This window comes from Sus scrofa, chromosome 7 (genome assembly GCF_000003025.6).
Source record: "Sus scrofa isolate TJ Tabasco breed Duroc chromosome 7, Sscrofa11.1, whole genome shotgun sequence".
Taxonomy (NCBI): domain Eukaryota; kingdom Metazoa; phylum Chordata; class Mammalia; order Artiodactyla; family Suidae; genus Sus; species Sus scrofa.
This window is the reverse complement of record NC_010449.5, coordinates 32617108-32758700: the sequence shown is the minus strand read 5'-3', so window position 1 is coordinate 32758700 and position 141593 is coordinate 32617108. Positions and strand designations below refer to the sequence as shown.

Here is a 141593-nt window from a genome sequence, read left to right as displayed (position 1 = left end):
GCTTCACAAGGACTCCTCCAACAGCACCGTGGGGTAAATATTGTTTTTATTTTTTATTTTTATTTTTTAATTAAAAATATGGCTGCGCCCATGGCATATAGAAGTTCCTGGACCAGGGTGTGAATCTGAACCTAAGCTGCAACTATGCCACAGTTGCAGCAACACTGGATTCTTTAATTCACTGCTTTGGGCTGGGGCTCGAACCCTTGCCCCTGCAGAGACCTGAGCTGCTGCAGTCAGATTCTTAACCCACGGTGCCACACTGGGAACTCTGGGGCAAATACGCTTATTCTCCTTATCTTGCAGGTCAGAAGGCTGGCTCAGGGATATTAAATCACTTGCAAATATCATACATATCCTAGGATGCAGTGGAACCAAGTTGTCCCCCTAGGCTGAGGGACTCCTAGCCCTTGCTCTTTGACCTTGCTCATTAAAATACCAAAAGAGCCTGCATGCATTTTGGCTTTACCATGGAAGTGATCCCAGGGAAGGACCCTCAGGATAGCATTATATCCAAGTTCCAAGGTGCACCCTGGCCACAGAACAGAGTGGTGGCAGGACAGGGCTGGGAAGACGAAGTGGTTAATGTCTGAGAAGGGAAGTGCAGGAGCTGTGGTGAGTGGCGTTAGAACCGCCTCGGTGCCTGCCCTGCAAATGCAAACAGCCCTGGCCTGGGCTTCCCGGGGCTGGCCCCGGGTGGGGGCTGGCGGGAAGCCTGCTGGAAGGGAAGCCCCGTCTGAGGGAGCAGCCACGGGACCCTGGAGCAGTGGCTTCCCCCTCTCTGACCTTTAGCTTTGCGCTGATGAATTGGCAGCAACTGTGTGACATCAGGGAGACATTTTCTTCTTTGTGAGCTCAGAGCTTCCATTTAAAAATTCCTTGGTCACAAGACGGAGGCTGCAGAAGCCCAGGCACACTTGTGGCGGCAGCAGGTGACGTGCACTTGCTCCAAATCTTCCAGAAGTCTGCGTAAATCCCAGGGATTCCGGGCGGCCTTGGGGATGGCCATGTAAGGTGCGATCGCTGGCCTCACTTATCCCCGCTGCGCTGCCAGCTCTAAGGAGCCCCGCGGGGAGGAGATCACAGGGGCTGAGCAGACCAGGCAGGCGCCAGGGAGCCACCAGCCTCCTCTGGCACTTTCTTCTGCCTGACCAAGCTCTTCTAGTCCTTACCCCTGCTGAAAACCAGCGTTGGGTTAAAATTCAGGGAGCTCAAGAGTCATCCAAACATGTTTCTTCTTGACTTTTGTGTGTGAGATGGGTGTGTGTTGGGGGGAGCCAGTAAGCGAATGCCTAAACTTGAGAGTGCTAGAGGGAACTATGATTTTATTTTTATTTCTAAAAAATTACTATTATTTTTCAGGGCCAAACCTGTGGCATATGGACGTTCCCAGGCTAGGGGTTGAATCATCACTGCAGCCTACACCACAGCCATAGCAAGGTCAGATGCGAGCAGCTTCTGCGACCTATGCCTCAGCTTGCGGCAACCCCTGATCCTTAACCCACTGAGAGAAGCCAGGGATCGAACCCTCATCCTCATGGATGGATACTAGACAGGTTTGTAATCTTCCAAGCCACAATGGGAACTCTGGAACTATGATTTTAATACAGCGGAGGTGGGAGTTGAAGGGTGCTTAGACATCTCAACACTGCAAGCCAAGCCCCAGTTTTACAGATAAGTAAACAGCAGGCTCAGAGAGGGAAAGTGACTTGCCTAAGGCTTCACAGAACCTTAGTTGCAGAGGCAGGACTAGAATAGATCTTCCTTTCTGGGTCTCAGTTACCTCACAGATAAAATGACACAGTGAGGGATTTCTCTTGTGGCACAGTACATTAAGGATCCAATGTTGTCACTTGCTGTGGTCCGGGTTTGATTCCTAGCCTGGGAACTTCCACATTCTTTGGGGGGGAGGCCCCAAAAAAGTGTCACGGTGGAATTTAATTTAGTGATGTCCAATATTCCCCTCCAGATTTTTTTTTTTTTTTTTTTTTTTTAAGGACCATAGCTGCGGCATATGGAGGTTCCCAGGCTAGGGGTTGAATTGGAGCTACAGCTGCCTGCCTACACCACAGCCACAGCAACATCAGATCCAAGCTTCATCTGTGACCTGCACCACAGCTTGAGTAAACACTAGATCCTTAATCCACTGAGAAAGGCCAGGGATTGAACCCGAATCCTCATGGATTACTAGTTGTGCTTGTAACCTGCTGGACCATGGCAGGAACTCCATCCCTCCAGATCTTAGAATACAAAACCGTAGTTGGCTGACCCTCCCTGGGTCCCTGGGGGACCCTAGTGGAGCTGGTGGAGCAGGGCCCTGACCAAGGAAGGATGCGTGGCTAGGAAGGTTGGGGGCGTGGTAAATGAAGAGATAGATAGATACTCCTGGACTTTGGGAAAGATGATTTCATCACCTCCCACATGAGTCCCTTCCCTGGCCCCTGCCTTTGGAGAGACTAGCATTCATCCCAGAGCCACCATCTTCCCTTTTTCCCTTCCTTCCCAACCCACAGACACACATATTTCTTGATTTCTGCTTAAAAGCTGGACCACTGTCACTCCAGCTTATGTATCTGTAGCATTCCACTATTTTGGCGGGGGAGGGGGAGTGGGGGGGGGTGTCTGAGCGGAAGAGGGAGGGAGAGCAATGCCCGAAGCCTGAAGAAATTCCTGAGGCCAAGGATTGAAGCCCTAGTGACAATGTCAGGTCCCTAACCTGTTGAGCCACTAGGGAGCTCTTCTACTACCTTTCATGGAGGAATCACTCACTGCGTGCAGGGGACTGCATACTTTACATGATCACACTTAACCCTCCTTCCTCCATCCTCTGCCTTAGGTCATCATCCTCATTAAGTAGATGATGAAACCTAGGCTCAGAGATTTACATATTTGCATATTCCAATAGCTAATAAGTGATGACTCCCTAAAGTTACTCAAATCTGACTGGTGACCAAGCTTCCTTTCCCACATGACCTCTCCTGTGTTGCCCTCCTGCATTACATCTTCAGCAGCCCCAAAGCTCTGGCTGTGGCCCATAAATTCACCAGAATATGAGGGGTGCTAAGACCAAGGTCAGGAGTTTCCTGGTGGCTCAGCAGATTAAGGATTTAGTGTTGTCATCACTGTGTTCCATCCCAGGCACTTACTCATGATGTGGGCTTGCCACAAAATAAATAAATAAATAAATAAAGTCTAAGTTCACTGGCTTCATTCCTGTAAGGAACCAATACCTTTGTCCTATTTCAAGACCACAGACTGTTGTACCCTTGAATCTGCCCCCTTATCTCACAATAAATCCTCGGGATTGCAGCTCATCATAGGGAGAAGAACCAGGATCCTTTGCGTCTTTCATGATTACTGGACAACAAAGTCCAAGTGATCAGTTACCATTTTGTTCCTCTGAGCTTCCTTGGGGCGAGAGAGAATGCAAACCCACCATGTTGTCCTCATTGATCAACTACATTACACGGATGAATTTGCAGACATTTCCTAGAGTGGCAGTTTGGGCACCAAACGACCTTCTGGCCTCGCTGAGTTTTGTTCCTTGTGGCATCTCCAATTGGTCATCGGTCACACAAGTCGGGGGGTGGAGGCAGCAGCTGCAAAGGCAATAATACCCTGTTAGGGTCCAGGGATCCTCCAGGAGTGGTGATTCTTCTCCAAGAGATGTTGATGAGGGTCTGAGGTTGAGAGGCTAAGTGGGCGGGATTGGGTGTGAAGCCACATAGGCAAACTCAGGGACAAGCCGTTCTTTGCACATTCTTTGTTCATTCCTTCCAAATACACTTAACTGGGTGGATTAGATCTGGGATTGTTTTGGACCCAGAATTCCAAAGCTAATCATCAAGAAGGTAACATTCTGGAGTTCCCACTGTGGCTCAGCGGGTTAAGAATCCAACTAGTATCCATGAGGATGTTGGTTCCATCCCTGGCCCTGCTCAGTGGGTTAAGGATCTGGCGTTACTGTAAGCTGTGGTGTAGGTCACATATGCAGCTTGGATCTGGCATTGTGGCTGTGGTGTAGGCCAGCCACTGCAGCTCTGATTTGACCCCTAGCCTGGGAACTTCCATATGCTGCGGGTGCGGCCCTATAAAAAAAAAAAAAAAAAGTTAACATTCTAACTGGAGACCAACACATACACAAGCATGATTATACAATGTGAGAGATGCCATCACAGAGCTGTGGTCCCTTAATGGATGGAGGAAGTCGTTCTGCTGTACTGGGGGTGAGGGGCTGGTCTGGAAAGGCCACACTGAGAAAGTGTCCTCTGAGCCCAGTCTTGAGATACAAGGAGAGAACATTCCAGACCTGGAGAAGAGCTGGAACAAAGGTACAAAGGCCAGAGCGAGCACAGCTAGATCAGGGAGCTTGGAGCACCTTCCACAGAGCTCTGGCTTGTCTTTTTACGAAATGAACCTCCTTTGCAGGTGTCAGCCTATGTCATCACAATCATCATAGCTAATGTGTATAGAATTGACTAGAGTTCTCTTCTGGCGCAGTGGGTTAAGGATCCGATGTTGTCACTTCATCGGCCTGGGCATGGCCAAAAAAAAAAAATGGATTTGGGGAAGGGTGTAATGTGGGGGGGCGGTGAGGGGGGGTGTTACAGATTGAGTGTTAATTAGGTTTAGATTTTGGAGAGCTTTAAATGCCATCTAGAAGGTCTGAATATCATTTTATGGTGATATAAAGAAAAAGGCAGGTGAGAGGGTACTCCCCCACCAGGGCACTGTGCTAGCACACACCTCTTCCCACCGTGCAGCGCAGTGAAAGGTTTTGAGCAGATATATTCAGTTTAAGAAGATTAACTTTGTGTTGGATGCAGGATTTTTTTTTTTTTTTTTTGTCTTTTTAGGGCCGCACTGGCGACATATGGAGGTTCCCAGGCTAGGGGTCAAATCAGAGCTGCAGCCTCCGGCCTACACCATAGCTGCAGCAATGCCAGATCCCAGCCGCATCTGCAACCTACATCACAGCTCATGGCAACCCTGGATCCTTAACCCACTGAGCAAGGCCAGGGATCGAACCCACGACTTCATGGATACTAGTTGGGTTCATTAACCGCTAGTATCGATGGGAACTTCTTTATTTTATTTATTTATTTATTTATTTTTGTGGATGCAGGATGAATTGGAAGGGAAAGGGTTTAGCAGTGGAGGGTCCATTGCAAGGGATGATAAAATCTAGGCATGAAGGATGGGGAGTTAGTGCCTGAATTATGGTGATGATGATAATGGAATGGGGACATTTATAAAGATGCTAACACATGAGAACTATATATACATATATATGCATATGTAGGTATATATATGTATATACACACATATATATTTATTTTTTAAATATTTATTTATTTATTTACTGCTATACTGGCGGCAAGTCTAAGTTCTGGGGCCAGGGATTGAACCCGCGCGGCACAGCAGCAACCTGAGCCACAGCAGCGACTATGCCAGATCCTTAACCTGCTGAGCCACCAGGGAACTCCTAGAAACATATTTTTTATGTATAAATTCTGGTTTGTCACTTTTCCAGATTTGATTTTCAAATCAGTGTTAGGTTTTTTGTTTTCCTTTTTTTAAGCTGTGGAGTTCACTGGTATTGCTATAATACATTCTCTTGCAAGTCTTGTCTTTGAGTCCACTTGTTGCCGGTACCTGAATGAGACCCAGATCTATAAAAGCTTGAATCTGAGGGTAAACTTGGCCCCCTACTGACTTGGAGAAGAATCTAAACTTGGCAAAATGCCTCCATCGCTCTTTAAGCAGCAGCCTGAAAAAGTAGCTCTCTACCTACCCCCCACCTAATGAACTATATCTAATAGCCTCTCTTTAGAGAGTCCTTTGAGAAAGAGATGGCGTTTGTTTTTGACCTCATTATCCATTTCAGCCTGTCCTTGATGAAAATAATCGCCCCTTAGGCAGGTACATTCCTCGCATGCCGCTCTCTGCTGGCGGCCGAGGCGTTGTTAACCCCAGTGACCATGGGAAAATGCTGCTGTCGGCTTCCGAGAGTCTAAAGGGAGTTGGCACAAGATAACAAGGGGTGAAGAGGTCAGAGTGGAAGCCCCTTTCATCTTTTCAGGCTGTTTCCAACTCAGACAAAGGATCCTGTCCAGGGGTGCAAGGCCCACGCGGCTTTATTTTACGGTCTGGCCCTGAATGGGGGTTGGGAGGGCTGTGTCGTATCTGGATATTGTTTGGGAGGCGAAGGCCTGGCTCCCGGGAAGTCCTCGACTCCTGGGGGAATGCTAAGTGGAAGGAAGGGCAGGCAGCCCCTGCTTCGGCGGAAGAGACCACCCACCTCCTCAAAGGAGAGTGTGAAGGGCTTGAATGGAAGGAGAAGTCCTGCAGGATTTATCATTCAGACAGTGAGATTAAGGGTGGGAGGCCGTTTAGCCGCTTCCAATCCGGGTGGCTCTAGAATCTGCAGCAGAAGAGGCAAAGAGGGGAGGGTTGGATGGAGAGGTGAGGACAGTTTGGAAACCCCTGCCCCCCCCCCCGGGGGGGAAATCCAGATCAACCCCCTGCTTGCCATTAACCTGCTTTGTGACTTTGAACCAGTCATTTCTCCCTTTTTGCAAAATGAAGCAATTGGAAGCTTACCAGAAATGGCTTCAAGAGGCTACTTTGGAGGAAGGGGAGTTTACGCTGCCCCATCTCCTCCCCAGTACGCATTCTCAGCTTGCTTCATTGACTGTGTTTTTTTAGAAAAGCAACTTAGCCACATTATCAATAACTGAAAGTCAACAACTCTGTATTATCAAAATCCCTGGCCCATTCCCCAAAACCTTCATGCAATAATGATTGTCTTCCAAAAAAAACAAACAACCCCATCAAAAAATGGGCAGAAGATCTAAACAGACAATTCTCCAAAGAAGACATACTGATGGCCAAAAAACACATGAAAAGATGTTCAACATCACTTCATTATTAGAGAAATGCAAATAAAAACAATTATGAGGTACCACCTTACACCAGCCAGAACGGCCATCATCACAATGTTGACAATAAGTGCTGGAGAGGGTGTGGAGAAAAAGGAACCCTATTACACTGTTAGAGGGAATGTAAATTGGTGCAACCACTGTGGAAAAAAGTATGGCGTTTTCCTCAGAAAACTAAAAATAGAACTACCATTTGATCTAGCAATCCCACTCCTGGGCATCTATCCAGAGGAAACCACGACTCGCAAAGACACATGTACTCCGATGTTCACTGCAGCACTATTTGCAACAGCCAAGACATGGAAACAACCTAAATGTCCACTGACAGAGGAGTGGATAAACAAGATGTGGTACATATACACAATAGAATATTACCCAGCCATTAAAAGGAACGAAATAACGGCATTTGTAGCACATGGATGGACCTAGAAATTACCATGCTAAGTGAAGACAGTCAGACAGTGAGACACCAACATGTGGAATCTGACAAAGGGCACAATGAACTTTTTGCAGAACAGATACTGACTCACAGACTTTGAAAAACATGGTTTCCAAAGGAGACAGGTTGGGGGATAGGGGGATGCACTGGGGGGTTGGGATGGAAATGCTATAAAATTGGATTGTGATGATCATTGTACAACTATCAATGTAATAAATTCACTGAGTAATAATAATAAAGAAAACTATGATTGACATTAGGATGGATTTCCCTATGATGGTTTTCTCCCCGCCCCCGCCAGCTGAACCTGCTGCATATAGAAGCCCCCAGGGCCAGGGATTGAATCCTCAACACAGCAGCAACCCAAGTTGCTGCAGTGACAACACCAGATCCTTAACCTGCTCCCCTGGAAGTAGAAACAGCTCCCCTCTGCTTTTCCAATGTTGCTTACACCTTTTTTCAGCTCTCTTCAAATTTCCTAATTCTTTTTTTTAGGGGGGCCGTGCATCCTGGGCATATGGAGGCTCCCAGGCTAGGGGTTGAATCACAGCTGTAGCTGCTGGCCTGTGCCACAGCCACAGCAACTCAGGACCTGAGCCATGTCTGAGACCTATGCCACAGCTGATGGCAATGCCGGATCCTTAACCCACTGAGCGAGGCCAGGGATCAAACCTGCCTCCTCATGGATACTAGTCAGGTTTGTTACTGCTGAGCCACAACAGGCACTCCAAATTTCCCAATTTGGAGTGTCATGTTTTCTGCTGGGGCTGACTGTCAGAGAATATATATCATTAGTGTTTTCCAGATTCCAACACATAATCTATGTGGACTCTAGCTACATGGTATAGTGTAGAGTGTATATGTACCTACAGTAATTCAATTAATCATTCCCTATGTAACTGCTTCCCGTTTTTTCAGTATTAAATACCTACCTCAGTGAGGAGTTCCCTGGTGTCCCAGTGGATTAACGATTTGGCATTGTCACTGCAGTGGCTCAGGTCTCTGCTCTGGTGCAGGTTCAATCCCTGGCCCTGGAAATTCTGCACGTCAGGGGCAGAATCAAAAAAGAAAAAAGGAAAAAATCTCAGTGACCTACTCACCCGACAAGAAACCAAGATTTCTTTTCTTTTTTTTTTGGCTGCCTGCATGGCATGTGGATGTTCCCAGGCCAGAGACTGAACCTGAGCCACAGCAGTGGCAACACCAGATCCTTTAACTACTAGGCCACCAGGGAACTCCTGAGAAACCAAGGTTTCTTTCTTTCTTTCTTTTTTTTTTTGTGGCTGCCCCACTGCATATGGAGTTCTCTAGTCCAGGATCAGATCCAGGCCGCAGTTGCCACCTATGCCACAGCTGCAACAACTTTCTATCCTTAACTGTGGATTGAACCTTTGTCCCAATGCTCCAGAAAGGCCAACTATCCCATTGTTGTGCCACAATAGGAACTCCTCAAGGGTTCTTTTAATTGCAGACACTTCCTTTCCTTTTTGGGTTCAAATTCATGGCAGCAAGTGTGTTTTCAGTTGTAGACCTTGGCTGCCCTCAGGGAACTTACGAAAGTGAGAAACATGATGCTAGAGAGATCAACCTAGGCAAAGTGCAAGGCAACATGGCTGGAAATTCAAAGACAGAGGAGGGGTGGATGCAGGTTGGTTAGTTGGAAAAGGCCTGCTGATGGGCAGGGCCATTTCAGGACACGGCTGTCTGATCATCAGTCTGGTTGACTTATCATAGTCTAGCAGTGGGCCTCATCTGATTTTGTTTGATAAGTATATAAAATCAGAATGCCAGTTTAGCTTACAAAGAGAAAAATGTCTTTCAGGTGGATCTGAATCTTGGCGTCAAGATGTCCAAGCACATTATGTCCTACAGACAGAGAGCCAGGTGTTTGGGGAGCATAGAGTTTTTCCAAAGAATGGTCAGACGACTTGAAAGCTTAAGGGCAGCAGGCTGGATAGCCGAACTCACCCATCTCCACAGTAGGGATGACCTTGACCATGGAGACTTAATATCCCAAGTCTGTTGGCCAAGACCCCCTTCCCTCTAATCTAATAGTGCTCAGATATGCATGGTCAGTTTGAGCCTTAGTAACCCCACCTTTCCCCGCCTTTGACCTTCCCTTTAAGGGATGCTTTACCACCCTAATCTGCACAAGAATCACCTGAGGATCTTGTTAAGTACAGATTTGGATTTAGTAGCCTGGGGTGGGGCCGGAATGTTTGCAGTTTTAACGGGATGCCAAAATGCTTTCAGTCTAGTATAATCTAGTCTTTTGGAGCCCCTTAAAAGAATGTTTTTCTTATCTCTGCTCTAATCCCATTTGTTGGTAATTTATAGTTTAACATAGGATGGGTCATCTTTTGTTTTCGTCCCTAGTTGAGGAGGGGCCACTTGGTGGTAGCTCCTAAAGCAGCAGGAGGGACCTTCACTGGGGGGAAGCAAGGGAACCAAATTTTGGCGGCGTGAACTTTATGGTTTCTGACTTCTCCCCAGAGCCCCGGAGCTGCAGACCGACTGCTCTCCCTTCACTTTCACCTCAAGCTGGAAAACCTAGCTTCCCCTTTTGACAGAGAAGGGAAAACAAAACCTATAATTTTTTTTTTTCTTTTTAGGGCCACACCATAGGCATGTGGAAGTTCCCAGGCTAGGGGTCATATCGGAGCTACAACTGCTGGCAAACGCCACAGTCACAGCAATGCTGGATCCCTGACCCACTGAGTGAGGCCAGGGATCAAACCCTCAACCTCATGGATACTGGTTGAGTTTATTTCCGCTTTGCCAGAACAGGAACTCTAATTTTTTTTTTAAGGAAATGCTTTATAGGCCCTTCCTTCCTTCCTTCCTTTTTTCCCACAAGGAGGCATATGGAAATTCCCAGGCCAGGAGTCAAAATGGAGCCTCAGCTGCTGGCCTACACCTCAGCCACAGCAACATGGGATCTAAGCTGCATTTGTGACCACAGCTCATGGCAATGTCAGATCCTCAACCTACTAAGCAAGGCCAAGGATTGAACCCGCATCCTCATGGATACTAGTCAGGTTCCTAACCCGCTGAGCCACAATGAGAACTCCAAAACTTATGTAAGTTTTTGTGAAATGATTTAGCTTGCACCTTCAAAGCCAGTCCCCTCATAATTTTTAATGAAGAGTTGAAAAGAATAGGATCAGGAAATTAATCACAAGTATATTACTAACAGTGCTTTACATTTAAAAAATACCTGACAATTTTCCAAATCACTTGAATATCCACAATCTGTTTGATAATTTCAACATCCTTGGAAGGTAGAGCAGGCATTATTGTCCCTTTTTTCCTCCATTTTCTAGATAAAACAGCATCAGAGAAGTCAAATGATATATGCAGTTTCAATTAGCTACTAGGTGGTAAAGCTTGGGTTCAAAGATTTTATTTTATTTATTTTATTTTTTAATTGAAATATAATTGACTTATAGTATTATATTAGTTTTGAAACAGAAGAGAAGGGGGCAGGGCACAACTTTTAAAAGAATGACAGAGAGTTCTTGTGGCACAGCGGAAACGAATCCAACTAGGAACCATGAGGTTAAGGGTTCGATCCCTGGCCTTGCTCAGTGGGTGAAGGATTCAGCCTTGCCACGAGCTGTGGTTTAGGTTGCAAACGTGGCACGGATCTGGCGCCTGTATGGCTGTGGTGTAGGCCGGCAGCTGTAGCTCTGATTGGACCCCTAGCCCGGGAACCTCCATATGCCACAAGTGCGGCCCTAAAAAGCAAAAAATAAAAATAAGAGAATGACAGAGCCCTTGAGGATATGACAAAAACTGGTTAGAACCAACTAGGTCCAAGACAGTGGATGATTCAACTTCCCCTGGACCTTGAGCCTCTTCATACGCTCATTGTAACACATTAGCAGCTAATGGACATGCCCACAGGTGCCAGGACAGTTCTGAGGCCAACTATAAAAGGCCAAAAAGTAGGCAGTGGCCCAATTCCTGGAAATTCCTACCCCTTTTCTGAAATAGTTGGAATAATCCTCCCACTGCTAGCCTATGGAAATACCCAGCCCATAAAAACTAACCACCCCAGGAGTTCCCTGGTGGCTCAGCTGGTTAACCATCTGGTATTGTCACTGCTGTGGCGTGGATTTGATCCCATCTACATGCTGCCAGTATGGCCAAAAAAAAAAAATAAAAAAGACAATGAAGACAATGGGGTTGAGTCTGGGATTGGCATGTGCGCACTGAGGTACATGGCCAATGGGACCCGCTGTCCTGTGCTAGAGTTCCTAGCACAGGAGCTCTACCCGATATTCTGTGATAATATACAGGGGAAAAGAATCTAGAAATTGAATGGATGTGTGTATATGTATAACTGAATCACTTTGCCGTATGGCAGAAATGATCAGTCTTGTAAATCAACTATATCTAAATAAAACATCAAAAGATGAAGAAAAAAAAAAGGTAGTGGGGTCGAGTCCCAGTCTGGGTTTTGGCTGGGTTCCAGCCCTATCTGAGTCACTTTTAGGTGTACAACAAAGTGACTCAATATATTTTTCCGTTACAAAATGACCACCGTGATGAGTGACCATCTATCCCCAAAGTGATTCACTTATTGTCTGCATTTCCCTTGCTGGACTTTACATCCCTTGACTTATTTATTTTATAACTGGAAGTTTGTGGCTCTAAGTCTCTCACCTGTTTCCCTCATCCCTCCACCCACCTCACCCCCGCAGCCACCAGTTTGTTCTCTGTATCTGAGTCTGGGTTCAAAGCTTTTAAATATTCCGCAGGCATTCACGTGTACTATCAGCCCCCTGACATGCACACCGCATTTGCCCACAAAATGATTCAAAAGTACCAAGGACCCAGAGCCAGGAGGAGCCTTGGGACTCAGATCCATATTTTCCCTCTTAGCCTGGGCTGCATGTCTTCTTGACTTTTACCTAAAATTCCAGCAGTTGCTGCTTCTCCCTCCATGTTTCCTATGATTTGACCCTGCCCATTTTTTTTGGACACACCCCGGGCTAGGGATCAAACTTGTGCCACAGCAGTGACCCGAGCCGCTGTAGTGACAACACAGGATCTTTAATCCACAGAACCACCAGGGAACTCATGATCCTGCTCATTCCTACTGCCACTGTCCCCACCCAGGCTTTCCTCATCACTCCCTTGAATTTTTACCACAGCATCACTCTAGGTTATTAAAACTAGTATAAACATGGATGGAGCCCTACTATGTGCCAGGCCTTGTGCCAAGTTCTGAGGGTAGGGATGACGGCGTCCTGGCTCCTGCCCTCCAGGACCTTCCTGGAGATACCAAGACCTGGAACTGTCACTGTAACAGGACAGTGGGGAGGTGAGAGACCTGCCTGGGGGCTGGGTGACGGCAGGTTGTTCCTTGCCTTTGGTCTCTGGCCTTCTTGTTCTCTCCCTGACGGGCACTCAGTGTTCTGTGTATGCCCTTGTCAAGATCCTTACCTAATTTCACAGTCCCAAGACTTCAGCTTGGTATTTATCGTTATTATTATTATCTTCTATTGAGGTAGAGTTTGTTTGTTTATTTATTTATTTTTGTCTTTTTAGGGCCACCCCTGTGGCATATGGAGGTTCCCAGGCTAGGGGTCCAAATGGAGCTATTGCTGGCCTACGCCAGAGCCACAGCAATGCCAGAACTGAGCTGCATCTGTGACCTACACCATAGCTCACAGCAATGCCGATCCTTAACCCACTTAGCGAGGCCAGGGATCGAACCTGCCACCTCATGCTTCCTAGCCGGATTTGTTTCTGCTGAGCCATGACAGGAACTTTATTTATTTATTTCCTTTTTTTTTTTTTTTTTTTTGCTGCTCTTTGGCATTAGAAATTAAGTCATAACAACTCTTCCTATGGCCGAACCTGTGGCACATGGAGGTTCCCAGGTTAGGTGTCCAATCAGAGCTGCAGCTGCCAGCCTATTTTACAGCCACAGCAACACTGGACTGAGCCACATCTGCAACCTATGCCACAGCTTGCAACAATGCTGGATCCTTAACCCATGGAGCAAGGCTGGGGATCGAATCCGCAACCTCATGGTTCCTAGCTGGATTTGTTTCTGCTGTGCCACGATGGGAACTCCTCAGCTTGGCATTTATTACACTCCATTATCGGGCCCCTGCACTCTACCGTTCCTCATCGCCACTCTTTGTGCCTCTCACAACTTCCTCCTGATTGGCCCAGGCACTTACAGTTGCAAATTTCTATGATCTAGTCAAAAAATCATCATAATAATAGTCCTATTTATTGCTTGACTGTGGTGTCACTCTACTAACACTTTTTCATGTTATTTCATGAAATCCTTCTAACTCAGGGTGGTATGTAAGCCTTGTCCTCATTTTGAGAGAAACAAGGTTCAGAGAGGCTAAGTAACTGGCTCAAGTCACACAGCCAGAGCATGGCTGAGGAGAACTCAGCCCCTCAGGTCCAACCCCAAGTCATCCCACTCTTGCCCTCTACCCAGCTTAGATGAGTGGAAAATGGGGTATATAGGGGTTAGTAAATTTGTCTCCTCACTCTCTGCTCCCAGACCTGAAATACTCTTCCTCCTTCAGGGATCTCAGCGGCACACTCCCCTCAGGACCCCCGGGGGCTCTCTCTCACCTTGATTTCCCTTCAGCGGCTTGCTCCCTTTACACCGCGTGATCATGGATTACTTAAGCTCCCATTGCCTTGGAATTGTTCTCTCGTGGTTTCGTGGGGGTGCATCAGAGCCTGGCTACAAACTACTCTCAGACTTGAGAGACAGCCAACAGCCATAATAATAACTACCAACGCTGCTGAGAGTGGAGACGTCATTCAGAACACCAGCCGGAGCATCAAGAAGGCCTCGCCATATAATTAGTACGGTGGTAACTCTGGGCTACAGCTTCTCCTCTGAAAGTGCAGGGGCTCCATCTAGATGGTCTTGGTCTTCCTCAAGAAATATTTGTGGTTCTGCGTTTGTTTGTTTGCTTTTAAAAAGGAGTTCCTGTTGTGGCTCAGAGGTAATGAACCTAGCTAGTATCCAAGAGGTTGTGGGTTTGATCCCTGGCCTTGCTCAGTGGGTTCAGGACCCAGCCTTGCTGTGAGCTGCAGTGTAGGCTGCCGACGCAGTGTAAGGTCTGGTGGATCTGGCGTTGCTGTGGCTGTGGTGTAGGCCAGCAGCTGCAGCTCCCACTCAACCCCATAAGCTGCAATTGCAGCCCTAAAGAAAAAAAAGAAAGAAAAAAAAGAAAGAAAAAAAAGAAAGAAAAAAAAGAAAGAAAAAAAAGAAAGAAAAAAAAAGAAAGAAAAAAAAAGAAAGAAAAAAAAGAAATATGTGTTTTCTTTTCTTTTTTTGGCCACCCCATGGCATATGGAGTTCCTGGGCCAGGGATCAGATCTGAGCGGCAGTTGCAACCTATCCCGAAGCTGGGCCAATGCTGGATCCTTAACCCAATGGGCTGGGCCGGGATCGAACCTGTGTCCCAGTGCTACAGAAATGCCACCAATTCTGTTGTGTCACTGGGGAACTCCAAGAAATTTTTGCCATACTCCCCTCATGCACCAGGAGTCCTCAGGAATAAAATAGACAAAACTCCTTGCTTTCATTCTATTAGAAGGAGACAAATAAACAAAGTAAATACTTGAAGTATATATTATGTCAGAGAGTGATAAGTGTTGGGGAGAAATATAAAGCAGGGAAGGGGGAAAGGAAATGCCAAAGAGTGACATTATCTGACTTACACTTTAAAAGACTCCCCAGTTGTTGGAGGAGAATAGACAGTAATAGGATAAGCCAGTGAGTGGGAGACCAATTAGGAGGTAATTGCCGAGATCCAGATGAGGGCGGGTGCTGTGGCTTGGACAAGGAATTGTGGTTAAAAGTGGTCAGATTTGGGATATTTTTTGAAGGTAAAGCCCAGAGCAATTTACTGAAGGATTATATGTGGAGCCAATTTAAGGACGTCTCCAAGGTTGCTGACTTGGAAGAAACACCTGAAAGATGGAGTCCTCATTGGCTAAGCGGAGAAAGACGATGAGAAGGGAGTGGTTTTGTTTTTCCTAGAGATTTTCTTTTTTCTTTTTCTTTTTTCTGTCTTTTTAGGGTCACTCCTGTGGCATATGGAAGTTCCCAGGCTAGGGGTTGAATCAGAGCTGCAGCTGCCGGCCTACACCACAGCCACAGCAACACCAGATCCAAACCGCATCTGCTACCTACACCACAGTTCACGGCAACTCCAGATCCTTAACCCACTGAGCAAGGCCAGGGATCAAACCTGCGTCCTCATGGATACTCGTCAGATTCATTTCCACTGATCCATGACGGGACCTCCAATAATGCATCCTTGAATTGGTTTCCCTTTCGTCTCTCTTTCTCTTACCCTGTCCCTCATTTCTGCTCTCTAGAATTTTGTTCCCTTATAAACTCCCTACCTGCAAACCTTTTATGAAGGTTCTGCTTCTAGGAGAACCTGGGCTAAGACAGTGGCATTTAACACAATGAGACTGAATGAAATCACCAACGGATTAATGAAGACTGGGAACAGATTCAAGGACAAAGCCCTAGGACCCTCCAACATTTGGAGGTGAAGGAGGTAAGGAGGGCCTAGCAAAGGAGATGCTGAGAAAGAATCGAGCAACCCTAGCGTCATGGAAGCCAACGGAAGAAGCTGAGCAGTCCAGTAAGCTGAGGACAAAATCATGACCATTAGGAGGGAACTAGTGACTTTAACAGAGAACAGTTTGGGTGGAGCCAATGGAGTGATTGAAACGGGTTTGTGAGAGAAGCTGGAAGAGAAGGAGGGTCAAGAGAGACTTTTTTTTTGGATAGGAGAAATTATAGCATATTTATATATATTTACATGCTGATGGCAAATGATTCAGCAAAGAGGGAAAACAGATGATGCAGGAGAAAGGAGGGAGCAGGACGGGAGGGAGGAGGGGATGGGATCAGTGGCCTGGGCAGGTGTTTGCCTTAGATAGGCACAAACGTCGGCTTATCCCCAAACTGCAGGCAGGAAAGCAGGGTCTGTGGCAAATGCTCACATCCCACGATTGTGTGAATTGCAAGGTCACGAAGACTTTGAGTCTGGGAGTTCCCTGGTGGTGCAGCAGGTTAAGGATCTGGCATTGTCACTGCTGCAGCTCAGGTCACTGTTATGGCAAGTGTTCCATCCCTGGCCTGGGAACTTCCACATGCTATGGGGCACGGCCAGCATGCGGAAAAAGGGGGTAGGGGAGAAAAAGACTTTGAGTCTTTGCTTTCCACCAACCACCTCCATTTTCAGAGAAGATGTGACTTGTCACAGACATGTCACTGATTAGAAGCCAAGGCTCCTCTGCCCCTCCCCCACCCTACACCTCACCAGCACCTTCGGGCAGAATCCTGACCATACCCTGTCCCTTCCCTGCTGTGCTCTGGGTAGTGGACATTAGCGAACTCCAGGAAGGACATTAGATAGGGGACCAGAGAAATGGGCAAGTTTCAGAATAGGACAAACAAGCCATGGGTGGAGTTAATCTGAAGGTCTATTGATGAGTTCAAGGGATTTCCCTAGATGTATTTTGTTTTCTTCTTTTTAGGGATGCACCTGCAGCGTATGGAAATTCCCAGGCTAGAGGTCGAGTCAGAGCTGCAGCTGCTGGCCTACACCACAGCCACAGCAGCACTGCACCCAAGACAAATCTGCAACCTATGCCATAGCTAGAGACAATGCTGGATCCTTAACCCACTGAGGGAGGTCAGGGATCGAACCTTCATCCTCATGGATACAAGTTGGGTCCTTAATCTACTGAGCCACAGTGGGAACTCCCAAATCTTTTTTTTTTTTTTTTTTTCAATTGTGCCCACAGCATACAGAAGTTCCCAGACCAAGGATCAAACACTTGCCACAACAGTGACCTGAGCCACAACAGTGACAACACTGGATCCTGAACCCACTAGGCCACCAGGGAACTCCAAATTTGTACAGTCTTATAAGAATAAACTCTTTACGTATTTAGCTATGACTTCAGGCCCACTGGCCAGGCTCCTGTAACCCAGTTATCTCAGTCCTGGACTGAGAAGGGGTGTGCAGTATGGGGCAACCGTGTCTGTAATCACTGCAAAGATAGCTCCCTGAGTGTGGATTCAAAAATATAAATTATGAACTGCTCTTAGGCACAAATTATTCCCATGTGAGCTTGCTGAGCGTGATCCACTTATCTCTAGGGCCAATCGCTAGTTAAATCCTGCCCAAGTAGCTGAAAGCCTGTTTGTTTTATGACAAAGAGGGGGAAGGGGCCCTGCTGCAATTCGGGGCCAGGATAGAACCTCAGGCCAATGCTCTATTATGTCTGTTCGGGGAACCCTTCAAGTTGGCTCCGTTTGCGACGCCTCTCTTCACCCTCCCTCCCCAACAGTATCCGAAGAGACACACTGGCCCCAGTTCCAACTTCCATCCCTCGGGTGTGGAGGGCAGGCCAAGGGGACCAGGAGCTGGATGTCACCCAGAGATAACCCAGGGCTGCTTCTCCGAAGAAATGATCGGGAGCTCTTCACTTCTGTTGCCCTTTGCAGCTGTTTCAAAGCACCTGCAGTATCTGTGATTTCATGGAATCCTCCCTGCGACCGACCGGGAGGGAGGGGCAGCAGGTTTTATTATTACCGTGGTGCAGCCCAAGAGACTGCGGCTCCACGAGGAAGCAGGACTCTGTCCGGGTCACACGGTTAATAAGCAGTTGAACTGGGACTCAAGGCCGGTCTCCTGACCATGACTCGGACACCCGGGTAACAGGAAGTCTCAGCAAACCCTCCTGGAGGGGTGGCCTTCCGTCCCAGGACCAGACACTTGCTGTGAGCCCAGCTCTGCCCTCAGTGGCTGTGTGACCTTGGGCAAGTTGTTTGAGGGTCTCTGTGCCTCTTTGCTCCTGTGTAACATGAGCAGAATAATAACGCCAGAGTCCCCATACAGTGTTGTTTTTGTTTTGTTTTAAACTTAGCCTCCTGGATCATCCCAGAAATTGGCCAATGTTACTCTTCGTTATTTATTTTATCTTATTTATTTTAAGGTCCACAGGTGCAGCATATGGAAGTTCTCACGCTAGGGGTCGAATGGGAGCTGTCTCTGCAAGCCTATGGCACAGCCACAGCCACAGCAACGCCAGATCCTTAACCCACTGAGCAAGGTCAAGGATCAAACCCGCATCTTTGGAGTTCCCTTCGTGGCTCAGTGGTTAATGAACCCGATTAGGATCCATGAGGATTGGGGTTCAATCCCTGGCCTCGCTCAACAGGTTAAGAATCTGGTGTTGCTGTGAGCTGTGGTGTAGGTTGCAGATGAGGCTCGGATCTGACATTGCTGTGGCTGTGGTGTAGGCTAGCAGCTGTAAGCTCTGATTAGACCCCTAGTCTCAGAACCTCCACATGCCATGAGTGTGGCCCTAAAAAGCAAAAAAAAACACCTCATTCTCATGGATACTAGTCAGGTTCGTTTCTGCTGAGCCACAACAGGAACTTCCTACTTCGTTTTATTTTTTTCCTTGGCCATGCCTATGGCATGTGCAAATATTCGGGCCAGAGACTGAATTCCCACCAGAGAAACCTGAGCCACAGCAGTGACAATGCCGTCTCCTTAACCCACTGAGACACCAGGGAACTCCCCCATAGAGCGTCCTGAAAGGAGGAAATGAGATGTTACAGCGAGAGCAAAACACACCGTCTGGCTGAGCGCAAGACATGGGGAAGTGTTACAGCCCCCACCCCCCAAAGTCTTTTCCTCTGAGGCACGACCTAAAGGCTGCATTTAAGAATCCTGCACAGGGGTCCCTGCTTACCTTCCTCCTCCCCTGCCCTTCCCTCCCTCCATCTCTTAGTCTCTCTATGATAATGCTTCCTCCCATTTGTCCAGCTCTTTTTAACTTTTCAAAGTGCTTTCTCTCCCAGCACCTCTTGAGATGCTCCTGACAACCCCGTAGATAACAGAACCTGAAATCTTCACTCCCTTCTTACAGATAAGGGGGGACCAAGGTAAGGGAGGCCAACCAGCTGCTCTGAGCCAACGCTTCTGTGAGCCCCGGAGCTGGGACTCTCCCTGATGTAGTTATCACTCCGGTTCCGGGAAATCTTTTGTTGTGTGGGTTTCCTTTTCTGCCTCTGAAAGCGGCAGGAGGAGACCTAATTGAATCTCTGCGAGCTCAGGCTTACCTTTCAGAAGGAAGAGCGTGGAGAGCAAAGTGGTGGAGAGAACCACCCCCAGGCCACCCTGCCTCCCTGCACTTCAAGACCTGGGCTTGGGAGCTGGGAAGGCAGCTCCGGCTAAGGAGCAAATTCCAGCTGACTCACCAGGCGGGTAAGAGTTGAAAAGGTCAAAGGGTGCTGCTCTCGCCTGAGACTCCAGCATCAGCTCTGCCACTTGATATCTGAGGACACCTTGAACGAGCCAAGGTGCGCCCCAGTTTCCTCATCTGTAACAGGAAGACGGGATTTAGATAATGTTTCAGCGGCTCTCGTGAGAACCTGAAAGGGATTTGCTTGAGTACAGCGGCGGTATTTCTTTTCTTTGGCCGCGCCTGTGGCATGCGCAAGTTCCCGGGCCAGGGGTCAAGCTGGCACCACAGCAGCGATCTGAACCATGGCAGTGACAAGGCTGGATCCCCAATGCAATCTGCTGAGCCACCAGGGAACACCTACGATTTTTTTAAAAAACTTTTTTAGGATGAAAGTTTTCAAGCAAATTCAACATCAACAACAACACTATTGTGAATGAAACGCCAAGGATCTATTGCCTCGCTTCAATCACCAGCATTCTGTCTTTCTCTGTCCCCTGGCATCTCTACCTCCATAGCCACCCACTTATGGTTATTTTGTAGAGTTCTTTCTTTCTTTTTTTTTCCAGGTGGAATTAACAAACATGGAAATGCAGCAATCTTACATGGGCAACACTGATAAATGGATCTGCCCCTGTAAGCTATATCTCTATCATGGCATAGAATATTTCCGCTTTCCTGAAAGTTCTCTAGTGTCCATCCTGGGCAAACATCACACATGAGTGTGGCACATGGGGTTGGCAAATGCTCTCTTTTCGGGTCCAGCTAGGTCAGAGTCAGATCTGCTGTCTTAAACTGTTATCCTGCTTCCTGTTTCCGTCCACTCCTGTCAGCCGTGTGTCCCTGGAGGTCATGGGCTTCTGGTGCATGTGATCAGGGCCCACTTCTTAAGTGAGGAAGACTGGCTACACATTCTTAGAAGCTCTCTTTTGTTTTTCTGACATATTTATTCTTCCTTGGGTTTTTTCTTTGTTCGCTTCCATTTTTCACTCCTGAAAGCACTCATAAGTGCCTTCTCACACCTGCTGCTTCTCTCTTTTAGAACATCCTCACTTTTCTGTGTTCAGCCCATCTTCTCTGCTCACTGTCCTTCGTCTTTTCAGTTTGTTTGTACTCTGGACACTTGATACTGAGCCATAACTTCAGGGTCTAGCCCAAGGCATTTGGTCAACAGTGAGAGAGGGAATGAATATGCAAAGGGCCATGTGCTCCAGAAACACCTGAGTCTTGTACCTGTAACACGGTCCACTAAGCAAGCCCAACCTGCCAGACCTGCCACTTCTGGATCACATCTTCCTCTCTGCACTGAGCACAAGGCTATTTGCTATTTATCTGCCCCTTTGGAAGCCCCGGCATTTGAAAGGAAGGAGTCTGATTTCCTGGCAAAATGTGACCCAAAGGATCATCCTCCTCCCTCCCCCCATCATTTAAAAACAAAACAAAACAAAAATCCCAGAGTAAGCTGGGCTATCAGAGATACTTCCTGTTTTCCTCTCTTGAAAGCATCCTGGATAGATGAAACTGAGGGATCAAAGGGACTGTCTGCCTCTGGGGCCTGGGGACTGGCAGAATGGCTTTTAACCCTCTGCTGTCTCCTACTGTGAGTGGCACAGGCAGTTTGTGTCTTCTATTTCCTGGGAAGATATAACATCTTGAGGGCAAGGGTCTCGTTAGTCATTCATTTGTCAAACATTACTATACCCTACCAAATGCCAAGCTTTGCTTGAGCATCTGGGGGTCCAGGGCCGAATACGACACAGTCCCTGGCCTCTTTCATATAACAGCGATAAGACCACCAGTGCTACCATGATTAAGCACTTTCTCCACGTCAGGCACTCACCACGTGGTTTTCATACATTTCCTCACAACAAGGTTGTGGGGTGTTATTATGCTCATTTTACAGATAAGGAAAGCGAGGCTTATGGAGGTTAAATCGCCTGTCTTGGGTACATGACTAGCAGATGTCACACTGGGGTTAGAGTCCAGCGGTCTGACGCTTGAACTCACCCTCTTCGTGGCTGCGCTACGTCTGCCCCTTGGAGAACTTACCGCCCTGTCTGCAACATGGTAGTTACTCATTGCTAGTAATTTCTGCAAATGCAGTTTATTTCTGGGCTCAGTCAGGTGGCTTCTGATACCAGGTTTCTTTGAATCCCACTTCTTGTTAATGTACTATTTTGGGGATGAGTCAGCTTGCAGCCCCCAAGGTCTGGAAATAAGCTTGAGAAACCAAGAGGCCACGTTGGCCCTGGTTGTGGAACAAAGAGCATGTCAGGCTTTTGCTTGCCTCTGCTCCCCCATGTCTGGAACAGATCAGTCCCCTCAGTGTTGTTTTTTAGTGGCGGGAGCATTTCCTCCATATCCTTAAAAGAAACCTGAGGTGATGCTGACAGGTAGCAACCAAGCGAACATATACAGAGCAATTATTCTGGGCTTTTGCTTATACCATCTTTTGCATCCTCGCAACAATTGTTTTGTTTTGTTTCTATTTCTGGGGCGGCTCAGAGTGGTTAGTTAATATATCCAAAATCACACAGCAAGAAAGAGCCAGGATTTGATCCTAGGTTTGACTAACTCCAAAACCTACACTTTAATCATTCTGTCTCCCTGATGCTGAAACTTGGCAGAGGGAGGAAGGAACTCCCTTCCTGTGAGATTCCTGACAAACCATAAGTGGCAGGTGAAGATACCAAGTAACCCTGAGATCAGTTGGTTAGGGATGCCTGGCACAAAAGGATCTTAAGATGCTTCCAACTCTGCAATTCTATCTCTTTAAGACCCAGAACTCCCATGCCAAGCCTACACCATGATCCTCAGAGATTTCAGGGGTGGGGAAGCTGGATTGAACGTGCTGACATACAACAAGCAAAAAAAAGAGCTCAGCATTTTTGCCTCGCCTCAGTGGCTCCGGCCCTTTTCCCCCCCCTTGCTCTCATTTATTTATTACTATGCTATTCCCTGGCCCTGCTGCTGTGTCAATACTGATAAAAGCAAATCGCCCCACAAAACAGGTGCAGCTGGAGCTGCCCCTTGGACAGCTGCCAGGGAATGTGATCGCTCAGCTGGGGTGACCTGCCCCTACCCAACCCCCTTCTCGGGTTCCAGCCCAGGGCATGTGTCCTTGGGCAGTTAATGTCGGTCTGCGGTCTGAGCGTTCAGAGCCTGGCATCTCAGCTGGCATCGTGGACTGAAGCTGGCGGGTGTTTTGCGGGTGGGGTGGGTGTGTGCAGGGCAGAGGGAACCTCCTAGAGTTATCTACCGATTTGTTTCCTCTTTCGGTTTCTTCCAACAAATTCATATGGTAATACTATGTCACCCAGTCCCTCCTGCTACTATTTGAAAATGTCTCCTAAGAATATCACTGCCTGATTTTTCCAGGTAAGAAATATTTTTTCCAGACCTACCCATTTCCAAATTCACACATACACTTGCAATTTCATGGCCCCAAAGACATTTTCTGAGTAACCTCCCAGGGTTTAGCTGAGAGTTCACCTAAATAAACATTTTGCAAGCCAACCCTGTTATCCAGAATACATTTTGGTGCTACCAAGCCATGTGACTTTGACTCCTTTGAAAAAGATTATATTTCATTCCCCCTCCCCCATTCCTGTGTTTTGTCCGTAAGCATCCTTTTCCCCACTTCCCTAGGGCACCCGCCTTTCCGGAAATGCCCGAGCCCAGCGGGCAGCCTCCACATCCCAGGGAGGTAGAACTGGGGCAAAAAGGCTGTGGCAGCACAGCCGGGCCTGGGGCTGGCGTTGGGGCCAGAGCCGGAGCCTTAGCCGCCAGGCGGCCCGGCTGCCGCAGAGACGCGCATTTCGGGGAGGGGAGGAGGGTGCTATGCAAATGAGGCTGCGGCGTGCGCCCCGCCCCCTTACCCAGGGGCCCTCGGGTTGCCAAAACAGACCATTCCCCAGAACAGTCGCCTAGAAACGGGCGCTGTCATAGCAGCCTCTCTAGCGGCGAGCCAGCGGCGCTGCCAGGAGGAGCTGGGTCAGGGTGTTCAGACCTCCTCAGCATCCCCTCTCCGCTGAGTCTCTACCTCAGGGAAGGGAGTGGTGCCTTGGGCCTCTCCTTGGAGCAGGGGAGGGCACTAATTGGATTGGAACACTGCAGAAACACATCAGCTGCTTCTCCCTGGGGGAAAGGAGTGGGGGTTGGGGGGAGGCTGCAGACAGTCTTTGTGATGTCGGCTCTCAGCCTCACCCTCCCGGCCGCCACGCCCTGACCTGGTCCTCACCAGCCTCTGCCCACCCTAGGACACAATAGCAAGCTCTTCGTGGCGTGGAGGGTTAGACATCCATCAAATAATGGCCAAAATGAAATCCAGCCGTGATAGGAGTTTCTGTGTGGAGCAGAGGTTAAGGACCTGGCATGATCACTGCAGCGACTGGGACGTGGCTTTGGCGTGGGTTTGATCCCTGGCCTGGGAACTTCTGCATGCTGGGGAGTCGGCAAAAAAAGACAAGACAAGAAATCCAGCCATGATAAGGAGGGGTACACGATGCAATTGGAATTCAACATTTGGGATCTGACCTGCTTTGGACGGGTCTGGGAGAATGCAGGTTTATTGCTGCTCCCAAGCCTGTACCTTAGCGACTTTGTTCCTCAATGTGCCCCTTCTCAGCAGCCTTCCCTCATCTGGCCCAGCCTATGCTGACCTGGCTGTCCTGAACCCTGGGAGCAGTGACTTCTTCCTGCCATTTCCTTTCCATTTGGCACCAAGAGAGCTCCTTGTCATTTAAGTCTGCTTCTTGCCTCTTATCAATTAAACTACAGAATAAGCTTCTAAGATGCAGAACCCATGTAATTCTGTGATGCCACACCTTGACCATGCAGAACAAGACATATTTTAACAGATCCCTTTGAATTTAAGTGCCAGCGAGCTTTATCATCCTGGGAGGCCTCTAAGGTTGCCTTTGCAGTAACCATTTAAGATTGCCTTTAGAGAATACTAACACCTCACAAAACTCTGGGATTACAGAGGGGAGGCGATCCAGTGACAGTGAGCCAAGAGGTGGGCTGTAAAGTGGTGACTCCTTAGGACACAGCCTTCCACACGGTCCAGACGCTGTAAGCCATGATCAGAGGTGCTGTGTGAGCACATGTCTCTGTGGAGATGGGAGGACAGTTCTGTGTCTCTCTTCTGGGCAAGGGAGTCTTCTCCCTTCAAAATCCACAAGAGGCCTTATGGACTCAAGAATCAAATCTTCAGGAGTTCCCATCATGGCTCAGCAGTTAATGAACCTGACCAGGATCCACGAGGATGCAGGTTCGATCCCTGGCCTTGCTCAGTGGGTTAAGGATCTGGTATTGCCGTGAGCTGTGGTATACGTAGGTCGCAGATGTGGCTCAGATCTTGCATTGCTGTGGTTGTGGTGTAGACCAGCTGCTACAGCTCCGATTTGACCTCTAGTCTGGGAACCTCCATATGCTGAGGGTGTGGCCCTAAAAAGACAAAAAAAAAAAAAAAAAAAAAAAAATCCCACTTCTCAAAGTAAAGGCCAGAAAGGTGCTTTCTTAGACTCCCTTGCAGCTAAGATATAGGCATGTGACCTATGTTCCACCAATCAGATGCAACAACCTGAGACTTTGATTTGGACAAGAGAAACTGAGGAAGAAGGCATCCTAGAGAAGAGGGCCGGGGAGGTACCTGGCCGTTAGAGCAACACAGGAGATGTTTGGAGATCCAGGTTTCACTATTGTTGAAGGGAGTGAGGTGAGGCAAGTTGTAGAATTTGTACTGATTGATAGCTGCCATGGTGACTTTGCTGGAAAAGTACCTTTGGTCTGGGTGTCAGCTTTCAATACAACACTTTTGTAACAATCATCCCTTCTGGGTTCTGTGAGCCTCTTTTTTTTTTTTTTTTTTTGTCTTTAGGGCTGCAACTGCAGCATATGGAGGTTCCCAGGCTAAGGGTCAAATCAGAGCTGTAGCTGCCAGCCTATGAGCCACAGCAACGCAGGATCCGAGCTGTGTCTATGACCTATACCAGAACTCATGGAAACACTGGATCCTTAACCCACTGAGCAAGGCCAGGGATTGAACCTGCATCCTCAAGTATTCTAGTAGGGTTCATCTGAGCCACAATGTAAACTCCCTCTTCTTGTTTTCTTTATGGCCTCCCCTGCAGCATATGGAAGTTCCCAGGCCAGGTATTGAATTGGCGATGCCAGATCCTTTAACCTACTGAGCCACAGCGAGAACTCCTTAATATTTTAAAATAAGTTCCTTTTCTGTTAAAGTGGATTCCGTTGTTTGCAACTAAGAACTCTGATACAGATGAATGGACAGATAGATGAGTAGGTGGGTGGAATGGTGGGCAGATACCAAGATATTGGAGATGGGACTAAAGGCTATTTTGTTTTTCTGGTTCTCTTATTTTCTTCCTCTTTTTTTTTTTTTTTTTTTTTTTTTTTTTTAACAATGAAAGAATGCTGCTTGTATCATCATAAAAGAGCTGTCAGAGACCCAGACCTAGAAGATCTCAAAGTCCAGCAGCAGATCAGCACAGGGAAGATAGAAGCCAACTCTGAACAGCAGGGCTTCCAAGCCAGTATGAGCTACGGAGAGGCCATGACTCTGAACTCAGATCCCGCTGTCTCAGCTAGCCTGCCCTGCCCACCAGCAGAAAGCCTGCCTTCTCTTTCCTTCCCCTGAACCCCACACCCAAGGCTGTGCCCACCACTCCAGGCATGTACTTGGCTCATCCTGCCTTGTGATATTGTTCCTATTGTTACCCAACAATCCTACTTCATCTTGAGCAGGGATGACACGCACCTTCATGACTCATCCCATAGTGCTCTGCCCTCTCTCAGCTCTGGACTTCCAGCGGCGCTGTCTGTCCCTTGGCTGTCGAGCACCAAACCTTGCTCTGCAGCTATTTTTCACATGGGCTGGTCCCATCACCCAGCGTAGACTCAGCTCCATGGAGGCTGAGATTGCAATTTATGCGATTTTGCAATCACCATTCCTAGCAGCTTTGCAGGATGTTGGATTTTTATGATATGACTATAGAAGATGAGAATCATGTGGTCTTCTTTTCACTTTGATGACATCTCCGTGGTAAAATAATAAGCGTTTTGGGGGGAGGGGGGACTGCACCTGCAGTGTGCAGAAGAATCAAACCCATACTGCAGCAGCAATCCGAGACACAGCACTGACAATGCCAGATCCTTAACCCTCTGCGCCACCAGGGAACTCCAGAATTATAAGATTTTTCGGGCAGACTCCTTTTTCCTTCCTTCCTCCCTCCATCCTTTCTTCCTTCCTTCATTTACCCATTGATTCAGCACTTAATAAATATGCATTATGTGTCAGGCACTGTGCCAAATACTAGAAATAAAAAGCCACGAAATCCTCTTAAGGTGTTCATAGTTTAACAGGAAGAAACAGATAGATAGGCAAACAAATGGGAAAAAAGTGGTAAAAGAGCTCTGATAGGCAAGTGGGGAAGAGCGTGGCTGGTTTAGGGGGTAGAACAGTCACTTCCACAGGAATCATATCAAGTGCTTATTCTAGGACAGCTCTGTCCTCAGTACTTAACGTGTTCATTCCTTTAGTTCTCGCAATAGCAGCAAGGCAAGTGCTATCATTCCCCCTAATTTACGCTGACAAAACTAAAGCCCAGATGGGGTTAATGTCTCACGGGATTTCACCCTGTGAGCTGCAGGGCTGGGATGGGCACCCGGGCCTCTCTGCTCTAATGTCAGCGAGGGCAACTCTCACGTGGTACTGCCCAGAGCGGATCCTGGAAAGGTGAGCAAGTGATCAGCAGTGTGCAGGGGAGGCCTCCACAGGCCGGGGCATGGAGTGGCTCGTGCCACTTCTGCTCCTCTGTTCAGCTGGGACATGGGTGCAGAGGAGCGCAGTGTGGTGCGGGGGCAGTCACTCAGTGACGGATGAGAACCCACCTCCCCAACCTTGGATTTCAGTGGTTCCCTCTGTTTCCTACTGGGTCACAGACCTAACAGAACTGTGAGGTTGGTGGAATGGGTTTCTTTCGTCAGCAGGGTTGGGGTAGACCCTTGGCTTTGGAGTCAGGGGTCCTGAGATCTTGTCCCAGTCCTGCTGCTGACTGGCTGCGTGACCTTGGGCAAGTCACTTGATGTCTCTGAATCTCACTTTTCTTGACTGTTGATTGAGGAGAATAACTTCAGTGTGGACATAAGATTAAATAAGATAATGCATGTAGATCAGCTTAGAACAATGCCTGGCACGAAACAAGCTGGCCTGAAATAGCATCCATGTAAGCCTCAATCCCTTTTCTACTAGTTCAAAACCTAAACGCTCTGAGAGGAAAACACATCTGGCAGTGAAACTTGTCCTGAACAAGTGCAAAACCATTTAAGTCTTTCTTTAGCGGCTCCTAGTGTGATGATCTGTGATCCATATACTTTACTGCAAAAATGTCAAGGTTTTTGCATATAGGATGCTGCCGTATCCTGCTAGAGGCATAACAAAATGTACAGGTGATGTGTTGTTTCCTAAAATTAAAAAAAAACAACAAAAAAACGAGTTTCCGCTATAGCACAGCGGAAATGAATCCTACCAGTATCCATGAGGATGTATCTTTGATCCTTGACCTCACTCAGGATCCAGTGTTGCTGTGAGGATCCAGTGTTGCTGTGAGCTGTGGTGTGGGTCACAGATGCAGCTTGGTTCCTGAGTTGCTGATTCTACCCTGAGACTGGGAACCTTCATATGCCTCAGGTGTGGCCCTAAAAAGCAAAAACAAACAAGCAAAAAACCTTGGAGTTCTCCTGTGGCACAGCAGGTTAAGGATCCAGCATTGTCACCACAGCAACTTTGGTTGCCACTGTGGCTTGACATCTATCTCTGCCTTGGGAACTTCCACACACCATGGATTGGAAAGGAAAAAAACAAAAACCAACCAAACAAAAAAACCTTTTGAATTACAAAGCACATCCGGAGTTTCTGTTATGGCTCAGTGGGTTAAGAACCCAACATAAGAGTTCACGTTATGGCTCAGCAGTAATGAATCCCACTAGTATCCATGAGGACACGGGTTGGATCCCTGGCCTCACTCTGTGGGTTAAGGATCCTGTGTTGCTGTGTCTGTGGTAATAGGCCGGCAGTTGCAGCTCTGATTCTGTCTTTAGCCTAGGAACTTCCATATTATACCCTAAAAAGAAAAAAAAAAAAAATCTGACCCCAAAGGCATCAGATAACAAGGTTTGGACCTGCATGATGTCCCCTCTAGTCCACTCACTTCTGACCTACTTCTGAACCCCACCTGCTAAAAGGGCCCTCAGATATGGGCATCTAGAATCAAGCTTTCTTTCCAGCAGAAGTACAGATCCATCCACAAACCCTTTAGGCCTCCTGCAGACTTCCCTCCTTTGCTCCCAGCGATTCCTCCACTTTACTTCCCACCAATCCCATCGGATTTAGGTGCTCTGTTCTCCGGTTCCCTGGTAGAAAAAAGATAGTCTTTGGAATTGTGTCCTTCTCTGACCTGCTCTGGCTGAGTGGTCTCTGCTAGTTGCTACCTGTCCACAGGCTGCAGAGTTATTGCTAGAGGTCTCAATTTGTGCTCCAAACACAGTCTGCTGAATGTGTAAGTAATGCCTACAGTTTAACTGCTTTGTTCCTTTCATGTGCACTGAGGCTTTGGTCGCTTTTCCACTATGTATTTCCCCAGACTCAAGTCCCAAATACCAATTCCCCTTGTTTGTAGGATTGCAACCTTTTCTGAAGGGAAAAAGGAGAGCTTGGATTGGAGCAGGTTGGAAACCACCGAGTTGGGCTGTCAAGGCAGCAGTTGTCATTCCCTCTCCTGCAGAATGGGAGTCATGAGACCTGAGGTCAGGTTCCAGCCCCTCCCCGGCTGGCTGGATGATCTTGGGGGCAGCCCCGTGTGACTTGGAGAGCTTCGGTTTCCTGATCCTGGAGCAGAGATCATGGAAATTATTTGGCAGGGTTGTCAGGAAGATTCAATGAGAGGAGTTCCCGTCGTGGCACAATGGAAACGAATCTGACTAGGAACCATGAGGTTGTGGGTTTGATCCCTGGCCTCACCCAGTGGGTTAAGGATCTGGCGTTGCTATGGCTCCGGCGGAGGCAGGCAGCAAGAGCTCCGATTAGACCCCTAGGCTGGGAACCTCCATATGCCACAGGTGCAACTCTAAAAAGACCAAAAAAAAAAAAAAAAAAGAAGAAGAAGAAGAAGATTCAATGAGATAATGAAAGCGCTTTGAAAGCTGACGTGTTGCACAAAGGTAGGGATTGTTGTCATCTTCTCACCAAGTATTGTCAGCTTCTTAAGGGCAGGGACAGTATCTTCTGTCTCATCTTCCCTCAGAGACCCTGCCACCTCCTGCCCTCAACACAGGACTGTGGAGATGACCTGGTAAAAGGGCTGCAAAGTGACCAGTGCAGCGGCTTAGTACTTAGCGGTCGCTTAACACATGGTAGCTACTCCGTGCGCATGTGCCATTGAATGGACAGGTGGGACAGTGCAGAGGTTCAGAGCGTGGGTCCTCTCTCTGCCATGTGCTCCAGTTGGGAACAATAAGCACAAACCTCCCCTGGTGTCCTCGGCTATCACGCGTGGCCAATGAAAATAGTAGTTAGTTCATGAAGAGGCTGTGAGAACTGAAGGAGTTTCTCTATTTGTTTTTTTCTTTTTGGCTGTGCCCCCAGCATGTGGAAGTTCCCAGGCCAGGGATCAAACCTGAGCCATAGCAGTGCCTGAGCCGCTGCAGAGACAATGCCAGGTCCTTAACCCACTGAGCTGCCAGGAAACTCCTGAAGGTATTTAATCTATGCAGAGCCATGCACAAATGAAGCATGCCTATCAGCTGCTGTTAGTGTTTTACTATTATATCCTGAGGTGCTGTGAGAAGATCATGAGACAGGGAAGTAAGAAATATAGCTCTTGGATTTTGTTCGGAGGCAGATAGGCCTTCAAAGATGGTTAGGTGCTCAGGGCAGTTTCTCAGGGTCAACACAAATAACGGAGCTGTGAGTATTCTTGGGCGTCATTTCCCCCAGCTGTGGGCTAGATCCCTAGACCAGACATTGTTGGGTAAAAAGTGTGTATATTTAACATTTGGGTAAATATCACAGCTTTCCAACCTGCAGATGTTTCTGGTTGCATTCTGTCCCATCAGAGCAAGAGAGCCTGTTTCTTCTTACCACTCATATATATTTTTTTCTTTTTTGGCCATCCTGTGGCATATAGAGTTCTCAGGCCAGGGTCCGATCCAAGCTGTAGGAGCAACCTACATCACACCTGCAGCAATGCCAGATCTTTTAACCCACTATGCTGGGCCAGGGACCAAACCTGCATCCTGGCACTGCAGAGACGCCTCTGATCCTGGTGCGCCACAGTGGGAGCTCCACGCTGACATTTTTTTTTTTTTTTTTTAAGGCTGAGTGTATGGCATACAGAAGTTCCCAGGCTAGAGGTCCAACCAGAGCTACAGCCACTGGCCTACACCACAGCTCACAGCAATGCCAGATCCTTAACTCATTGAGTGAGGCCAGGGATTGAACCAGCATCCTCATGGATACTAGTCTGGTTCGTCACCACTGAGACACCACAGGAATTCTCAGCACCCACATTTTTAAGTGTAAATTTTATTACTTTTTGACTAGGTGGTATTTGCAGATGGCACAAACTTCACAGAGGTACCAAAGGGGTGTAACTGGGCAAAGCCTCCCTACCCCTGTCCCAACCACCTGAGTCCCCGCCCCAGAAACATAAACTTTGATCTCAACCTATCTGGTAAATGGTATCTTACTAAATAAATTTCACTGTGACTTTTATGGTGAAAACAAACCAGAATATATTTTGGAGTAGAACTTTGCATTTGAATGAACTTTAAGATAAAGCAGGAAACTTCAAAGACATTTTATGTTCAAGGATGGGGCGGGGCGGGGAGTTGCTTCTGGCTCTGCCTCCTTTCTATTCTTGGGGGGAGAAAATTTGGTATACCTCTGATTTAGTCTATAAAGTTTTTTTTTGTTTTTTTTTTGTTTTGTTTTTTGTTTTTTTTTTATTTTTTTGTCTTTTTTTTTTTTGCTATTTCTTGGGCCGCTCCCGTGGCATATGGAGGTTCCCGGGCTAGGGGTCCAATCGGAGCTGTAGCCACCGGCCTACGCCAGAGCCACAGCAACGCGAGATCCGAGCCGCATCTGCAACCTACACCACAGCTCACGGCAACGCCGGATCATTAACCCACTGAGCAAGCGCAGGGACCGAACCCGCAACCTCATGGTTCCTAGCCGGATTCGTTAACCACTGCGCCACGACGGGAACTCCTAGTCTATAAAGTTTAAGCTTGACGATGTCCCCCCAGTTGTTCTGGGGTTTTCCTCATTGCCCCAGTCAGCTGTTTAAAACCCATCCCTCATGCCTCTTTCTGCCCTTGACTTTGCCACCACATTGCTGCCTGACCTTATGCCAATTGCCTCTGCTCTGGGCTTCAGTTTTCCTCCTTGTAAAAAGAAAGGGTTTGGACTAGGCCCATTCCAGGTGTAACATTCCTGAGCCAAACAACTAATTCACATTAAGGTGCAGATGACCGATAACAGCTTAATATATTACCTCTCCTGTGGGTGGGAGCATTTTAAGAGATGTAATTTCTCATCTCCAAAGAATGAATGTACCTGGTGCAACCTCGGGCCTGGTCATAGGTGAGTGGGGATGCTGTGGCGGTAGGGGCTCCTTTCCTGGCACTCCTTCAGTGGTCACTGGTGGGGAGAGGGGGGGCCTCTGCTCCAGCCAGGGGTGGTGTCAGCCCTGAGGGGACGTGCCTGTTGGTTTCCCTCCAGAACTCACATCACACTTGTTTCTCTCTGGCACGACCAAGAGCAGGGTTTTGTCATACAGAAAAATGCTTCATCAGGGAAACCCACGTGTGTGGCCTGGAAAAGTACCCCATCGCCTGGGGCAATGGGTGCATTGGGGGCGTTTAGCAGCCTGACTTCCAGGTCCACAGGTCAGTTCCCATCTGGGGGGAGCGAGGAGCCCTCCACCGGGGAGGTGGGGGGCTCATCTGCTTTCTGCCTGAGCAGGTGGTCCTACCACACCTGGATCCTAGACATCTGCTCTTCGCCCAGGGAGAAAAGCTGTGCCAAATGCTGTCTGGTTTCATTTTCTGTAGGAGGTCTGGTTTGGCTTCTGAATTCTCAGGGAGGGTGTGAGAGAGGAGGTGGCCCACAGCCACCATAAGCCCATGAGCCGTGAGAGAAGCATTTCTCTGGCTGGTGATGTCTAGGCCAGCTGGCCTCACAATGCACAGTTCTGTGGCCAGTCGTGTCTTCCTTTCCAGCCCCTCTCGGGGGGCCACGTTGCCCCACCCACAGTCTGGGGCTCCCTTCAGTGGAGGCGGCCGCCAGCGTCAGTCTGTGCTCCGGCCAAAGCTGCAGTAGGCGGGACTGCAAACCAGGGGCCAGTGGTGCCCATGCTGTGTGAGGTGCTGAGTGGCTCAGACCAGGCCAGGCAGGGATGGACTGCCTCGCTCTCTGTCCAAGGCTCCACCATCACAACCCCTCCCCTTCTCTGGAGCAGGGCAACTTCTCCAGATCTGTTGATGCTTAACCCATGAGTCTCATTGTGGACACAGAGCTCTAGACGCTCCCTACCCAACATGTGTCTGTGGAGTTCCTGCCCTGATGCAGTGGGTTAAGAATCCCACTGCGGGGAGTTCTGGTGGGGCTCAGGGGGTTAAGAATCCGACTAGTATCCACGAGGATGCGGGTTTGATTCCTGGCCTTGCTCAGTGGGTTAAGGATCCTGTGTGGCCAACACCTGGAACGTAGAATTCTTTTTTTTCCTTTCTTTCTTTTTAAAGCCACACCTGAGGCATATGGGAGTTCCCAGGCTAGGAGTCAAATCAGAGCTGCAGCTGCTGGCCTACCCCACAGCCACAGCAATGACGGATCCAAGCCATGTCTGTTTCTGTGGCTCTGGCGTAGACTGGTGGCTACAGCTCTGATTCGACCCCTAGCCTGGGAACCTCCATATGCCTCGGGAGCGAACCTAGAAAAGGCAAAAAGATAAATAAATAAATAAATTAATTAATTAATTCAGCAAAACTTATGAGACCTGGATGTCATCAATGCTGACAAGCCAGCTCGCTTCCAATTTTAATGTGAATTGTGTCATTTGTCCCTTTGATGTCCCTTTCTTTCTTATTTTTGGCTGCACCAAAATATGGAAGTTCCTGGGCCAGGGATCGAACCTCACTGCAGTCGTGACCTGTGCCATAGCTACGGCAGTGGCAGATCCATAACCCATTGAGCCACATGTGAACTTCCTGTTTCATTTTTTTTATTACAGAGTAAGAGCTAGCCTACTACGGTGGAAAGTATGAGCTTTGGGGTCAGAGTCCCTGGCCTAGAAGCTCAGGGTGGATAAGTTACTGAGCTTCTCTGAGACTCCATTTCCTCACCTGTAAAGTGAATCAATATCTGTGATCTCAGAGAGGGGGGACAATCAAGTGACAACTAAAGGAAATGAACTTAGCGCTTGGTCCATCGAGGCACTCAGTGGAGAGAAGCTAATTTTAGCTCCATCACCCTGCCTGTCACGATATTTTATATATTTATTTATTTATTTTTCTTTTCTTTTTTACAGCCACACCTGCAGCATATGGAGGTTCCCAGGCTAGGGTTGAATTGGAGCTGCAGCCGCTGGCCTATGCCACAGCCATAGCAGCGTGGGATCTGAGCTGCATCTGTGACCAACACCATAGCTCACAGCAACGCCAGATCTTTAATCCATTGAACAAGGTCCGGGATCGAACCCATATCCTCATGGATACTAGTCAGATTCCTTTCGGCTGCGCCACAACGGGAACTCCTCCTGGTTTGTTTTGTTTTTGACCACGCCCGTGGCATGTGGAAGTTTCTGGGCCAAGGATCAAACTAGTGCCACAGCAATGACAACTTCGGATCTTTAACCAGCGAGGCCACCAGGGAACTCCAGAAGTTTTTGTTCAGTGGGTACAATTTCCACTGAGAAGGTGAGAGATTCTGGAGACAGATGGTGGTTGTACTTAATGCCACAGAACTATGTATGCCTGGAAATGGTTAAAAGGGTACATTTTAAGTGTGGATGTTTCACCACAATAAAAAAAAAAAAAAAAAAAAGGCAGAGCAGCAGGCTGTTCAGTGAAGGCCTGGCCTGGGGCAGGGGGTGGGGGGTGGGGGAGCTGGGTGGACAGCTGAGTCAGGATGGGCTGGAAAGCAGGCTGGCCTGCTCAGAACCAGAGGAGAAGGAAGAGGAGGTCAGCATGCCCTAAGGAGCCTTGAAGTCCAGGCTGAAAATTGGGATTTGAGATCCTCACTGAGTCACTCCTTGGAGTCCAGCCTTGTCTCCTGGTTAAAATGAACCATGGCCTGGGCGCGCAATGATGCAGGGACTCTCAGCAGGCAGGATCAGTTAATGCAGAAGTGTTTGCTAGTCGGTGGCTAGTGGTGGGTGTGTGGTCAGAGTGGGGACCAATGTCACAGCACACTGGATGGGGAAGTCTTTTTATTTTCCCCTGTCTTTTTAGGGCTGAACCGGAGGCATATGGAGAATTCCCAGGCTAGGGGTTGAATCGGAGCTGTAGCGGCCGGGCCTACGCCACAGCCACAACATCACAGGATCCAAGCCTCGTCTGCGGCCTACACCACAGCTCACGGCAATACTGGAACCTTAACCCACTGAATGAGGCCAGGGATCGAACCTGCATCCTCACAGATGCCAGTCAGGTTCGTTGACCGCTGAGCCACGATGGGAACTCCCTGGATGGGGAAGTCTTAAGGAGAAAGATCCCATATTGTCTAGGATTCTCACAACTCAGGGCTTGTATTGCAATTCCTTCATTCAGGGTAAGGGTGCCCTTAACTGTTCTGTGCCTCAGTTTCTGAATCTGTAAACTAGGCTGGTGGAACCTTGTGTAAAAGGGATAAAAGAGAGTAGGTCCAGGCTAAGCACTTGCCACTTTTGTCCTTTCCTGTCAAGGAAGAAGCCCCACCTGTTGGGATGCTGTTTCCAAGGAGGTGAGACAGGACAAAGCCCAGAGTGGGTCAAGTTTCTTTAAATAAGAATGAAGGGGAGGGATTGGAGTTCACCTTGTAGCACAGCGGAAATGAATCTGACTCATGTCCATGAGGATGAGGGTTTCGATCCCTGGCCCTGCTCAGTGGGTTGGGAATCTGGTGCTGCCGTGAGCTGTGGTGTAGGTCACAGACGTGGCTTGGATCCCGCATTGCTGTGGCTGTGGTGTAGGCTGGTGGCTATAGTTCCTTTTCAACCCCTAGCCTGGGAACTTCCATAGGCTGGGGGTTTGGCCCTAAAAAGCAAAAAAAAAAAAAGAATAGGGGAGGGAGGAAGAAGAGGGCCTCAGAACCATTCCTGGTTGGAGGCCGTGGGAACAGAGACAGATCTGTGGGGCCAAGGAGTGAGACTTGGGGAGATAAGAAATTCCTCCGTTTTGTTGACATACTTGCCCCGTGGTGCTTCCTTGGGAAATTTTTCAGAAAGACTTACTGTGTTAATTTTCATAATTGTCTTGGAATCCTGAGATTCTTTTTTTTTTTTTTTTGTCTTTTGTCTTTTTTAGGGCCACATCCAAGGCACATGGAGGTTCCCAGGCTAGGGGTCCAATTAGAGCTACAGCTGCCAGCCTACACCACAGCCGCAACAACGCCGGATCCAAGCCGGGGTTTTGACCTACACCACAGCTCATGACAACGCCAGATTCTTAACCCTCTGAGCGAGGACAGGGATCGAACCTTCGACCTCATGTTTCCTTGTCAGATATGTTTCCGCTGTGCCAAGACAGGAACTCCAATCCTGAGCTTCTTTTGAATGCTGTCCTAGGACTTGAGGAGACTCAGTGTATCTGGATTATATTTGCAAAATGTCTGACATATTGTAGGGGCTCAACAAATGTTCCCACTTATTCTGGAAGAAGACAGACCTGGGAGCTGGGGAGGTGAGGGCTGGGTATCCTCAAAGAGCAGGCAGGAGTTCCCTGGTGGGCTAGCACATTAAGAATCCGGCGTTGTCAACTCTGCTGTGGGTTTGATCCCAGGCCCAGGAACTTCCGCATGCTGCTGGCACTGCAAACAACAGCAACAACAATAAAAACCAGGCAGCACTGAGATTGCAGGCCCCTGGGCTGGGTTAAACAAGTGTTTGGCCCCCAACCCCTCCTTCTCATGAGAGCTGCACTGACCAATATGGCAGCCATCAACCCCAGGCAGATACTTACATTTAAATTAAAAAAAAAATTTGAAAACTCCGTTCCTAAGTCACACTTAGCCCCACAGGAGGTATTCAATGGCCACACGCAGCTAGTGGCCTCAGTGGACAGCACAGGTTAGAGACCACCTCCATCCACCCGGACTCTCCTATTGGACGGCATGCTCTAGAAAGAAGAGGAAAAAGGCCAGAGAGGTCAGTTGTTTACACGCTGACGGTTCCTAAAATGATCTGAGGCAGCAGCGCACAGCCCGAGGCCATGAGTCCAGTGCCTCTGGCTGGATATGGGAGGGTTGGTGTGTGGGCTGAACTGGGTCACGAGTGGATTCACAGAGAGAAGAGGCCTCGGTGGGTTGAGCTCCGGGGCCCAGATAGGAAGTGGGAGAGAGGGCGGAGGTGGGGCTCGGGCGTCAAAGGACAAGGCCGTGAGCAGTCAGCTCTTGAGCAATGAGACAGCTACGGGAAAGATCTCTGTTCCTCTTAGCAATATACGGTTATCTGACTTGTTTAATCAAGGAGTCCCCTGTGCCCTTCTGTTCTCAGATACAAACTCCAAATTCCAGCTAATCAGATGCAATGAAAAGATATGGCTCACTGGGTGCAAGTTGTGACTTGCAGCGCTGTGGATAGGAGACCGGGCCTGGGTCTGCGCTCACCGCCTGGCTGCTGTGTTTTGAGCAGTGGTCCCAGAGGCGGCTGGGCTGAGAACCAGCCTTCTCAGTGGGTGATATGAGTGGAAGACTTTTGCCAGAGGGAGCCAGGTCCTGAGTGCTTTCCGGCAGTACTTTCAAAGCAAAGATACCCTTTAGGGATGGATTCTTTTGGAGGGCAAATCAGAGTTTTAAAAAAATGCTCTCTCAATTTGACATTTGTGTTAAATTTGTTTCTTGGGATTAAGACAAGCCAAACATATATTAAGGATGATTTTCATTTCAGCTTTGTTGGAAAGTTCAAAGACATCCCGGGGTGGGATGGGGTGCCAAGACAAGCAGCTTCGTGTTGCTTAATTTGAGATAATATATTCCCATACATTTTATTTTTGCTTTTATTTTGAGGTATAACAGACTTAGAACAAAGTGCACTAATCTTTAATGTATAGCTTGGTGAATTTCTACATATGTAAGGGCTGTGTGACTTCTCCCCAGATCAGGATCCTTTCCAGTGCTCTAGAAGTTTCCCTCATGCTCCCTCATGGTCAGTTCCCCTCCCCACAGGTGATTGGTATTCTGATCTCTAAGGCTGTCAGTGAGTTTAGCCTATTCTTGAACTTCATCTAAATGGGATTATACGTTACATGTGCTCTGGGTCTGGCTCTTTTCACTCTTTTTTTTTTTTTTTTTTTAACTTTTTACGACTTCACCTGTGGCATATGGAAGTTCCCAGGATAGGGTCGAAGCAGAGCTGCAGCTGCTGGCCTACACCACAGCCACAGCCACAGCAACACCAGATCTGAGCTTCATCTGTGATCTGAGCCACAGCTTGTGGCAACACTGGATCCTTAACCCACTGAGAAAGGCCAGGGATTAAACCCAAATCCTCACGGACACTGTCAGGTCCTTAACCCGCAGAGCCACAGCGAGAACTCCTCCTTTCACTCTTACATAGCAGCATGTTAGGGGCTGGAAATGATGTCTGAAGTACATGAACATTTTTAGGAAAATTTTATAAATACAGATCCACAATTCTTTGATTGAAAAAATCCACCGGGGCCAGATAGGGTTCAGAATTCAGGATTTTTCATACTTTAGAAAGGTGGCAAGATGAGGTCACTTACACCGTACATGTTATAAAATAGCCCTGGCAGGGGCTGGGGCAGTGCTTAGTAAACATATAAACATTTCTGAGCAAAGTCTATGAATATTCACAACACAAAGTGGTGTAAATAAAAGCTGTAAATAGCCCCACCTCAGTTGAGGTTGGTTTTGCAGCCAAATAAGTTCACATTAGGTCAGGCTTCGCAGTCAAATGCCTTATGATAAAGATGTTTTATCATACAGTTTTCAGAGGTTTGGGGTTTTTGAAACAGAAAAAGGGAGAGTGGACCTGTTAGTTCCTGACAAGGGATCAGCGAGAGGCAAGCCTACTGGGTAGAATTCAGTTTGGGGCTGATAGAAGTTTACAGAAATCAGCCTCACTCAGAGTTCCCGTCGTGGCACAGTGGTTTACGAATCTGACTAAGAAACCATGAGGTTGCAGGTTTGATCCCTGGCCTTGCTCAGTGGGTTAAGGATCCATCGTTGCTGCGAGCTGTGGTGTAGGTTGCAGATGTGGCTTGGACCTGGCATTGCTGTGACTATGGTATAGGCTGGCAGCTGCAGCTCCAGCTCCCATTCAACCCCAAGCCTGGGAACTTCCATACGCTGAGGGTGCGGCCCCAAAAAGAGGGAAAAATTTTAAAAGAAATTAAAAATAAAAAAGATTTTCAAAACAGATCTATACCAATAAGGTTAAGATCCCAGTCGGAAGGTGCTCTGGAGGATCAAAGCCGTGCTGAGTTCCAGCCCCTCAGCTGTGGACCTGGGTGTCTAAGGGATTTAGTTTTTCTCTTTCTCTTTTTTTTAGCCAGGCCTGTGGCATGTGGAAGTTCCCAGGCCAGGGACTGAACCACTGCAGTGACAATGCCAGATCCTTAACCCACTGAGCCACCAGGGAACTCTGGACTCTCTGATAATAAACTCTCAGTGGCTCTTAGGGGAGAGGGCAAGAGGGAGGCCAGCACAAAGAGAGAAGTTAAGGCATGAGGAGGAGGGAGTGGGAAGAGAAGGGAGGGTTGGGATCAGGGTGAGTGGGAAGGGAGCCAAGACCCTACCCTCAGCTCCGCCTCCATACATACACACGGGTGCTGGGTGGGGCTGAGCCCAGGATTTTCTCCCTGGGTCTGGAATTAATGTCTTGGGTTTAGGAGCCTGCATGGAACATTTACGTTGTGCCCAACTGAGGATGCAAAACACCCACACCCACACACAGACACCCCCCGCCTCCCCACACACGAGCAGCCTCATGGTGCAGGCCTCAAACTCTAAATCTTTTGGGCTTTTCCTCACCCTCCCATCCGAAGCCCTGGGTCTCACATCAGATGTCATTTAAGCCCAGTGTAAAGGAAGGACACTTTCTTTGTTGACAACGGCCTGTGGCCAGCAAGGTGACAGGTTGCCCAAAGGCTCGGAGTGGTATCCCAGAGATTTAATTCCTCGCTACCGCTTAGTCCTGTGATGTCGGGCCGGTGCCCTGCCCTCATCTCAGTTTCCTCCTTTGTCAAATGACTTACATCTCTCTACTCCCTACTTCCCAGGGTGCTGTGAGGATTGGAAGAAATATTGTGGAGGGAGACGGCCAGGGCAGGATCGTGCAGGACTGGGCTACGCTTACCATGTGCGTGTTGCATCCCAGTCACACAGGCAGCCATCCCTCGGCACCTTCCGTAGCAGAAGCACGTTAGAGGTTGTATGGTTCTATCTGGTAGGCACCCAGGGGTGCTATGAGGCTATAGGATCTCATAAGTGACCCAGGAAAGGGTTCTTTGCACCCCAAAGGTCATTTTACTCTCTGATTGCAACAGTTTTTTGGAAAATAATAGTTGTTAACAGATGGATTTTTTTTGTTTGTTTCTGTTTTTCTTTTTAGATCCACACCTGTAGCATATGGAAGTTCCCAGGCTAGGGGTTGAATTGGAGTTGCAGCCACTGGTCTACATCACAGCCACAGCAGTGCTGGATCCCACTGTGGCTCAGTGGGTTAGGAGCCCGGCATAAGGTCTGTGAGGACACGGGTCAGATCCCTGGCCTCACTTAGTGGATTAAGCATCCTGTGTTGCTGTGGCTGTGGTGTAGGCTGGCAGCTGCAGCTCTGATTCAACCCCTAGCCTGGGAACTTCAGTATGTACCAGGTGTGGCCATAAAAAGGAAAAAGAACAAAAAAGACTTGCAGATCCCACCCTCATCCTCTTTTGTGGGAGTGGGGTGAACCCCTTCCCTGCCATATAAGGGCTGGGTGAGGAGTTGGGGCAAGAGTCACAGCGACCCCCAATCCTGAAAGACGTTCTTTCACATGCGCCACCGTCCTCCTTCTTGGAATGTTTCTGTACAACGAAGGGGGAAGTACAAGGATGGTCATGGCAGAGTTGTTTCTAACAGCAGTAAGTTGACAGCAACCATAACAACCACCTAGAGAGGGACGCTGGAATAGACGATGTCATCCATTCGCAGTTGGCTTCTACTCGATCATGATGAAGAATGTCAGGTGGCATTTCCTAGGCGATGCTCCACAGACCCAAGTTCCAAGAGGATTGCTCAAGGGATTTCTTTCTTTCTTTCTTTCTTTCTTGGTCTTTTTGTCTTTTTAGGGCCACACCCGCAGCATATGGAGGTTCCCAGGCTTGGGGTTGAATCGGACGGAGCTGTAGCTGCCGGCCTATGCCACAGCTACAGCAATGCCAGATCTGAGCCGCATCTGCGACCCGCACCACAGCTCATGACAACGCCAGATCCTTAACCCATTGAGCAAGGCCAGGGATCGAACCCGCAGCCTCATGGTTCCTAGTTGGATTCTTTAACCGCTGAGCCACAATGGGAACTCTTCAAGGGATTTCTTTTTTTTTTTTTTTTGTCTTTTGTCTTTTTGTTGTTGTTGTTGTTGTTGCTATTTCTTGGGCCGCTCCTGCGGCATATGGAGGTTCCCAGGCTAGGGGTTGAATCGGAGCTGTAGCCACCGGCCTACGCCAGAGCCACAGCAACGCGGGATCCGAGCCGCGTCTGCAACCTATACCACTGCTCACGGCAACGCCGGATCGTTTAACCCACTGAGCAAGGGCAGGGACCGAACCCGCAACCTCATGGTTCCTAGTCGGATTCGTTAACCACTGCGCCACAACGGGAACTCCCTTCAAGGGATTTCTTATTGGAATATGTTTAGGAAACGCCAATCTCCCCTCGATGATTCAGAACACACATTCGTAAATTAAAGACTCTGAGAAGTCCTCCAGGAAAGAAGCCCATTTAAGTTCTCTGAGCTAGTGTGTCCTAAACAGTTGGGGAAAGACTGCCCTATTAAGAGCAAAATGGCCCGGGTGCTTTGTGGGACCAGTTTGGGCATTACCGGTTATGGCAGTCTCATGCGGGAAGAGCTGAGTGAAAAATGCAGGTTCTGAGAGTCTCTGCAGCACGATTCAAACTCACAAACCAACCTATGTTCACATTTGTTGGAAAAAGTCTCAGGACTTATCCCAAAATTTTAATGGTGGTTGGGATGGTGAGATTATAGGCGATTTTTCTTTTCTTTTGTCTTTTTAGGGCCGCACCTGTGGCATACAGAGGTTCCCAGGCTAGGGGTAGAATCAGAGCTGCAGCTGCCAGCCTATGCCACAGCCACAGCAGCGCAGGATCTGAGCTGCATATGTGACCTACACCACAGCTCATGGCAATGCCGGATCCTTAACCCGCTGAGCGAGGCCAGGGATGGAACTCAAGTCCTCATGGATCCTAGTTGTCCTCTTTACCAGGTTTGTTACAGGTGAGCCACAAGGAACAGGCGATTTTTATTTTCATCTTCCTTTGTTTTTGTCTTTTAGCTTATTTGGGTTTCCTAAACTGCCTTTCATTGCTGTGTATAATTTTTTGTTGTTGTTGTTGTTGTTGTTGTTGTTGCTATTTCTTGGGCCGCTCCTGCGTCATATGGAGGTTCCCAGGCTAGGGGTTGAATAGGAGCTGTAGCCACCAACCTACGCCAGAGCCACAGCAACGCGGGATCCGAGCCGCGTCTGCAACCTACACCACAGCTCACGGCAACGCCGGATCGTTAACCCACTGAGCAAGGGCAGGGACCGAACCCGCAACCTCATGGTTCCTAGTCGGATTCGTTAACCACTGCGCCACGACGGGAACTCCTTTTTTTTTTTTTTTTTTTGGTCATCCCGGTGGCATGCAGAAGTTCCTGGGCCAGGGATGGAACCTGTGCCACAGCAGTGACACACTGTACCACCACGGAACTCCACATTGCTGCATAGACCTTTTTTCATTAGTTAAAAAAAAAAAGAAAAATTCCTGAGAAGACGCAGGGACAGCTGAAGGCGCGTGCCCAGCGCTGCCGCACCTGGAGGGGCTGGGTCGCCCGCACGAGGAGAGGCAGGGTCCTTGTTTAGGCAGAGCCACCCAGGGTTCGCCTTCCGGCGGCGGGAACCCTTGCGGGCGCATTCCTCCTCCGGCACCACCGGCACCGCACCGCGCGGCCAGCTGCAGCCCGGCTCCTCCCTCCCGGGGCCTCCCTCTCCTTTGGTAGCCGCCGCCGGCGGCGGCCCAGGCCTGCCGCACATCTGGACTTCATTAGGGGCCGCCGGCACCAAAGCCGGCACATCTGGCCGCCGCGCGGCGGAGTGCGCGGCAGGGCAGCAGAGGGGAAGGGGCACGTCAGGACAGGGCCGCCCGGCGCGCTCCGAGGCATCTGGACGTGGGAAGGCGGTGGGCGGCTGGCCACAGACAGTGAGCTGCCGGCAGGGCTGGCCCGCCAACCACCCCACACCAGAGCCCTGCAGAGTAGCGCTGTCGCTGGTAGGAAAGGGGGGGATCCTTTGTGGTCTCCCAGCAGAGGTTGGACCCCAGGCCTGGTGCCCTTGCTCTTGGGAAGCCCGGGGCTGCGTCCTGGGATCCTGCCAGGATGGGGCGCAGACGGAAGCTTCAGGCCCCCTAGCTAAGCGAAAGGGACAGGAACAGGATTGTCTGGGCTGGCGGGCTGACCCTTGGGGCTGCAGGTCAGGGGGCAGGGTCTTCTACCTCCAGAGGAGAATATTGCTTTTCTTTTCTTTTTTTTCCCTTTTTTTGGTGGCCCCATGGCATATGGAGTTCCCTGGCCAGAGATCAGTGCAATGAGACAAAATGGAAACAGCATCCTCACTGCCTCTTCCTTATACAGGGACACACTCAGGTTCCAGGCTCTATCCCTGTGGTGTCATTATTTGTCCCCTTTTGGGGCCTGCTCATCCAAGGCCTCACAGATTCTTTGCCTGACTACAGATGCTCCTGATAGCCTTTCCAAAGCAAGAGGAGATAAAGAAAACAGCCAGTCAATAAAATGTAAAGCCTATCAGCTCAGCTGTCGCCCCTCCCATTTGTCCTAGAGCTTCAGACCTTGCCTGGCTCCCACCTGGACAGTCCCCTAATCACAGGGATCCCCAGAGGTCTCTGCTTCTGCTCTCCAGCTGCCCTCCTCCCACCCACCAGCCCCTGCCGAGCGCAGAGAGTGGCTTACCCGTGGCTGGCACATGCCCGCACTAGTACCCTCGGAGGAATTCTCAGAAAGCTCTGGTGGGTGCCAGTTGTTGGGGGGTAGAAGCCAAGGAGTACAGCAGAAAATTCAAGGACTTCAAACTCTTCAGACAGGCTCCCAGATCCCACTGCTTAACCCTTCTGTGCCTCTCTCTTAAAGGACTGCTTTAAGCTCTGTGATAGAACTATAATACTACCATGTATTTCTCCAATAGAACTAGAATGTAATTACACAGGTGATGGGTGGGGGTATTTTACACTTTTCATTTTGGAAACATTTTATTTATTTATTTATTTACTTTTTTTGTCTTTTTTCCAGGGCTACACCCGCGGCATATGGAGGTTTCCCAGGCTAGGGGTCTAATCAGAGCTGTAGCCGCCGGCCTATGCCACAGCAACAGCAACGCCAGATCTGAGCCGCATCTGCGACTACATCACAGCTCATCCGGATTGTGCTGGATCCTTAACCCGCTGAGCGAGGCCAGGGATGGAACCCACAACCTCATGGATCCTAGTCGGATTTGTTAACCACTGAGCCACAATGGGAACTCCTGGAATCATTTTAGATTACAGAAAAGTTGCAAAGATTGTACAGAGACTTCTAGTAAACTCTTGACCCAGCTTCCCCTAAGGTTCACATCTTGCATAAACAAGGTATCTGTGCCAAAACTAAAAAATTAACAATGGCACAATACTATCAACTTTATTTAGATTTTACCAGTTTTCCCCAAACACATCATTTAAAACATATGCTAGCTATATTAAAGGAAAAAAAAAAACAGGTAAAATTAATTTCAATAATATATTTTGTTTAACCCAGTATATCCAAAATACTGTCATGTCAGTATCAATCAATCAATATAAAAAACTTTCCGAATGATATATTTGACATTTTAAAATATGAAATCTTTTTTTTTTTTTTTTTTTTTGTCTTTTTGCTATTTCTTGGGCCGCTCCCGCGGCATATGGAGGTTCCCAGGCTAGGGGTCCAATCAGAGCTGTAGCTGCTGGCCTACGCCAGAGCCACAGCAATGCCAGATCCGAGCCGCGTCTGCAACCTACACCACAGCTCATGGCCACGCCGGATCATCAACCCACTGAGCAAGGGCAGGGATCGAACCTGCAACCTCATGGTTCCTAGTCGGATTCGTTAACCACTGCGCCATGACGGGAACACCTAAAATATGAAATCTTTGAAATCAGTGTGGATTTTACACTCGTTAGCACATCTCAATTTTATTTATTTATTTATTTAGTCTTTTCAGGGCGGCACCCACAGCATATGGAGGTTCCCAGGCTAGGGGTCTAATTGGGGCTGCAGCCGCCAGTCTACTCCAGAGCCACAGCAACGTAGGATCTGAGCTGTGTCTGCAACCTACACCTCAGCTCACAGCAACACCAGATCTTTAACCCACTGAGCAAGGCCAGGGATTGAACCCGAAACCTCATGGTTCCCAGTCAGATTCGTTTCCGCTGCACCACAAAAGGAACTCCTTTTATCTTTTAACAGGAGCATTTAGTCCATTTATATTTAATGCAGTTGTGAATACACTGAGGATTGATTCTTCTCTGTGCTATTTGTTCCATCTGTCCTATATTTTTTCTCCCCTCTTTTTCCTTCTTTTGAATTTATTATTATTATTTTTTTGGTATTGAATACTTCCCTCTATTGTCTGTCTTTGTTTGGCCCTCTTCTCAATATTTTGAGGGTTATGTGATATATGCATATTCGGACCACTAGTTGGATAGCTTGAGATGATCCTATAAAAACCAGAGCTTTGGAGTTAGATAGACCAGGGTTGGAACCCTGGCTTTAGCACTTTTTGGCTGTGTGCTCCTTGCCAACTGTTTGTAAAATACGAGTTAAGGGACCCAACACAGCTCGTTGTGACTCTTCCGTGAGCTGAGGGATGCCAAAAGTGCCCTGCCCAGGGCTTGGCGCAGAGAAAGGGCTCAGTGTTCCCTCTCCTCTCTGGCCTTTGCCTCTCTGCATCCCGGAAGAACTGGCCCTGGATGGAGGCTGTGTAAGAGCCTGGCTCTGCAGCTGGGCTTGACTGTAGAAAACCTTCCCAGAAGGAATCCCTCTGGAATAAGATGTTCCCAGGGTGCAGCCAGCCTGCAGCATCATCAGTGGACAGCACACCTTGGTCTGGGAAGTGGGAGGTTGTTGGGAAATTCTGCTGGAGTGGGGGAGGGGTTGCATTGGTCAGTGTCCCCGGGGAGCCCAGGGCAGTCCTCCAACTGTGTGTGTCTCTCATCCTGCTGGCCGGGGCAGGGGGGCTGACCTGTAAGCAGCAGCCTTCCCTCTTGGGAAGCAGGTGTGTCCTCTCAGAGAGCAGAGCAGTGACTCACCAGACTGCCACGGCTTGTTATAAATATCCCCCAAGACACCTAACTCCCTCGGCCCTGAGTCTATATTAGCACAAGTGGCGCTCCATAATTCTGTAATTAATTAGGTTTCCTAGGCAGCTCAAGACGGGGAGAGGGTGTCCCAACCTGTGCACACAAATATTACGAACTACGTGGCAGGTCCTCTCGCCCCCACTGTGAACTGAAAAATATGTTCCCTTTCTCTCTCTTCTCTATTTACTTATTTACAAATCGGCCTTGGGTGAATTTCAAGTGAGGGCCAAACACCCCCTGCTCGAATAATTCCAAAATGTCCTAGATAGACCTAGTCACTGAAAACAATCTCCTGGTTTACTTCCCCTGTTTGGAGAAACTGAGGCCCAAGAGGGAGAAAAGGAGCAACTGAGTGGGAACTCAGGGTTCCTGCCTCTCTTGGGCTTCGACTCTCAGAATCTTGGTTTCCTCACCTGTGAACAGCGGTAACAGGACCTGCCCTGAAGACCACCAGAAGTACTGAATGGAAGAGGGGAGAGGGGTGCAGCGGAGCCCAGCACATGGAGGGGCTGACCTATGGGGTCCCTCCCTCTGGTCCTTCCTCTTTGCTTTTTCTTCCCAGACCAATATCTCTGTCTGCTTCCTTCCATTATGCGTGGCAGCTGATGAGCGCAAGTCTTGCCAACAGGATTAGAAATTGGATTTGGGGGAGTTCCCGTCGTGGCACAGTGGTTAACGAATCCAACTAGGAACCATGAGGTTGCAGGTTCAATTCCTGGACTCGCTCAGTGGGTTAACGATCCGACGTTGCCGTGAGCTGTGGTGTAGGTTGCAGGGACGCGGCTCGGATCTGGCATTGCTGTGGCTCTGGCGTAGGCAGGTGGCTACAGCTCCGATTGGACCTCTAGCCTGGGAACCTCCATATGCCGCCGGAGCGGCCCAAGAAATGGCAAAAAGACAAAAAAAAAAAAAAAAAAAAAAAAAAAAAAAAAAAGAAAAAAGAAATTGGATTTGGGGAATTCCCGCTGTGGCTCATTGGGTTAAGAACCCGACTAGTATCCATAAGGATGTCATGATGATGTGGGTTCGATTCCTGGCCCCGCTCAGTGGGTTAAGGATCCGGCGTTTCTATGGCTGTGGCGTAGGCTGGGTAGCTCTGATTTGACCCCTAGCCTGGGAACTTCCATATGCCACAGGTGTGGCCCTAAAAATAAAAAAAAATAAAATAAAGTCTCTTACTGATCATCCATTTCCCCACAGAAGCAGTACTGTGTTTAATAAAGGGTGCTGCCCAGCCCCTGCTGGGTATTGTGTAGTGTCAGCACCCGCATCATGTGATCTTTCTGAAATCTGGAAAGCTCTGAAAACCCACAGGCGACTGACCCTGAGGCTTTGGGTGAGGGGCCGTGAGCCTGAGCCTGCAGTAATGACAGCCTGGGGGCTCACCCTGTGCTGGCACTTTATGTGTTTATTGCTCACCCTGGTCACCCCCCTACCCCATCAGGTGGGCATCAGCCCCTCTATCACACTTGAGGGTACAGAGGCCCAGGGTCTGTACAGAGGCCAGGAGAGTGGCTGACCGAGTGCTGCCGAGTACCCAGACAGCTCCCACTGTCTCCTTTGTAGCCAGTTCCCCTGTTCCTGCAGGAGCTACCCCTCCCCCACTCCAGTTCCCAGTTCTGTCTTTCTGATGCTCCTGAGACTTCTGTGTACAATAATGCCTACTTTTGTTCATTTGACACTAGTCATTGAGGGTGTCTCAGACTCTGATGTGCACACAAAATCTTAAGATGTTGATTCTGAGTTAACAGGTCTGCATTCCTAACTGGCTCCTAGATGAATGTTGGATCCCACTTTGAGGAGTAAGGGGCTAAGGGACAGGTGGGGACACAGGGTTGAATAAGACCCCATCCCTGCTGTCATCACTGTCATGCGTAAGAGCTCCCTATGTCCCTAATCTGGAGATGGCGGTTATGATTATCTTTGATGGAGGAGGAAATCAGCACAGAGGTATACGGACGGTAAGTTGCCTAAGGTCACACAGCTCAGAAGTGGCAGAGCCGGGATTTGAGCCTGGCAAGCCTGGCTCGAGAGTTCATATTGTGAATCACTACACAACACACATGTTGGCGAGTTCCTGTTGGGGTTCAGTGAGTTAAGAATCTGACATAGTGTCTTTGATGATTCATGTTTTTTTTTTTTTTTTGTCTTTTTCTAGGGCTGCACCCTAGGCACATGGAGGTTCCCAGGTTAGGGGTCTAATCGGAGCTGTAGTCGCTGGCCTATGCCAGAGCCACAGCAACGCCAGATCCGAGCTGCGTCTGTGACATATACCACAGCCCATGGCAACGCCAGCTCCTTAACCCACTGAGCGAGGCCAGGGATCGAACCTGCAACCTCATGGTTCCTAGTCGGATTCGTTAACCACTGAGCTACGATGGGAACTCCTTGATGATTCGTTTTGATTCCTGGCCTCACTCAATGGGTTAAAAATCTGATGATGCCACAAGATGTGGTGTAGTTTGCTGATGTGGCTTGAATCCCATGTTGCTGTGGTGTAGGCTGGCAGCTGCAGCTCTGATTCAACCCTTAGCCTGGGAACTTTCATATGCTGCAGGTGTGGCCATAAATAAAAAAGAAAGAAAGAAAAACCCCACACAAGTTGGAGGGCTGGGGCCTGTTAGTGCAGTGTGATGAGATAATCACTGCAGGCAGGGCTGGCAATACCAGAGAGGAGGGTTGGGCTGGGCATGCAGTCAGTTTTTAGGGTAACCAGAATCTTTCCCTTTACACACCCAACCGATTTTCTCTAGATCTTTCTAAAAGGGATTGCACATCTTCCTGCTGTGCATAATTTGACCTTTTCTTGATAACTCAAGGCCGCTGTTATGATGACTGGTGTTTCTCACAGCTTTCAGTTTCTCATAGCTCTTTCTATGCACACTTCCAATAAACTGCGGGCTGAGAAACCAAGTGACCGACCTCGTTAGAATTATGTGTAAAGTAAAGGTATCTAAGTGCAGAGTGAGGCTAAAGCAGTTTTTAAAAAGACAAGCATGCTTCATCATCTCTTGTGCATAAAATTTAGGAGATTCAGTTTGGTTGCTCTTTTACATATTTTAGCTTATTTCCTAGTTCGAGCCTACATTTTTGAGAGTTGAAGGGGCTGATTAAGCATCCTCTATTATCTGATGTTCAAGTTGGAGTGGGATCAGACTTCCAGGGGAATTTTCAAAGCTGCCTTGAGACGCATTTTGTACTCTGGGGTGGGATGTGGGCCTCTGCATTTTTTTTTTTTTTTTTGGTCTTTTTGCCTTTTCTAGGGCCGCTCCTTTGGCATGTGGAGGTTCCCAGGCTAGGGGTCTAATCGGAGCCGTAGTCGCCGGCCTACGCCAGAGCCACAGCAACACAGGATCTGAACCACGTCTGCAACCTACACCACACCTCACATCTGCAACCTACACCACAGCTCATGGCAATGCCAGGTCCTTAACCCACTGAGCAAGGCCAGGGAACCCGTAACCTCATGGTTCCTAGTTGGATTCGTTAACCACTGCGCCACAACGGGAACTCTGGGCCTCTGAATTTTGAAAAACTGCATTTGAGGAGTTCCCTGGTGGCTCAGTGGGTTAAGGACATGGCATTGTAGCTCCGGTTGCTGCCTTGCTGCAGGTTTGATCCTGGTCTGGTAACTTCCACACGGCATGAGCATAGCCAAAACAAAATAAAACTGCATTTGGAACCATCAACACTTACTGAGCACCTACTGTATCCTCACAGGCACTGGTCACCATGGACCAGAAATCCTGCAATCCTAGTCCTCAGATCTTAAAACGAGCTGAGTAAATAAGTTGAAACACACGAAATCAACCAAGGCTAATTCACTGTCAAACAGAGAGGCCCAGTAAGAGTATAGTCACTGGACATCTGTTTGGAGGGGAGAAGAGACCCCTTGTTGTGGTGAGAACTGCTGTGGGGTCAGCAAACCTGGCTCTGAGTTTCTGTTACCTGACCTGGCTCTGAGTTTCTCAGATCCTCTGGAAACATCACTTTCCAGAAAATGGGAATAAGCTAGTCTCCTTCCCATGGCTGTTGTGATGAGAGAAGGCCTGGGGGAACATCGCATAAACTGTAAAGTCCTGTCCCCATGTGTGTGGTAAGACTGCTGCAGGCTGCAGGGGACGCAGACCAGCTCTGATTCCTGCCAGTGCCAAGGCTTTACTGGGAGGCTGTGCAGGGAATGTTGGGAACCTGGAGGGGACTCCCCAGACAAAGAGCAGCACTCCGGGACAGCTGGGTCCCCGTGTGGGAGTCCTTGGATGCTTGGACCAAACTGATTATGGGAGTTCCCACTGTGGCTCAGCGGGTTAACAATCCAGCTAGTATACATGAAGATACAAATTTGATCCCTGGCCTCGCTCAGTGGATTAAAGGATCTGGCATTGCCGTGAGCTGCGCTGTAGGTTGCACACGTGGCTTGGATCTGGCATTGCTGTGGCTGTGGTGTAGACCGGCAGCCGCAGCTCTGATTCGACCCCTAGCCTGGGAATCTCTCTAGGCCACAGGTGTGGCCCAAAAAGCGGGGGGGGGTGGCAAAACTGATTATGGACTCTCTCTACCTAGTGTCTTCTGCTGCCTCCTGGTTTCCACCTCCTGGCTCCTGGCCATGACCTGCTCCCCATAGAGCCCTCCCCTTCTGCCCACTTAATGGTCCTCTGGTTTTCAAGCATCCCCAGGGAGAGAGAGCTGGCTCGGTGAGCCACTGTCCAACACAGAAGTTCCCCATGGGCAGGGTTTTCATGCTGGGCTGCCCCTTCCGTGTACCCAGCCCGTAAATGGTTGCCTTTGTGTCAGGCCGAACCTTGGCCCGGGCAGTTGTGGCTGGGGTGTGGGTGCCTAGGCCCCAGCAGCGCCAGGTTGTGCTGTGGGGGCCGTGGGTGCGGCTTGCCCTCTGAGAGGGTAGCGCAGACGGTCTATTGCGGAATGTGAGCTATTTTTATAGAGGGAGGATGGCACTAAGGCTGTTAATCCAGCCAGCAAACAGCACCCTCCTGTCATGTCTCACAGGCCACTTGGGGAGGGCCGGCCACGGGCCATGCTGTGCATCCATGAATGTGGTGGTACCCTCAGTCGCGGTAATTGCAGGATTTGGTGGATGACACTCGTCTCTGTGGCCTCCTGCCCCCAGACACTGGCATTTCTGTGTGTGCTCCCTCATCCTGTGACTGCTGCATAAGAATGTTCTTTGCAGCCTTGGCTGTCATCGAGAAAAATGAGCACCAGCTTACTGTCCAGCAGTGGGGGGATCTAGTTCCCTATTTGTGTATATTTATATGATGGTGTGCAGGTACACGCTGAGTGATGAAGAATATTTAGTGACATGGTATAAAATTAAAAGAAAGTGCCAAGTTGGCATTATTTATGTGAGTATATGCAAATGTGAATGTGGACTTTTGTCTATACCCATATAATTCACATAGAAAAAAGACTACATTTTTATATAGAAATGTTAGCTTTGTGGAGTTTCGTTGTGGTTCAGCAGCAACGAATCCAACTCATATCCATGAGGATGTGGGTTGGATCCCTGGTCTCAATCAGTTGGTTAGGATCTGGCGTTGTCACGGCTGTGGCGTAGGCCGGCAGCTACAGCTCCGATGTTTTTTTTTTTTTTTTTTTTATCTTTTTGCCATTTCTTGGGCCACTCCCGTGGCATATGAAGGTTCCCGGGCTAGGGGTCGAATCGGAGCTGTAGCCACTGGCCTACGCCAGAGCCACAGCAACGTAGGATCCAAGCCGCGTCTGCAACCTACACCACAGCTCACGGCAACGCCAGATCGTTAACCCACTGAGCAAGGGCAGGGACCGAACCCACAACCTCATGGTTCCTAGTCGGATTCGTTAGCCACTGTGCCACGACGGGAACTCCCCAGCTCCGATTTTGACCCTAGCCTGGGAACTTCCACATGCCTCAGATGTGCCCCTGAAAAAAAAAAAAAAGACACACAAAAAAAGTTTTGTTATCTCTGGGTAATATTCTCAGAGCAAATTTCGTCTTCTTATATATGCTGTTCTCTTTTTCTACATTTTCTACAACACATGTATTACTTTTATACTCAGGAAGGAAAGGAAAACATTAATATCTTTGAAAATAAAAAAAGCCTTGTCCTCAGGAAAGAAAGTCAAAACTCATTTTGCATTCCATAATCTTTAAGGATTCACAGCTCCCATGAGAGTGTAGTATTTTCAGGGAAAATGAAGTTTTCTGTTAAAGGTATGACTTTCTAATGGTGGAATTTCAGGCATCAGTGATCTAACAGACGTGTTTGGGAGGTGGCAAGCCTCCTAGTTGTCTTGAAATCAACCCCCGCCACCTCCTTCCCTGGTCTTCCTCACAGGGAGGTGGGGAGAGCCGCCAGAGGTGGGAGAGAGAAGTGTCCAGAATGGACAGAGCCTGGACTTCCCAGACAGAGCACCAACATACTTAAAAGGAATTAGAATCAACTGGACATTTATGGCGTCTGTTAGAACAGTGACTGAGTTCTCATTTCCCTTCTTGGGAAAATCACTGCCCCTTTCCCTCCAAAAGAAAGAGAAGGAGGCTTAACACTATCAAAGTGCCATCAGCTGTGACCTCTGTGGCGGGGGGAGATGGGGGCATTCACTTTTTACCTTTTGTCCTTTACACAGTTAAAAAAAAGAGAGTGCATTTATGGGTGCTTTTTATTTTGTGCTTCTGTGGGTTTTTTGGTAGCCCTCAATTTTTTTTCTTTATTGTGAACACAAGATACTTTTGTAATCAGAGGAAAAAATGTCATAATGAAAGGACCAAACACATGTGGTTGGCCACTGGGTGGCCATCGTGCTACCCCCACCTACAGTGCGACCACCCTCACTCTAAGGCCAGCATCCTGGGGGTTGCTGTTTCCCCCCTCTCCGGGGGGAGGGAGGATAAGACGTAGAGAGCAAATGGCCTCTGTCCTCTCTACCTACTCTGGCCCCTCTGGGCAAGGCTCTGACCCCTGGGCAGCAGACCAGTTTGGCTATATTGACGTCATGGCCTTAGCTATGTCCCTGAGCTTGACCCCATCTGTGCCTCCCTGCCCTATGCCAGCTGCCAGTCCTCCCTTCTTCACTGGACTCCAGCCCAGCCCCTTCTGACCAGTCCTTTCTCCAGGCCTGGGAAGGCCCCAGTGTTTCACTTGCTGGCACACGGTCCTTGGCTGGGTAATCGATGCTAAAACTGCCATCTCAAGAAAGGCACCTCCAGCCTCCACTCGGACCGTCCGGAATTTCCTTGGCCTCAGAAATCAAGACTCCCCCTCTGGGTCAGCAGGTGAGCATAGCGCAAGATCCAGAGAGAAGGCTGAGCAAGAGAGGGAGCCTGGCCCTAATTTATGAGGCCCCCTGCCAAAGCACCACATACTTTGGGGGGGCCTGGGACACCTGTTCACTCGAGCAATTGTAATCCCAGCTGCAGGACCTTGAACATGTCCCTCTGGGCTGTGCTTCCCTCATCTGTAAATGGCAGATGATAATGATCTCTTTTATCCAGGGATTCCGCCAGCAGCAGATATGTTACTGTATGTGAAAAGGCTTTATGAGCCAAAGTGCTTGCATGGTACCTTCTGTGAAAATTCCTTCTGGAGCTTTGAAAAGTTTAGCAAAATCAACTACTTTGCAAGTGTTTTTTTTTTTTTTTTTTTTTTTTGTCTTTTTGCTATTTCTTTGGGCCGCTCCCGCGGCATATGGAGGTTCCCAGGCTAGGGGTCTAATCGGAGCTGTAGCCACTGGCCTACGCCAGAGCCACAGCAACGTAGTATCCGAGCCGCGTCTGCAACCTACACCACAGCTCACGGCAACGCCGGATCGTTAACCCATTGAGCAAGGGCAGGGACCGAACCCGCAACCTCATGGTTCCTAGTCGGATTCGTTAACCACTGCGCCACGACGGGAACTCCGCAAGTGTTTTTTAACCCACTGCGTGTGCCCAGTACTCGGCTAAATTCCCATAGCAATTCAAGAAATAAAAGAGGGAGTTTCCATTTTGGCTCAGAGGGTTCAGAACCAGACATAGTATCCATGAGGATGCAGGTTCAGTTCCTGGCTTTGCTCAGTAGGTTAAGGATCCTGAGTTGCCACAAACTGCTGCATAGTTTGTGGCCTCAGCTCAGACCCCACATTGCAGTGGCTGTGGCCTAGGCCTGCAGCTGCAGCTCCGATTCAACCCCTAGCCTGGGAATCTGCATATGCTGCAGGTGAGGCTGTAAAAAAAGAAAGAAATAGAAGAAATAAAAGAAATATGGCTCCTCACTGAGGACCTTGTGCTCAACTGGGGGAAATGGGGCACTCACATTAAAAGTTTGTTTTCTTGAAGTTTCCGTTGTGGCTCGGTGGAAACTAATCTGACTAGTATACATGAGGAGGCAGGTTCGAGCCCTGGTGTCACTTAGTGGGTTAAGGATCTGATGTTGCTGTGAGCGGTGGTGTAGGTTGTAGATGGGGCTTGGATCTGGCGTTGCTGTGGCTGCGGCTTAGGCCAGCGGCTGTGGCTCTGATCTGACCTCTAGCCTGGGAACCTCCATATGCTGCGGGTGCAGCCCTAAAAAGACAAAACAAAACAAAAAAATGATTAAAAGTTTGTTTTCACTGTCAGGGATTGGGAGCTTGAATCAGAAGATGTTCAGCCAGGAATTCCCGTCATGGCACAGTGGTTAACAAACCCAAGTAGGAACCATGAGGTTGCAGGTTCGATCCCTGGCCTCGCCCAGTGTGTTGGGTAGCCGGCGTTGCCATGAGCTGTGGTGTAGGTTGCAGACGCAGCTCGGATCTGGCGTTGCTATGGCTCTGGCATAGGCCGGCGGCTACAGCTCCGATTAGACCCCTAGCCTGGGAACCTCCACATGCCAAAGGAGCAGCCCTAGGAAAAGAAAAAAAAAAAAAAAAGATGATCAGCCAGTGGGGGTTGGAGGTGGGGACAAGACCCCTAGTTTGGAGGAAGACAATCCTGAGTGTATGGTGGGACTCTTCCCCTCACTGGGTTCCATGAGTCAGTTTCTCCCACTGGGCCTCAATTTCCTAGGCCATAAACAAGAAATAGTGACACCTAACACAGTAAGTCTTGGTGAGAGGGAAAGTAAATAATATATATTAAGTGCCTAGCTTGGTCAGCAATATCAATCTCTCCAAAGTGAGGAAATCAACAAGCCTTCCTTCAAAAAAACTTTTTTTGGCTGCTCCGGTGCCATGTGGAAGTTCCTAGACCAGTGATTGAACCCATGCTATAGCAGTGACAACACCAGATCCTTAATCCCCTGAGCCATCAAGGAACTTCTAAACTTATTTTTAATTACGGTAAAAAAAAAAGAAAACAAATAAAATTTACCATTTTAACCATTTTAAATCATAGAGTTCAGAAGTGTTAAGTATATCCACATTGTTGTGCAATCCCTAGAATTTTTTAATCTTGTAAAACTGAAACTTTATACCCATTAAACAACAATTCTCCATTTCCTCCTCCTCCTTGTCCCTGCTAACCACCATTCTACTTTCTGTTTCTGTGAACTTGACCACTTGACCACTTGAAATATTTCCCGTAAGCGGAATCATGCAATTTTTGTCCTTTGGTGGCGGGTTTATTTTACTTCACATAATGTCCTCAAGGGTCATCTGTGTTGTAGCATGTGACAAGAGTTCCTTCCTTTTTAAAGTTGAGTAATATTCCATGGCATGTATACACCAAATTTTGTTTATCTGGTCATCCTCAACAGACATTGGATCTTGTCCACTTCTTGGTGGAATTGTGGACAACACTGCAGTGAACAAGGGTGTGCAAATATCCTACATTTGAGATCCTACATTCAGTTCCTTTGGATGTGCAAATATCCACAAGTGGGGAAGCTGGATCATATAGTAGTTCTATTTTTTTAGTTTTTTGAGGAAGCTCCAAACTGTTTTCTGTAGCAGTTGCATCATTTCACAATCCCACCAATGGTGCATAATACTTCCAATTTCTCCACATCCTTGTCAACACCTGTTATCTTCTATTTTTAAAAAAAGTAGCCATCCTAATGGGTGGGAAGGATACAGGATCTCTTTTTGCAAAATTCTTATCATTTCTTCTCACCGCTCCAGCAATGCCGCCAATGCGTCTGATGGCAAGCTCAACCCAGCATTTGGTCAAAGGAGTGAGTTTTCTCTGTGATCCTTGGAGAATCCAGCCAAGCCGGACGGGATGAGGGCCGTTCACCGTGGCCTATAACTCAGCTGCAAAGGCTGGCCAAGTCTGCTACTATGTTTGCTTTGGCTCCAAAGATGCCACCAAGACAACAGGGGACCTCCAAGGGGCCAGATTCCCTCATGTGGCCCTTGTCATACTTCTCAGTGACCTCTCACCGCTGTTATCTTGCTCCTGACATGTCTCCTAAGGTTACCTTTGGTGAAGAAATTCTTGTTGAGAAGTTCAAAGCCAGGGCTGTTTGGCTCTGTTGCATGAGCTTTGGGGGTGGAGCCTCGAAGCACGACTGAGAGCCAAGTAAAGAGGTGGCCTGCTTGGGGATGTAGCACAGCTGGAAGAGGTCCCTGTACTTAAGGACTGCATCAAAAGCTCAGGTGCTGGGAGTTCCCGTCCTGGCTCAGTGGGCTAAGAACCTGACTAGTATCCATGAGGATGCAGGGTCAGAGTTCCCATCGTGGTGCAGCGGAAATGAATCCGACTAGGAACCATGAGGTTGCGGGTTTGATCCCTGGCCTTGCTCAGTGGGTTAAGGATCTGGTGTTGCCGTTAGCTGTGGTGTGTAGGTCACACATGAGGCTCAGATCCCGTGTTGCTGTGGCTCTGGTGTAGGCCGGCAGCTACAATTTTGATTAGAACCCTAGCCTGGGAACCTCCATATGCTGAGGGAGCAGCCCTAGAAAAGGCAAAAAGACAAAAAAAAAAAGAAAAGAAAACATGAGGATACAGGTTTGATCCCTGGCCTTGTTCAGTGGGTTAAGGATCTGGTGTTGCCGTGAGCTGTGGTGTAGGTCACAGACTCAGCTGGGTTCTGGCATTGTTGTGGCTGTGGTGTAGGCTGGCAGCTGCAGCTCCAATTCAATTCAGCCTCTAGCCTGGGAACCTCCATATGCCATGGGTATGGCTCTAAAAGGACAAAAGACAAAAAAAAAAAAAAAAAAAAGGAAGAAAGAAAGAAAAGAAAAAGAAAAGAAAGAAAGAAAAAGAAAAAACATACAAACCAACCGAACTAAAAAAATGAGGATGGTAAATGGGAACGACAATGCCTGCCTCTCCAGGCGCCCCACAGCGCTATCATTCAACAAGTCTTCCTAGGACTCCCATCGTGGCTCAGCGGTTAACGAATCTGCGAGTATCCTTGAGGTTGCAGGTTCAATCCCTGGCCTCGATCGGTGGATTAAGGATCCAGTGTTGCCGTGAGCTGTGGTGTAGGTCACAAACACAGCTCGGATCCCGCGTGGCTGTGGCTGTGGTGTAGGCCAGGGGCTACAGCTCCGATTCGACCCCTAGCCTGGGATCCTCCATATGCCACGGGTGCGCACTGAATGAAAAAAAGACAACCTCCCCCCAAAAAAACAAGTGTTCCTGACAAGCCTCGGTCCATTCCATTTTCCCGTGTGAGTGGGAGGAGCGGGAAGGAGTGTCCCAAGGCTTTGAAATCGCTGGGTGTTTACTTCAGCCCAGAGAAGAGACTCAGTAGAACTCGTGATTGGAAAGATCCGCAGGAGATTTTGCCTTCTGGAATGAAGATGCCATCAGACTGTGGCACTAGAAGAATGCAGGCTGGACGTCTAGGGGCCAGGAGAGAGGGCAGTTGTCCTGCCCAGAGGGCCTCTCGAGAGATCCACTGCTGACTTCTCAGCACCTTTTTTCTCTTGGAAGCGTGTCCCTGGCATTTGTCCTGACTTCCTCCCTGCTAGGCGCTAGTGGGAGCAGGGGTGGTGGCTTCGGGCTGCAGAGCTGCCTCCCTGCACCCCGGGCCTGGCCGGCCAGCAGTGTACACCGCCTGTGTGGTCAGATTCCTGTGTTTTCGGGATCACTGCCTCCCAACCCCAGGCATGAGCCAGGCCCTGTCACCAGAGACTTTGTGTGAGCCTGTCACAGTGAAGGGGCTGAGATAGTCTCTTGTCCACACAGGCAGAGCAGGAGAGAGCAAGAGCTGGGGTGGAGGAGTTCCCACTGTGGCTCGGTGTGTTAAGAACTGGATGAGAATGGGGGTTTGATCCCTGGCCTCACTCAGTGGATGCAGGATCTAGCATTGTGGTGGGGAAGGTCATAGATGTGGCTCAGATCTTGTGTTGCTGTGGCTGTGATGTAGGCCGACAGCTGCAGCTCTGATTTGACTCCTCACCTGGGGACTTCTATGTGCCTCGGGTGTGGCCGTAAAAATAAAAAAAAAAATTACAAATTAAAATAAAATTTGTGAGTTCCCGTCGTGGCTCAGTGGAAACAAATTTGACTAGTCTCTATGAGGATGCCTTGCTCAGTGGGTTAAGGATCTGGCGTTGCCATGAGCTGTGGTGTAGGTCGCAGACGTGACCTGGATTTGGTGTGGCTGTGGCTGTGGTGGAGGCCAGCGGCTACAGCTCCGATTAGACCCGTAGCCTGGGAACCTCCGTATGCTGCGGGTGAGGCCCTGAAAGCCAAAAAAAAATTTTTTAAAAGAACCAGGGTGGAGGCCTGGGCTAAGCCCAACGGGACACAGGACTGGCCCCTGGGAGGGTCACTGGCCTGAGCAGCTGGGCCTCAGAGCGCCAGCCTGGGCCTACGCCTCTCCCCCACTTGCAGGGGGAGCCCCCGGGAAGCAGCGTCTCCTCCTCCAGGCCTGTCACCATTTCCACACTCAGCAGGGTCTGCGGGGGAGGAGGCTTATTCCAGACATGTATTTAAGTGAGGAGAGAAAACAAGGCGAGTCGCCCAGGATTTGCCAAGTCAGGAGGCAAGAACACAACCCAAGAGGCCAAAAATAAGACACCGGCGAGGGTCACCCCGCTCCCCCGACGGGAGACGGTGGGACGGCCCGTGCGGAACACGCCACAATCGCATTTTTGTCTGAGGATGCCCCTTGATCCCCAGGCATCGGTCTCCCGGTCAGAAGGTAGCAGAGCCTTGATTGTGGGCAGTGAGTAATGGTGACTCAGGGAAATGCGAAAGGACACGGGGAACACCCCCGAAGTCATCTGGGGACATGCCCTGGGTCCCCCTGCCGGTCAGGGAGCTGGAGTTCTGGTCTCCATTGTAAAGGAGGAATTTCTGAAGTTTTCTCTGGAACTTTGGCAGAATTCTATGGGCTCTTTCAGAGGAAGCATTACATTTTGGGTGTTTTTTTGTTTTTTTTTTTTAAAGGGGGGAATTACTAAGATTTCTTTCACCTTTCTAACTGTTTATAAATTAGCTCCTTTTTTCTTTTAGCTCCAGATTATATTCGTCTCTTTATTCTGACAGGGCATCTGTACCCTTGTATGATGAACAATATTCCAGAAAGCAAATAATGGCAGTAATAATAGCTAACTTTATTCCGTCCCTATGGCATGCCAGGGACTGGTCTCTCCATGTATTTTTGTGTTTCATCAAACCTGAGGCTCCATCAGTCTTCAGATGTGCCACGTATGATGTGTCACTAAAGAATGCTGCCAAAAAATAATAAATAAATAAAAGAATATTGCCATGACATTCCATTGATTTCAAGGCTCACCCAGATTTCAGAAATGTTAAAAAAGGAAGCTTAGGATCAATGAAATGCCGTAAATGATTCTCAGTAGTCATCCTTGCCTTACAGTTGGGTAAACCGAGGAACTGAGAGGTTGGGTCAACCTGCCTGATATCACATAGCCGATATGTGGTGGAAATGGAATTGGAACCCAGAGTCAGGCTCCAAAGCCTGTGCTTGTAACCACTGTGCTGAATTGTGTCTGAGGAAGTGGTTTTTGTCTGTCCACAGGCAGGAAGAGGGAAGGACAGAAAATAAGAGGGAAAGTTGGATCCCATCCTTGACTCCCTCTTCCTCATCATCTTTGGGGCCAGGGGTGTCCCTTCTAAAAGCTGCTCCCAGATCTTTCTCCTCCTCTCACTTCTAGCAGCTGGCACCCTGGTTCTGTCCTTCCTGCCTCTCTCATCCCTGCTTGGACTATTACAGTAGCCTATCAGTGGTCACCCTCATCCAATCACCTTCACCCCCCACCACACACACTGAGTCAGACCATTTATTTTTGGGGGGTGCGTGGTGGGGGGCCTTGCATATGGCATGTGGAAGTTCCTGGGCCAGGGATCAAAACTGCACCACAGCGGCAACCTGAGCCTCTACTATGACAATGCCAAGTCCTTAACCTGCTTTGCCACAAAGAAACTCCTGAGAATCTTCTTTTTTTTTTTTTTTTTTTTTTGTCTTTTTAGCTATTTCTTGGGCCGCTTCCACGGCATATGGAGGTTCCCAGGCTAGAGGTCCAATCGGAGCTGTAGCCACCGGCCTACGCCAGAGCCACAGCAACGCGGGATCCGAGCCGCGTCTGCAACCTACACCACAGCTCACGACAGCGCCGGATCCTTAACCCACTGAGCAAGGGCATGGACCGAACCCGCAACCTCATGGTTTCTAGTCGGATTCGTTAACCACTGCGCCACGACGGGAACTCCAGAATCATCTTCTTAAAATGTGAATCTGGAAGTTCCCGTTGTGGCTCAGTAGTTAACGAACCCGACTAGCATCCGTGAGGATGCGGTTTTGATCCCTGGTCTCACTCAGTGCATTAAGGATCCAGTGCTGTAGGTTGCAGATGCGGCTCGGATCCCACGTTGCTGTGGCTCTGGTGTGGGCCTGCTGCTGTGGCTCTGATTCGACCCCTAGCCTGGGAAGCTCCATATACCACAGGTGTGGCCCTAAAAAAAAAAAAGTGAATCTGGTCTTGTCACTGTCCCAAAACCTCTGAAGGAGCCAGATCCTAGCAAGCGTTTCCTCATTCTCTCAGCTGTTTCAGCACCTACTCTGTGTTGGGCTCACAGGATGGAAAGGTGGGCAAACCCCAATGTGGTCCACAGCCATGGTCTCTCAGAGAAGTGAGACCCCTCCAAGGGCAGGCATGACCCAGCGTGAAAATGCTTCAGTGAGACAGGGGAGTTCTGGGATGGGGGGAGGAGCACCTTCTCTGGGGACTTGGACCCCCTTTGTGAAGGTCGAATGGAGTTCACCAGGCAAAGAACAATGAGGATTCTCAGGCAGTGAGAACAGCATGTGCAAAGGCCCAGAGCTCAGAGGGAGGTTGGAGCAGAGTATCAGTGGGGTGTGTCCCAGATGAGTCTAGAAGGACAGGCTTGAGGGTGGCTGGGCAAGGCTGTCTCTTACTGGCCCCGCCTCTCTTTTTCAGCCTCCACTCCCTTCTCTTCCTCTCCCACAACATCCCTCTGCAGCAGGTACTTGTTTCCTAAATAGGCATTTTCTTCTTCACATAGCCACGACAGCAGCAACCCTCTGCTCAGCACGCTCCTCCTGCCAGGCCCTGCCCGGTGAAAGCGCCTTTGACTCCTGACTTAGCTCTCTGTCCCTGAGCCAGGCAGAAGAAGCCTGGGAAGCTTGTCTTGGGTTCAATGGGGGGATTTAGGAGAATTTTGACAGAATTCAGCTGAGTCAATGACAAAGTTCTCACAAAGGTCTATACGATCCTGTTCCGTCTGGGCTACCAGCCCCTAGCCTTGGACCCTCTCTTCCACTGCTGTTTGCTTTGTCAGCTCTACTTCAGCTGCGCTGCTGTCCTTGCTGGTCCTTAACTATGGCTTCTACTCAGCATCCCTGCCCCAGGTCCTTTGCACTTGCCCTTCCTTGCTTCTTTTTCTTTCTTGCTTTTCTTTTTGGCTGCGCCTGTGGTATATGGAAGTTCTCATGAGGAATCAAATACAAGCTGCATCTGTAATGCTATGCCACAGGTACGGCAAAGCCAGATCCTTAACCCATTGCATTGGGCTGGGGTTCGAACCAGCAATGCCACAGAGTCAAGCCAGATCATTAACCCACTGCTCCTCAGCAGAAACAGATCATTAACTCACTGCTCCCCAGCAGGAACTCTTGCACTTGCCGTTTCTTTTTTTTGTTTTGTTTTTTAGGGCCACACCCATGGCATATGGAGGTTCCCAGGCTAGGGGTTGAATCCCAGCTGTAGCCCCCGGCCTACACCACAGTCACAGCAATGTGGGATCCGAGCCGCATCTGCAACCTACATCACAGCTCATGGGCAATGGCGGATCCCTAACCCACTGAGCGAGGCCAGGGATCGAACCTGAAACATCATGGTTTCTAGTCAGATTGTTTCTGCTGTACCACGATGGGAACTCCAGCACTTTTCTGCTGTTTCTAGTACATCTTTTCCCTCACCTCTCAGAGAGGTGCACCCAAATACTCTATTTAAAATTGCAACCCCGGGAGTTCCTTTCGTGGTGCAGCAGAAATGAATCCGACTCAGAACCATGAGGTTGCGGGTTCGATCCCTGGCCTCGCTCAGTGGGTTAAAGATCCGGAGCTGTGGTGTAGGTCGCAGATATGGCTCGGATCCAGAGTTGCTGTGGCTGTGGGTTAGGCTGGCAGCTGTAGCTCCAATTAGACCCCTAGTCTTGAAACCTGCATATGCCATGAGTGCAGCCCTCAAAAGCAAATAAATAAGTAAATAAATAAATTAAAATAAAATTGCAGCTCCTATCTCACCTCTGCCCCGCTTTTTCTCCATAGCACTCACCACCTTCAAGAGCCTGTATGATTCACGTATTTATTTATTTACTGTCTGTCTTTCCCTAGGAGAAGTGAGTTTCAGGAGGGCAGAGATTTGGGTCTGACTGGTTCCCTCTGTATCCTCAGCACCTAGCAGCAGTGCCTGGTGTACAGTAGGTGCTCAAGACATATTCGTTGGTTGAATGAATGAATTCTGAGTTCTGATTGCATGCCAGGCGGGCTCTGCCCTCGATGCCACAGAGGCTGGAAAGCTGAAGGAACAGAGTCTCTGTTGCTCCAAGGGTGCCAGCCGAGCTGGTTCTTCTGGGCAGTGGGACAGGTCCCTGACAGCAAGGTGAGTCCTGGGTGAATCACCCCTAATGAGATGGTGAGGGCCACGCCAAGCCGCTTCCCACACGAGCGGCCGACAGGTCACTGCCTGTCACCAGGAAACTCCTCAATAAGGATTGAACAGGACCCTGGGCTGGGGCGGGAGGAAGTGCCCGCCTCCCTGGGGACCCCACCCATTCCTGAGGACTGAGTCGGCTCACCTGGGCTCCCTCACCCGCAGGCCTTGGTGAGACACTGGTTTCTCAACCTTGGCTTTGAGAAGATTTCCTTCCTAAAAGGAGTTTCGCTCACTGCATCCCACGCCCCTCCTGGGCAGGGCCTGTTTATCAGCTAGCCCTCTCTAGGTCACCGAGTCTGCAGAAGGAAGGCAGCTGGGCCTGGCAAACCCCAAGCCTCCCCTGGGCAGCCCTAGAAAGAGTCAGTTGACCAGTTGGCCAGGGTTTATTAAGTGAGAGCATGGGATCAATGGGGCTTTTAAAACCTGACTTGATGGTGTGATGTGGTCTCCACGACGACATTCCACCTGCCCATTGGAGCCTGGGGCCTGCCAGAGCGCCTGCCTGAGCCCAGGTCAGGGCGCTGACTCCTGAGAGCCTCCATCTCTTCATCCGCAGAGTGGGGCAAAGCCTCCTGCCCCGTGGGTGGCTGTGGGGCTGGATGAGATCATAGGTATACAGAACAAGGAATGCAGGTGGGTAGCCAGGCCTCCGCCCTGAAGCCCCAAAGATGTGGCTGATGAGACCAAGTGAGGGGTCGAGAGCGACCCTGATAGGGAACCATGGCCAATCTCTTGGGTTAGACCCTGTTGGAAAATGAAAAAAAAAAAAAAAAAAGAATGTATATATGTATGGGTGGCTGGGTCACTGTTGTACAGCAGAAATTGAAGGAATATTATAAACCAACTATAATCAAAAATTAAAAAAAAAAAAAAGGATGACCCTGGCTCCCAGCAGGAGGGCAGCCCTGTCCAAGCCAGGTCTGACTGGAGGTGCCACATCCTTGGCCAGGAGCATGGCGTAGGGCGTGGGGTGTGGGGTGTGGGGCTGCCCGGGAGGATGTCAAGCTTGGACAGTTCCGAGCCCTTCTCCCCTCCCCTCTGACAGCTGCCTGGGCCTCCTCCTTTCATTTTAAACCTGGTGAGTTGGGCCCAGCATCTGCCATTCCCCTCCCACCCTGGGTGGGACCTGCCCCGTGTTTTTGGAAAGCACTTCGTCCACATGTCTCAAGAGTCTTCAAATTTTTCATGCCCTTTGACCCAGTAAGTCCTTTTCTAGGAAGTTCCCCTGGAGAAGTCCCTGGAACGCTGGGAGCAGTTAATGCATCAAGAGCTGTGCTTAGACTATTGTGCTGCCGGTAACTTCATGCTTTCTAAGAGTTTAAATGTCAAAGGACAACATTTATGTTACAGAGTCAAGTGGATGTGATATCGTGCAGGAGACACATATACAAGGAAGGAAGTAGACAGTGATTATCTCTGAGTGACTGGAACTTGAATGGCTATTTTCATTTTCTTCTTTACACTTTTCTGCTTGGTATTGAGGTGGTTCTAAGTGGACATGCTTTGCCTTTATGATAATTTGATTAAAAATCAGTATTGAGGGAGTTCCCGTTGCAGCTGGGTGGGTTATGAATCCAGCTAGTATCCATGAGAACATGGGGTCTATCCCTGGCCTCGCTTAGTGGATTTAGGATCTGGTATTGCCGTGAGCTGTGGTGTAGGTCACAGACATGGCTCTGATCCGGCGTTACTGTGGCTGTGTGGCATAGGTTGGTGGCTGCGGCTCCCATTTGACCCCTAGCCTGGGAACTTCTGTATGCTGCAGGTGCAGCCCTAAATAAATAATAAAAGCAGTATTAAGAAAAGAAAGAGAAAAGACATGTGAGTTCCCAGAAGCTGAGGAAGCGTAACAGAGGCCAAGCCGGAACAGAGAACCAACTGACCCACCCCTTCCAGGGAAAGGCAGTGGCCACGTGGAGCGAGGCAGGTCTGGTGCCTTGCCAGCCGGACAGCCGGCCCTGGGCTCACTTCCTCCAGCACTGCTGCCCAGGGACAGAGCTGAGACTAGTGGTGGGAGAGAGCAGAGCCTGGTCCAGAGGCCCCTCTCTCTCCCCTTCCTGTTGCCCAGGCCACAGGGCCCCTGGAGTTTGCCCTTCCATCTCCTCTGCTTCCATGATATCCGTCAGAAGCCTGCTGCTTTTGTGCTGTGCTTATAACCTGGGGTGTCTTCCCTGACTATGAATATCCTGTATCCAGTTCTCAAAATGCAGGTCCTTATACCAGCTGGCAGCATTAGCATCACCCAGGAATTCATTAGAAATGCAAATTCACAGACCCCACCCCAGACCCACTGAATCTGAAACTCTGCATGTGGAGCCCAGCAATCTGCTTTAACAAGCCCTCCAGGGCTACAGCTTAAGAGCCACTGCCTCATAGTAGAGCCCACTGCCTCATAGTAGAGCCCACTGTAGCCCTTGGGTTTTGTTTGTTTGTTGGCTGTGTGCATAGCGTGTAGAAGTTCAGGGGCCAGGAATCAAACCCATGCCACAGCAGCGACCAGAGCCACAGTAGTGACAATGCTGAATCCTTAACCTGCTGAGCCACCCGGGAATTCCAGTGGTCCTTGTTTTACATCAATTATTTCATTTTATACATTGCCATGATTATTACTTAACAAAACAAAAACAAAAACAAAAAAAAAACAAGCTCAGAGAGGTCAAGGGACTTGCAAAGTTCACACAGCCAGTCAGAGGTAGAGCTGGACTCTGAGCCCATACTTTTATTTTAGCCTTTGTGCTTTCCTGTTTCCAGCTGCCTAGACTTCAGGCTCTCCTACAGGGTCCCGCTTGGCCCTGGGCATACAGAATGCCACAGACATGGGTTGGACCAGAGTTTGCACACTGTGGCATCAGACCCTTGGCTGCTCAGCCGGAAGACCAGACTGATCCCTCATGAGATCCAGGCAGCCCAGGTCCCCTGTGGGATGAGGGAGGCAGCTCTGTGTGCCTGCTGAGGCCCCTCCAGTGATGACAGCCAGTGGCAATCTGGATGGACAAACCTCAGTGGAGGGGCACAGTGCCACCTGCTGGCCAGAAGGACATCATCAGTGATGCTGGCTGATTAACACAGGGACTCACACGAACACTCAGGGACACGGTGACAAGCATGCACGTGTCTCCTCCCACTGCACGTGGGCGGACCAGTTCACACGTGGATGTCTGGGCCTGTGGGCATGTGGGGCTCTCAGCCATGCGGCCTGGCAGAAAGCAGTAAATTCACTCATTTATTCATCTCTTCCCTCACCAAATGTTCATTGAGATATGCCAAGCCCACAGCAGCTCTCCCTGGCTGGGTGATGATAAAGAGGCAATTGGAGTTCCCTGGTGGCCTAGTGGTTAAGGATCTGGCATGGTCACTGCTGTGGCCCAGGTTTTTTTTCTTTTTAGAGCCACACCTGCAATATATGGAAGTTCCCAGGCTAGGGGTTGAATTGAAGCTGCAGCTGCCAGCCTAGCACAGTAACACTGGATCCAAACTGCATCCGTGACCTACATTGCAGCTGGTGACAATGCCAGATACCTTAACCCACTGAGTGAGGACAGGGATTGAACCTGCATCTTCATGGATACTAATCAGATTCTTAACCCCCTGAGCCACAATGGAAACTCCCTGTGGCATTTGATACCTAGCCTGGGAACTTCTGCATGTCATGGGCATGATCAAAAACAAAAAAAAAAAGAGAGCGAGAGAAACTAGGCAATCACTAAGCGATGTGGATAAGGGTCCCAGGTGGGATGTGCCCGGTGAGGTCAAAGAGGCAGCCTCTTATCCCAGCCTATAGGCTGGGTTGGAGGCAAGGACAACAGCTCCAGGAAATACATGCCCAGCTAGGTCTTAGCACAGGAGCAGGAGATGCTGGGTAAAGGACGCAGGAGCTCATCAGAGCAAAGCCCAGAGGAGGAGCTGGGACCCCTAGCAAGGGTTTTACACCCAAGCCTCAGAGTCTGGACTCTCCACAGGCAGTGGGGGGCCATGGAAACTTCAGCCAGGGAAGGCCATGGCCTGGTTCTGGGGCCATTCCTGACTGACACATTTGTTCTATAGCTGAGGCCCTGAGGGTCTCTTAGCCCCTTTTGGGGTTGGGCCTTGCATGTGATTTGTCCCTGTGGACTGTCTCCTCTGGCTGCAGCAGTTACCCTTGGATGTGTCTGGGAAGGGGAGAGACACCCCCACCCCACTCTGCCCACACCCCCAGTCCCCCAAGAGCAGCCTACGTTGTGTCTAGAAAAGAATGAAGCAAACTGCAGCCATTATTAAGGCAGGAATCCCTGTGTCCCCTGTAGATGCCCTTTTACCTTTTTTTTTTTTTAGGGCCACAGCTGCAGCACATGGAGGTTCCTGGGTTAGGGGTCAAATCAGAGCTGCAGCTGCCGGCCTTCCCCACAGCCACAGTGACACCAGATCCTTAACCCACTGAGCAACACCTCAACTGTGGCAATGCTGGATCCTTAACCCACTGAGGGAGGCCAGGGATCGAGCCCGCATCCTCATGGATACTAGTGGGATTCTTAACCTGCTGCCACAACGGGAACTCCTAGCCCTTTTTTCAACTCACTGGCCCCCCCGAGTCAGCTCAGAGGATGTGACCTATTCCAAAACCTAGCTCCCTGTGCCTACCAGATCCCCCGGTTCCCCTACCAGAGGGTCAGGACTTCTCTGTGGAGACGGGCCCTGGATGGGTGAGTTTTGGGGGGCGGTGAGCACAGGAGGGAACCTGGAGCACCAACACAGCTGTGTCTGGTTAGGGCAGTGGGGGCTGACCTGGAGGGAACCCCAAGACTGAGGGGGAAGGGAGACGCACCAGGACTCCCCAAAGAGGTGGTGGCAGGTGGGGCTGAGGAGAAAACCTTGGCAGCTTCCCAAGGCAGCTTGGCTGTGACTTTGTCAATGGCCGGGTCCCCACTAGCCCTGCCCCCACCCCTCCCCGCGCGCCCTGTCCCCCGCCTGCGGTTTTCCTCAGTAGAACAGCACGGTAGCTTCCGAGAAGCCCCACCAAGACTTTCCTGTCAGGGCAACTCCAAGTTCCTCTTACTGAGGAAGGGGAAGTGGTGGAGTCTCTCCTACGGCCTTTCAGTTTCTTTCTAAGAAGCCAGAGCGTCCAGCCCAGGCCCTGGGCAGCCGCAGGTGTTGAAGGGAGAGACGTTCCAGGTCAGGGGCTTTCCCGCCTCACTTCCAGTCGAAGCTCATTTGTTGGGGCCCCGGGGTGGACATTCCAGAAGAGGAAATGAGACGCACGTTTTGCAGGGCCTTTCCCACGCCCCCTCCTTTCTTCCTCCTCCAGGGTAACGCCCCCCGCTCCCCCCCCCTCGCAGGAACAAGCGCCAAAGGCAGCCTCCCCTCCTCCCCTCCCTCAGGGACATCTCAGGTGGAAACTGATTTCCTCAGGGTTCAACGACAACCTCTTCTGAGTCCTGCTTCTTTGGGGCTCTGCTGGGTGACTGAAAACTAACCCAAACGAAGAACTGACAGGTGACACCAGCTTCACGCCCAAGCTGGGCCCGGGGATAGGCTCGCTTTGGAGACCCGAAGTTTTTTTTTCTTTCTTTCTTTTTTTGCTGCTTCACGGCATATGGAGTTCCTGGGGGGCCAGGGATCAGATCTGAGACGCAGTTGTGACCTACGGCAAAGCTGAATCCTTAACCCACTATGCCACGGATGGAACCTTCATCCTCGTGCTGCAAACGCCACCAATACCATTTCGTCAAAGTAGGAACTCTTTTTTTTTTTTTTTTTTTTTGCTTTTTGGGGCCGCACATGTGGCATATGGAAGTTCCCAGGATAGGGGTTGAATTGGAGCTGCAGCTGCCGGCCTACACCACAGCCACAGCAATGCGGGATCTGACGTCTTCGATCTACACCACAGCTCACAGCAAGGCCGGATCTTTAACCTACTGAGCGAGGCCAGGGATCGAAGCTGTGTCCTCATGGATACTAGTCGGGTTCATTAATCACTGAGCCACAATGGGAACTCCCAAAGTAGGAACTCTTGGAGACCTGAAGCCTCTTGAGGAGAGACTGTGGGAGCCCCAAGAACTGAGAGACACCTTTTTTTTTTTCTTTTTAGGACCGCACCTGCAGCATATGGAAGTTTCCAGGCTAGGGGTCAATCAGAGTTACAGTGCTGGCCTACACCAGAGCCACAGCAACTGGGGATCCGAGACTCATCTGCGACCTACACCACAGCTCACAGCAATGCCAGATCCTTAACCCACTGAGAGAAACTAGGGATTGAACCCACATCCTCATGGATATTAGTCAGGTTCGGGACTGTTGAGCCACAATCAGAGCTCCGAGAGGCCACCTTTTTAAGATCTGGCTTGATGGTAAAGCAAAAGTTCAGATGTGATTATAACAATAGCCACCACTGAAGTTAAGCACTTATTGTGTGCCAGCCCCATGCCCAGCTTTTTACATTAATTTCCTCCTATAATCCCCACGGCAATCCCATGACGAAGATACAATCATTATCCCTGAAGTCTAGCACCTGCCCAGCTCTCGCATCCCAAGGGCCCGTCCTTCCCAGTAGACCTCTTCTTGGTAAGACGGGGAAGAAAGATCAGGCCCTTAAAGGAGCTGGCTGGGAAGGTATAATTTCCAATCTCCCCAAGCCTCTCCAAGCAACCTCTGAGCCCTGAAGAGTGAGTGATCTAGTTAAAGCATCTTCACGGCACAGCAGGGCTGGGGCTCTCCCCAAGGCCTTTCAAACTCCTGTAGCCTCTTTTATTTTCCTTCCACAGGCACTGTTTTAGGCATTGCTTTGCCAACACACGCGTTATGGGGACAGTAGGGGGATTCCCCTGAACCATGATGCTGTTCCGTTCAAAAACATTTGCCTAGAGGTCCCCAACTGTGTGACTCACACTGTTGAGGTGGCAAGAAAACTCAGCTGCGGGGCGGAGGGGCTGGACCCAAACAGAAGGGGACACTGAGAGGGTAGGCAAGGTTCAGTGAATTAAAATACAGGACACCGGTGAAATTAAAATTTCAGATCAACAACAACATTTGGGCTGCCCTTGTACTGAAGAAAATTTAAAAAAAGTGTTGTTTGTCTCATATTCAAATTTAACTGGGCATCCTGTTTTGTATTTGCAACCCTGGACACTCAGCACCTGGGGCAGAGCCCCAGCCCTCCCCACGGTTTCAGGGAGCTGCTGTCAAGAGGAAGAGCCAACAGGGAATTCCCTTGTGGTGCAGCGAGTTAAGGATCTGGCGTTGTCATTGTAGTGGCACAGGTTCGATCCCTGGCCCGGGAACTTCCACATGCTGCAGATGCGGGGGTGGGGGAAATGGGGGGTTAGTGGAGAGAGCCAGCAAAGCTGGGAGAAAACCACACACCTGGGATGAAAAACAAACCTGAGTTTGGTAAGAGAAGGATGGAAACATTCTGCTTCAAGGATTTCTCCTGAGCAATCTCAAAATCTCATTCTTATCCCAGGGCAGAGGTCCAAGTTCAAGTTCCAAAAAGACTCATGGTGTTCCTGAAGAAGACCTTCCTTTCTCTGGGCCCCAGTGTTTTCATCTGTCATGGAGAGGAGGTCTGGATTCTACGAAGCAAGAGAAGGTGGGAGGTGGCCAGGAGGAAGTTTGAAGAGGAGGAGGCAGCTCCACTTGGAAACGTGCCACACCTTCTGCCCTGTGGCACTGAGGGGGACTGGCACCTTGGGACTGGACCCTGGGTGCTTGGAGGCTTCTCTGGGTCAGGACAGCCAGCTTTTCAAACACACCTGAGCCACAGCCATGGTGGTCGCTGGCTCTAAATGAGAAACATAGATTGGACTGATGAAAGGGTTAAATGTCTACAAAATGTTAACTAGCCAACTGCAACTCAGCTCCTAGAGTTTACATCAGTTATATGTGATGGGGCAGGTGGGTCCATTTGAATACATTTGCGGGATGTGGCTTTTTTTTAAAAATGTATTTCTCTTACGTTATTCAGATCAAGAGTCAAATAAGGTCTGTGCATTATTGGGGTTTGTTTTGGCTGCACCTATGGGCACAGAGAAGTTCCTGGGCCAGGATTGAATCTGAGCTGCAGCTGCGACCTACGCCATAGCTGTGGCATTTCCAGATCCTTAAACCCACTGTGCGGGGCTGGGGATTGAACCTGAGCTACTGTAGCTACCACACTGGGTCCTTAACCTGCTCTACCACAGCAGGAACTCTGAGGGATGTGGCCTTTGAGAGTAAGATGCCCAGGGTTTTCAAGTCCCACAAAGAGCAGTCCAGAGATGTGGAGCCAGTGAATACCTCCAGACTAGCCCCCTGCTCCAGGGGCTGTGTAGAGGTGACCCTTAGCAGCCAGAACCTTGGGAGAGAGAGATGGGGGAAGGGCTTGTCTGGGAATCAGGGAAGGCCCCTTTGGGAGGGTCCCAAATGGTCCCTGGAGGGGGACTGGTGAGACCCAGCAGGGCCTCTGGGCCAGGCTGAGGCTCCAGGTAGGGCTGTGGTCTTGGCAGGGAGCTGGCAGCCATATCTCGAGCCGAGTCCCAACACTTCTCAGACTGGGTAGGGGCTGGGATTTCTTCTCTACCCTCACCTGCTAGAAAGGCCAGGGCTGCATAGGTGCAGAGGTGGTACCAGGGGCTCCAGGTACCCTAGGCCCCTCTAATCACCAAAAACTCCATACCTCAAAGCCGCCACCAGAAGCTAATATTCTTTGCTGTGGACAGGGCCATTTTCTCAATCTTGCATAAAAGTATACCTTTAGGAAGCTTGGTGTATTATTTTGCTCAGGCTGCCACAGCCAAGTACCATCCCAGGGAGGCGTAAAGAACAGAAAGTTGGAGTTCCCGTTGTGGCTCAGTGGTTAAAGAATCCAACTAGGAACCATGAGGTTGCGGGTTCCATCCCTGGCCTCGCTCAGTGGATTAAGGATCCGGCGTTGCTGAGAGCTGTGGTGTCGGTCCCAGACACAGCTCTGATCCTGCATTAATGTGGCTGTGGTAGGCCAACAGCTGTAGCTCTGATTCAACCCCTAGCCTGGGTACTTCCATATGTCACAGGTGCAGCCCTAAAAAAAAGCACACACACACACACAAAAAAAAGAATCCAACTGTAGAGGTTTGGGTTGCTTCAGAGGTTCAATTTGACCCCTGGCCCAGCAAAGTGGGCTAAAGGATCAGGTATTGCCAAAGCTACATTGTAGGTCTCAGGTGTGGCAAGATTCTGTCCCTGGCCCAGGAGAACTTCCATATGCTGTGGGTGTGGCCATTTAAAAAAAAAAATCTCCAGATACAGTCATATTCTGAGGTCCTGGGGGGTTAAAACTTCAACATATAAATTTGAGGGATGACACAATTCAGCCAATAACACTTGGAGAGTTTTAACCTAAAATTGGAAGTGAAAACAATGTTCTGGCTTTGGAAATGAAGTTTGAAGACTGGTCCCAAGACCACTCCTCAGAGATGACCCCCATCCTCCAAGACATTCTGGAGCCTCTCCTATCTACCAGTTTTTCAGTATGCAGAAGTTCCTGGGCCTAGGATCAAACCTGGGCCACAGCAGCCACCTGAGCCACAGCAATGACAATACTGGATCCTTAACCTGCTAAGCCACCAGTGAACTCCTCTTGCCTACTAGTTTTTTCCAATTAAATTTTATTTTTTTAGGGGCTCACCTGCAGCATATGGAAGTTCCCAGGCTAGGGGTCAAATTGGAGCTGCAGCTGCCAGTCTACACCACAGCCACAGCAATGCCAGATCTGAGCCATATCTGAGATCTACATCATAGCTCACAGCAACGAAGGATCCTTAACCCACTGAGTAAGGCCAGGGATCAAACCTGCATCCTCATGGATATTAGTCAGGTCCTGAACCCGCTGAGCCACCAGGGAACCCCTCCTGCTTACTAGTTTTGATCAGGGGTAGTTTGAAGCCTTTGGACATGGTCCTCATGATCAGTGGGCTGGGAGGAAGGTCAGTGTTGTGACCAAAATGCTAGGATTTCGAACAGGGTGAGCACCTCTCCCTACCCAACCAAAAACGTCTGGTAATCTTTGTCCTTGAAAAACTGTCTTTAAAAACAAAGTTTCAAATTTTCTACCTGGAGCTGCTATTTATAGGATCATTCAGGAGTCTCTAAGAGAGACAAACTTTTAGCCTTTGTGTTTTCACAAAAGTAGGACATGTTTATCGTTGAAAACACAAATGAAAAAGAAAAAATTAATGATAATCAGTAATCAGACCTCCTAGAGATAATCATCCTTAACATCTGAGTTTCTATATCTTTCTGGATCTATCATGTATCTTAATCTCCATCTTCATCTACATATGTAGGGTTAAGTTTACTTTAAAGATAAGATTAAGCTGTACCATTTCATAACTTCTTATCAATTATTGTATCATGATCACTCCCTGGGCACTGAATTGTTTTCTACGATGCCTTTTTCGATGGCAGCAGCTATGAGCCATAAGCGACTCAACAAATTACCTATTGTTGAATAATTTTTATGATATTAAATCAAGCTTCAACAACATCTCAGTAGTTAAATCTTTGCCATGATTATTTACTTAAGGACAAATTCCTAGAAGTGAAATTTATGATTTAAAGAGAAAGCCATATTTAAAATTTTAAACGTTATTTTTGAATGTATTGTATATTCACTAGGTTCAAAATGTAGAAAGCATCTGCTTACCTCTGTTCTTTTTTTTTGCTCACCTCTTTTCTGAAGTCACCCAGCTCCCCTCCTCAGAGGCAATCACAGTTACCAATGTCTTATGTTCTTCCCAGAGATAGTTTACATATATATATAATATACATATATAATATGTAGTACCTGTGTATGCACATATATGCAGTCATAAAATATATGCATATGTACATATCTATCTGTATGTATATACATAATTTTTTCCCACAAATGGTGGTATCTTCTATATACTGTTTTGCTCTATGCATTTTTTATTTAACAAATCACCTTGAGGGGCTGTTCATGTCAGTACATAAAGAGCATTCACATTTTTTTAACACCTGCATGGCATTTCACTATATGTGTATATTGTAATATATCTAAACAGTTCCCTATTTTCTTTATTTTAATTTTTTCGGCAGCGCCTGCTACATGTGGAAGTTTCTGGTCCAGGGATTGAACCTGCATCAGAGCAGCGACCCAAGCCCCTGCAGTGATGACACTGGGTCCATAACTTTCTGCACCACAGGAGAACTCTTAAATAGTTCCCCATTGATGGACATACAGTTTCTTGTTTTTGTTTTTTCATTTTGCTTTTAAGGCTGCACCTGCAGCATATGGCAGTTCCCAGGCTAGAAGTCAAATCTGAGCTACAGCTGTGGCCTACACCACAGCCACAGCAACTCAGGATCTGAGCCAAAGCTGTGACCTATATCACAGCTCATGGCAGCACCAGATCCTTAACTTACTGAGTGAGGCCAGGGATCAAACCTGCATCCTCATGGATCCTAGTCAGGTTCGTTAACTTCTGAGCCACAAAGGGAACACCTATAGGTTGTTTTTAATTACACGCAGCTGTATAACAAATTACCCCAAAATATAGTGACATAAAGCCGCAATAAAAATTTATTTTCTGGAGTTCCCATTGTAGCTCAGCAGGAATGCATCCAACAAGAATCTGACAAGTTTGATCCCTGGCCTCACTCACCAGGTGAAGACTCCAGCATTGCCATGAGCTGTGGTATAGGTCAAAGATGTAGCTCAGATCAAGAGTTGCTGTGGCTGTGGCATAGGCTGGCAGCTGTAGCTACAATTCAACTCCAGCCACAATGGGAACTCCAAGACTTAGTGTCTTACAACACCAGTCTATCATATCTCGCAGGTCTGTGAGTTGGCTGGGTGGGTCCTCTCATGCACACAGCTGCAATCTGCTGATGGCTTGGCTCGGTTGGGTGGTCTAGAATGGCTGGGGTGCCTGTACCCTGCTCTTCCTATAATCTTTCGCACTGGGCTTTTTTTTTAAGGGCTGCACCCGCAGCATACGGAATCTCCCAGGCTAGGGGTCAAATCAGAGCTGCAGCTGCCAGCCTATGCCACAGACACAGCAATGCCAAATGCAAGCCGTGTCTGTGACCTATGCTACAGCTCACGGCAGCGCAAGATCCTTAACCCACTCAGTGAGGCCAGGCATTGAACCCGTATCCTCATGGATACTAGTCAGTTTCTTTACCCCCCTGAGCCACAATGGGAGCTCCCAGGCTTCTTCACAAAGCAGACACTTTCCAAAAGAAAGAAAGCAGGAGACCAGCCTCACTTCCGCCAGAACATCATTTCCGCCACATCCTATCTGTCAAAGCAGGTCACCAGGTTGACATAGATTCAAGGGGAGGTGAAATAGACTCCACCTTGTTGTAGAGGAAGCAGCAAAGTCACATTGCAAAGAGGCCTGGACACAAGGGTGGGGGTAATTCTCTTGGGGGCCATGGTTGTAACAATATTCCACAGGGATGGTGTACAAAGTTCACACACCGGGTCTGCGTGCCCGACACATGCACCCAGAGATCCGTGAACTTTGGCCTCACTCTTGGCAACAACCTGGTGCCTCCCAACTTATTCCTCACCCCCTCCTCCATCATTCCAGCTCAGAGGCTCTGCCCTTTGGCTGTGTTTCTGGTTTGGGGCCCCGTTTGTGCCCTTTGGCCTTGCTGATGCATGTGAGGACTTTGAGTTACCTGCCAGCCTTCCCCTTCCTGGAACTCAGCCCCCAACCCCCACCCACACTCTGGCAGGGCCCGGTCTGCCCTCCCCTTGCGGGAAGTTCATACAATACCAGTGGATTCTTCTTGACAGATTTCCCAGGAAAAATGTTTAATCTATCTGAAAATACAAAATAAGTCTTTCTCCTTTTATTCACCCCAACCTAATAAGCTCCAGTAAATCAAGCCTTTGAGAAATTCCATAATTTATGCTCCAAATTTTAGTCTTTTTTTTTTTTTTTTGGTTCTCACACATGTCCTTTAGAACCCATGAGCTGCTAAGAATATAAACCCATGATGTTGTTATTTGAAAAGATCTCTAAAGGAAAAGATAATGCCAATAAGATGGAGTCTCATAGGGAGTTCCCTTAGCAGCTTAGTGGTTAACCAATCGGATTAGTGTCCATGAGGATGCAGGTTCGATCCCTGGCCTTGTTCAGTGGGTTAAGGATCTGGTGTGTTGCCGTGAGCTGTGGTGTAGGTCGCAGGCAAGGCTTGGATCCCATGTTGCTGTGTCTGTGGTATAAGCCAGCAGTTGTAGCTCTGGTTGGACCCATAGCCTGGGAACTTCCATATGCTGTGGGTGCAGCCCTAAAAAGCAAAAAAAAAAAACCCAAAAAGATAGAATCTCATAGAATGGTTTATTGAGTGGGCCAAAAAATTAACAGGAATCACATTTTCCTAATCAAATTATATTTTTTGATGTAGTAGCCAATTTTGCTGCCTAAGGACTCTCAGAGGGCTATAAGGCAGAACATAAAATTATTTAGTAATAAAAGTAAAAAAAATTTTTTTTTTTTGGTCTTTTGGTCTTTTTAGGGCCGCACCCATGGCATATGGAGGTTCCCAGGCTAGGGGTCTAATTGGAACTGTAGCCGCCGGCCTATGCCACAGCCACAGCAACGCGGGATCCGAGCCACGTCTGCGACCTACATCACAGCTCATGGCAACATCAGATCTTTAACCCACTGAGCAAGGCCAGGGATCGAACCCGCAACCTCATGGTTCCTACTCGGATTCGTTTCCACTGAGCAATGATGGGAACTCCAGGTTTAGATTTTTTTAATAAACCACATTTTCTTTGTAAAGAGAAGCCTTCTGGGAGCTCCTGTAGTGGCTCAGTGGGTTAAGAACCTGACATAGTGTCCATGAGGATGCCAGTTTGATCCCTTCCCTCACTCAGTGGGTTAAGAATCCAGTGATACTGTGAGCTGCAGCTTAGGCCACAGATGTGGCTTGGATCCAGAGTTGCTGTGGCTGTGGCATAGGCCAACAGCTGCAGCTCTGATGTGACCCCTACCCATGGAGCTTCCACCTGTTGCAGCTGCAGCCCTAAAAAGAAAAAAAAAGAGTGAGGGAAAGAAGCCTTTTGGCAAAGATATTAAATTGCTATTAAAATGATTCTAGTGTTTTAAGAGGTATTATTAAGTAAGGAAAAGTGTAGGACAACTGCATAGTTAAGAACCTTTAGTGTAAGGAGGGGAGAATCTATAGAACATAAGACATTATAAGTCATAAAATAATGTGTATGTTTTTGTGTGTGTGTGTATATATGTGTACAAATCTCCCTTCTTTGAAAGTATCTATAAGAGACCAGTAATATTGACTCTTAGGAGAAAAAAATAGATTTCTGACAGCAAGGTAGGAAGGAGATTTTTCTTTTTTTTTCTTTTTTCTTTTTTTTGTTTTTTTGTCCATATAGGTATTATCTTTATCCTTTGATTCATTTTCTCTTTATCCTTTGTTCATTTTGAATTTTGTACCAAAAATAAATCAAACCTGTGGGAGCAGGTATCGCCGGGGGAGGGGAGCCCGAGGGAGCTCTCCAGGGTGCGGGAGATGTTCTGGGCCTTGGTCTGAGTGGAGGTTATGTGGGTGAACACTAGTGAAAAGTCATCCATCCATTTAATATCTGTCTGCTCTATTGTAAGTTTATTCTTCCAAGAAAATGATGGAAGGAGTCAAGTCTTTCAATGAAAAAAAAATTAAATATATTAAAAATATTTTTTTTAAAGAAAAATAAAGTTAGATCAGGGCAGGCTGCCAAAAAATGAAGTCAGACCTTGCCTTGCTCCACAAAAGTAGATGTGTTTCTGACAAGTTGATTTAAGCCAGTTTCTATAAAGTGAAGCATAATTTCCAGTTGGCTTCCACGACAATGTCTAAGATGTGTTCGTAGATTTATTCCAGTGCTGATCTGCTTTGTGTATGTGTGTTTTTCCTTTTCTTATTAGGGCCACGCCTATGGCTTATGGAAGTTATCAGGCTAGGGGTCAAATCGAAGTTGCAGCTGCTGGCCTCCACCACAGCCACAGCCACACCAGATTCTAGCCATGTCTGCGATCTACACTACAGCTCATGGCAACACCGGATCCTTAACCCACTGAGCAAGGCCGGGGATTGAACCCATATCCTCATGGATACTAGACAGGGTCTTAGCCTGCTGAGCCACAACGGGACTCTTATACCCATTATTTCACTTGACCCCAAAGCAACCCTATGAATGGACAGGGCACGTGTTGGTCATCCCGTTTTACGAATGAGGAAGGAAGTCGAGGCATAGAGAGCAAAGTCACAAGAAGGTAACAGAGTTAGAACTCCAACCCGTATTTAAAAATTCTAAGTCCCATGTGATTACTGCATTTCCCAGAAAGGTCACAGAGCACCCAGGATCAGTTCTGCCTTCCCCACTCACCAACAGTGTGATTCAGGGTGAGTTGCTGAATCTCTCTGTGTCTCCTTACTCCCATCTGTACAGTGGAGCTGGAATGTAGATTAAATATGCCAATACACGGAGAGCACATAGTAAGTGCTCATTAAAACTCAGCTCCTTTTTTTTTTTTTTTTTTTTTCTTCCAGAGACAGAGACATGACTAGAATGCAAAAGATGGGAAGTAAAAGAATCATGGAGAGAATAGGGTAAGGAGAAAAAAAAAAAAAAAAAAAAAAACAGAGGCAGAAATGGCTCCAGCGTGTCCATGTCCGTGTGTGGCTCAGGCAATAACAGGAAGGGTGTGACCAGGTAGAGGCCAGGGCCAGGTCAGTAGAAAAGTGCCCTCACCCCAACCCTGACCTTCAATTTGCAGAAGCTCACTGTTTGCATAGGCCTAAAGCCAGCTGGCAACTGGCCCAGAGCATGAGGCCAGGCAGGGGAGAGGAGAGATGGAAAACGCACCTGGGCCACCTTGAGGGTTGCAAGCTCCAGACATCAGCAGGTGAGCAAGGTGGCTTCACTCAGAAAGCCAGATCTATGTCCAGTGGCGGGCTGGTAAAAGTAGCAACCAGACCTTGGTTGGGGGTTGAGGGGTAGGAAGGGGGCTGACTTGTCAATTTTCATGATGTGGACACTCCCACTATGGCCAATTTCAAAAGGAAGCAGGGCCACGGGGGAGAGGCAGGCAGTCAGAGGGAAAGGCAAAGCTGTGAGGAGTCACAGTTAGGAGACCCTTGTCCTGGCCCCGGAGAGAGTCCACAGAAGTGCCAACGGGACTTGCACCATCACCGGACCCCTCTGACCTCAGGTCTCCTCAGTGGAGGAGAAATAACCCCTCCCATGGCGGTGGCCTGACAGCACTCGTGTGACTCCAGGCCAGAGGTTCTTTTAAGAGCACTTACTATGAGCTAAGTCCTGGGATACAGAGATCAATAAACAGGCTCTGAGAGGAACCAGGGGCCAGATCACAAAGGCCTGGTAGACTGTTTGAAGGAGAGGCATCAGGTGGACTTCTAACTGGAGCTCCTGTCGTTGATGAAGGGAATGCAAAGTGGTATGGCCACCCTGGAAGACAGCTGGGCAGCTTCAAAGAGAGTTAATCCCAAGCTTACCATATGACCTAGTGATCCAATGCTAAGTGCTTAGTCTAGAGAAATGGACATGATCGCTCACACAAAAACCCGAGCATGTTTATAATTTATCATGACCCCCTACCAAAAATAACCCAGAGGTCCTTCAGCTGGGAAAGAGTAAACAAACTACTGTACACCCCCAGCAATGGAAAGGAGCTAAATACTGGGCCCTGAACAACGCGACAAGTCTCAAATACATGAGGCTAAGAGAAGCCAGACTCAAAAGTCATCCTGGAAATTCCTACTGTGGCTCAGCAGGTTAAGAACCTGATGTAGTGTCCATGAGGATACAGGTTCAATCCCTGGCCTCGCTCAGTGGGTTAAGGATCCAGTGTTGCCACAAGCTGCGGCCCAGGTTGCAGATGTGGCTCAGATCTGCATTGATGTGGATGTGGTGTAGGCCGGCAGCTGTAGCTCTGATTCAACCCCTAGCCTGGAAATTTCCATATGCTGAGGGTTCGGCCCTAAAAAGACAAATAGATAAATAAGTCATCCTGTATGATTCCATGTTTTTGACATTCTGGAAAAGACTAAACTATAGGTCAGAGCACAGAGCAGTGGTTGCCTGGGGCTGGGGTGGGGAAGTGGGGGAGGGGAAGGGTGACTCCAAAGGGGCAGCACGGGCAACTTCTGGGGGATAGGGCTGTTCTATGCCTTGATTTTGGTGGTGGTTGCATGACTGTACCTTTTGCCAAAACTCATAGAACTATTTTACAAAGGGGGAATTTCACTGTATCTAAACTATACCTCAATAAATCCTAACTCATTTAGTGCCATAGTTATAAATCTCCACCAAGGCTTTGATTCAGAGCTTGACACACAATGAGGGTTTAAAAATAGTAGCTCCAGGAGTTCCTGTTATGGCCCGGCAGAAATGAATCTGACTAGCATCCATGAGGATGGAGGTTCAATCCCTGGATCTGGCGTTGCTGTGAGCTGTGGTGTAGATCACAGTTGTGGCTTAGATCCTGAGTTGCTGTGGCTGTGGTGTACACCAGCAGCTATAGCTCCTATTTGACCCCTAGCCTGGGAAACTCCATATGCCGTGGAAGCAGCTATAAAAAGACAATAGATAAATAAGTAAATAAATAAATAAAAATAGCTCCAGGGAGTTTCCTTCAGTCATGGTTCAGCAGTAATGAACCCAACTAGCACCCTAGTACCCGTGAGGACGCGAGTTTGATCCCTGGCCTTGCTCAGTGGGTTAAGGATCTGGAGTTGCCGTGAGATGTGGTGTAGGTTGCAGCTACGGCTCCAATTGGAACCCCAGCCTGGGAACTTCCATATGCCTCAGGTGCAGCCCTAAAAAAGACCAAAAAAAAAAAAAAAAAAATTAGTAGCTCCAGAGTTCCCTTGTGATACAGCAGGGTAAAGATCTGGTGTCCTCTCTGCAGCAGCTCAGGTTGATGCTGTGAAGTGGGTTCAATCCTTGGCCTGGGAACTTTCACATACCATGAATTCAGACAAAAAAGAAAAAAGAAAAAAAAAAAAAAAGGCCACCCACCTCTAGATGACAGTTCCCATGTTTCCCTCCAGCCCAGACCTGGTGCCTGAGCTCAGACACCCAACGACTGGCTGAGGCCGTGAGTAGGCGCCTGGCTATAAGTTCTCCATGACAGAATGCCTGGTGTGTTGCTGCTTCTACCTGCCCCTTCCATGGCCTCCCCATCTCAGCGAGTGGCAGCTCCATCCCCATGTTCTCAGGTCAGAGGTCTTCAGGTCACCTCTGGCTCCCTCTTTGTTCCCACCATAGTCAATGGGAATCTCCTCTACTCCACTCAAAATAAATCCAGCACCTGATCCCTTCTCACGACCTTCATTGCTCCAACCCTGATGTAAGCCACCTTCCCCTCACGTGGATGGTTGGGACGGCCCCTAAACTGCCTCCAGCCTCACCCTTTTCAGGTTATTTCAGCCAACAGCAGGAAGGAGTCTGCTAAAACACATCGGATTCCTCCCAGACTCCCCATCTCACTCAGCCCCACCTCTACCCTTAGTTTAGTGATGATCTCACATCTTCTCTGATCTCCTTCCTGCTCACTCTGCTCCAGCCGCACTGACCTCCTCACTGTTCTCTGCACCCACCAGGCAGGCTCCCCACCTCAAGACCTTTGTACTTGCCCTTCCCTCCACCTGGAACGCCCTTCCACAGGTATCTGTGTGTTTCCCTCCCTTTCTTCTTTCCTTGACGTTGTTTTTTCAAACACTGACGTCTCAGCGAGGCCTTCCTTGACTTTCCTTTAAAATACAACACGCACATCCCTTCGCCCCCTTTCTTTTTTCCTTCCGCTACAGTGACCAATCATCCTTGTCTGCCTGGAACTGAGGGGTTTCCTAAGACTTAAGACTTTCAGTTTTAGGAGTTCCCTGGTGGCCTAGTGGTTCGGGGCTTCTGGCGTTGTCACTACTGTGGCAGGAGTTAGATCCCTGGCCCAGGAACTTCTGCACGCCACAGGTGCAACCAAAAAAAAAAGACTTTCAGTTTTAAAACTAGGAAAGCCTGGAATGGCTTGCCACACTAGTTAGGCACTTATCACATCTGATACACTCTACATTTTATGTACTTTTTTTAATTAATTTTTTTTGCTGTGCCCACAGCATGTGGAAGTTCCCAGGCCAGGGATCAAACCTGTGTCATAGCAGTGACCAAGCTGCTGCAGTGACAATGCCAGGCCCTTAACCCACTGCACCACAAGAGAACTCCTTTATGTACTTATTTTTATTTATTTATTTTTTTTGTCTTTTCTCTTTTTTAGGACCGCACCTGTGGCGTATGGAGGTTCCCAGGCTAGGGGTCGAATCAGAGCTATAGCCACCGGCTTATGCCACAGCCACAGCAACACCAGATCCTTAACCCACTGAGTGAGGCCAAGGATCGAAGCTTCGTCCTCATGGATGCTAGTCAGGTTCATTAACCACTGAGCCACAACAGGAACTCCTGTGTACTTATTTTCTGAATAAGAAAATCTCCAGAAAGGCGGAAATTGTGTCTGTCTTTTTCACAGCTTTATTCCAGTATAGGAACTGCATTTGCCTCATAGGAGATGCTTAACAAATATTTGTTGAATGAAAGAATGGACTTACGGTCAGGCCAGCCTGGTCCCCAGAAAGATTGTGCCAATTAGGTTTTCTTGGGCTTTAAAAAATTACTTTAGGAGTTCCCGTCGTGGCTCAGTGGAAACCAACCTGAGTAGTATCCATGAGGACGCAGGTTCAATCCCTGGCCTTGCTCAGCGGGTTAAGGATCTAGCATTGCCATGAACTGTGGTGTAGGTCGCAGTCGCAGTTTGGATATGGCGTTGCTGTGGCTGTGGTGTAGGCCGGCAGCTACAGCTCTGATTAGACTCCTAGCCTGGGAATTTCCATATGCCACAGGTGCAGGCCTAAAAAGAAAAGAAAAGAAAAAAAATTTACAGAAGGGATGTGATCTCAGGTTGGGGGATAAACTGCTGTGCCTGGAAGGGGGCAAAGATCTCTGACTTGCCTGTTTCAGAGGCAGAGCCTAGCAGCGGCTGGGCCTGATGGAACCTCCTTCAGGTGTCAGGGCCCAGGCTGGGGCCCCTGGATGTGGCCTGCTGGTCACTGCCACCCCCTGCTGGTCTCCTATGAAAAAGCAGCCTCATACACCAGCCAGAGGGCCAGACAAGCTCCTGCTCAGCCAATGCCCTGCTACCTGATGGACAGGGCTCTGGCATCCACCAACTGTGTGACCGTCAGCCAATGACTAAACATCTCTGAGACTCAGTGTCCTTATCTGGAAAATGAGGACAAAGTCCTGAGGGCAAAAACAAGATAATCTATGTAGAAACACCTAGACCAGGGCCTGCTCCAGTAGATGTTTGATATTTATTCTTTTAATGTTTTTATTATAGTTGATATCGTTATTATTATTATTACCCTCATGCTTGGCACTCGGTAGTAGTTTGCTTGCTTTCTTCTTCATCCAGGTAACCCAGGCTGCAAATCAGACTCACGTGGGCACCCCTAAAACATACTCATGCCCCCGAATCCCAGGCTAGTCAAAGCACAAGTTTTTGGTGATCAATAGAGGCACTGGTATTTTTTGAATTTTCAGTTTATTTATTTTTTCCATCGGTATTTTTTAAAGCTCCCCAGGTGACACTTATGTGAAGCCCAAGCTGAGAACCATACATGTGACCAACAGTCCTGGGTTACCTGGGACTTTCCCAGTTTTAGCGCTGAAAGTCCCACATCCCAGGAATCCCCTTAGCCCTGGGCAAACTGGGATGCTCTGTCACCCCCTCCCCAAAGGAACAGACCCACGTTTTCTCAATTCCAAACCAAGACACAGTTCGAGCACAAATAGAAACCTGTTATTTGAAAACTCAGCTTGGGGTGGTGGGTCAGCCAAAGCGACAGCCCATGGCAGGAGAGGGGCTCCAAGGGGAGCATGGCCAGCGGTGCCTCAGTCGGAGAGGTCCCCGTCACTGGGCTCCCCAGGGCTCCAGCCACTGGCCGCTCGCTCCATGGCCTTCACCCAGCGGCCCTTCAGCTCCTCAGTTTCGGCCTTGAAGATGTAGAACTGGCCTGACTGTTGCAGCTGGAAGACCCGGGGGTCCCCCTGGGGCCCAGCAGTCACCTGGTAGCCCAACAGGGGGATGGAGGCATGAGCCCGCATGTCCTGGGAGAGAGAAGAGAGCTGAGGGCTGCTGTCCCCCCACCCCATACTGCTGCCTCAGAGAGCCATGCAGAGCGATCCCTCTGTGGCACAACGGTGCCGTCTTGGGGGCACTGGGTCGCAGGTTCAATCCCTGACCCGGCACAGCGAAGCGAGTTAAGCTGCAGCTGCAGCTTAGGTCACAACTGTGGCTCGGGTCTGATCCCTGGCCTGGGAACTCCATATACCACAGGGCAGCCAAAAAAAGGAAAAAAAAGAAAGAAAGCAAGCCAGGTGGAAGTAACAGCCCCACTCCTACCTCTTGCCCCCTAAACACCCACGAAGCGCTTGGGCTGGTGGGAGGGCATTGAGGAAGAGATCTGGTCACCCCCTGAGGGGAACACTGTCATTACCTGGAGTCTGGGCCCAGCTCTGAAAGCCACTGATCCTGCCATTCTAGGGAACCTGGTCCTTGCTGAGGCTCAGTTCCTCATTTGACTTATGGGGTCCGCCCTTCCCTCCCCCACCCCAACACACACACACACACACACACACACACACACACACACACACAGAAGGCCAAGGTCTGGGGGGGCAGGGTGGCGTTACCTGAGGGGCAGCGTAGACATAGAGCACCAGGGGGTCGTCCCGGGGGATCACACACCAGCCCCGGGGCCCACTCTTGCCCCACTTGTCCCCAAGGAGCTGGAGGAAGCTGCACATTAGGCTCTGCTCGGAACCCATCACAGATCCTTTCTAAAATCAGAGAGAGGGACCGTCAGGGAACAGACCGCCCGCTTGGTGACAGACGTCAGTCATTAGAAAACATTATTTCTAATCCTCCAAGGAGGCGTTATTTGTTCCCAAGGCTCTGAGAGGTTTCCCCGCCACAGACTTGTAGTCTCACAGCTGGCTAGTGGCAGAGCCGAGGACAAAGCCCAGGCAGCCTGAACTCAGGGCAGGTGCTGGAGGGCTTATCAGCAGTCAGTCTCCCCAGGGATCAAAATTAGAGCCTGAAAAGGGGCAGACCACCCCCTCTCTCCAGGAGCAAGCTGTGTGGCCTGGCGATCAGGGCGGATGTGGGCAGGGCTGGGCCTAAAAGAATAGGTGAGGATTGGAGCCTGGGCAGATGTCATTGGAAAGGAATCCCAGGAAGCTGGGAGCTGAGTACAGCTGGAATAGGCTGGGGTCTTCTCCCACCTCCTAGAGGCCGAATGAAGGATGTCAGCCAGGTTTAATGAGGGAGGGGCAGAGGGGTGGTGGGAACCGGTGTACCAATGTCTGGACTGGGTAACCCTGTATCTAACAGCACAAAGCTGAGACAGGTCCCCGTCTCGGCTGGGTAGAGCTGGGTAACACTATATCTACAGCACCAGCCAGTGCCCTAGAGGTGCTGACCAGCAGCGGGAGTAGCCTGGGGACACCTATGGGGGTGGGGAGTGACTCAGGCCCAAGGGCAGCAGAGAGCATGTGTGGCAAAGATCAGAGAGCTGGCTCCTAACTCTCTGTGTGACTTGGGAAGGGTCACTTCCCTGGGTCTGGGTCTCTGTGGGATGGAACCAGTTGGTCCATGAAATTCCTTCTCATTAGAAAGGAGTCCACAGGCTCTCTCTTCCCTGTAGTGGCACCCTGACCTGGAGACTCAGTGTCCCCATCTGAGAAAGAGAATCAGTCACACCAGCTCTCCAGCTCCTGGGTCTGCTGAGGCAGGGCCGGGGACATGAGCAGGAGTGGTCCTTAGAGGCCCAGTGGTTACTGGATGGGGACACAGGGGAGAGACCAAAAGCCTGGACAACATCCTGGAGCCAGAAGTTGCTTCTGTGTCGATGTAAGTTCTGTTCTGTTTTAGGGGGGTGATGGGGTAAAGGGGGTGTCTGTGGGCAGAGAGAGATGGAGAGTGACCACGGCAGGCTTGTTCCCCAGCACCGAGGACAGCGCCAGCCCCTGGGGCCCTGCACACCTTCACCCTCACCTCCAGGATGCCTCGCCTCTTGTCCTCCTTGTCCTCAGGGATCACGTTGCCAGTGAGGAATGTGTAGCAGTCGAAGCAGACGCGGTTGGGCCTGTTGTCATCATACTTGAGCTCAGCCCGGTAGTCAGAGCACCTGCCGCATACCACCTGGGGGAGGATGGGCAGGAGGGGCTTGGGGGCCGAGCGGAGGCACGGAGATCCCTGTGTGTGCCTTGGCCCAGGAGGTGGGAATGTGAGAGCAACCAGGAACCGGAGGGAGCAAAAGGAAGCTTCAGGAGAGGGAGGGAGGCAGGGATGGGTGTCCTTGGTGGCAGCTGCGGTGCAGGAGGAGCACACGGGCTCTGGGCCCCCTGGCTAAGGGCTGAGACCTGCCCTCACCACCCCCCTGACCTACAGGAGCTCGACCTTCTCCCTTCAGGTTCTCCCTCTGTGAGGACAGCTACTCTCCCAGGGGCCTGCCCTGCCCACACCCCTTGCATCTAATTCATTCTCCCCAGGCTCTCCTCCCTCTGCGTCTCCCTTGACCCCTCACCCACCAGGTGACCAGTACTGGCACGTCTACCTTCACCTGCAACGAGGGGGCAGTGACGTGGGGGGCCACTGGCAGTGGCTGCCCTCCCCAAACGGCCTATCTTTACAGTTCTCCAGTTTAGCATTAAGACTTATGGAGATTTCGCAGCCCACACGATCCTAGAGTTAAGCATGTTCTGATACAGAAATGATAGGCTGGTGGTTTCTGCCAGGAAGACCTGCCATAGTATGGACTGTGGAGTGGCGCCTGTCCCCCATCCCACCTCAGAGAAGCCCAGTGGTGGATCATGCTGGGGAGACCAGGTGAAAGAGGCCTGAGAAGATGAGGGGAGAAATGCAGGTCCTGCAGGATGACTTCCGAGAATACGGGGGGTGTCAGGGCGAGTCCCGGATGTGGGATTGGAAATGGGGGACAGGAGACAGAGAGGAGGAGGAAGGGTTAGTCATCTATGTGCCCAGCACAGCACGTGGCCAGGGAGGGACCAGCAGGAGAGGGCTGGGCTTGCCCCACCCTTGCCAGGATCCCAGTCTGGCAGGCGGGGAGGCTGAAACTGGGCACCCAACCACCGAAAGGATGACTCACTCAGTACAAAGGTTCGCACAGGCACGAGAAACCCCAGGATCGGGCCAAGGGTGCCACACACAGCCCCACACAGGGCTTCAGCTCCCTTGGCAGTGTTTTATTTTTTATTGCAATTTAAATTTAAAAATATTATTAGTGTGTATTTTCAAAATAAAAAGCCATTGAAAAATGACTTTATTTTGAAAAATTTCAAGCCTGAAGACAAGTTGAAAGAATAATACAGTAATACCCCCCCACCAAATTCATCAAATGTGAATATTTTTTGCCACATTTGATTTCTCTACTCTCTCTGTATGTATATATATATATTTTTCCTGAACCATTTGAATATAAATTATAGTCATCATGTCACCCTCTCACCCTCTCCTAAGACCAAGGGCATTCTCCTATCAGCAATGTCACCATCACACTCTGGGTAGTTAACAGTGAGACAACATTACGATCTATGTACACCACATGATCAACTTTTCCCCCAAAGGTCCCATCAACGACTTCTGTATCTGGTTCTGTTTTTTCCACCAAGGACTTGATCAAGGATCATACATTTCATTTCATTTAGTTTTCAGAATATTTTGTTACCTTCTTGTACCTGGAAGGCAGGTCCATGGGTTTTGTTATATTGGGTGTTGTTATATTGGTCTTTGTGCTTCTTTGTATTTAACTATTTTAAATAATTGTTTTGGTTTTGTTGTTATTTTTATGGCCACACTTGAAGCATGTGGAAGTTCCCAGGCTAGGAGTCAAATTGGAGCTGCAGCTCTACGCCACAGCCACAGCCATGCCAGATCCGAGCCGAACCTGTGAGCTACACCACAGCTCATGGCATTGCCGGATCCTTAACCCGCTGAGCAAGGTCAGGGATTGAACCTGCGTCCTCATGGATACTAAGTCGGGTTTTTAATCTGCTGAGCCACAACAGGAACTCCAACTATTTTAAAATAATTTTGAAGGTACAAGTGGCAAGTGGGAACCAACTCGAGTCCTATTTTACTGATGTGACTTCCCAACAATGGTAGGGAATCACCAGATCCTTTCTATTTGGCTCTGGGATGGAATTCACTCACATCTGAACATGGGTGTGTCCTAGTCCTAGAAATTTCCTTCATGTTCTGATTGCAGTTTAACACATTTTGGGGACACCTCCCTGACTGGCCCCAACCGGCCCAGCTGGTCTCCCATCCTCTGAGGTCATTAAAGACTAAGGCCGTAAAGGGCTTTCCTGTTTGCAGAGTAAATGCAGAAGCTTGTAACGTCAACAGAGAACAGCTCGAGTACAGCAGGTGCTTAAAAAGCGAAGCAAGATCTGCCTCTGATAACTGGGCCTGAGCTGATAAGAGGGAGTGGACACGGTTCCTTCCTCAATCAGCTGTGGCTTTTCCTCTGCGTGAGCTTTGCTGGAGTGACGGAGGAGGGGAAAGCAAAGGAGGGCAGGGAGAGGGGAAGGGTGAACCTGCTTTGGTGGAGTCCTCAGCACCACCCTGAGGTTAGGGATGCATAATCCCCATTGTACAGGGGAGGAAACTGAGGCCTGGACCTGGCGGATAGAGTCAGCAGCAGAACTGACCAGGTGCTGGAGCGCTGAGGAGGGGATGTTAGCTGAGGTCGGTCGAGGAGACCGGATGGCGGAGTTCCCCTTGTGGCTCAGCAGAAACGGATCTGATTAGCATCCATGAGGATGCAAGTTCGATCCCTGGCTTTGCTCAGTGGGTTAAGGGTCCAGCGTTCCCCTGACTGTGGCGTAGGCTGGCGGCAGCTGTAGCTCCAATCTGACCTCTAGCCTGGGAACCTTCATATGCCCCGGGTATGGCCCTAAAAAAGACCAAAAATAAAAAAAGAAGAAGAAGAAGAAGACAGGATGGCGAGGGGTGAGTGCATAGCAGGTGCAGGCTAGGGAGGTGGTGGGTGCAAGGCCTGAGAGGGTCTGATGGGTTTGGGTGCCCCACACCCTGGAACTGGAGACCATTTCTGGTCCTGGGCCCGGGAGTCTTGGTAAGGAGGCAGGTGACTTTTCAGGGTCAGCTTTGAGGGGTGTCTCAAGGGAGTGGTTTAACTGGTCTGCACCTCAGGTCCCATCTGCAGATGGGGATGAGAACTGACCTGCTTCACAGGTGGGCACCGTGGGGTCAAGCGAGGTCACTCACATGCCTGGCACGGAGGTAGTGCCCAGAGCGTTTGGCTGCTCTGGTTGAAGTGGGAGGAGCTGGCAGGGAGGGGAGACTGAGCTGGAAGGCCGAGGCCGGGTGGAGTACTCACGTAGCCGCAGGCCCGGCAGTGGTGGCGCCGCCGCGTCAGGGCGTTGAAGGGCTCCTGGCAGCGCATGCACATGGTCACCATCTTGTCTCGGATCCACTGCGGCGCCCGGAGGCCCAGTTCCTTGGACTGCAGCTGTGGGACAAGAGGGTGGGCACCTCAGGACCCCCTCTATCTGCTCCTGGAGGCCCTGGGCTCTCTGCCCAGCTGCCTGGGGCAGGGATTCTGTGTGCTGTGACCTCTACATGAAGCTGACTGAACTGCTAAGGACCACGAAGTTGGTTGCTATGAGCCCTATTTCATACTGAGGCCCAGAGAGGTCAAGGGACTCAGCAAAGACACCCAGCAGGCCAGAGTTCAGAGCTCAGACCTGAAATCAAGTCTTAGACATTCTCCATAACTACCACCCCACCTGCCCTCCACCTTCCCTTTGTCTCATGTTTATTCAGGCCATTTCCAGACCCAAACCTGTGTGTGCATGCGCGCGCGCGCGTGCACGCGCGCGCACGCGCGCACACACACACACACACACACACACACACACACACACCCCACTCCCTGAAGCCAGACTTATACACATAGATGTGAAATCCTCCCTATGGATAGTTGCATATAGAGGCTCCCAAAGAAATTTCTGGCTAATAGGGGAGTCTTTGGCATTGGGTTTCTGAGCAGGGTGAAACTGGGGTGAGTGGGCGTCCCCTGGTCCTTTCAAATCACTCATGGTGGGGGCACATCCTGGCCTCCAAGCTGGCTTGGGCAGAGCAAAGAGGCGGGATCTGTCCTGGGGGAGGCTGGCAGCTCCGGGAGGGAAGGGGTGCCTTCATTTACCTCCTGCTCCTGGGCGTCTCCCTCAGGGCCCTGGGCTGCAGCCTTGAAGGTTTCATTCCGCTTCTCGATTTGGTCAATGGCTGCTTGGCAGGCCTGGGGGGGGGTCAAGGAGGGAGGCAGGGAGGGTGCGCTCATTTGTGCATCCGTCCACACATTCCGCAAACGTTGCTAAAAGCCTACTGGGTACCGGGCACTAGGTTCCAGGGCACATTGGCTTTTTTAAAGGGGGAGAAACTATTAGCCCCAGGTAACAGATGTGAAAACTGAGGTTCAGAGACATTAAGTGACCTGCCCCAGGCCACCAGCTGGGCAGTGAGAGGCACTAAGATGTGAACTCAGATCTGTATCCAAAGTACCAGAGAGCAACTCTGAGGAAGAGCAGGGAGTAGCAGCAGCACACACACACACACACACACACACACACACACACACACACTGCACCCCTCTCTCCCTCAGCTTGGGTAGGGAGTCAGAATCCTAGGGGCCCTGGAGCGTTCTGATACCTGCATCCAGGAGATCATTTCCTCCTGGGACCTGCTCGGAAAGTGAACACACATGTTGAGAAGAGCAGCCCCTCCCTGTGTTCCCGTCTCGCCCAGCCCTCAGCCGCCTGCCTACCGGGCCTGCAGCTCCAGGGTGCGCTGCTTCCCGGACACCAGGAAGGAGTGGGGGAACTCGGCGTCAGTCAGCTCTCGAACCTGCTCAGAAAGGGAGGGAGAGACCTCTCAGCCTCACCACCCCCTCTCCACAGGCACCGTGGGTGAAGGGAGGTGGACTGCATGCCAGGGACAATTCGAATTCAAGAGACAGGGCAGTGAGCTTGTTCAACACCTTCTGGGAGTTCCCAGTGTAGCTTGGTGGTAATGAACCTGACTGGTACCCATGAGGATGCAGATTCAATCCCTGGCCTCACTCAATGGGCTAAGGATCCCGTGCTGCCCTGAGCTGTGACATCGGTCACAGATTCGGCCTGGATCCTGCGTGGCTGCGGTTGGGGTGTAGGCCGGCAGCTGTAGCTCTGATTTTTTGATCCCTAACCTAGAAACTTCTATATGCGGAGGGTGCAGCCCTAAAAAGCAAAACTAAATCAGTAAATAAATAAGGAGCAGAATGAAGATTCAAACTCAGGCTTTTAGTCCCCAAGGGTAAGGGAGGAGCACATCTATTTCGGCCCCACTGCTAGAGCCCTGCAAGCACAGACCTCCCCCAGGCAGTGGAGAGAGAGTCACAAGAGTGGCTAAGACACAGACCCAGAGCCCCAGGGCCCAGCATGGGGGAACTCTGTTGTCACTGAATCCACCTGACCCTTGGGGCCCTCTGCTGGGGCCCTGCCATGAGATAACCAGGCCTTGTTACACCTTCAGGCAGCCCATCCCACCCAGAGAGCATGACTCCAGGCCTAGTCTACCCCTCTCATAGCCCCTCCCTCTAGAAGGGGCCGAAGTGATTTGCACGTGTTACTCTTGACAATGGGGAGGCTCTGAGGGCTTATAAACAGAGAAGCTTCTGTGGAGAGAGGTGTTCCGGGAAAGCAGCTCCAGCCGCTGGGCGAGAAGGTCAAAGGGCTGGGTCTGGGGAAAATGGGACAAACCAGCAGCCCAGAGGCCAGGTAGGAAGTGATACTCAGAATGGTCGAGGCTTGCCCAGGGCCTGCCTGCACCTGGGGAGAGAGACAATATCAGGAAATCTGGCCAGATGCCACAACTGACTGAATAAGGGAGGGGGAGAGGGACTAAAGGGGGAAATCTAAGGTTTGGAGACCACAGCTAGGAAGAAATATGATGCTTTTAATAGAAAATGGGTTTCTGGGAGAGCCCCTGACCTGAGGGGCCACCACGGCAGAGGGGCAAGATGGAGGTTTCTAGAGGACAATTCCCAGAGCCTAGGCTCAACCACCAGACTCTGGATCAGTTCAGGCCCCTGCCAGCCTGTACTGTGTCTTTGTGCTAGTTTTAAAAAGATACTCCTTCCTCAAAACACTTTACTGACATCTGTTGGCAAACTGGCATAATAGTCGGATTTTGTTGAACCAGACGCTTGACTGCCATCTGCTGGACAAGGAGAATGGTAAATATACAATCTACGCGGCCAGCTGTGGGGGAGCTGTGCTCATCTCAAACGAGGCGTGCTCTTGCAGTGCACAACTTGCACAGCTGTCCATGGAGATGCCAAGTATATGTACGTGCTTGCACCCCTTCCTTCTTCTTAGGTTGGCCCTGTGCAGGACAGCACAACTGGACCAAGTCGGACCCTGGGGGAGAACTAGCTGCTGAGAACTAGACCTCCTTGATACTTAGGAAGGCAGAGGCCAGGGGGTCACAGGCCAGTGGGAACTTTCTGGTGGTCAAAGACCAGACCTGCCTCCAAAACCTCAGACTCAGAAACGCAGGTGGGTAAACAGCTTTGCACCTGCTGGGCTCATGCCATCCAGCAGAGGGTGCTGTGCAGCCACCAGAGCACCAGACACGCCCTGCAGGGACCCTGTTCACTGAGACCAGCAGATGCCAGGAACCAGGCACGCACACCGGGTCTGTGAGCCCCCATCATACAGCCTGAGTATCTGACACTCTCAGGCCGTTCTCTCTTTTTCTCTTTCTGTTTTGGTCTATTTCTTGGCTTTTTTATCTGTCGATCTCTGCCTCTTTTTTCTCTGCCAGTCCCCAGACAGTGCTGCCAATCTCCATTTCTCTGTAATTCTCCATAACCTGACTTTCTCAGTCTTACTCATCAAGGCTGCCAGATATACAAGCTTGCACGCACCCTGGCCTCTGAGATATTCTGGCCACTTTAGGAAGGAGAGCTGGATGCTACAGGTGGGAGGGGGGGCTCATCTGCATTCCCAAAAGACCTCAGTGAGCTGAGGTGTGGGGAAAGGGCTGTGACCCCCACCCCCCAGTAGGTCCCCATGTCCCTCCATTAGCCCTCATCCCCCTCAGGTTTGCATCCCACCCCCAGGCCCTTGATTCAGCCCCAAATGCCAGGCAGACTCAGTCAGGAGCAAGGACAAGTACCTCCTGCTGGGGGCTCTCAGGGGCTCAGGGGGTATACGAGGAGGGTGTGTTCTGGCTCCAGTCCTGCCTGCAGCCTCCTCTTGGGGCAGATGCTGGGAGATGGGGTGGCGTTGGGGCAATAGGATAGGGAATGTGGAGACGGAAAAGTACCAAGATGGGCCAGATCTGACCTCTGCTTCTTCAAGCCCCAGCCACCTGCACTTAGGGGTGACCAGAGAGGGGTGGTCAAGAAGGTTCCCACACCATTTCCTCCACTAGAGTTGCAATTCTGCCCTATGCTTTATCCCTCTGGGTTGAAGCCTCAGTAGGAAATCGTATACAGTACGGTGCTTGAGGATAGAGGCTCTGGAATCTCTTACACCTGAGTTTGAGCATGTAAACCAGGATTTGCTGTGTGACCCCAGCAGGTTACTTAACATTCTGGACCTTGGCTTTTTTAGAAATACATTTTTAGAAGGTTTTAATTTTTTAGATCAGTTTTAGGTTCACAACAAAATTGAGAGGAAGGTACAGAGATTTCTGCGCAGCCCCTGTGCTCACAGATGCACAGTCTTCCCCATTAATGACATTTCCCCGAGTTCCCGTGGTGGCTCAGCAATTAACGAACCTGACTAGGATCCATGAGGTTGCAGGTTCACTCCCTGGCCTCGCTCAGTGGGTTAAGGATCTGGCCTTACTGTGAGCTGTGGTGTAAGTGGCAGACGAAGCTCAGATCTGGTGTTGCTGTGGCTGTAGTGTAGGCTAGCAGCTGTAGCTCCAATTGGACCTCTGGTATGGGAACCTTCATATGCCGCGAGTGCAGCCCTAAAAAGCAAAAATAAATAAATAAATAAATAAAATTCCCCAACAGAATGCTACATTTGTTAGAATCAACAAATCTACCTTGACACATCACTGTTACCCAAAGTTCACAGTCTACATTAGGGTTCACTCTTGGTGCAGTACATCCTGTGGGTTTGGATAAATGGACTCTAGCATTACAGAACCACACAAAGCAGTTTCACTGCCCTTAAAATCCCACCTGTTCCTCCCTCCCTCATCCCTCCCTTCCCTCAACACCTGGGAACCACTTATTGTCTCCATAGTTTTGCCTTTGCCAGAATATCATGTCATTGGAAACATATAGTGTATATACATGGTATGTATGTATGTAGCCTTTTTAGATTGGCTTCTTTCACTTAGTAATATGCATTTAAGTTTCCTCCATGTCTTTTTATGACCTAATAACTCTCTCTTTTTTTTCTTGGGTTGCCCCCCGACCCCCCGCCTTGACATACATAAGTTCTGGGGCCAGGGATCAAACCCTCAACACAGCCGTGATCCAAGACAACACTGGATCCTTAAATTGCTGTACCATAAGGGCACTCCCAATAGCTTATTTCTTTTGATCACTGAGTAATATCTCGTTGTTTGGACGTATCACTTTATGGCCCTATTTTTAAAAATGGGATTAACTGCAGATATATTCACACACTGGCAAAACGTACACAGTTTTTCACTGTAGTCTCATCTGCAGACACTGACAACTGAGAACAATCTAAATATTCGTCAGGAGAGGACTGGCTGGACAAATTGGTACATCCACACACTGATACTATGCAGCCATGCAAAAGGACAGGGATGCCTCTAAGGCACAGAGTGCAACCATCTCCAGAATTTACCGTTAGTTAAAAAAGGCAAGTGCAGGATATCCTACTGTGGTGCAATGAGATCCACAGAGTCTCTGCAGCACCGGGATGCAGGTTCGATCCCCTGCCTAGCACAGCGGGTTAAAGGATCCAGTGTTCCTGCAGCTAGGGTGTGGGTTGCAACTGAAGCTTGGATTTGATCCCTGGCCTGGGAACTCCATATGCCAAGGGGCAGCCGAAAAGGAAAAAAAAAGGGCAAGTGCAGAATAGTATGTAGAAAATAGTCTCATTGTTTATGTGAAACAAAAGTAAGGAAACCATAATGAATATATTATTAGTTTGTAAATGCAAAGACTACCTCTGGCAGTCCTCATAAGAAACAAAGGCTGGCCATCATCAAAAAGTCTACAAACAAGAGTTCCTGGAGTTCCTGTCGTGGCTCAGTGGTTAACGAATCCGACTAGGAACTATGAGGTTGTGGGTTCGATCCCTGACCTTACTCAGTGGGTTAAGGATCCAGCGTTGCCATGAGCTGTGGTGTAGGTCGCGGCCATGGCTTGGATCCTGTGTTGCTGTGGCTCTGGTATAGGCCGGCGGCTACAGCTCCGATTAGACCCCTAGCCTGGGAACCTCCATATGCCGTAGGACATAGGAGCAGCCCCAGAAAAGGCAAAAAGACAAAAAAAAAAAAAAAAAAAAAAAAAAAAAAGAGTTCCTGGTGAGGTGCAGTGGGTTAAGAATCCAACTGCAGCAGCTTGGGTTGATCCCCCTGCAGCTCAGATTCAATCCCTGGCCCAGGAATTTCCATATGCCACAGGTGTAGCCAGAAAAAGAAAGTCTACAACCAACAAACGCTGGAGAGGGTGTGGAGAAAAGGGAACCCTCCTATACTGTTGGTGGGAATGTAAACTGGTACAACCAATATGAAGAACAGGATGGAGGTTCCTTAAAAAACTAAATATAGAGGTTTCCGCTGTGGCACAGTGGAAAAGAATTTGACTAGGAACCATGAGGTTTCAGGTTTGAGTCCTGGCCTCACTCAGTGGGTTAAGGATCTGGCATTGCCATGAGCTGTGATGTAGGTCACAGCCATGGCTTGGATCCTGCGTTGCTGTGGCTCTGGCATAGGCTGGTGGCTGTAGCTCTGATTGGACTCCTAGCTTGGGAACCTCCATGTGCTGCAGGTGTAGCCCTAAAAAGCAAAAAACAAAAAGAAAAACAAAACAAAAAACTAAATGTAGAACTGTCATATGACCCAGCAACCCCACTCCAGGACATCTATCCAGAGAAAATCACAATTCAAAAAGATACACGCACCCCAATGTTCACTGCAGTACCATTCACAATAGCCAAGACACGAAAGCAACCTAAATGTCCACTGACAGAGGAATGGATAAAGAAGATGTGGTACATACATGCAATGGAATATTACTAAGCCATAAAAAGAATGAAATAATGCCATTTGTAGCAACATGGATGGACCTAGAGATTATCATACTAAGTGAAGTCAGACAGAGGAAGACAAATACCAAATGATATCACCTATATGTGGAATCTAATAAAAATGATACAAAAGAACTTATTTATAAAACAGAAACAAACTCATACTCTTCAAAATCAAACTCATTGTTACCAAAAGAGATATCATGAAGGAGTAAAGGATAAACTGGGAGAATGGAATTTAATATACACAGTACTGTGTGCAGAACAGATAACTAACAAAGATGTGCTGTACAGCACAGGGAAATCTACTCAATGTTCTGTAATAATCTGTATGGGAAAAAAATAATAGATATGTGTATATGTATAACTGATTCACTTTGCTACAAACCTGAAGCTAATACAACACTGTAAATCAACTATACCCCAATCAAATTAAAAAAAAGAAAAGAAGCAGCAAAGGCTGCCTCAAGGAAAGGGATCCAGGGGATGGAGTCAGGAGGAGACATTTGATTTCATATATATGTATATATATATATATATATATTTTTTTTTTTTGGCCACGCCCTTGGCATGTGGAAGTTCCAGGCTAGGTTTCGAACCCATGCCACAGAAGTGACCCATGCCACTGAAGTGATAATACCAGATCCTTAACCCACTGCACCACCACGGAACTCCTGATTGCATATATATATTTGGTATAGTTTGATTTTAGAATGTGTATTATCTATATTTTTAGGTAATAAAATTATTATTTTTAAGTGATTTTTAAAAACCAAAAACATGGAGGGGAGAACACCCCCCCCATCACAGGGCTGCTACGAGGACCCAATGGGATGATGCAAGGCCCAACCCACAGTGACTGCCCAGTCAGTGGGCACTGTTATGGACTGCCACCCCCACTCATTTGTGGCTGTTTCTGGATGGGGACACACCCAAGTCGGCAGCTGAGCTGACAGTGTAGACCTTTCCTATTCAAAGCATGGGGAGCTGCAGTAGCGGCGTCACCTAGGAGCTGGTTAGAAATGCAGCATCTGGAGTTCCCGTCATGGCTCAGTACTTAATGAACCCGACTAGCATCCATGGGGACTCAGGTTCGATCCCTGGCCTTGCTCAGTGGGTTAAGGATCCAGCATTGCCGTGAACTGTGCTATAGGTCTCAGGCGCAGCTCAGATTTGACATTGCTGTGGCTGTGGTGTAGGCCAGCGGCTACAGCTCCGACTGGACCCCTAGCTTGGGAACCTCCATATGCTGCAGGTGCAGCCCTAAAAAGACAAAAAAAAGAAAGAAAAAAGAAATGCAGAATCTCAGGCCCCGCTTCAGACCTACTGCATCAGCACCCACATTTTAATAAGACTCCCAGGGGACTCATGCACATATTACAATTTTCAAAGCCCTGGTATAGATGGTAGGGAAAACAGAGTGAGACTGAGAGCGAGGCAGGGCTGTGGACATGAAGGCTGGAAGCGCATGTGAGAGAGGTCTAATCCCCAAACTCTCCCACTTCTGCATTGGCCCCTGCCCTGAAACACCGGGGTTTCCAGACTGAGACTGGGGTTGGCCCCTCCTGCCACCCCCTAAACTTGGTCCCACCTCGGATGAAGCCTGACGGTGGTTGGGGTCCCTCTCACCTTCATTCCAGCCACGTCGATGCGAGTCCTGACCTGGAAGTGGGCGCCCACCTGGATGACCCGGGGCACACAGTAGAGCAGCATGTTGTTGAACTGCAGGAGACACCAGCATGAGTGAGTGCACAGCGGCTGCGGGGGCAGGTGGCTTCCCTGGGAGCTGGCTGAGCCCCATCCCCCCAATCTCCCTCCCCTCTTGCCACGCCCTGGGCCAGTTCAAAGGACATCACAGGTTGGTAAGGAAGGGTTTGTCCAGCCCCAGTCCAACTAAGATGGTCACGGAAGGGCTGCCCCGGCCCTGGGCATTAAGGGACCACAGCTGACCTTTGAAACCTGTGAAGCCTGTGGCCTTTCTCATGGTGGCCAAAGGCGGTGGGGGCTCAAACCTCCCCTCCTCAACCTCCAAGTGGGACCAGTTTCAGATCTCCAGAAGCCCTGGCTTCTTTAGCACAAACCCAGGCAGTTCTTTTAGCAGCCAACCTAACTCCTTCCTGCTGTGCACTCTACAGAGCACATTGTAATAGTACAGGCTTTGCTGCCAAACAGACGAAGTTCAAGTTCTGACTCTTGCTTCCGAGGGCACATCTGGGAACCCCTCAGTTGGGAATCCCTGAGGCCTGGAGGCAGCATGTGACTTGTTCCAAGTCACCTGGGTGCCAAAGCAGTAAAGGATAGAGAAACAGGCAGGTTCCTGTTGTGCCAGGTAGATGCCAGGCAGGCAGGACCTGGGGCAGAGGGGTCTGTGGACTTCCCTCCCCAGTGTTGGCGGGCCCCCAGCATTTCCCTACCAGGAAGAGGTAGCGCTCCATGGGGCCGTTGCGGCGGAAGGAGATTTTGAGGACAGGGCCTTCGCGGAGGAGGGTATTGGAGGGGTCCACTATGTCGTCCTCCAGGCCCAGGCGCTGGTACACTTCCCACAGTTCCTGTAGCCGCTCCTGGGTACAGGAGGTATACCCTCAGCCAAGGCCGGGCAAGGCCCGCCTGCTTCGGGAAGGTTTGCCTTGTGTGGACAGGGACAGGGTATGAGGAGGCGGGCAGTCCTGGGCCAGGATGGGAGGATGGGCGGATGTAGAAATCTGGGTGGGATGGGGTAGAGATGTAGGGAGGAGGTGAGGGGCCCCAGTGGATGCCCACTGCTCCCCATCCGAGGGCTGGGGTGCTCACCATCTCAGTGATGGCTGCGTTGGAGTGCTGAGCAGCTGAGAAGATCATGTTGAGGGCTTCTGGAATGGGGGCAGGGTCAGAGTTACCCCCTGAAAACCTGAGGCAGGAGGTCCTTGGGGCTTAACCAAGTAGTCTTAGGGCCCGCCATGAGCAATTCCAGGAGCGGCCCTACCCCTGTAGCCTGGCATATGGGGTGTCTGAATGATGGGGGCCATTTTCCACCCAGGGTGGAGAGAGGAGAAGCCACTGAAAGACAGGGCTTGGGCAGTTGGCTTCTGTGATTGTCACTGTTCCCCAGATCTAGAGGGTGCAGGCATGGCTTCAAATGCTAGCTCTGCTCCTTTCTAGCTTGTGTGAACTTGAGCGAGTCACTTAACCTCTCTGGGCCTTAGTGTCTATAAAAAATGATAATGCTCTAGGTAATGTCTCTGAAGCACCAAGAGTCAACGCTGATGGTTGTGTGGGGCTCAAATCTCCCCCATAAATATGCCATAAATTTGGGGAGTGGTACACCATAAACTCGGGGAGTGGTTGGAGCCTCCCAGCCCCTGGATTCCCTGGGGTGTCCTCACTCTGGGCATCAGCCAGGTCTGGGGCCTGGGCTGGCAGCTTCTGGACGTACTCCTTGAGCAGCAGCTCATAGCGTGGGATTCTCTGCACAGGTTCCAGCATGTGATGCTGCAGGGTCAGGCTGCCCGAGGCCTCGCTGCTCTTGGGGAGGGAGTGGGGAGGAAGATTGAGGGGTGAAAGGGGGGAGGGCTGGGGCTGGCTGCCCCTGAGGGTTGGGGAGTGGGCAGGGCAGGTGTAAGCAGCTGAACTGGGGGAGCTGCACACCCCCACCCCCCGCCAGGAGGGCGGAGGCTGGCAGTGCAGGTTCTGCTCCATCCCCACCCCCACCTCACCTGAATGCGGGTGATGACCTCCTGGAAGGGTGGTGACTTGTCAGTCCAGGTGGCCAGCAGCTCAATGGCTCGCTCGAAGTTCTTGACATACTCACTGTACATCTTCAGGAAGGGGGCCAGCTTCTGGATCACGTCGCCGATGCGGGGGGTGGTTGTCCTGAGGAAGGGGCACTTGGTACGGCCCTCAGCCCGGGGATCTCTTCCCTTGACTCCAGGCAGCATCAGGTGAGGCTAGGCTCCCCCAAACCCCCAAAGAGCCTTGCACAGCACTTCCAGGTGTGGAAATGGGGGCACGTCATCTTTACACAGTGTGGTTCACCCCCCTTAGACTGGGACCCCCTGAGGGCAGGTGCTACTCTCCCCCACTTCGGGGAACTGGGTTCCCCTGAAGGCCCAGCACAGTGTCAGGCCCACGACAGGTGATGTTCGATAGCCAGCTGATGCTTCTTCATGTAACAGTAACAAGGGCCACAGGCCAAACGCTACCCTAGACCCGCCGTGTGTCTCATCTCATTTAATTCTCACACCGCCATGTGGGGGCAGAGAGGCCAGTCAGTGGCCCATCTCAGAGAGATAAAAAAAGGTCTGTTATCTGGAGCTGCCCTCCCTGAGTCTGATGCCCAACTGCACCACTTACTATTGCTGTGTGATCTTGGACCAATTATCTAGCCTCTCTGTACCTTCATTTTCCCAACTGTAAAAGTGGGCATGATGGTACAGAGGGGCCCATGGGGCTGCCTTTTCTTTTTCTTTTTTTAGGGCCACACCCAAGGCATATGGAAGTTCCCAGGCTAGGGGGCTGAACTGGAGCTGCAGCTGGCCGATCTACACCACAGCCACAGCAATGGCAGATCTGAGTTGCATCTGCAGCTTACACCACAGCTCATGGCAATGCTAGATCCTTAACCCACTGAGCGAGCCCAGGGATTGGACCCGCATCCTCACGGATACTAGTCAGGTTCTTAACCTGCTGAGCCACAAGGGGAACTCCCAAGGGTTGCCTTTTCAAAATAAAATTTATTGCAAAAAATTTTAAGCAATCATACAGCAAAAAGAATATAATAATGAACCCCTATATATCCATCACGGGATTTAACAATTACTAACATTCTTCTTTGCCAAAGAATTTTTTTTTTGTCTTTTGGCCATTTCTAGGGCCACTCCCTCGGCTTATGGAGGTTCCCAGGCTAGGGATCTAATCAGAGCCGTAGCCACCAGCCTACGCCAGAGCCACAGCAACACGGGATCCAAGCAGCGTCTGCGACCTACACCACAGCTCACGACAACGCTGGATCCTTAACCCACTGAGCAAGGCCAGGGATTGAACCTGCAACCTCATGGTTCCTAGTCGGATTCGTTAACCACTGGGCCACAACAGGAACTCCTGTTTTCGTCTTTTTTTAGAGCTGTACCCATGGCATTATGGACGTTCCTAGGCTAGGGGTTGAATTGGAGCTGTAGCCTCTGGCCTATGCCACAGCCATAGCAATGTGGGATCTGAGCAGTATCTGCGACCTATACCACAGCTCACGGGCAATGCCAGATTCTTAACCCAATGAGCAAGGCCAGGGATAGAACCTGCGTCCTCATGGATGCTAGTCAGATTCGTTTCCGCTGAACCACAGCGGAAACTCCTGCCAAAGAATTTTAAAGGACATCCCATTTCTTTGACAAGATACTAATTTCACCACTAGATACATTAGTGATCATCACTGAAAATAGAGAGGGTTTCTCGAATAGCCATGATACCATCATCACACAGTGGACTGATCTGAAGTTAACAGGAGTAAACCCCAAGGCAGGACATGGTGGAAGCCCTCAGTGCTGCTTATCTCTACTGCCTCCTAAGTCACTCAGCCTAGTGAGGACCTGATCTGCCTGCTTCTCCAGGACACACACATACACACAAGGCCTCGTCCAAGCCCCTTGTTGTGCAGCCAGACCAAGCCCAGAGGAGGAGAGTCTAGCCCCACAGTGAGGGCAGGGCCCTAATAGGCCAAGCCTAGTGCCCTGGGGGCTGCACCCCAATCAGGCCAGGCAGCCTCTGGGGCTCCTGCTGGACTTACCAGTCATCCAGCCTCCGCTGCAGCTCTGGGAGGAAGAACTGCGCATGGAACTGGTAGATGGAGGAGATGTTGGAGAAGATGAGCCTGACCACATCCTCAGGGAAGGCCTTGCTGCTGCGGGCCTCCTTCAGCAGCTCCTGGAAGAACACCTACAGCCGCCGCTGGGTCACTGGGCTTGCGGCAGGGAGGGAGCTCCCCCACCCCTAATACCAGCCCAGGGGGAGACAAGCACAGTCCCGGGGGCTTTGGGACCCCTCTCCAGCTTGCTGAATGCCTCCACCTCCTTAATCTCCCATCACCCTCAAAACAACTCTAGGAAGAGACAGGCAGGGAAGATTGTATTCTGGCCACTTTACAGATGGACAAACCAAGGCCTGGAGACATAGGGACTTGTCCAAAGGCTGGCTACTGAGGAACATCAGAAATGGGCCCATTTTGTATCTGTCAAGGTCTTGGACTTCACCAGACTCAAGAACCCACTGCTGATGCTCAGTGACTTAACCCCCTCACCTTAAGCTTCCTTAATAACGTGTGAAGGGCTACTGAGTTCCCGTCGTGGCTCAGCAGAAATGAATCTGACTAGGATACAGGAGGACTCAGATTCACTCCTGGCCTCGCTCAGTGAGTTAAGGATCCACGTTGCCATGAGCTGTGGTGTAGGTCGCAGACACAGCTCAGATCTGGCGTTGCTGTGGCTGTGGTGTAGGCCCACAGCTACAGTTATGATTCAACTCCCAGCCTGGAAACCTCCATATGGCACAGGTACAGCCCTGAAAAGCAAAAAAAAAAAAAAAAAAAAAAGTGTGAAGGACTAACAATGGTGAGGATGTTGGCTGCTGGGATGATAGAGGAGGATGCTGTGTGGGGCCCGGGAAGAATGCCTGCCATGTACCCTCCTACGTGACTCCAGCCCAGGCGCCGGGAGTGGAATCAGGAGTGATGCTAATAAGCCAAGTCCCAAACTCTAGCCAATGAGGTTAAAGGACTAAAGCTTCCTAGAGACAAATTCTGAGCTCCTAACTCTCTCCCTGCAGCTGGGTCAGAAGGGGGAGCGGGGGCGGGGTGAGGACACCCAGGTGCTGGGGCTCAGGAGAGGTGTCCTGGCCACTGGCCTGGTCTAGCAGGTGGAGGCGGGCCACATAGGCCTGCTCAGTCTCCAGCAGCTCCTGGACAATTCTCTTCTCCTCAGGCTCCTGCAGGGGAGTTGCGGGGAGAAAGAAGGAGAGGGTCACTTCGGTCTCCTTTGATGGGAGCAGTCTCCAAAGATGCCCCGTGAAACGTATGTCCTGGGCTTCACGCCCTCCTGCCATGCACCTGGGCTGGTGCTGGAATGGGTTTGACTGAGACAATGGGGCAGAGTGAGGCTGTGCCAGTTCTGGCCTAAGACTTAAGAGGGCTGGATGCAGTTCCTGTTGTGGCTCAGCGGTAACAAACCCAAACTAGTATCCATGAAGATGTGGGTTCGATCCCTGGCCTCGCTCAGTGGGTTAAGGATCCAGCGTTGCCATGAGCCGTGGTGTAGGTCACAGACTTGGTTCCGTTCTGGCATGGCTGTGTCTGTGGTGAGGGCCGGCAGCTGAGGCTCCAATTCAGTCCCTAGCCTGGGAACTTCCATATGCTTCAAGTGTGGCACTAAAAACCAAAAAAGAAAAAAAAAAAGGACTGGAAGCTTCCACTGATGCTCTTGGGAGCCATGAATTACCACATCTGGAGGTCTGGCTTCCCTGAAGGAGAGGCCACACGGGGAGGAAAGGCCCTGGGACTATGTAGAGAGAGCGAGCCAGGGCCCAGCCATGCCTGCATCCCACCTGCCCAGTCACCAGCCCTGATAGAGGAACTATCTTGGGCTTTTCCACCCCAGCCAACATCTGACTGTAGCCACCTGAGAGACCCCAGTTATAGACTGAATCGTGGTCCCAAATTAATACGTTGAAGCCCTAACCTCCAATGCGACTATATTTGGAGATAGGGCCTTTAAAGTTAGGGTTAACTTTAGATAGGGTCTAATCCATGACGGCTGGTGTCCTTATAAGAAGAGGAAAGGATCCCAGGCGAGCAGGTGTACAGAGAAAAGGTTATGTGAAGACACGGTGAGCAGGTGGCCTTCTACAAGCCAGGAAGGGAGCCTTGCCAGAAACCACCCCCGCCACTCAATCTTGGACTTCCAGTCTCTAGAGCTGTGAGAAAATGCACTTCTGTTGTTTAAGTCACCTAGTCTGTGGTGCTTTGTTATGGCAGCCAGAGCCAACTAAGACAAACTTCAAGCGAGACCCACAGAAAAACCACCCAATAGCATTCCAGTCGACCCCCAAACTGTCAGAAATAATAAACTTTTGGCCACTACATTGTGAGGTCGTTTTTTTCTTTTCTTTTCAGGGTCGCACTAGTGGCATATGGATGTTCCCAGGCTAGGGGTTGAATTGGAGCTGTAGCTGCTGGCCTCCGTCACAGCCACAGCAGCACCGGATCCTTAACCCACTGAGTGAGGACAGGGATCAAACCTGCGTCCTCATGGATAGTTGTGGGTTCTTAACCCACTGAGCTACAATGGGAACTCCCATTGCAGGGTAGTTTATTATGTAGCAATTGATAACCAGTACACACAGTAGGTACTGTTATGATCACCATCCCCATTTTATAAATGAGGAGACAAGCACAAAGGGGTTAAAGCAAACGTGCCCAAAGTCACACAGAAAGCAGAGGAGCTGGGACAGGAACCCTGGTATTCTGGCTCCAGAACGCATAACCTTAAAGTTCACAGACAGGAAAACTAAAACCCAGAGAAGGGAGGCAACCTGCCCAGGGTCTGTCTAAGGGCAGGAGTTGGCTGCAACCTCTGTTTCAGGTTGGAGCTGTTGCCTTCTTCAGTGGGTAAAGTTGGGCCACCACTGGTCACATCAGGTTGCAGGCTGTGTGGCCTTGGACAAGTTTCCTAAACTGTCAGAGTTACTATTTCCTTTTCTTTCTTTCCTCCCTCCCTTCCTTCTTTTTTTTTTTTTTTTTTTTTTTTTTTTTTGTCTTTTTAGGGCCACAGCTGCAGCAAATGGGAGTTCCTGGGTTAGGGGCTGAATCAGAGCTAAAGCTGCCGGACTACGTCACAGCCACTGCAACACCAGATCCAAGCATGTCTGCAACCTACACCACAGCTTTCGGCAACGCCAGACCCTTAACCCACTGAGCGAGGTCAGGGACTGAATCTGCACAGTAATGGTTACTAGTCAGGTTCTTAACCTGCTGAGCCACAACGGGCGGGAACTCCAGAGTTTCAATGTCTTTGCCTAAAAGGCTCCTCCTACAGTGAGGGGTATGGGAAATGCCAGCAGTGGGGAGCATAGTAGACGCTTAATCAAAAGGTGGGGGGTGAACCTAGTTTTCAGGTGATCTCTGGTCACATAAGAGCACCACCCGGGGGAGTGCTGGCTCTGGCAGGGAGAGGATGTGTGGTCAATGGAGGCACCTCCCAACTCCCCGCTTCTACCCCAGCCCTCTGGCACCTGAGTCCCTGGGCTGGGGCAGGTCCCAGGCTGGCAAGATTTTCTCCAGGCCCCACTGGACAGCTTGTTCTTCAGGGAGTTCAGGTACCTCCTGCTGACTGTCCTGGGCTCAGACTCCAGGGCCTCCCCCACGGTGGGCCTCTCCCACGATTCTGCAGGAGAGGGAGGCCTGCACCCAGGGCGGTGATGCTGGGCCTCCTGCCTGTGTACTCTGGGTGCTGCTCCTGAGGTCCTGAGGAGAAGAGAGCAGACCTGAGAGTTTCCGGTCTGTACAGCAGGGAGGAGACTAGCACCTCCCCAGGAGGGGGGATTTGGGGGCAAATCATGCAAATCCCTGCCCGGTTTGCAGGCAGAGTCTACTGAGACTGCTGCTTCCTTCCCCAATACCTTTTTTGGGGGGAACTCAAGTCTTCAAAATGAGTCAGCGGAGGCTGTGTTTGTTCTCTGGGGAACTGCACACTTCCCTGTTCAAAATGCAGCCAGGAACCCTTTCTTCAGCACATAGGAGGGGTTTTTTGTTTTTTGTGTTTTTGTTTTTGTTTTTGCTTTTTTAGGGCCGCACTCGCAGCATATGTAAATTTCCAGGCAAGGGGTCCAATCAGAGCTATGGCTGCTGTCCTACACCACAGCCACAGCAATGCCAAATCCTTAACCCACTGAGGGAGGCCAAGGATTGAACTTGCGTACTCATGGATACTAGTCAGGTTTGTTACCGCTAAGCCACACCAGGAACTTCTGCACATAGCAGATTTTAAGTCCCCCTCCCAGATCCCTGCATCTGTGGACCTCACTTCTGTTCTTAGTCTCTGTAGCAGGAAAGCCCCTAGAACCTTAGTAACCGATGCATCACGGGAAGGTGGGAGCTATGGAACACTGTAAAGGGAGGGCAGAGCTGATAAAGCTGGAGCTTTTCAGTGGGAGCTATGCCCTCCATATATCTAGTGGTGGGAAAAGCCAGCCCGGGATGAGCTTCCTATTCCCCCAGGGGTGGGCTTTCACAGTGTAGTTTTGTTACACCACCTACTGGTCTGCAGCCCAGTTAAAAAAAATTTTTTTCTAGGCCATACCTGTAGCATATGGAGGTTCTCAGGCCAGGGGTTGAATCAGAACTGCATCTGTGACCTACATCACAGCTTGCGGCAATGCAGGACCTTTAACTCACTGAGCGGGGCCAGGAATTGAACCCACATCCTCATGGATACAAGTCGGGTTCATTATCGCTGAGCCACAAAGGGAACTCCTGCAGGCCAGTTAAATTCTTTAGATAACAGAGGCCACTGTCACTGAATTTATCCAACATCTTGGGCTGTACCTCTTTCCCTTTGGTGTGGAAAAGTTTGAAATGACAGCACAAAGACTGGGCACCTTTCTGAAAGCTGGCTAGGAAGTGGAGGACCAGAAAAGTACAAAACCTTCAAAGCTGTGTGAGGAAGTTTTTCATTACCCCATTTTGCAGTTAGGTACAGAGAGGATAAGTAACTTGCAGCAAGGGGGTGGCAGAGGTGAGGTTCAGATCCTGCAGACTGGCTCTTGAGCCTGTACCCTAAACTGCCCCTCCCCATGTGAGCCAAGGAGAAACAGGTGCAGAGAGTCAATGTGACCTGCCCCACAACAACACACAGGTTGATGGCAGAGAGAGGATTGGGACCCAGTCTGCCATGGATCCCCATTGACCTTTCCACCCTCTCTGATGCCCCAATGCCAGTTTTCTCAGTCCACGGATCTTTGCTCATGGAATTAGCTGATTCTCAAGCTTTCTGTTCTACATTTGGTTTCAGCTTCTGCATTTTTCTCCAAGTGCCCCAGGCCAGCTTCTGTTTCCTCTTCACCCCTCAGTTTCAGATCAGCTAAGGTGCTCACAAGACCTATGGTGATCAGCTAAGACCTCACAAGAAAGCCTAGGCCAAGGCAGCTGGCATGAGGGCATCTCACACGGTGAGGGGTGACTCTCACCCTCCTGACAAGGCCTCCTCTGGCCCCATTCTGCTCTGAGGGCTGCTTCCTCCTGCTGGTGGTGTTGTCTAGGCAGAGCACATGGGCTTAGGGTCTCCCCACTGGGCATGGCTAGCATGTTGGGGGTATGGTACCATCTCCCTCACCTGGGGCGGGGGTGATCCGGGAAGGTGGCACCTAGAGCTGTCCTTGGTGCTGAACAGAAACCTGCCTGGCAAGGGCCCCTAAGAAAGGCAGGTCAGGAGTTCCCGTCGTGGCGCAGTGGTTAACAAATCTGACTAGGAACCATGAGTTGCAGGTTCAATCCCTGGCCTTGCTCAGTGAGTTAAAGATCCAGCATTGCCGTGAGCTGTGGTGTAGGTTGCAGACGCGGCTTGGATCCCGCGTTGCTGTGGCTCTGTTGTAGGCCGGCGGCTGTAGCTCCGATTAGACCCCTAGCCTGGGAACCTCCATATGCCGTGGGAGTGGCTCTAGAAAAGCAGAAAGACAAAAAAAGAAAAAAAAGAAAAAAAAAAAAAAAAAAAGAAAGGCAGGTCACCTACTCGGGAAGCTGAACTTCCCTTCTAGGTCCACATCTATGCCACCTCCACCATGAAGCCCACAGGAGGCTTTGTCTGCTCTGAGTGTCCTCAGAGCATCTAGGCCCCTCCCAGGCTATCTATTGTCCATGACCTGGCATCACGGTCATTCATGAGCTTGGCATCAGAGATAGAAATCCTTTGGGCAAAGACCATTCTTTGGGTTCCTGCATCCAATGCGGTTCCCATTTGATGCCGTGCAGTGCCACCCCTACCCTCTCAGGACTGAGGTGCTCTCCCCCTGGCTGCTGGTGGAACGATGGCTGAAGGGTGACTGACTGGGTCCCTTGCTGGGAAGAGCCCTCCCTGGAAGAGAGCACCCTCATCTAAAGTCAAGTCTACGACCAACGACAAGTCATGTGGGGGTACAAGGACCTAGCCCTTTGCCTCAACTGGAACAGCCCGAGGTGCACCCCAGCTCCAGAAGTCTCTGGGACAGGCTGTGGCCTCTGTGGCAGTTCAACTTCTCCCTGTGCCCCATGCTGCCTCCCTCGTCCCCTCAGGTGTTATCCCCAAACCCTCTCCAGCAAATCTCCACCCAGAGTCTCCATTTCCAGAGAATACTACCTATGACAGCCACAGTCCCTAACACAGTCCTGGGCTCGAGAAAAGCCTGCAGAGTGGATTCATGTCACACACAGACACACAATGACCTCCACACACCTGGTTCAGCCTTTCCCCTTCAAATGGAAGCCGCTGCACTGCTCCCTGCCAATGAACTTAAAGCACTTAAGGCCTCTCCACCTCTCTGCACCTCCTCTTTCACATCTGTAAGATGGGGCTGGAGGTGGAACCTACCCCCAGTAGGCTGTTAGATGATTAAATGAAATAAGTAGCAAACACATTGAGAACAGTGCTCCAGAGGTAGACTGATCAGACATTCTGGTTTGCCCAAGACAGTCTCAGTCTTTCTCCTACTGTCCCTTCCTTCCCACCAAAAAAATTTGACAGCATCCATTTTCAGTTTCAATTGTGTCCCAGTTTGAATGATAAATGGCATGGTTATCCTACGCATAAGGAGTAAGGGCTTCATAAGTATTAGCTATTATTTCTGCTGGAGGGACAATGGGTGGAGTTCTGCACCCCAAACATGGCCTTTGGTCCACCCACGCTCACTCGTAATTACACAAAACATCTGGGCCCTGCTCAATACATCAAAACCCACACACTCACTTGCCCAGTTCCCGGTGGCCCAACAGCACTCTCCCATGTCCTGAGGAACCCATGACTGAGGGACATGGGCACTGCCCAGACAGGAGGAGGTGACCAGGACAGGGCCCAGAGAGAGAACTGCTCCCTGTGAGGCCCAGGGTGGCCCCGGCCCTGCTCCTGAGCCTGACGACTGGGGGGCCTGCACTGCCCAAGGGGTGGGCAGAGGAGCCGGAGGGAGACTGCCAGTTGGGTGTGGTGACCCTTCCCACCTCCACTACCCCGTACCTGCTGTTCTCAAACACAGTCACCAGACTGGACACAGATGCCAGCTTCTCCTTACTTGCCCCCTCCATCCTGCAGGGCTCCAGGGAGGCCCTCAGTGGTGCCTGAAGCAGGGAGGGAAGTCTCCAACCAGCACACTCAGCCACCCCACCTGCAGTCACAGATGGGCTAAGGCATCCTGGAGTCCCTCCCCAGGGCTCAGCAGGCCTGCTCCCTGCTCCTCAGTGAGCAAAGAGGAAGTGGTCCCAGAGCCACAGCCCTGAAGGGGAAAGGCCTGTGCTCCCCGAAGAGGGAGGAGCCTGCTTGGGCCCCACCCCTCCCCCATGGGGCTGACTTTCATTCCTATAGACTCCCAGTTCCAGAAGCCCTCCCAAGAGGGCAATAGGGCCTACAGGTAGATTCTGGAATGGGGCTCTTGGCCTGGGATGCTCCTCACTGGTCAACCACATTTTCTCCCCTGCAAAGTCCAGTGGATTTTATTCGGTCCTTTCTCCACAACTTATTTTCTGCATCTGACTCTGCTAACGGCTATAAGAAAACACCTTTTAAAAAAAAAACCCTTTTTTGGAGTTCCCGTGGTGGCTCAGTGGTTTACGAATCTGACTAGGAACCATGAGGTTGCCGGTTCCATCCCTGGCCTTGCTCAGTGGGTTAAGGATCTGGTGTTGCCGTGAGCAGTGATATAGGTCGCAGATGCGGCTTGGATCCTGCGTTGCTGTGGCTCTGGCGTAGGCCAGCCGCTATAGCTCTGATGAGACCCCTAGCCTGGGAACCTCCATATGCCGTGAGAGTGGCCCTTAAAAAGGCAAAAAGACAAAACAAAAAAAATAAATAAATTTTTTTGAAAATCACAAACCTATTAGGGGCTTGCGGGGAGGAGTACAGCAGGGTTCCCCCCTCCCCACTGGAATTCCCTCATTTTAATGGCTGCTTTTTCCACCTTCTTGCCCCAGGGGAGGGCAGGTTCCTCCCTGAAACTCTGATGATAATAATAGCTGCCACCCTCTCTTTTTAGTGCTTTACAAATATTTTCTCATTTAATTTCACAACAGCCTTATGAGGTGGGCCCTATTACCATCCCCATTCTATCGATGAAAAAAAAAACAGTATCAGAGAGGTTAAGTAACTTGCCCAAAGTCACCCAGTAAGAACACAAAAAGAGGAGCTCCCTGGTGGCTCACTGATCCAGCATTGTCACTACTACAGCTGTTGCTGCTGTGGCAAAGGTTCCTGGCACACGGGGTGATCTCTGCCTGACAACTCCTTTACCACGTGGCCTCCCAGCGCTTCCAGAACAAGGGCCACTGATTCTGTCCCCCTTGTTCAAGGCCCACAGGCCCTTCAGGGCTCTCTCACTGGGTTCTGGTCTCGCTTGCCCTGAGCCAGGGCCTCTGTGGAGACTGGCCTTTGTCCTGGCGGGTAGGGACTGAGCCTCAGTCATCCTGGTACCCTAAGCGCCTAGCAGAGCTGCACACTCCAGTGCCCATGAAACACTGGGCCTCACACGCCCACATCCTCACTGTCTTAGAGCTTCACCCGAGTCATTTCCTCTAGCAGATGCCTGGCTTCTCTCCTCAACCTTAAATCTCACTAATCTGCCTTGCTTTTTGTTTTCACTTTTTGTTATGGACAATTTAGGACACATGCAAAATAGACAGAATAATATAACGTACCCCCATGAACCAGACCCAACAACCATCAACTCAGGGTCAGCCCTGCTCTGGCTACAGACACATTCACTCCCTCTGCCCATACCATTTTGAAACAAATCAGATGAGTTCATCCACAAATATTTCAGTGTGTATCTTAAAAATAAGGAAATATATATACTCAGTACAATACGTACAATGGCAATATTATTCTATACATGGATGCACACATATACACTTTTATATGTTATATACGTTTATGTATGTACATGAAACACTTTTACCATCATCATACTCCAAGAGATATAATTAAATAAGGCAGTTTCCTTGGGGCGCAGTAGGTTAAGGATCTGGGGTTGTCACTGCTGTGATTCAGGTCACTGTTATGACGCAGGTTCAATCGACTACGTGTCAGCCATGTGGTAGAGGTTATGGATTAAACACTGTCCCCTGTCCTTTAGCTCATAGTCTAATGAGGAAGATGGCCTGTTAACCACTAAAGTACAATGTGGGAAATGCTTTGAACAGGGGAGCTGTGAATACCCAAAGGAGGGGCACTGAAGTCTGCAGAGAGCAGAGGGTGCTATCTAGGAAGACTTCCTAGCAGAGGCAGCCAGAAGGATGAAGGACGAGTTAAATCCCCAGGTTGACAAGGTAAGAAAAGGCATTCAAAGCAGAAGGAAGCAATGTGGGCTTGAGGACAAGGGTGAGACCAGGAATAAGAGTAGGGGGTCCAGCACACTGGGGTGTCCAGGGGCTTGGGAATGGCAAGACATGGGCTGAGGGGGCCCCTGATCGGCTTTGTCTGCTGAGCTGAGAGGCTTTTGCATGAAGGGAAGTGGGTACAGAATTTTCTTTATGTAATGGAGGCTCTGATTCAATGGTCGGTCGTGAACACTCCCTCTGAGTGGGGTGTCTCTGTTTCCAGGTTCTTGGGGTCCTTGGCATGGATAAGCCGCATGCTTCCTCTTCTCTGCTTTCAAGCCTTAAGGAGGATGGAAGAGCTCAGTTTCCTGCAGCCCAGACCGGGTGCGGGGGGTGGGGGGAGGGGGGGAGATGAAGCGAGGGAGGGAGGGAAGGAGCTGCAAGGCTGAGCAGTCACATGGTAGGCAGGCAGGCTGGCGGGCAAGAAAGCTCTGCCCTAGGATGCAAAGCAGGCTTTGTGTGCAGACTAGGGGCACCCAAAGGGCCTCTTGCTGGTGCCCTGGGGCATTAGAGGGCATCTGGGGGCTGCCAGGTAGGAGTATGAGCATTTGGGTCCTGGTTGTGAGAGAGAATGTATGTGTGTAACCTCCAGGGGTTTGTGAGGTCGTGGCCTTTCCAGGGGATAGTGAGGACTCCTCAGAGGAGCCTTTATCCCCAGCGAGCCAAGGCCCAGAGAGGACAGGCTGGCATGTTCCCAGGGACCCCTTGCCCCTAACCTGGCCCCCAGCCTCAGCCAAACACAGCAGCTGCCGAAAGCTTGATAGCCTGTGACAGAGGCCTGTGAGTGAGGGATGACAGTGGCTGAGGGAGATGCAGGCAGCCAGCTGAAACCCGCTCCTGGGCTGGTGCAGCCCTTGCCACTCCTCCTCGCACAGCCTCCCCTTTCCCCTCAGGGTGCTGCCCCCCTACTAGGCTTGGGGAGGCCCTGGCTGGGCTGTCTGGATAGTCACATGATGGGCAGAGGCCACACCACTGGTGCCAGTGGGAAGGGTGGGCCCTCCTTGCCAGCTTGGAGGAGGAGGACTGAAAAAAGCTAGCCTCCTTTGGTCCTCTCCTCCAGAGAGCCAGAATTTCCCACTGATGGTCCCACCCTTTGCCGAGGCCTCTTATCTTCCTATCTTCCTGATGCTGCCCCCAGGCTGTCAGCGGGCCTTGGTGCCAGGCTCACAGCCAGTCTGGTTCCTGAGTCCACCTGCCCATGGAGTGTCTGTGTGTCCTGCCCCTCTGAGCTCTGGGTGCTCCTAACTAGTGCTGTCAGTCTGCAATACCGACTATTCAGAGCCGATGAGCAGCTCATTAGGAAGGCAGGGAGGCAAAATCAACCTCCCTCCACCTGAGCCAGGGAGGATGCCGGGGCCTGAAAGGCAAGCCGGCAAGCGTGTCAGTCCTGACGTGGGTGGCCAGGGGATGTCAGCCAGGAACATAAATGGCTCTTTCTTCTTCGGGCATGTGAAAGATCTGGTTTCAAAGCTGGCATTCTCGGGCATTGGGCAAGGCTTGTGCCAGGCCCTGGCCCCACCCCGCTATTCAAGAAGCCCTCAAGGTCACCAGAGGCCTCAGGTGGGGCCCAGGGAGGAGTCTTGGGAAAGTGGCAGTGAGGAGGGAAGGCAGAGTGAAACAGCAACAGGGCTGGTCTCACAGGGAATGTGCTCGAGGCTGAGACAGGCCCCCTACCCCTGGGAGGGGGGCCAGGAAGGGGCAGAAGGAGGGATCATGTTGCTGGGGGAGGAGACACACCCTTGCAGGGGCCTGGCCGGGTCTGGGCAGGGAGGCGCCAGATGGGAGTTAGTAAGGCAAGGCCAGAGCCCAGGAACACTGCCAGGCGGCGCTTTCTGTGGCGCCCAGCGGGTGGGCACTGGGCCAGCAGGTGGGGCCTCCCATCCCAGGTCAGGCTCTCTTTATCTCCAAACAGCTGTGGCCTTTTCTTGAGGCCTGCTGGGTCCTCCAAGGCCACTCGTGGAGAAACAGGAGCAGCTTGGAGAGAATGGACAGGTTTCCCAGTGGAGAAAGAACAAACTGTTCCCTCACAGCCAGCTGCCCTGCTCACCCAGTGACCTCCCTCCATGACCACTTCCCAGCCTGCGCTACCTCGGCCCATCCTCCCACACCAGGAGGAGTTATTTTCGGCCTGAGACTCACCATTAATGCCCTTCTCTGGCACAAAGCTCCTTTTTTCCTTTCTTCCTTTGTTTTTGGCCATGCCCAGGGCATGTGGAGTTCGAGGGCCAGGGATGGAACCGGGGCCACAGCAGCAACCTGAGATGCTGCAGTGAAAATGCCAGATCCTTAACCCACTGTGCCGCAAGGCAACTCCACTAAGCTCCTCTTTAACATATTTCTGGGAGAGTTGTTACAGAATCAACCACTAAAATCCATTTCTCCCATCAAAGAAGTGCATGATTCCTTCTTTCCTTCCACTAAAATTCTCTCTTCCTTCTTTCCTTTCAACAAAAAGGCCCAGTGCTAGGAACTTGGGACATGCGACCAATGACCCTCTTAAATCTGGCCAGAGGCCTTAGTCCTGGCAAGACCCTGAGGGGATAGGACATTTACTTATGGGTCTCTGGGTCCCCAGAAGTTAGCACAGTGTCTGCCACACAGTAGGCCCTCCACAAATCTTTCCCAAATTGGGGGCAGGACACTCTGAGCAAATAGGAAGGGGCTGTGGGAGAGTATTGGCTTGTCCTTCCTCCATCTTCTGTCTTCCACCTTGACCAGGTGCCAGCAAGCACCCCACCCATGTCCTGCCTCCTCCCCTAGGCCCTGGCCCCTCAGGGTTTACACAGACATGCACCCTATGGTTTCCCACCCATCTCTGGACTCAGTGCCCAGGGTGAGTGAGCCACTCCTCTCTCCCATCACAGTCCCAGTCCCCTACAGGGCAGGTCAAAAAGAATGCGGGCAGGAAGTTCCCCTTGTGGCTCAGTGGTTAATGAATCTGACTAGGAACCACAAGGTTGAGGGTTCAATCTCTGGCCTCACTCAGTGGGTTAAGGATCCAGCGTTGCCATGAGCTGTCGTGTAGGTCGCAGACACAACTCGGATCCCATGTTGCTGTGGCTGTGGCGTAGGCCAGCGGCTACAGCTCTGATTAGACCCCTAGCCTGGGAACCTCCATATGCTTCAGTGTGGCCCTAAAAAAAGAAAGAGAAAAAAAAAGCCACTTTCCTCTGGTCTGCATTAGGGATATATCTAGTATATGTCCCATTGGGTGTCATAGCCTAGTCCAGAGCCGATGACCTACATGGCCCACCTCCCTGACCTCATTTCTACCCCTCTCCCTCCCCTCCCTCTGCTCTGGGCACTTGACCTCCTCTCTGCCTTCCCCCATGCCAGACAAACTCCCACCTCAGGGCCTTTGCACAGGCCATTCCTCCTATCGAGAACTCCCTTCTGCCATGTACTTGCATGGCTTGACTCCTTAGAATCTTTGCTTCAGAGTTCCTCAGCAAAGGTCATGGCTCAGTGGTTAACGAACCTGACTAGCATCCATGAGGATGCAGGTTAGATCTCTGACCTCGCTCAGTGGGTTGGGGATCTGGCATTACCATGAGCTGTGGTGTAGACAGCAGATGCAACTTGGATCCCGCATTGCTATGGCTGTGGTGTAAGCTGGCGGCTGTAGCTCCAGTTCGACCCCTCGCCTGGGAACCTCTATATGCCACAGGCACGGCCCTAAAATGACAAAAGAAAAAAAAAATAATTTTTGCTTCTGTGTCATCTTCTTACCAAGGCCTTTCCACCCCTTGCAACATACCCCCTCAACTGCAACACCACAACAGATGCCTGGTCCCCCTCCACCTTCCCCTGCTTCATTTTTCTCAGGTATTGATTTCTCTATCATGTTTATTGTCTATCTCCCCAACCAGAACGCCAGCTCTATGAAGGCAGGCATTTTTGTCTGTTTTGCTTACTGCTCTACCCTCAGCTTCTGCAACAATGCTTGGCACATGCAGGTGCTCAGAAAATACGGGTTGAAGGCCTTAAAGGACATTTTTTACTTTCTGTCTTTCCGAACTCTCCCAGGACATTCAGCTTCGCTGTTCCCTGCTGGAACCCAGGCTCTAGTCTTCAGGACAAGATGCAGCCTTGGAGTTCTCATCATGGCTCAGCCATAACAAACCTGACTAGTATCTGTGAGGACATGGGTTTGATTCCTGGCCAAGCTCAGTGGGTTAAGGATCTGGCGTTGCCGTGAGCTGTGGTGTAGGTCTCAGACATGGCTCGGATCCCGTGTTGCTGTGGCTGTGGTGTAGGCTGGTGGCTGCAGCTCTGATTAGACCCCTAGCCTGGGAACCTCCATATGCTGTGGGTACGGCCCTAAAAAGACAAAGAAAAAAAGATTGAGAGAGAGAGAGAGAGAGGAAGGAAGGAAGGAAGAAAAGTAAAGGATGCAGCCTCTACCCAGTTCCCAGCAGTGGTGGGGGTGAGCAGGCCATACCTCCCTTACTGCCCTGCCCCTTCTTAGAGGCAGGAAGGTGAACCACAACCTGGGGAGGAAAGAGAACTTAAGCTGGATGAAAAAGCACAGTAAATGTTCCCTTCCTTTAAAAAAATAAAAGTATTGGGATCATCTTTAGAGTTTCTCTAAAACATTTTAATTTCCAGACTCTATCCCCAGGGATTCTTAGTCAACTTTCTGTCTGGGCTAAGGCCTGAGCATTTTTTTTTTTTTTTAAATCACTCAGTGATTCTAACGTTCAGCCAGAATGGGAAATCAGGGTCCAGGCAATGCCCTGGCCAGGTTCTATTGCCCCCTTGTGTCCCAAGAGTACCCAGTGTGAGTATGGGTACCCTAAGATACCAAGTATGGTTCCTCCAACTAGGAGAATTGTGACTGTGCGTGGACATTCTTCAGCTCACCCAGCAGGTAACTCTACACACACACTGTTCTATCAGAAACCAAGCTAACTCTCAAAGATGGCACAGTCTAAACCAGGATTTACAAACTCAGATGCCAGCTAGAGCCATGCAGGTGACACTGGTTGCAGCAGGTGTGTTGTTGAGATGTAGAGATGGGTGGACAACACATGCCCTTTCACAGAGCAGCTTTTAGCCTGCTATGGCCTGTTCTTGTCAGGGAGAATGCAGGCCCCAGGTCTTTGTACCTCCCCCACCCAAGAGAAACTAGAATTCAGGAATTTTATGTTATTGATTTATTTTTTTTAATTTTAATATTTTCTTTTTTGGCTTCCCTCATGGCATATGAAAGTTCCTGGGCCAGGGATCAAATTCAAGCCACAGCTGCGACCTATGCCATAGCTGCAGCAACGCCAGATTTTTAATCCACTGCATGGGGCTGGGGATTGAACAGGCGCTGCCACAGAGACGAGCCAGATCATTAACCCACTGTGCCACAGTGGGAACTTCTAGATTCAAGAATTGTAAATAAAATAGCCCATATTTTCATCTAAAAATCCTGATGCTATCAACAGATTGCTAATTCGGTTTCCCAGTTACCAAACTGCCACATCTTGCAAGACCTACCCCTCTTACAAAGGGGTCATATGTCATGTGACCGCTTTAGAGCAGAGTCCCTTCCTCCCTCCCCACATCCACATCCTTCATGTTTGAGCTAATAGAAAAAGGTTGCTCACCCTAGTGCCTCATCCTTCCATAAGCAATCACTGTTCTGATTTTTAGCCCCACAGGTTAATTTTGCATGTTTTAGAACTTCATATAAACGGAATCATACAACATGTGCTCTTTTGTGTCTGGATTATTTCACTTAGAATAACTTCTCCCTCAGTTCTGCCCAGACTCCCCTGAAGCTTTGCAATAAAGGCTTGTCACAGGGGTGTGCTGGAGCTGGCTCCCACTGGCTCATGAAAATCAACTGTGCCCATTTCCTCCCAATTCTATGCTCAGTGACATTGCACTAGAGGCATGAAATCAGCCATGGTGAGAGTATTTACACCACATGAATCAGCAAGTGCTATGAGTCAGAACTTTTCTTTTCCTAGAGAGCCGGTTAGTAAGCATTTAGCAGCACACCGCTATACATCACTCTGCCATGGGCTGGTAGGGAAGCCGTGGAGAAGGGAGTGGTTCTATTTTTCTAGTTATGTAAGAAATCACACAAATGTGTGCAGTAGACATTTTGACGGCACTTTCCTTTTAAAACCCCTAGATACCCTCTCAAAGGAAACAATATGAATCTTACTTCTGAAATATTTCCTCCTTAATTAAGGAATGGTACTTAAAGTTTGGAGTTCCCTCTGTGGCTCAGTGGTAGCAAACCTGACTAGTATCCATGACTATGTGGGTTCAATGCCTGGCCCTGTTCAGTGGGGTAAGGATCCAGTGTTGCCATGAGCTGTGGTGTAGGTCCCAAAAGTGGCTCGGATCCCGAGTTGCTATGGTTGTGGTGTAGGCCGGAGGCTACAGCTCCGATTAGACCCCTAGCCTGGGAAACTCCATATGCTGCAGCTGTGGCTCTAAAAAAAAAGCAAACAAACAAATAAAGTTTTACTAGTGTGTACTCACCCACCTAACCGCCACCCCAATCCAGATGAAGGATGCTTTCATTCCCCCCAGAAAATTCCTTCTGCCTCCTTCCAGTCATCTGTCCATAAGCAATCACTGTTCTGATTTTTAGCCTCACAGATTAATATTGCCTATTTTAGAACTTCATATAAATGGAATCATACAATATGTGCTCTTTTGTGTCTGGATTATTTCACTTAGAATAACGGTTTGCTGTTTATTTTGGTTACGCCTGTGGCATGTGTAAGTTCCCGGGTCAGGAATCGATCTTGTACCACAGCAGTGACAATGCCGAATCCTTAACCACTAGGCCATCAGGGAACTCCCTAGAATAATGTTTTTCAGACTCATCCATGTCACTCATCAATAGTTCATCTCTTTTCAGGGCTGAATATTCTTCCATTGGATAGTCCTAATACCATCTTTTTTTTTTAAAATAAATTCTTCTGAAGTATAGTTGACTCAGAAAATTGTGGTAGTTTCAATGTACAATAAAGTAAATCAGTTATACATATATATCATTCCTATTCAGGTTCTTTTCTCATATAGGTTATTACACAATATTGAGTAGATTCCTCTGTGCTGTACTCTAGGTCCTTGTTACCTATCTATTTTATATACAGTAGTGTATATATGTCAATCCCTTAATTTATCCCTCCCCCTCCAACTGATACTATCTTAATCCCCAAACTCACCCAGACGCTGGGCAAGAGCCATTAATGTTTGATTTAACAGGAGAAGAAAATTTCTTCCCACCTCTCAGGACAGACACTGGGCACAAGAGATTTAGAAGGACTTACCTTTCTCACCGAGAGGAGGGTAACAGAGCAGAATACCAACTAGGCATCTGATCCTTTCTGACCCTGGGGTGAGTGACATGCCACATCTCCCCAGAGTGGAGAGGCCCCATTTCCCTTCTTCACTCTTGTAGGTTTCATCCCAAGGCCTTGGTACCTATTAGTTCTGTAGCTGTCTTCCACATCTCTCCCAGAAGCCTTAGTGATCTCACACACCTACATCTGGTGACCTGCATGACATTCCAGAATTCCTGAAATGATGACTATTATAATGTACCTTCTTTTAGCCTAATTAGGACACGAGGTGTTTCCTGATTTAAGGTGGTTATGGGGCCCCAGGGGTTCAGGACAAAAGGAAGGCCAGTGTTCCTCACACCTGCCCCAGGCAACCATGTGAGGGAGCAGCCAGAATGTTCTCACCCAGAATGAATAAACAGGGAGACTCTATCCAAACAAACCCATCTTCTCCTTTTTTTTTTTTCTTCTTTTTAGGGCCGTACCTGTGGCATAAAGAAGTTCCTGGGCTAGGGGCTGAATTAGAGCTGCAGCAGCTGGCCTACACCTCAGCTTGCAGCAATGTTGGCTCCTTAACCCACTGAGTGAGGCTGAGGATCAAACCCACATCCTCACAGACACTATGCCAGGTTCTTAACCTGCTGAGCCACAATGGGAACGCCAAACTCTTTTTTTTTTGCTTTTTTTAGGGCAGAACCCACGGCACATGGAAGTCCCCTGGCTAGGGGTTGAATAGGAGCTGTAGCTGCCAGCCTACGCCACAGCCACAACAACATGGGATCCAAGCCACATCTGCAACCTACACCACAGTTCACACCACCAGATCCCTGACCCACAGAGCAAGGCCAGGGATCAAACCTGCGTCCTCATGGATAATATTCAGATTCGTTCCCCCTGGGCCACAAGGGGAACTCCAAAACCCATCTTCTTTATGTCAGGATAAACTCTGACACCTGGTGCACCTCACCCCTTCCCAGGTGAGAGTGGAACTCTCATCTGGCCTTGGCATCACCTCAAGTTCCTTCCTGATCTGATTAGTGTGATATCAACTTAGTTTCAATAGTGGGTACTTACTATTTTGTATTCTCTCTTTTCATTGTAACAGTAGTTACCCACAGGAGCCCAGAGATTGCTGATCTATTTACCTGGCAATTCGCAAGGTCTACAAGAGTATTACTTCTTGTTAATTTTTTCCTGTTTGATACTACTTAGGGGCATATGAGCCTTTCTAAAGTTTTCATTCTGTAAGTGGTGCTACATAAATAACTTTGTGCAAATGTTAAAAGTATTTTGCTCATTCATGCGTTTTCCAGTAAATATTTAGTGGGTTCCTACCATGTGCCAGGCACTATGCCAACCATGAATAGGGTAGTTCTTTACAATCTAACAGGGGTGACTGACAGGGAAGCTGGCAACCACAGTGTAGCATGGTAAGCCCTAAGAGGCAGCAATCACAGAAGACAACAGAACCATAGGGTCCACTAACCAGCCCAGAGCTAACTGCTTTACAGCTCTAAGTACATACACCCAGGCTGCTCAGTGGAGCTAATGCTAAGCAAGGAAGTCATTAAAGTGCTCCTGGAGTTCCCCTTGTAGCTCAGCACAGTAAGAACCTAACAAGTATCCATGAGCATATGGGTTCAATCCCTGGCCTTGCTCGGTGGGTTAAGGGTCTGGCATTGTGGCAAGCTGCGGTGTAGGTCATAGGTGCTGCTTAGACTTGGAGTTGCTGTGGCTTTGGTGTAGGCTGGCAGCTACAGCTCCAATTTGACCCCTGGCCTGGGAACTTATATATGTCACACCTGTGGCCCTTAAAAAAAAAAAAAAAGCACTCCTGAAGTTCCCTGGTGGCTCAGCAGGTTAAGGATCTGGCATTGTCATTGTAGCAGCCCAGGTCACTGCTGTAGTGCAGGTTCAATCCCTGGCTCAGACTTCAACATGCTGTAGGCCGGGCCACACACACAAAAAAAGTGCTCCTAGGGGTGGGAGGTAGGTTTGATGAAAGGTGTATTTGAAAGGGTAACACTTGAAAGAGCTAGGATGCTTTACAGTGTTCCAGACCAGAACAAACTTGGGTTAGTGAAGCCAGGGTAGGGGCGAGACCAAGGGGACAGGTAGACTGACAGGATTTGAATGTGGAAAGTATACAGAGTATTTGTTGTCAGGAGTAATGGGGGGGGGGGCTTTTAGGCGGCAAGAAGGGCAGACTTCAGGAAACCCGGACTAAGCCGTCAGAAGGTAGATGTCTATTCTGAGGAACCTTCCCACAATGAACACAGGATGAGTACAGACAAAGGGATCAGCTCCCCCATGGCTGTGTCCCTCCCAACTCTAGGGTACTGGATTTCTTTCCATTTAAACAGCTACTTTTCTTTTGCATCTCCACAACTAACTAGCAGGTTTTAGGTGTTGTTGCAGGGGGAGGGCACGCTTACAAACATGAACAGGGCACTTGCTGGAATAGGCAACTTCTTCACAGGGCTGTTGTGAGGATCATACTAGAGTTGACATGTTGCAAAGCACTTTTAAAAACGTCTGGACGTAGTAAATGCAATTTAAGAGCCAATTATTATTCATTTTTATTAACTAAAGATTAGACTATCAGAGCCTAACACAATGCCTGCGTGTGCTCATGCTGACTAGTTAAAACCTTCACATCTAGTGAAGGAGATACGCAAGCTTAAACTGGTTAAAACCTTTCCATCTAGTGAAGTAGATACGCAAGTACTTTTGAGCAAACGTATTTTCTAACCAGCAACTGTGAGGGAGGTTGGCGGAGGCTCAACTGCAAAGCAGAATGACCACAACTGCCGAGGGGGCAGCCGGATTTGGCCTGGGGGGGAGGGAAAGGGAGTATGCCGAGGCTGGAGAACGCGGAGGGGTTCGGCCAGCAGCAGGAGGCCGCAGGACTGGGATCCGGGCCGCAAAGAGTCGGGTCCAGAACTGCGGACAACACTCCGAGCCAGGGAAGGGGCTTGCAAGCGCCTCAGACCAAATTGAGGGCGTTTGCGGAGCATCCGAGCACCGCCCCCGCCGCTCTCCTGGCCCCCCGGGGGAGCTCCCGCGCTGGCGGCGGCCTTCACGGTCTCTGAGCCTACAGTCTGGGTCGCCCGCAACCACTGACCCCCGGGCCACAGCCCAGTGCAGAGCCAGGCCCCAACCCCGACCCGGGGCCCACAACTGGCGCTTACCGCCAGCCGTCCCACGATGCCGCACACCCCCGCGGCCGCGAGTGGTGAGGCCCGGCCCCACCCCCGACGCGCTTAGGGGCGGTGCGCCCGCCCGTCACGTGACGGGGGAGTGACCTCGCCGCCCGGCGCCATGGGGGCTTCGGACCCGGAAGTGGCGCCCTGGGCTCGCGGCGGTGCCGCGGGAATGGCGGGAGCCGGAGCAGGAGCAGGAGCTCGCGGCGGAGCGGCGGCGGGGGTCGAGGCCCGGGCTCGCGACCCGCCGCCCGCACACCGCGCGCACCCGCGCCACCCTCGGCCTGCGGCGCAACCCTCCGCCCGCAGGATGGACGGCGCGTCCGGGGGCCTGGGCTCCGGGGACAACGCCCCGACCACCGAGGCTCTTTTCGTGGCGCTGGGTGCAGGAGTGACGGCTCTCAGTCACCCGCTGCTCTACGTGAAGCTGCTCATCCAGGTGTGGAGCCAGGGGCGTCTTAGGGAGGCGGGGGCCGATGTGAAGGTGACAGGCCAGGGTCTGGAGAAGGATGGGGGCGGGGGAGGCAATGGCGGTGTATTGAGGAGAGGGGCGGGGACGGCGGGTTGATGCGCGGTAGGAGTGGGAGAGGAGGAAAGCGGCAAGTGATTTGAGGATGCAAGGGGCATGGGTTTGGGGGTGCAAGAGAAGGGGCAAAAGGTCAGCGTCAGATTTGGGAGAGAGGAAGGAACGAGGTGCAGGGGGAGGGGACGATGGAACGGATGACAGGTTTGGGAAATGAAAGAATGGAGGCGATGAACTTGCACTAGGAGGGAAGGGGCAGCATTTGGGGGTGAGGAAAGAAGCAACGATGGGGGGGGCGGGAAGTTTTGGCAAATGGCTGAGGAGGAGGTTTGGGGGCCAAGGCAGAGTATTCAGAAGATGGGCACATTTAAGGTGAAGGGAAGCAAGAACTCTGGATTTAATAGAGATGGACTTACAGTGGTTTGGAGGAAACAAAGGACTAGAGAGTCTGGTCCAAACGTTTAAGAAAGAAAAAGGGGCATCAGACTCCGGGGAGGAGGGGACGGGAGCATTAAATTTAACGGTGACAGAATTTGGTGCGAAAGGGCGGAGGCAAAGGATTTAACACCGGAGAGCTATCGTTTTAAGGAGATGGGGGCTCTGGACTTGATGGCGACGGCAGATTTGATGGGAGGAGGGGACGGTGATGACGTGCCTTGGGGGAGGGGAACAGATAGGGCGACACGGGGGCGGGGGAGGGGTAGTGGAGGTTTGTCTGGAAAGGGGAGCTAGGAGGAGGCTTTTGGGGGGAAAGGATGACGCATTTGGAGGAGAAAATTGAAGTCATGGTTGGGGAGGGGTATGGGCTGAAGGGTTACAGGCAAATTGGAATTGGGCAGAAGGGGCATTTTAAGCACAAGGTGGCAGGATGTGCAGGGGCTGGCAGAAAATGAGACCAAGGTAGGATGTCTCTGGAATGGAGGCATGCAGGGGCGGTTGGCATGTTTGGGGGGACCAGCAGTGCCTGACAGATGAATTGGGTTGCTTAAGAAAGGGAGAGATGGAGCTGGAAGGGGGTGGGTCTGGGATGGAGGAAGTGCATTTGGCAGAATTCGGTGGGTGTGACTGAGATGGGCACCCTGTAGAGGATGGTTCCGGCCTGGAGACTGATATCTGAAGATTTAGCTTAGAATTTTCAGTTAAGGTGAGGGGAGGAGGTAAAAATTGAGATGAAGAGCTAACCAAAACTTGAGAATTAATTCAAGATGGGGCAAATGGGGATTGGATTTACTGCTCTGATGATGGCTGAAAAGTGAGAGATACAACTGAAATGAGAGGAACTTGATAATAGAAGTAATTGAAATCTGGGGTCAGGAATGGGGGCACTGGATTTTGGAATGTGACGAGTATGACAAGGAATGAGGATATTCAGTCAGAGACGTTGGGTCACCTGACTAGAATCTAATTGCAACTGAGATTTGGAAACGGCCAACAGAGGAAGGTCAAAACTGACATTGGTCCTGACTTGGGAGTGAGAGCTTCTTACAAAATTTGGATTTAAAGCAACAGAGATTACAGATTTGAGAGAGAAATTGAGGCTTTTGGAACTGGTGGTACCTGAGATGAGAAGTAAGGATGATAGAGCGAGACTGGGTGAGGGCTGGGACTTTAGGGTGGCCAGTAGGAGTGTCTGCAGAGTAGAGGATGCTGGAGTACAAGGAACTGGGGGGGGGGGGCCTCCCTGTGAAGGAAACTAGAAAATGGCTTCATTGTTTGGACCTTAGTAGATTTGGTTTACGAGTCTAAAAAGAAAATTGAAATAAGGGTCATTTGGAAAGGCAGTTGAGGAATGAGAGAGAATGGGGAATTGGGGATTGAGGAATGAGGGAGTCCAGAGGGTGAGAAGAACTGCCTGGTGGGTGAGTAAGGATAGGTAAGCCCAGTTGTGGTGACTGAGGTGCTCTATCCGTTTGGACGCAGCTGGTGCGGAGTGTAACATATTTGAGGGTGAAATTTTTTTTTGGCTGCTCCTGTGGCATGTGGAAGCTCCTAGGCCAGGGATGGAACCCATACCACAGCAGCGACCCTAACCACTGCAGTGACAACGCTGGATGCCACAAGAGAACTTCCTGAGGGTGAAATCTTACAGGAATAGCTTGGGAATCAGAGATAACATTTTGCAAAAAAGCAGATCCCAGTTTGGGTGGCAGGATGGAGTGGCAGATTTGGCGGTGGTCTGCATTAAATGAGTAAGAATGCAGCGCCTAAGAAAAGGATCGTCGGTGTTAGGTTTGAAGACTTGGAAATTTGAGGGACTGGGTCTGCCAGTATCTTTTATAGAGCCGCAGCTTGGGCTCTGGTTAGGTCAAAGTTAACAGGTTTGGGGATCAAGTTGGGTGAATAGACTTGGGAACACTTAATGAAAACTCAGTGAGGGAAATAGGGGTGAGATACAGCCAGTGTGCCTTTGATAACCTGGGTGGGAGCTATGGGAATACGGAGTAAAGGGACTCAGCAAGTTTAAGGGTGGAATTGGAATAGAGGGGGCTCCCCGGTTGTGGTGACTAGACTGGGTAAGGCAGCAAAACAACACTGGCTCAGACTGAGAGTTGAGGGTATAAAGGGAATACTCCCGTATGAGAGAACAAAATCAAAACTAACTCCAGAAACTTTAAGCGTTTAATCCAGAAGGGGAAAGATCTGGAAGGGGAGGGCTAACTGCTTGGGTCAGCTGGCTCATCCCTTTCCTGCAATTCCCCTGGGTTAGAATTTTTTTTTTTTTTTTTTTTTAGTGGAAAGTCTCCATGGAGACACTCTTGGAGAGTGTTTAATTTATAATCGGTAACCTGTCACGTAGCTCAGAATCCCATTCACAAGGGACAGCCTGAACTTTCAGAAATACTTGACGAAGGTGAAGAGGAAAGGAAATGGAGCCCAGAAAACACTAGAAACATACCTGGTTCCACCTATAAGGCAGAGCCTCCCACCTCTGCTGTTTCTACCCTCTTCCACATCTAAGAGGGGCTCCTCTGGTCCACGGGTTCGTCTGGCCTGCTCTGAGGGCAGGGGCTGGTGGCCTGGCCTCCTGCCAGGGAACAGCCTTCTCACACCCCAGTAAGGTGCTGATCCTTGCTTCTCGCCTGGCAGCAGAGAACCTTCTCGTTAAACGGCAGCATACCACATGGCCTCACCCCTCAGGAGAGAACTCTCCTCCTCACATGGGTTTGGGTGGCTTGGTCCTTCACCCACCTGTGAGTTTGGCAGATAAGAATTATGATAACCCCACAGAAATGAGGAGGTCAGGGTTCCCACTGTGGCACAACAGGATTGGCAGCATCTCCAGAGCACTAGGACCCAAGTTCAACCCCTGGCCAAGCACAGTGGGTTAAGGATCTGGCGTTGCCACAACTATGGCATAGGTCGTAACTGCAGCTCAGATCTGATCCCTGGCCTGGGGACTCCACATGCAGTGGGTTGGCCAAGAAAGAAAAGAAAAATCAAAGGAAGTGAGGAAGTCATTCTGTTACAGGAAAGTAGGGAAAGAGGGTGGTCAGGGTTAGATCACAGTTGAGGAGTTTGAGGAGCAGCTGACATTTGAGGTGACAGTTTGCTCTGCCCAGGGGTGAGAGGGACAGATGAGTTGACACTCACGGTGGGTGCAGTAGGAAATCTGAGTGCAGGGTGAGTGAGCGATCTGAAGTTTAGGGCTAAGATTTGGATGCGATGTGTTTTGGTGTGGGCACACTTTGGATCGAGACTTGCCTGGAGTTTTTAACCTGGAGATGAGAATTAACTGAGATTTTTTTCTGGGATGAACATGGGGTTTTAAGTACATAAACGTGGGGGTTTTCTGCACTGGAAATATCTGGAATTGGAAGGTAAGAATGTTGAGGGTGGGGTGACAGTTTGCGGTAAGGGTGGTGTCTGGGCCTGGCCCTTTCTGTGCGTTGGGGAGATGATGTGATGCTGATAGTTATGGACACTGTCTTGGTTAGGATGAAATTTCAGGTACATTAAGTTCCTATTGTAGCTCATCGGGTTAAGAACCTGACTGATATCCATGAGGATGTGGCTTCAATCTCTGGCCTCACTCGGTGGATTAAAGATCCGGCGTTGCTATAGACTGCAGTGCAGATCTCAGCTGTAGCTTGGATCTGGCATTGCTGTGGTGTAGGCTGGGAAATGTGGCTCTGATTTGACCCCTAGCCTGGGAACGTCCATATGCTGTGGGTGGGGGCCCTACAAAGACCAAATAAAATTTTAGGTACACTTTCATGGGGAGAACATCAACCAGAGCTGCTTTAGACTTTGTGGGAAAAGCGTTAGAGGCCTGGGAAAGATGAGAAGCAGTGAGACTGCATCCATAGCAGAATCTGACTTTACCTTTGTTTTTGTTGATTCTGAAGGTGGGTCATGAGCCGATGCCCCCCACCATTGGGACCAATGTGTTGGGGAGGAAGGTCCTCTACCTGCCGAGCTTCTTCACCTACGGTGAGTGTGCTTCCCAGGCAGGAAGGCCTACACTGAGACGAAAAAGAAGCGTCACACAGGGAGCAGGCCCAGGTGGCCCCAGGGAACATGCCAGGCAGCACAGGGCACCCAAAGTGGGAGCCAGCATGGAAGAGAGGTCAGAGGCAGTGGGGTGTCGGGGTGGGAGCAGGTAACCAACACAGCTTTGGTCCAGCTCCTCTGCCTGAGCTGCCAGCCGTCAGCCCAGGCGGCAGGAAGGCACCTGGGAGGAGGGCAGTCCAGGACGATGGTCCCTCTCATCCTGGCCACCCCAGGCTGTGCCTGGAAGCGGGGGTGCGGGTAGTTTGCCTTTCACCTTCTGAGCAGACCAGCTGCCCTGTCCCTGTTAGCCGTTCTTCTGCCTTCCTGCTGCTCCAGCAGGAGACCTGTTGGGGCCTCCTGGATTCTTTTCCTTTGTCCTGTTCCCGTGAGTTCTCCAGGCAGTGGTGCCTGCTCACTTGGGTACTTCCTTTCCCCGACGACGGAACAGTACAGGTGCTTCACCTCTGAAGTGCCCTGATCAGCTACCTGGGCTCAGGCGGGCCGCCAGCTACCCTGGCCCCAGACTTGCCAGCTTCTTCACACCCAGCCCTTCACACAAGTACCCTGCTCTCGGCCGCCCACGGCTCCGCCTGCCAGAGGTCTCTCCATCAAGAAGCCCACCATGGTGGGGCTGGCCTGATGCCCACAAAGCCCACATGGCTGCCAGTGCTGCCCACCCCCTGGCCCACAGCTGGCCAAGGCCATTTCAAATCTCCCATCCCTGTCCCCTCCCAGTCCCCACCCGCACCGCCTTCTCTAAATGGACCCTTGCTCTCTGCTTTTACAGCCAGGCTGATCCTCTTATGCTTCCTCCACCTCTGCGCATCTTATCCATCTGGTCAGAATGTTCTCTGAAAGCCTTTCTTTCTGCAAATAACTTGGGGCCTCGCCTCCAGTCACCATTTTTTTCACTTCACACACTGATGGCCAAATCTGATGTCATGTTTCTCTTCCAGTTTTGCCGCCTGGTTGTTGAGTCCAGTGTGGGGTCAGGCAGAACATGTTGCTTTGTGGGCAAATCTGTTCATATTTGTTTCTTTTAAAAATTGTCAGTGTAGGGGAGGAGGACGACTCAGATTCAAGAATCCCCCCCCCCAGTACAACGAAGCCAGTATATAGAATGAACGCTGGATTTGTGGAAGGCGGGGGTGATGGGCCGCCAGCCCCTCCGTGTGGGTCCTCTGTACACGGCTATACTTGCTTGACCCACAGAGAGGCTGGAATCCAGACAGGCTCTGCCCATGTCGCATAGTCATTCCCAAAAGGACTCAGGGTGGAGGGGTCTTGACAGTCATTTTATTGTGTCTAGCAAAGATGAGCAGACTTCTGAGGTGCACTCCCTCCCTATTTACGTAAATGCTGTTTCAGTCCAGACGTTGTAAGCAGGTGCCCTGTGGGCCTTTCCGATACCACCCCTGCTTTTGAAGTGGGGTGGGGGCTCCGCTGTCTGGCTGCCCAGAGATTGTCTGAACAGAATCTACTCCCCATCACTGTGAAAAGCGCCACAGCTGCCGTAACATTCTTTGATGTTCTCCTCGGAGAGGACTTCCTGGAGAGGTTTCGGAGGCCTGCAGAGAAACCATGGGATGATGGAGCCCGTGGCCAACCAGGGGCCATCTGGTCCCACAAGGCCTCTCTGGGCCTTGCTGCACACCGTTCTCTGCTCTCACTTGTTCATAATTCAGCTCTGAGATGGGGAGAAATAGGGTTCTTTATTTCTTTTTTTTTTTTTTTTTTTTTTCTGGTGTGCAAATCAGATAGAGCTTAAGTGTCCTGCTGGAGATCACACTCAGGCTTTATCCGCACCAGCTTCCTTCTGCTGGCTGGAGCTCCCCTTCCCAGAACAAACTTTCTGCCTGTTCTCTCTGCAAATCTGGGTGCATCCTTGCCATGTCACCAGGCGTCCTCTCTCCTCCTGCTCCTCTCTTTCCAGCCCCACCCCCACCTCAGGAAGCCAGGCACACAGGTAGCAGGTACTCTCAGCCCAGGGAAAGCCCTTGCCAGCTGCCGCATGGAATTGCGGGTTGGCCGACAAGTGGCAGAGGAGAGAAAGGTGCTTTAGTTGCTGAGTTGGGGTTCCTGGTTCCTGCCACTGTGTGGTGCTGGAGAGCCAGAGTCGCAGGTCTGAGGGGAGCACATTGTCTGAGGGAATGTTCTGTTAGCTTCCAAGTGCACAGGTTTATGAAAAGGCCTCTCCTTTTTGAACGTCGTTTAAAAGCTGATATGGAATAAAACAACAAAACATTAAGAAAGTATCCTTTTCAAGACCCTAATGAAAGAACATTGACTCAGACAGGGAGTGTCCAGCGTCCCCGACCACTTCAGTTTTTCTGTAGAATAGTTCATCAGTACCTCTGATTTAGTTACTTCACCTGTTTCCCCCCATTATTATGTGATTAATAAATGCCAATAGGTGCCAGATGGGATCCTGGATGCAGCACAGTGACAAGTTGGGGGCAACCCTCCTTGTGGGTGCTCGGGGGACACTGGTTGCAAACTTCCATCGTTGCCTGTGGGCAGTTTTTTTCTTTCCTGGAGAAAAATGTCTTTCATAAGCAACAGACCTGGCTCCTAAGTTGCAGCACTTAAGTTGCTGAGTTGAAAAACTGGCTAAGCTTGCCAAGTAGATTTGTCAAAGCTACAAAAGAGAAAATGTGTGGACTTGTCAAAAAATATGTTTTGAAGGTTTTAGGAAGAAAAAGGGCTGGAGGAGACATTTGGGGGGTGGGGCTGGTTATTTCTGGGGTCCTGGACAACGCTCCCTTCTGTGACTGAGGTCAGCGTGTGCTGAGGGCGACAGGCTGCATCCCGTCTGGGTGTGAATGTGACCCAGGAGTGGGTGCGTCTGGACTGGGCGTGACGCTGCCACCTCTGCTTTCTCATAGCCAAGTACATTGTGCAAGTGGATGGGAAAATAGGGCTGTTCCGAGGCCTGAGCCCCCGGCTGATGTCCAACGCCCTCTCCACCGTTACCCGGGGCAGCATGAAGAAGGTGAGCCCCAGGTTCTCCAGAGCTCCCTGCCACCCCCGGAGGCAGCTGTGTGCACCAGTCCTGCTTCTCTGCTTCCAGACAGAGCCGGGCTCCACCCCAGCACCAAGGCCAGACTCCAGACCTTGGTGGTCTGGCGCTGGGTCTGAGCAGCTGGCAAATCCACCCGCCTTCTCACAGCTGCGACCCCAGGCAGGAGCTTTTCCCCTGAGGCAGGCCCTGCTGGTGGACGCTGCCAAGAAAATCATAGGAGCTGCTTCCTGTCCTCTCCCTCCCTTCAAAGTTGTATCCAAGAGGCATGGCTGTGCTTTGCTTTTGAACTTCATTTTTGCATCTTAGGTTTTCCCTCCCGATGAGATCGAGCAGGTGTCCAACAAGGATGACATGAAGACTTCTCTGAAGAAGGTGGTGAAGGAGGTGGGTATCTGGAGTTGGAGAGGGGAGTCTGAGTGTTTCTCATCTTCAAGCTGGGCAGGTCACTGGAGCGTCACAGAGTGCGTCCTCCCGTGTGCATGGCGGGGTGGGATGTGGAAGCAGCCCCAGTGTGGACGATGCCGGAAATGCCTCTCAGCTGCTGTGGGGCCTGGCCTGGGACCCAGCAGCACTCCCGGATAGAGGGAGTTGTGTGCCAGTGACGGGGGTCATCTGAGGTAGACCGACTCCACTGCGGGGTCCTGGTTTCCCCCCGTAAGTGCTCACAGCTCCCCATGAGTGCCAGTTCCAGAGAGAGGCTGGACTGAGTGCCTGCCTTCTGCTTTCTTGCAGACCTCCTATGAGATGATGATGCAGTGCGTGTCCCGCATGCTGGCCCACCCCCTGCATGGTGAGCCGCCCCCTAGGAGGCTGCGTCTCCACCTTGGGGTGACCCCTTGAGGACTGTAGCTGGGCAGCGGTAGGACTCCAGGGAAATGGTACCGGGATTGGCCAGGAGTCCTGGCAGAAGGAATGGATGCTGTGGTCACGGGGTGTGACGGGAACCCCAGAGGCCCTCCTCTGCTCTGCGCCCTGATGCAGGCTCTATTGTGCAGGGGCCACCGTGCTGGCCACTCCAGAGCTGGGAAGTCATGGGCTTTGGCCACCATGTCACTTGTGTGTGTTTTCTTTCTCCTCAGTCATCTCAATGCGCTGCATGGTCCAGTTTGTGGGACGGGAGGCCAAGTACAGGTGGGTGATTCTTCTCCAAATTGGCTATTCAGAGCCTGCCAGTACAGGCCCTGCTGGGGTCAGCTGCTGCCCCTTTTCTGCCCCAGTTCTAACGTGCTAGCTTCAGAGGAATGGGATGGTAGCTTCTGTAGTCCCTCTCTCGTCCAGAGCTGCCCTGAATGAGCCTAGATGTCCTGCGGAGGGCGGGTGGGACCGGAGTCTGCTAAGACTGGGAGTCCTGGTGGGGCTCCCTCCTTGACTCCCAGGCTATGCCCTAGCCATTTCTCCAGCTGTCACAGAAGCTGGTTAACAGCTCCTTTCATCCTCAGCCAAGTGCTGGCCACCCTGTGGCATTGTTTACCAAATACTTAGCCAGCACCTGCTGTACCTGGCACTGAGCTGGGCGCTTTGGCAGCCTAGGTGTGTTGACACAGTCCTTCCTGGGGCACTTGTGCCCTCCCTGCTCCTCTGAGGCTCAGGGCAGGACAGGAGATGGATCCTGGAGGCGTGTGGCAGGAGGCTACATCTGCTCCCCTTCCTCTCTCGGATTCTTGTTTCCTGGGTTCAGCTGTTTTCTGCAGCTGTCCTTGAGGCCACTGTCCCGGGAAGCCTGGCTGCCGTGGTGCCTCATTTTGGGTTCACTCATGGGAAATTGGCCCATTCCCCCCAGACTGAAACTCAGCGTTGGCAGGCGGGACCAGGAGGGGATGATCTGGCTCAGAGCCCAGTGGGCTGAACCATGGGCCTGAGAAGAAGGGTAATGAGGCCTGGCAGGGCTCCAGCTACCCCTGTCTTTCTCCTGGCCGCCCCCCTCAGCCCCTCAGCTTTGCAGAGTCTCCATGCCGGATAGGCCATTTGGCACTTCACGGGTCACAGAGGTGACTCTTGAGCCTACTTTGTGTGTCAAACCTAAGAACCCCCAGCCTGTGCCCTGATCTCTGACTGGTGCTGTGGCCGCATTAGAGCCTCACGGGCTCCCTGCTAGGGAGGGCCAGGCACCTTTTCCCAGGCTGTGTCTGGACGGTCTGATCTGTTCCTTCTCTGCCCTCGCCACCCGCCTCCTCTCTCTGTCGGGCACACAGGCTTCTCTGCCAGAAGGTGGTCAGCCAGAGATAAGCACTAGGGCCAGACAGGAGACGGCCGTCGCCTCTGCAGCGGCGCAGGCTGGAAGGGTCATTCCCACATTCCAGATCCACAGAAGCAGCAGTAGAGAACCAGGGCGCTGTCCCTGGGTGGTTGGGTTTCCAGTCTCCATGGATGGTGTGGACACCCCTCGCCCCTAAACAAGAGCTCTGAGCTTCTCCACATGGGTTCTGCCTGGTAACAGGAACTTCCCGTCCCTGTCCTGGTCAGGACCAGATGGCCGTGAGCAGGAGTGGTAGGCTCCGCTCTGCACAGGCCTGGGCTTCTCCAGGGTGACGGGGTGACCTCGTATTCCTGTGTTCTCCACAGCGGCGTGTTGAGCTCCATTGGGAAGATTTTCAAAGAAGAGGGGCTGCTGGGATTCTTTGTGTACGTGAGTTTATACGCTCCAGAACTGGCCACAGGGCACGGCTCTACTAACAGGCACCTTCTCAACCTCCCAGGCCGCAGCTGCCGGCCTCAGACTAACCACAGGGCTCTGTCCCCGCCTGAGTAGCCGCACCTCAGCCCGTAGAGCTCCACAGCATGTGTGTTCTGTGATCGTCGGGACAAAGCTGCACAGCTCTTTCCAGATCACGGCTCACGCAGAAATGGTACTGTCTGTCCAGCACGCTGGGCGGGGAGGGGGTGGACTCACTTCCCCCACCCTCCCAACCTCACTGCCCCTCCCATCCGGTTGCTCTGGGGCTGGTCTCAGGAGGTCTTTAGGTCTTCCATCGCCCTTGGCTTCACTGCCAAAAAATAATGGGAAGTCTGTGACTGGGACTGAGGTCGAGCCCTGGCAGCTCCCAGGCTGACTCCAGCTGATGGACACAGCATTTCTGACAGATTAGTTCCTCATAGTCAACATTCAGGGTACTTCCTTTAACAATCTTTCTTTCTGGCTTCTCTTGAAAAGTCAAGGCCTGGTCCCACTGGTAGGCGTGTATTTCTGCAAAGCAGCCATCGGCGGGGCCCTTGACCTCCTGAAGGCCCTGGGCCCCCTGCCCTCCGTGTGTCTCACACCCACCTTCCTTCCCCTATAAAGGAAGCTCAGCCCAAAAAGACTGAACTGCAAACAGAACCAGAGGCCAGGTCTGGCCAGTGACGTACATGCCATTGTGTACACAGTATACTAGACAAGGGACTCTGTTAACTCATGTCATAGTTTCCTAGTCACGAGGTGTCCCACATGTAGGCGTATGTGTGGGTGTGTGTGTACATTGTTCCCATTAGGAGGTGATTTCGCCCCAGGGGACATTGTAATGGGAGACATCTTATGGTTGTCGCAGCTGGGATCTAGTGGGTAGAAGCCAGGATGCTGCTAAAGATCCTGCAAGGCAGAGGTCAGCCCTTCAGCAAGAATTACTCAGCCCTAAATGTTGATGGTTCCAAGGTTGACAAACCCTGATTTACACACACACATTTATGTATAGATGTACACACACACGTGTAAAATAATACTTGCCTATATGACTGGTATTTCAGACTCTAAAACCCCACCCCAGGCCTTTTTCACACTCATCGTCTATGTTCTGTTCTGGTGTGTGAATAGGATTCCCACACACCAGATTCTCACCCATTGGGTTCTTTTTCTCTTCATGTGTTTGTAAAACAGGTGATACATGTACTCAGCACTGACTACATGTGTGAAAAGTCGGTCTGAACACAGGTGAAGGCAACAGGATTGGAAATTGCATTCAGGAAGATTCATTTTATCACTATCTCCCCTATCATACATATGTCCTGGTATGAGGGATATTGATAAGTCTTGTGAACTTTTCAGAAATTTTGAAATAAGATTTTTAAAAATTCAAAAATCAATGATGCATCACCTCTTGAAGAGACAGCCATTCTCATGGAGTTGCTCCAAGTCATTTTATACCTAAACAAGCAAATAAACATTTAAAAAATAAGTGGCACACAGGACCCACTGATCATAGGTCTGGCTCTTTGGCCTCAGCAGTGTATCTTAGGGAAGCTTCCAAATGGTAGGACTGCTTATGCTAAAGGCTGTCACTTTATTTATTTATTTATTTTTAAATTTATTAGCTTTTTAGGGCTGCACCTGTGGCATATGGAGTTTCCCAGGCTAGGGGTCGAATTGAAGCTGTAGCCACTGGTCTACACCACGGCCACTGCAACGCGGGATCTGAGCCACGTGTGTGACCTATACCACAGCTCACAGCAACGCTGGATCCCTGACCCACTGAGCGAGGCCAGGGATCAAATCCGCATCCTCATGGATACCAGTCGGATTTGTTTCTGTGCCACATTGGGAACTCCGAAGGCTTTAAAAGTCAGCCCTCCTTGCAAAAGCTTATATGGAATATCTTTAGTGCAACATTCCAGGGGTGAAGGCACAGATGCATTGAGCCAAGTGTCTTGTGAGAGTTGATTAGGTAGAGAAACCAGGGGGAAACTGCTAAGGTACTCTTTCATCTGCATTTGAAAATCCAAGATTTTGCATCATTCACATCTTAAGGCCAGCTTCTGTGATTTGAAAGCTTATGCTTGCGAGAGCATAAGCTAAACTTGTGGTGTCAGATATGGCATATCAAACACACACACACCCCCTCCCGTCCCCACACTCCCATGGAGAAAGGAACGCTGCTTTCCTGGTATGAATGGCTGCTGGCCACATGGCCTGTGTAGGCTCCTTCCTGATGTGATGCCTGTTGATAATGCTGAAGTTCTGAGCTTGGAACATCCTGCCTGCTTCCTGGGATGGAGGCCCCCAGGAAATGATTCCCTCCTGCCCCTGCTCATCTTTGCTCACCTTGTTTTTTAGTGGCTTAATCCCTCACCTCCTGGGAGATGTGGTTTTCTTGTGGGGCTGTAACCTGCTGGCCCACTTCATCAATGCCTACCTGGTGGATGACAGCGTGAGTGACACCCCAGGGGGGCTGGGGAACGACCAGAATCCAGGTTCCCAGGTTGGTTGGAACAAGGACTTGTCCATCTTTCCATGTACTGCTAGTGCTCAGGGTCTGCGGCAGACTTGAGGACTCTGGGATTCTGAGCACCAGGCCTTGGGGGCTAGACAGGGCCTCGGGGGAGGGGGCTCAGGAGAAGACCTGGCCTCTGAGAGAATAGCCTTGAGAGACGAGATGGGTAACTGAATGTCCCAGGGTTTATAGCTACTCATCCCCGGGGAAGCTTCTCAGATAAAATAGACCCCAGCTTTTCCAAGGCTGGCTTGAGGCAGTGACCCAGCTAGGGCTCAGAAAATTGTGACATAGACCGGCTAATAATAACCTAATAACCCTTTCACTTTGGCTTAGTATTTATGCTTGCTTTTTTTTTTTTTTTTTTTTTTTTGGAATGGCTTCTCCCGTGGCATATGGAAGTTCCCAGGGCTGCTGCAATGCCAGATCTTTTAACCCACTGAGCTGGGCCAGGTATCAAACCTACACCTCCCCAGCGACCTGAGCCAATGCAGTCGGATTCTTAACCCACTGTGCACAGTGGAACTCTGTTTTAGGCTCTTGAAAGTCCTTTTGTGAACATTATGACATTTGATCCCGACAGTGCCCTAGTGGTGAAGGGAACAGAGCAGGTATAACATCCTGCTTTACAGATGCATTGAGACCCACAGACTGAAGGGCTCTCCAGGGGCACTGGGCTGGGACTCAGTCTTTCCCTGTGCCGGACTGCGGTGCCTTCCTCCTAAGGTTTCTCAGTCAGCTAGGAAGAGTACTGTGCAGGCGCTCCCCACTGTGTGGTTAGCAGCCATCTCCACAGCCTGGCGGGCACTGACCTCTCCGCAGATTGGGTCAGGTCTGGGGAGCCCTTGGTCCCTGTAAAAGGCACTTGTTGAGGAAAGGTACCTAGGAATTTGATAGTTTGGCTGGTTCTGCCTGAACTCAGATAGGAGGTGGGGAGCAGTGATGGACAGGGCTTCCTGGGAGCTGGGACCTGTCTGCCAGGATCACCTTGTGAGGTATGGGGGGAGGAGGGGGCTCCTAGTCTCCGTGTGTCTGTGTCTGGGCCCCGGAAGGGCGGCTCTGGGGGGCGATTCCGGGAAGGTGTCTGTGTGGGGAGGAGTGCCCGCTCCCACTGAGAGCTCTGCTCCAAGGGAAACTGAGGCTGTTTGACTTGGGTGGGCAAGTCTTTCTGGCCTTTCAGTGTAGGCAAATTCAGGTGGCTCCATGGAGACCAGCTCCTACCTACAATTACAGCGGCACTGCCATGGCCCTGCCCTTTCTCAGGGCGTTATGAGTGGATGAGCTGCTGCTGTCGCATGCAGAACAAGGCTGGGACAGCTAGGTGTCCTGGGAGAGGATGTCCCGCAGCTGATTGGTTTCCCCTAACCCGAGTGAGCAGGTGTTTGAGCAGGGCTGCTGCACTTCCCTCACTGACAACAGCAGCAAGTGCTTCATTGACAGAATTTTTCAAGTGCTCTTCCACCTGTGGCTTAAAAGTTAAGATGAGGCTGCCACGCGGGCAGAGGGCGGAGCAGACCTCCACCCAGGGTGGCCTTGTCACAGGAAGCTGAGAGAGGGGTAGTCACCTTTCCTCGTTGAGGGCTGTTTTTGTGGCAAAGCTGAATTTAGGAGTTGGGGGCTGAAGGGGACAAGAGCTTGGTGAGGGCGGAGCATCAGTAAGCCCTGAGTTCTCCCTTCACCTTTTACCAGAGGACCCAGAATTCAGTGTCTGGATATTTGAGTGGGTGTGAGGACTTACTGTGGGCCAAGCTCTGGGCACAGGTCAAGGCAGACAAAGGCCCGGCCCTTGCAGCTCAGAGGCCACAGCCCATGGTCCCACCTGTGTGGTCTTCATTGCTCACTGTCCCCAGCTGGGTCACAGATCCCTTCAGTTTGGTTATCCCACTTCTGCCTTCCGGCTCTCCTCTTGCCTCTGATCACAAGGCCATGGAAGCCACTGGCAGGCCCTGAAAGGGAGCGGAGCACAGCACGTACAGTGGGTGGGGTCGATGAAGGGGGCCACAGACTGGGCCGCATGGCCGGGCGGGAGCCTGTGAGTCTGAAGTCTGCGTCCCAAGGTAACTGGGGCAAACCGGTCTTCCTTTCTGTCTCCAGTTCAGCCAGGCCCTGGCCATCCGCAGCTACACCAAATTTGTGATGGGGGTAAGTCAAGCCAGCTGCTTTTCCCTCTGTGCCAAGGGCCTGGGGAGGGGGGACCCAGTAGGCCAGCTCTGGTGGTGGCTGGAGGCAGGCCTCTGTATGGGGTGTGGGCCCAGTGTGTCCCTGCTCCCTGAGCCCAGGGCAGCGGTGGGCAGCTCCCTGACACGTGTCCCCGCAGATCGCAGTGAGCATGCTGACCTACCCCTTCCTGCTGGTTGGTGACCTCATGGCTGTGAACAACTGCGGGTATGTGTGCGCCCCGCCACTGGGCACCTTGCCGAGTCTCCTGGGGGGTGCCTGGCTGGGCGCATCCAATGCTCTGCCCCCTCCTGCCCAGCCTCTGTGTGGGCTTAGCCCACCAGGCACCCGGGCATCCTCTGGGATTCATCGGACCCTTTGGGATGAAGCTGTGATTCAGCCTGGGTGGTGGCAGCTCCAAGCCATTCTGTCACGAGGGCTCCTTTTCCTTGGCTGATCCGTTTGTTCTCTGGGTCTAACCTGCTCTCCTTCCCGGGCAGGCTGCAGGCCGGGCTCCCCCCTTACTCCCCAGTGTTCAAGTCCTGGATCCACTGCTGGAAGTACCTGAGCGTGCAGGTAAGCATGCTTCCCAGGGGCAGAGTTTCCCCACTTTCCCGCCTCATTGATCAGGGGAAAAAAAGAGGGATGAGGAGAATGCGTAGACTTTTGGTTTGAGGTATTTCAATTAAATTTTCACTGTATTTTAGAAAGATTTGAAGTAGATGGGTCTGGATTTATTTAAAAATTACACAGCAGACTTGTAAATCAACTAAACTTCAATAAAATTTTAATTTTAATTTTGTTTTATTTTATTTTTTGTCTTTTTTTTTCAGGGCCGCACTCGGCACATGGAGGGTTCCAGCCCAGGGGTCAAATCAGGAGGTATAGCTGCCAGCCACAGCCACAGCCACAGCACACCAGATTCGAGCCACGTCTGCAACCTACACCACAGCTTATGGCAACGCCGGATCCTTAACCCACCCCACTGACCAAGGCCAGGATCAAACCCACATCCTCACAGATACAAGTCATGTTTGTTAACGGCTGAGCCACGACCAGAACTCCCAATAAGTTTTTAAAATGGAAAAAAAAAAAATTACACATCAGACAAGGTCTTCCTGACTCTTAAAGACTCTTGGAACCGGTATGAAGGAGCCCATGGGGGTAGGTGGAGAAACCCAAGAACTTTTTTTTTCTTTTTTGGCCTGACCTTCTGCATGTGTAAGTTCCTGGGCCACTGCAGTGACAACACCAGATCCTTAAAACCACTGTGCTGCAAGGGAACTTCCCAAGAACTTACACTGCGAGTAACCCAGGCTGAAAATGCAGCTGCCAGCCCTTCCCTCCTGCAGGACTTCCCAGCTGCCCAGGGAAGCCAGCTGCCCAGGGAAGCCTTGGCCAGGGCACCATTCTTGAGATTTCTGTGTTCTGTGCCTAAGCACCCTTCTACTGGCTGGAGCTCTAGGGCTGAGAGGTCAAGGATCCAGGAGGTTGGCTCAGAGCAGGTTTATGTCTTTTCCTGGCCTTGGTTGGCCTCTCAGTAAAATGGGGCAGTGGTGTGGGGAGGAGGAGCCAGCATGCTGACTGGCCTCAAGGTTGAGAAAAGGATGACTGAGAGGGAAGCAGGGAGACCAGAGACAGAGGTGGGTCTTCCCAGCGACTCCAATTGGTTCTCCATACATCTGAGCATATCTGTGGTGTTGGAGGACCTGGACCACGTGGGCTCTGAAGCCAGAAAGGCAGCCAGTCTCCTCTGGAGTTTCCTACTCAGCAGCCCCATCGACAGTGGACACCTCAAGGCATGAAGTGAACTGCTCCCTGTGCTTCAGCACAGAGCAGGTTCTGACCTTGGTCTCTAGGAATGCAAAACCTAGGTCCTCCACCTCCAACCCTGGGGGCCCTGAGCTGTCAGGCCCTTCCTTGTCTCACCCTGGCCTTGCTCTGGGGTGTATGGATGGGAAGCACGGCCTCCCCGTTCACTGACCTGACTCCTTCCAACCCAGGGCCAGCTCTTCCGTGGCTCCAGTCTGCTTTTCCGCCGGGTGTCATCAGGATCGTGTTTTGCCCTGGAGTAACCTGAATCACCAAGAAAAAAAAAAAAAAACAAAAACAAAACAACCACCCAGTCTCAGCCTGGCTACTATGCGTGAGGCCTGATCATCTCCGGGCACCTGTAAGACGACCAACCCAGCAACACCTAGCACAGCTGGGCTTTGGTTTCCATATTTGCCATGTGTCTGTCCAGAATCGGGTTGGGTGGGGATAAGGCTTCGCCCAGTGGATTGTTCAGCATTGCACCTGGGGAAGATGGGGTGAGGCTGGGGAACTGGGGCAAAGTCCTCTCCCTTTGTGGATTTGCCGAGTCTGCCCCGTGCAGGGGGCCGGAGAATGGCTTGTGGGGGCCCAGGTTGGATGGGTGAAGGCTCACAGGGTCAGGTCCCACCCCCCAGCCACACCCCTCAAGTCAGCCCCAGGCTCCATTCCTGCAGCTCAGCTGGGAGCGTCGCTCTCCTGCTTTGTAAATACAGCTCGATCCCCTTCATGAGGCCACCATCATGTCCAGGCCTATGCTAGGAAGCTCTTGCTAGGTTCTGCCTTCGTTTTTCTCAACACTACTTTTCTGATAAGAAGGCAGCACCTTCTGAATGGGAAATCATGTGACCACCCAGAATGTATCGCCCTTGTCCAGTGTTCATTGGTTTAATGGTGATGCCTCACGTGCAGGATCTGGTTGTTACCTGTTCAGTTGTAAACACCCAGACATTAGACAGATCAGTGTCTCTAGTCCTACCCAGTTTCAAGTTCCTAGTACGATCTGACCCTTTCTCCCCCAAATAAATGTATTGGTGGTGATTTGGAGTTTTGTGGAGTCTTTTATTTTTAGGAGCTTAACTCTCTGCAGGGTCTTTTTCAGTCCTTTGTGGTCATGTGGGAAAGGGCTGTAAAGCAGTAGGGCTGGGGCCAGCCAAGCCTGGGCATGAAAAGGGCCTGAACTTAGTGGAGGTCAGCCTGGTGGTGTTGGTGGGGGAGGGGGGACACTGGGCAGTTTTCTGAATGAGACAAGGCTGAGATGCCAGCTCACAGAGCAACAGCTAGTGCATAGGCCTGTTCCCAGGGAGACAAGCCCTTTTAGTTCCTCCCAAGCTTCAGAAAATGTTCCACCTGGATCCCCAGCTG

The 141593-nt window shown here is 50.3% G+C and overlaps 2 protein-coding genes and 2 long non-coding RNA genes across 15 annotated transcripts; 1 reads left to right on the top strand and 3 right to left on the bottom strand.

The window, feature by feature from the left end:
- On the bottom strand, positions 3192-19891 carry LOC102163428. 6 transcript variants are annotated; one of them, XR_002345693.1, is made up of 5 exons: positions 19673-19891; positions 10598-10699; positions 8313-8420; positions 6302-6424; positions 3192-3599 (listed from the first exon to the last, which is right to left on the bottom strand). It is a non-coding gene; the product is annotated as an uncharacterized LOC102163428 (long non-coding RNA). The 6 variants fall into 6 exon arrangements; XR_001297837.2 differs by lacking the exon at positions 8313-8420; XR_001297838.2 differs by lacking the exon at positions 10598-10699.
- Positions 84162-110441, bottom strand: FGD2 (FYVE, RhoGEF and PH domain containing 2). Of its 4 annotated transcripts, XM_003128369.6 has the most exons (16): positions 110192-110441; positions 106224-106455; positions 103842-103922; positions 102730-102878; positions 100664-100820; positions 100334-100472; positions 99762-99820; positions 99386-99532; positions 98601-98693; positions 91508-91587; positions 91393-91423; positions 90890-90982; positions 90062-90193; positions 86695-86841; positions 85332-85478; positions 84162-84746 (listed from the first exon to the last, which is right to left on the bottom strand). In XM_003128369.6, the coding sequence occupies exons 1-16, from the start codon at positions 110257-110259 to the stop codon at positions 84531-84533; spliced, it is 1971 nt and encodes a 656-aa protein (XP_003128417.2). In that variant the 5' UTR covers positions 110260-110441; the 3' UTR covers positions 84162-84530. The 4 variants fall into 4 exon arrangements, with proteins under 4 accessions (XP_003128417.2, XP_005665983.2, XP_013833325.2 ...); XM_005665926.3 differs by lacking the exon at positions 103842-103922; XM_013977871.2 differs by lacking the exons at positions 91393-91423; positions 91508-91587.
- LOC110261512 lies at positions 119463-123130 on the bottom strand. Its single transcript, XR_002345692.1, has 2 exons — positions 123032-123130; positions 119463-120055 (listed from the first exon to the last, which is right to left on the bottom strand). It is a non-coding gene; the product is annotated as an uncharacterized LOC110261512 (long non-coding RNA).
- On the top strand, positions 123126-141275 carry MTCH1 (mitochondrial carrier 1). 4 transcript variants are annotated; one of them, NM_001244167.1, is given in 12 exon segments: positions 123126-123482; positions 127913-127997; positions 130943-131049; positions 131386-131463; positions 131812-131869; positions 132159-132210; positions 133642-133701; positions 136103-136196; positions 138354-138401; positions 138577-138644; positions 138917-138992; positions 140420-141275. In NM_001244167.1, coding segments are annotated over 12 exon segments (1119 nt in total). In that variant the 5' UTR covers positions 123126-123161; the 3' UTR covers positions 140492-141275.

What these genes read in the sequence shown, in the direction of transcription:
- FGD2 (XM_003128369.6), bottom strand. Translation starts at nt 110,259, where the DNA reads ATGGAGGGGGCAAGTAAGGAGAAGCTGGCATCTGTGTCCAGTCTGGTG. An exon ending in GAGACGCCCAGGAGCAGGAG is followed by an intron (nt 90,194 to 90,889) that starts GTAAATGAAGGC and finishes CTTGTCCCACAG; the next exon opens with CTGCAGTCCAAGGAACTGGG. An exon ending in AGAGGCGAGGCATCCTGGAG is followed by an intron (nt 85,479 to 86,694) that starts GTGAGGGTGAAG and finishes CTCTGATTTTAG; the next exon opens with AAAGGATCTGTGATGGGTTC.
- MTCH1 (XM_021097989.1), top strand. Translation starts at nt 123,162, where the DNA reads ATGGGGGCTTCGGACCCGGAAGTGGCGCCCTGGGCTCGCGGCGGTGCC. An exon ending in GGGCTGCTGGGATTCTTTGT is followed by an intron (nt 133,702 to 136,102) that starts GTACGTGAGTTT and finishes CTTGTTTTTTAG; the next exon opens with TGGCTTAATCCCTCACCTCC. An exon ending in ACCAGAATCCAGGTTCCCAG is followed by an intron (nt 136,248 to 138,353) that starts GTTGGTTGGAAC and finishes TTCTGTCTCCAG; the next exon opens with TTCAGCCAGGCCCTGGCCAT.